Here is a 126014-nt window from a genome sequence, read left to right as displayed (position 1 = left end):
ATCTTTTCTTGGCTTTCATGACACTGATGTTTTTTTAAGACTACAGACCGATTGTTTCATAGAATGTTCCATTTGGACTTGTCTTATTCTCACAATTAAATTCCCGTTATGTATTTAACTATGATAAAAAAGGTGTTATATCCTCAGAACATGTGTGATGCCAGTTTGCATTATCAGTGACCTCTAGAAGCATTCATGCTTCCAAACCTGAACCACCAGGTAAACATCTGACTACTCTGAGACTACCATATAGTAGTAGAAAGTCCATGTTAGCCATGTGGAGAACCTAGGTGAAAAAGAAAAGAAGATGCCCAGCCACTTCCCAACTATTTCAATAATCGCCCACTAAGGGTCATTCTAGCAGAAGTTCCAGATATCATGGAGTATAGAGAAGAGCCTCCCCTGCTCTGCCATACCTGAATCCTGACCACAGAATCAAGAGATTCAAGAATAATAAATTATTTTAAGACTCTAAGTATGGCAGTCATTTGATATACTGTAATAGTTAATCAAAACACATCACATATTAGATAATAATAGTCTAGCCACATTAAATGTCTTAAATTTGATCATTGTATTGTGATTGTATGAGAGAATGTCTTTTTCTTAGCAGTTATTTAATGATGAAGTGTCTTGATGTTTTAATTAATATGAAAGAAATAGAAAGGACAAATGTAGGAAAATGTTAACAATTGGTGGAGCTAAAATGTATAGTTTGTTCATTGAGTAATTTTTGCAACTTTTCTAAGGAATGAAATTTTTCAAAAGAAAAAAATTGAAAAGGAGAAAAAAAGACCAAATCTCAAAAGTTGGAAAAAAACAGTAAATGGACATCCCCTACTGGTTATGATTAAGTAACAGAAACCACACTTACCATACCACACATACCACACTAAGGCATCTTTAAACACACACCACATCTCACAAACACACACACACACACACACACACACACACACACAATGTAGATCAGTTTACAAGACGTTTGATATCAGGTAACAAAGGATGGTGGTGATCTTGGAGAGACAGGAAGCAAACAAGGTTAAGTACAATTTTCCAGCTTACTACCTTGAGGGAGTTTCCAAACTGCAGCAGAGAGAGAAAAAACTGAGGCAGAGGCTCAAAGGCTCCCTGGATTGAGGAGACAAATCCTAGATTCCAAAAGACCAAGACAGAGTTCCCAGGATAAAATAACAGAGAACAAATAGTAGGTAGGACAAATAGCAAGATGATGTACTCAAACCTAACCATATCACTAATTACATTAATCTAAAAGGATATAAGCTCCCCAAATTAAAAGGTAGAGAATATTATATTGGAGTTTTAAAAAAAAGCAAAACACCACTATATTCTTTTTACAAAATTATACTTCAAATATTAAGATTATATATCAAATAAGATTAAAGTAAAAGAATGGGAAAATATATACCATGTTAACACTAGAAGATGAAACTAAATGGTAGGGTACATGTTTAGCATCTGCAAGGCCCTGAGTTCAATCTCTAGCATCAAAAACAAACAAACATAGCTCAGGAGCTGAGGCAAGTGGATGGCAAGTTCAAAGCCAGCCTCAGCAAAAGTGAGGTACTAAGCAACTCAGAGAAACACTGTCTTTAAATAAAATACAAAATAGGGCTGAGGATGTGGCTCAGTGGTTGAGTGCCTCTAAGTTCAATCCCTGGTCCCCAAAAAACAAATAAACAAAAACAACGACAACAAAAGAAACTAGATTAGCGTCTTCAAAATCAACTAAATAAATTTCAGAGTAAAGAAAAAGGTATAAAGAAGGTCATTTTATAATAATAAAAGAAGGGATCATATATTAAGAGAAAATAATTCAGGGCTGGGGATGTGGCTCAAACGGCACTCGCCTGGCATGTGTGCGGCCCAGGTTCGATCCTCAGCACCACATACAAACAAAGATGTTGTGTCCACTAAAAACTAAAAAATAAATAAATAAATATTAAAATTCTCTTTCTCCCTCTCTCTCTCTCACTCTCTCTTAAAAAAATAGAAAATAATTCAAACATTTATAAACCTAATAATAAGAAAGCCTCAATATATATGAAGTAAAAATTGTTAGAACTGTGAAAAGAAATGGACGAATCCATGATTATAGTCAATATTACAGATTGGATGTGAGGTCTCCCCAATAAACTCATTTGATAGACAATACAGGAATGTCCAAAGATGAAATGATCAGATTATGAAAGTTGTAACCTGATCAGTGGACCTACCCATTTGATGTATTAATAAATTTGTATGAATTACTACGTGGTAACTGTTGACAGGCAGAGTGTGGCTGGAGGAAGCATGTCACTGGGGGTCAGCCCTTGGGGATTATTATCTTGTTCATACAATTTTTAAAAATCTGTGTCACTGACTCAGCGTATTTTGAATTGTCATTTGAATTTCGTTTAGTAGCAGTGAAAATGATGAACGCATTTTCATAAAATAAAGATGTCTTTGCATTTCCTTATCTATCATTATTCCTTCTTATATTTTGCCCATTCTACTATTGGTTTATCTATCTCCCTAATGGGATTCATGGTATTATAAGTGGCATTTTAAAATTTAAATTCCAAATTGTTTATTATTAGTATGTAGAAATTCAATTCATTTTTATATAATGATCTTGTGCCTTATAATGTTGCCAAACTCACTTATTTTGATAGCTTTTTATCTTTATTTCAATGAAATTTCTACAGAGACAATAAACTAATAAAGACAGTTTTTTTTTCTTCTCAATCTGGATTCCTTTTATCCTTTTAAAAAATATATATCTTTTTTTAGTTTGACATTATGATGCATTACGCTGATTGACTTTTAAATGTTAAAACTCTCATTTTTGGAATGAATCCTGCTTGGTCATAATGTAATTTCCCTTTTAATTTGTTAAAATTGCATTTAGAAAATTTGCATCTATGTACAATATTGGATATTGGATAGAAGCAGTGACAAAAGGCATCCTTGTCTTGTTCTTGTCTTAGTGGGAAAGCATTCAGATTTTCATCATGAGCATGAGGTTAGTTGGAGATTTTTCATAGATGCTTTTTATCAGATTGAAGAAATTCTTTCACATTCTTAGTTTTGCTGAGAATTTTTAGCAGGAATAGATACTGGAGTTTGTTAAATGCATTTGCTTCTTTCATGCTCCTTTGTATAGGAGCATGTATAGAACATATATAGCGTGTATCAGAGCATATGTTGTATTTAAGGATATTGGATTGGTATCCTATCTTCTGAGCCAAACACCCTCTATTCTGTAGCAAATAATATTTGCATAAGCATGAACTATAAGCCATAAACTAATTTATTGATTTTAATTGTCAAATCAATCAACAGATAAAATGCACAAAACTAATTATACATACAGGAAAAAATGCAAAAGTCATAAACCCTAACATAAATATAGAAACAGGAGAAATTGGTGGGTTGATTAGGAGACTGGGGTGGAAGTCAGCAGGCTGAAAAAGGTGAAGAATAGTTTGGGTGTGCTGTTTTCTCATACTGCCTTGTAGGGAATAAAGGGTGACTATCTGTTTCGGCTTGAGTATAGTGTGTCCCTGCCAATCTCACACTGTGGCTTGGTCCCCAGTGCAGCAGTGTTGGAAGGTGTAGCCTAGTGGGAGGAGTCTGGGTCATGGGAGACAGAGTCCTCAAGAATGGATTGATGCCTTTCTGAGTGAGTTCTCACAGGACTGGATTAATTCTCATGCGACTGAAGTAGTTACGGAGAGTGTGGATTGTTAGAAAGGGAGGCTGAATCTCCCCCATTTTACTTCTTTCTTAGGAACTCCCTTGCCTTTTCTTTTTTCTGCCAGGATTTGAAGCAGCATGGGGCCCTCACTGAATGCATCTACCCCATCTTGGACTTCTCAGCTTTCAGAACTAAGAGCCAAATAAATCTCTTCTTTTTATACCCAGACTCAGGTATTGTATTATAGCAACAGAAAGTTGACTACGACACTCTCTGTATTGATAGAGCAGGAATTCAAAGTTTAAGCACAGCATTTAAATTTATAATTATAACCAAAAGGAAAGTAGAGAAAAAATATAATTTACCAAACACATAAAGGGGGAAGGAACTGGAGAGGTAGTGTAAATGAGCTATGTTTCTCATCATTCATAGCATGGAGTTAGTAGACACTAAATACATAAATCCAAGAAACAGTGGTATAAGCATAGGAACTAAAATTTTAGTGCTAACCATCAAAAGAATTAAAAACAAAGAGTCTGAAGCAGGAATCTACCTTTTTTCTTTTTCCATTTAATGTTATTTTGTACTTTAAAAAATTTTAAGCCAAACACATATATTACTTTTAAAATAAATATTCCTTTTTTAATTTTATCATTTTAGTTTTGTTTAATTTTAGGTTTGAGACACATGAGGAAAGTATAATGTGTCTATTTTTAAAGTTTTATGGTCTGAACATTTATGTTTTCCAGATAAAGCTAAACCACTTCACAGCCTGTCTCCGCATGGTGCTATTTTCCAAAGAAATACTAACCCACATCCAAAAATAACAAAAAGGCAATTTAAATCTTCTCTGCAATGTCATGAAAACATCAAAAGGGGATTCCATTCATAATACAAAACAAAACCTCTTCAAACCTTCTTTCTCTGACCCTCTTTCAATATCTCACACCATATGGTAGCTGGGCCCAAATATCTTTCCTCCTTTTCTCCAAAATTTTACAAAACATATCCCACACAGTCTCTACTCCTCTACTTTCCCCTGCTACCCCCCATCCCCCGCCCTGCTTATTTTCTTCACTCTCTTCACTTTTTGCCCCATTAAATATAAATCAAACTGCTCCTGGTGCCCATTCCATCCCTTACTACAAAGATTCTTCTTCTTACTCTGGGAAATTTAGCATCAATATAATAGTATTTCTAAAGAGAAGCCAAATTTGAATTTTAAGAAAGTCTTTCCCAAATAGGTAAGACATTATCTGCTGGAATCTAGTTGCAAAACCAGAAGTTTTCTACTCTAAGCATCTTAAAGATAGGCACTGGATTTTATTCGTCTTCTCATTCACTGAGCTAACAAAGCTCACACATATGGTGTGATGCTTCACACACCACATGCACATTGAAATTGTCATTTTGAACGCAGTTTTTATGAGAGAGGATGTGGAGAAAAGAGGAAGGAAATGAATGTTGACTGAGTTTCTACTATGGAACAGGCATTGTGCCTGTACTGTGATGATATATCACTGATCCTTCTTTTCTCTATCAATAATTCTTAAATAAAGCAAGATAGGTACACGTGGAAGAGTACATAAAATTTGAAAAGGCTGCCATGTGATATTATTATTCTCTACTGTATGTGCAAACACACATAACATAAAACATTCTTATACACCTGACACGTATAAACTAAGATGCTTTTACCAAGAGGGAAGTGTTATGATGAAGGAGAATAATTAAGAATAATTGATAAAAACTGTGGGGGAGGTATGTGTAGTACCTATGTGTATTTGTTTTTTTTCCATATTTTATTAGTGCATTACAATTATACATAATGATAGGATTCATTGTTACATATTTGTTCATGCACACAATGTAACAACCTATCTTGGCCTATATCTTCCCCCAGTATTTCCCCCTTCCCTCTTCACCTCTCATTTCCCTCTCCCTTTTCCCTGCTCTATTGGTCTTCCTTCTGTTTTCAAGAGATTCCCCTCCCTTTCATATATGTATTTGTAATGCATGCACATTAAAAAATGCCCACTAGATGGCAAACCTACATCTCAAATGTCAATGAGATCCCTCTTCTGGAAGCCTGGGACACTTCAATAATGCAAACCAAATTCCTGAAAGGCCAAGGTATACAGTTCAGGGAGTATGCAAATTAACTTTATGATGATGGTCTTACAAACAACTTATAGGAATAGAAGCCTACACTTATAGCTCCATATCTAGACTCTGCCATGATGTATTTTTCATGTAAAATAGCAGTTTATGCAGATAAGTTAAATTCCCTTACTATATTATCTGATTTCATGTCTTGGATTCAAAACTAATCATAGGACTAAAACGAGTGACAAGGCCAGGATCTGACTCCAAGTCACTCTAGAAGTTGGGCATCCAACCAGGATGTTTTCTACTTCTCAGCAAAGTGAGAGGGAAGGAGCCAAGGAAGAATGTTGTGCTCTTCCTTGAAGCTTCCCGCCTTCCTTCCTGCCACCAACATCACTGACAGATTTAGCTGAAACTGAGATGCTGAAAATTCTCTGTGGCTCCCCACTACAAGACCCATCATGCACTTCACTCTCTAGCACACATGTATTTGGCTCCTCTCTCAGCACCAGCTAGATATGATACCACTCTCTCCCACACCCAGCCACACTAACTTGTGGTTTTTTTTTTCCCCTGAGCAAGTCCCAGTCTCACATTCCTCTGGGTCTCTAGAGGAAAACCTTCTCCCCTAGATCTGTAGGAGCAGATCCACTGAAGTCTCCATGAGGATCACTTCCTCTGAGAGGCCCTCCCTGACTCTTCCAGCAACAGGATACTCTAACTCGAACACATGCACCATGCTCCTAATCTCACCATGTGCTTGGCTTTCTTGCCACTGGAGCAAGTGCTCCATGAGGACATGGATGGTGTCTTTCCAACTTTGTTTCCCCAAGGCACCAAACCCAAGGTACCAAACCTCTGTCGGCCTGACACAAAGAGGATGCTCTGTAAATTTACTGATTGACTGGCCAAGTCAACGAAAAAAAATTCCGTGTAAATAGACTTCATAGACTCAAAAGCCTCAGTGTTCAGGCCTTGGGATATTTAAGGAAGATAAGGGAGATGATAACTAACCAAGTTTCTGGTTTGACTGCATCCTAAGTAATTACATCACAACAATTCTATTTTCTCGTCGGAGGAGATGGAGGAATAGGGGCCAGAGCCAGAGAGACCTATTCAGGGAGGCTTCGGGGCTTACAGTGGCTTCACAGAACTTTCTTTCTCTGGTGTCCCCCAAAAAAGGTTTTGATGTCCTTCAAAAGGTAAAGTACAGTAGTCCTCACTTATCCAGTTACCTATGGTCAATTACAGTATTAAAATATTAAGTGGGAAATCCCAGAAATAAAGCAATTTGTAAGTTTAAGTAATTTTGTGTAATGTTATATAGTTGGTCTATTTTGTGTTGTTAATCTGTTATTATTCTTAATTTATATATTAAACTTTATCATAGGTATGTGTGCATAGGAAAAAACATGGTTTATATAAGGTTTGATACTTTCCACAATTTCAGGCAACAACTGGGGGGCTTGAAATATATCTCCTGTGGATAAGGGTGGGGGGCTACTGTCTGTGGGAAGAAATCCTTGACCTCCCACATCTCACCATTCTCTACAATTAGGTGAGTCCCTGGCTGTTTATTTAGCAATTCTCCTTGACCTCCATTGGAACTCCATGCTAAAATGAGCATTTTTGTGTGTGTACAAAATTGTTTAACATCCATACCAGCTGGAGATATAAGTATTTCCTTGGGGAAGGAGATACCAAGAGACTTCTGAGAAAACTTAGGCTGTTTCCAATTTGATCATTAAAAAAGCAGGTTCCAGTGCAGGACCAGGGGTGATTCTTTTCCTTAATTATGTTGGTTGTACTAACTTGGTAGGGCTGCCATAACAAAACACCACAAACTGGATGGTTTAAACAATGACAATTTATTGACTTACAGTTCTAGATTTTTGAAGTTCAAAGTCAAGGTGTCCACAGGGGGGGCTGTGAGAAAAACGTGTTCCATGCCTCTTCCCAAGATTCTAGGGCTGCTGGCAATCTTTGGTGGCTCTTACCATGTAGAAGAATCACTCCAATTGCCTCCTCTTTACATAATATTCTCCATGTATAAGTGTCTGTGTACATAATACTCCACTTTATATGACATTAGAAGCCTATTCATATTATATTTGAGGCCTTTTCTATTCTGGTTTGACAGCATCTTAACTAATTACATCACAACCATTCTAGTTCCCAAATAAGGCTACTTTCTGAGGAGTTAGGATGTTGTGGTTTGGATATGAGGCATTCCCTAAAAGCTCCTGTGTTGATGTAGGAGGCAAAATGATTAGATTATCATTAATGATTATCAAGCCATCTAATCAATGGATTGATACATTTGATGGATGAATAATTTGAATGGATTATTGGGTGGTAACTGTAGGCACGTGGTAACTGGAGGAAGTGGATTACTGGAGGTATGCCTTCAGGATTATACATTTTGTCCCTGGTTCCTTGTATTTCCTCTCTGCTTCCCATTTGTCATGAGCTAAGTAACTTTCCTCAACCATGCCTTTCATCCATACTGTTCTGCCTCACCTTAGGCCCAGAGCAATGGAGTCAGCAGACTATGGATTGAACCTCTGAAACTGTGAGCCTAAAGTAAACTTTTCCTCCTCTAAATTGTTCTTGCTGATAGTTTGGTCACAGTAAAGCAAAGCTTACTAACACAGAAATTGGTACCAGGAGTGAGGTCATTGCTGTGACTAACCTGATTACAGGATTCAGAAACTTTGGGGACTAGTTTTCAGGAGGAATCTGGAAAAGTTTGAAGAGGCAGGCTGGAGAAAACTTAGAATGCTGTAAGTAGAGCTTAATGAGCAATTCTGGTGGGAGGTCAGATAACCAGAGTGCTGAGAGGAATGTAGACAGTAAAGGCTGTGCTCATGAGGTTTCAGAAGGGAACAGACACTCTATTGGATATTGGTCTACAGGCCATTCATGTTACATTCTGGCAAAGAACTTGTTTACATTTTCTGAGGCTGAATTTAAAGGTGATGTACTAATTAATTTGGCAAAGGAGATTTCAAGGCAGCACAGTGTTCAAGAATTGGCATGGCAGCCTTTAGCAGCTTCTCGCTAGTTTTACTGTGATAATCAGGAACAAAGAGTGGAAAGGAAAGATTTGGGGAAACTTGCAGTTTCACCAGAGAATAAGCACATGTGAAATTGGGACCAAGGAAAGCATGTTTGCTGAAGAGATTACCTCCACTACAGAAGTTAAACACTTTGTACAAGACAATGGCAGGGTATCTCAGGAATTGGCAAGACCACACCTGTGGCAGGCTCAATGGTGTAAAAGTGAAAACTCATTTCTGAGACTATGTGGGTACCCTGATCACACAGGGGTGTCTGGGAAGTTATTTCCCCAAGGATTCAATTCACTGTGCTCAGCGACTCCAGCACTCAGAGGTTGCTACATCTGTGTTCCAATGGAGTCTGGCTACTGCTTGAGCAGGTGGCAGACCTTGGCATCATACCATGGTGCCAGTTCTGTAGGAATGAAGGATGCTGAAGTTGAGCTGTGTTGGAGGCCTCCACTGAAAATTCACAGGCCTAAGAATACAGGAAAAGTGTGGCAGGGTCAGAATCCTTACATGCAGCCCCTAAGAGGGTACTGCATAAGGCTGTAAAGGTGAAGCCAAAGCTGGAATGGAGGACTAACACCCTCCCCCCCATTAAGAGATGTCAATAACATGGACCATCTGCTGAGGAAAGCTGCTGATTCAGAAGCTGCATGGTTCAGAAACCTACATGAGAGAGAAGTCATGTGGACTGCAACTGGCTAGGCCATGAGGTAGGGCTGCACAAGCCCTTTGGAGCTCACATCTCATCACCATGTGCCCTAGAGGCTGGGCATGGAGTTATGGGATCTAATGTTTGCCTGGCTGGGTATCAGTCTTGCTTTTGTTTCATCCCTTCTTTCTTTGCTCCTATTTCTCTCTTTTGGAATTGGAATGCTTATTCTGTGCCATCATATATTAACATGTAACATTTCTTTTTTCTTTCTGACTAACACATAGAGGTTAGGTCTACAGCATATGAATTTTTGGGCAACACAATCCAACCCATAAGATTGGCCATTTTTTCTAAAGAAAAAATGAGGGGTGGCTATTCTTTGGCATATATTTTGAAGATGGAGCAGAATGTTTGCACCAGAACTGTCTGGGAAATGTGGGAAATCATTTTAAGAGTAAATACAGGTGTTTTGGTCAACTTTTAGGCTGCTGTGGCTAAAGGACCCAACCAAAGCAATTATAGAGGAGGAAAAGTTTATTAGGGGCTTATGGTTTCATGGTTTTAGTCCATTGACAGTTGGCTCCATTCCCTGTGGTTCAAAGTGAGGCTGAAAATCAGGTGGAAGAATGTGGAGGAGGGAAGTAACTCAAATGATGATCAAAAAGCTGAGAGAAAGATGTCCACTTCCCAGATACAAATATATATATACCCCAAAGCCATGCCCCAATGCCCCACCTCCTCCAGCCACACCCCAGCTGCCTTCAGTTACCACTCAACTAATCCCATCAGCTGATTAATTCACTGATTGGGTTAAGGCTCTTACAACCCAATCATTTCCCCTCTGAACCTTCTTGCATTGTCTCACACATGAGCTTTTGATGGATGTCTCACATCCAAACTCTAACACAAGCTTGCTCCTGATTTCTAGAATGTTTTAAACCATCCCGCGGTAGATACCAATTGAAGAAGTTCTGCTGAATACATAGAATTAGAACTAAAACCTGTGGCTACTATAACTTATCAAGTTCCATGAAATCAGGGAGACCCTCCCATGAAATCAAATTAATGTGCAACACATGGATACAAATATGAACTTAGACAAACAACATAGATATAGACATACGTATACATGTATATACACTACACACACAACACACATTCACACACCTTAGTTTGAAAAGGCATACACATAAATCAGCTTTTTTGTGTATTTAATGAGCTTCTTTTAGAATCAATATGAAGAATTAAATATTTATGCATTGAGTATTGCAGAAAATAGAATGTTCCCTAAAATATATGTGTGATTTTTCAAGTGTGATTTTTGATTACAAACTAGGACCCCTTCCCCACTATTCCCAAACCCCTCAACCTTGTAAATATACATCCCAGAAGTATAATGAAAAATAAAACTACATTATCCCACTAACAAATGTTCATAATTTTAGGGATGAATTCAAATATTAATGGTAACTTTTATCTGTAACCTGTTATAACTCTTATCCCCATATTAATTTCTGTATACTATGTGTCCAAGGTAGGAATGAAAGCAGATCCTGGGATTGCAGAGATGTAAGAAGAGTGTGAGCCACGATTAAAACTAGTTCCCAAAGAAACACAGAAAGAAATGTATCTTTCATGTCAGGAAACTGATTAAGAAGAGGCAGTCTTACCCTCTCTCCAGATTCCAAGCACTTAAATGTTAAAACAAATCATCTCAAGCCATGTTGGAACTGGGCAAGTTATAAATAAATAAAAGAAAATTAAATAAACTTAAAGTCCTGTAAATGTGTTTTATGTGGGACAAGGAACCAGGATGGGGAAAAGAAGACACCAGAAAGTTGGATAAAGACAGGAAGAAACAGAAGGTTTGCTCTGTGAGAAAGTAATAAAAATCACTCTTGTTTACGTATCCAGCACTTACCTAGGTGTAGGCCAAGTACTGGGCATTTTCATTAGCTTATTTAATCCTCACAGCAATGTTATGAGGTAGATATTATCACCCCCACCCAGATGGTGGTGAAACTGAAGTTCAGAGAGGTTAAGTAATTTGCCTGACCAAGGTCATGGAGCAAATAATAGGCTGATCCAGAGGTGGAACCCAGGGCAGTCTGAGCCCACAGCCCACGTGCCTAGAGCCAGGAGGAGCAGGTGGGGGATGCACAAGCTTACAACAAGTACCTCTATAGCCCCTGAGTGTCACCGAAAGGACTGAATAGGAAAACCAGGTATGCAGGGGAAGACCAGAATGTAAGGGGAGGAGCATGCTGAGGCAGATTAAGGGGCATCAAGCCTAACAACAACTGTGTATTGGGAAAACAATTTTGCTCAAGAGGGCTATTTATAGGGATGTTTTTCCTCAGCACTCCCTCCCCCCATCTCCTCCCTTTTGTGTTAAAAGGCGCCTGGCAGATTGGTAAAGGGTTACAGGCAGTGTACAGGAAACTATGGAACACAATGAACGGGGCGGGGACAGATCCCCACCCACCTAAGAACATCGGTTGCTACAGCTTTCAGAGACCCTGGAGGGAGACAGATGGAGCTCCGAACCCAGCTCTGCTCTTTCCATGCCTGTCTTTCCCCAAGCCAGAAAAAGGGCAATGTGCCCAAATCGGAGCAGAACAGAATACAAAGGGAAACAGAGGTGGAGTGAGGCCCAAGATTATTGAAATAAGTCATTTTCTACCCTGGGGGTTCCCGTGTTCTACAAGGAATCAGGGATTTTTTTTACCCAAAGGCTCTATCCAGTTTGGGAACTTCAAGATACATGGGGGTGATGGTGGGGGGGTTGTCTCAAATCCAGCTGCTGACAAGGACCTCAGAACCTATTGCTAGGTCCTCAGAACAGACCCTGCCAAATTGCTTGGGGCTGCTGCGGAGGAGATCAGCCCCTACATCTTTCCTTCTGGGCCACAAAAATAGAGGCCTCAAGCCAAATTCAGACTTAGAGCTAAAGGCTAGACCCTGTGGAGATTCAAATGTGGGTATAATAGTAATCTAACCCAGGACATGGTTCTCCCTCTGGCCATGTGACTCAAGGAAGGAAGGATCCTGCTGCTGTTTGGCAGTGTCCAGAGCCCTGGTGGAGTGGGACAAGGGAGTCTTGTGCAGCCTGGTGTGTTCATCATTTCTGAAACACTAAAGTCTCATTTATTGCCACAACTGTGCAAATGAATCAAATGTCTTTATGGTGTTTGTTTTTGTTGTTGTTGTTTTGAACAATACAGTATTGGACACACACAAAAACTAGAGTATAGTTAAAATATTGGTGGGGAAATTTTTATTTTTCAATTTCAAATACTATGTTCAGATGTCTCATTTCATCTCTAGTCCTACCCTCTCAATTTCTACTTGGCCCTGTATTTTATATCATGAAGACATTTCCTTCTGAAGGTCTGATATGGTCCTTGATGTGTAGAGAACTATGTTTTATCTTTCTCCAAAAGATAGTTTTTACCCTTACCAGCTCCCAAACTTATAAAGCTGGAGGTGACTTGGATTTACAATCTCTTTGACATCTAGTCTTTCAAATAAAAGTCTGAGCTTTTAAATTAGGAGATGGCAGATCAATCAGTTGATGTTTGTTATAGACTTCATTTGTAACCAAGTCTTTCCTTTCTAAGTATGCTCTTACTCTCCACCCCTGTTACCCCCAAATGACAGACTGGTGGTAAAGTAACTAATTTATGTTCTCAGGGAGTGAAGCAGTGCCTCCAGTTTTTTTTTCCCCTGACTAACGCAGTTTTGCAGCTTCCAGGAGCTGAAATGAACTGAAATACACAATGTGAGGGAGAGAGCAGGGAGGGAGAGATGAATAGATATTGCAATAATGACTTGGTCTGTTCTTCAACATTCAGGCTGGGAGTGGCCATTTAAAGTCCCCTCTCCTCCATTCTTATCACAGCACTGCTCTGCCCTTGGAAGCTCGTTTAGAAGCAATGCTGGCTTTCATAGTCACAGAGATGGTGGAGCAATGGGAAGTCAGTCAGTTGGTCAGGGTGGGAGACTGATTACAGTTCCCATCCTTCTCTTCCATCAAGTTGGCCTCTCCTCCACTTGGATTTACAATCTCTCTGACATCTGATTAGGGATTGGTAATGTGGAGCTCCACATTCCCCATACTAAGAAAAAGTGTTCAATGTCATTTGGACATTTAGAAGCAAAAATTTGCAGTATAACCTGGATTAGAAACACACATATAGGGAAATGCAACAACAAAGTCTTGGGTACAAAACTTTCTGGAAGCCTTTTTGTTTTAGTTACCCTCATCTTCTACTGGCTTCAGAACCTCAGGGTATTGATAGCTGGGCTGAGGTCAGGCTCAAGGCCTGTCTGAAAGACACACCACTGGCACACCACATCAAAGTAGATACCACACAAACACCTTTAAAACAGGGGCAGCTGTGGAGGTAGGAATGGAGAGGAAGTGGGGGAAGAAATGTATTCAGCAAGAAAATGAGGTAACACTCCAGCATCCTAGAACTTGATATTCAGAACACACTCATGGCAGCCCATGGCCAAGGAATCATATATGAACATTTAAACAAATTACTAGGAGATGGGGGAGAATTCTAAAATTGTCCATAGTCAAGTCTATTTTTATGGGCAAACAGGGTAAAAGAAAAGTTAAGATCATGAGTGATAATAAAACGTCCCAATACTTGCTTTGTGTCTCCTATATCTATTTATTTATAGCGAAGGTGATTGCTAGCTAGCATTCTGAGTGATGAAGGGAGCAGATGGTACACTTCAATAGGCATCTGTCCTCAACAGGTAGAAATAAGAGGGATTGTAAGCAACCACAGAATTCTTCTGTGGTTTCTTCCTGTGAGAAAAGTGCTTTCCTAGCAAGTCTGCACCATGACAATCGGCGGAGGGCATAATTTACAGTATCACCAAATAGCTTATTTTTCCTTAAGTTAACATTCTTACGCTATCTCCATATAACCTTGAGCCCTAGGAAATCTGCAGCCTGGTGGAAAAACCCTTTGGAACCCAAATCTGAATTTTTTTCCACAGTCCCATAGAAGAATCTCCTTAGAGTAAGAAAGGAAAAAGAGAAATGAGAAAAGCAAAAAATAAGAGGAAGAAGGAAAGAGAATGAAAAGTAGAAAAAAGGTTTATAGGAGAAAGGTGAAATTCAAATTTGGCATCTGTCACAGGTCATGCTCAACATTGAGAGGGGACGGGGAACAAGTGGAAAGGAGCACATTTTCCAGATCCCTAAGTGAGGTTGTCACTGTGTGATTTTATTATCTGAATTAATAGGCTGTGAATTCATCACATCATAATGATCAAGGGTTAACAAACAGAGATTTTAAAAAAAAAAAACCACCAGTGCACATTTCTAATAAAATTTGTTCAATCAGAATAGGCACAATGAACACCTTGCCAGGGACTCAATGTTATCTCCACCCCGAACCCTTAACAACTTGAACCAACTTATTGTGAAGCAGGGACCAAAAGATCTCTGGGGGTGTTCCAAGTTAAAAAAGCCTATGATGATGGAGTCCTTTGGGGAAATTCTAAATAAAGCATGGAAGAATCTGACAGCTGATAAGGTTGGTAACTAGCCTTATTAGTTCACACAGGTAGCCCCATTTCCCCACAAACTACATCTGCTAGATTCAGTGGTGGTTAAGGGAACCTTATAAATAGCTAAAGTTACACTGTGAAGTGTTTTGATAATTACTTATAAGTCATTATTCCCATATTTAGCTAATTGACTTTGTTATGAGAAAGGCCATATTTAATAAAAACTTTATGGAATCAAAAGTAGGTTCACATTTCATAGCATCTGTTGATTTGTTAGTATTATTCTCTCAGTGTAAACCTCCTAATTTTGGTAACTGTACTTCTTATGTAAGATTAATATTTGAAGAAGCTGGGTGAAGGGTAGATGGGAATTCTTTGACGATTTTTTAGAAAAAAAAAGAATTATAAACTAAAATTATTTCAAAATGAAAAGGTAAAAGAATATTTTTAAAGATTTAAAATGAAATTCACAGGCCTTAACAATTTATCCATAATTTGTGCCCTGGGGGTCTAGACCCAGGAAAAACGTGCCATTCTGCCTCTCTCCCTTGCTGACAAAGTGATGAAATCCATTGTGGATCAGATGAAGTAATACATGCTAAAGTAAACTCCTAAACAGATGTTAATAGTGATAATTATAGTCTCATTACAAAATGATTCTCTATAAATAAAAGGAGGAACAAGCCATTATATCAAATGCCCTACTGGATATTCTCCAAACAGCTCACCAATTGCTTAAACATTGCTGCCTTGGCAATAGGAAAGAAAATGGAAGGATTTCAGTGAGCAGTCATATAATAGCAGTGCTCCAGGAGGATGTGTCAGGCCTTCAATACAGCGGACAGAAGTGCTTAGCAAAACCCACTAGGAATTATTCTAGTAACTGAGGAGTGAATGATCATCACTGAGTAGGCCTGGAAAAGAAGAACCTCAGCTGAGAGGCATCTTGAAGGACTCATGGGCCTAGGCAGGACGAGTTTGGTGGTGGGCCAGAAGGAAAGCAATGAGTCAATGGTTACGTGGAGATGTCTCACCATGATTACTGGGATGATGCTGGTATCACTGAGACAGAAAAATGGAAGGAAGAAGAGACCATACAGAGGGGCACAAACTCAAGTGACTGCAGAGGCCAGGCAGGTGTAAAGAGGGGAAGACAGGCAGCAGAGGCTGCAAAACTGGAAGGCTCATCTCTCTAAAGAGGGTAGCCCCAAGGGAGTTGTAACAACCTGGCATCACCAATCCTTGCCATATAGAAATGCACTTGTGGTGTAATCATATCTTCCATTTTTGGAAGAGAAGGCAAAAATCCAGATCACTTATGCAAAAATCTCTTAACTGTTACTTCAGTGTTGACAATTTTTTTAAAAAAAATTTAAACATGGGATGCACCAAGACAAACACTTCTGTAAGCCAGATTTGGTAGGTAACTATCAGGTTGTGAGCTGACATAGAGAAAAGGTCAGGGGTTAAAGTTCACAAACTGTCATGGTGATATATAAGTGACTGTAAAGGGATTCAGTAACTAAAATACTATACATAAAGCTTTTGCCAGCAATCTGAGCTGCGAGATTGTCTCTACCCTTCAAGCCTATATATGGATTTGTATTTATACAGGAAGTTTAATCTAATCCTCAAATAGTTAAATCACAAGAATTTGAGTGCTTACTGTGTGCTGAGTACACAGAAGTCAAGGAATTTCAAGTCCAACTGGAGAAGGAAAAACATGTCCTCCTAAAACAACTTGGGACAAATTATGAAACAATCTGGGAGAATGCTCTCTCTACAATTTGCTAAAATCTCAGAGGCCCCTTAAATCCCAGATTCTTTCCCCAAAAAGCACTTCCGTTTAGCACACTTTGCAATAAATTTGCTCCTGCACATGTGGGGTGTGTATGTGTGTGAATCTGTAACCAGAAATCAGATTTCTGGGGGCAGTGGTAACAAAGATGAAGCTACTCTAGCCCAAGGGTATCCTTACTTCAGGGTGGATTGGGGAGTCTGCTAGGCTTAGGGTACCGGGAGGGATGGAAGTGGCCAGCGCAGACCAGCTGGCTGTCAGGTAGGTAGGTCTCTCTGCTGGAGTCCTGGTCTTTGTTTCTGTCATTGCTCTTTAGGTGTTTGAGGCGGAGAAAGGCAGGCACCGAAATAGAAAGTGTCAGAGATAGGATGACGGTGAGGAGTACACTAAAGCAGAACTTTCTGAGAGCCCCATCCCGCACCCTCCTTGGAGAAGGCCAGGGCACCTCCTCCTGTCCTCTTCAAAGAGCTGTGTTGGAGGGGCAGGAAGCGGCGGCCGGGCTGCGGGTTCTCCTAGGAGAGCGGTGATTTCCTCTGGGCCGCCCAGAGCTATCTCTAAAGTCGCAGAACGGCCCGCAGGAGAGCGCATTCTCTCCCCCAACCGGTACTCCTCAACCCACCCACCTACTTCCTCCAGCTCCATACACACGCTGAGCACCGAGCTGCCAAAAATTTCCACCCTCCGCCCCCCTCCCTAGCTAACTTCCTTCCAGCGTTTCCTGAGCTGGATGATCCTAGGATTTGTAAGACAGGAAAAAAAGGAAGGCGTGAGGGCGGGCGAGGGAGACAGGATGCTTGTTTTTCGCTTTACCGAAGCCGTCTGAAGGCAAGACAGCGGGCCCAGGGCAGAGACACACAGCAGCTCCGGGGCGGTCTCCTCGCCCCTCGCCAAAGCCGCCTCCACCGCGCTCGCGATCTCTCCTGGACACTTAGGAAGGCGAAGAGGAGAGCTCGCCTTCCCTCTGAAGCCGAGGAAAAGCAGCTGAAGACATCACAGGCGCCTGTGAAAGTCCCTGCGACTCCAAGTGAGGAAGTGACACTCCCAAGCGAGCCGGCCCGCAGCTGCCAGCTCTGCACGGCCTCCGGCACCGCGGCCCTGGAGGCGCGCGGGGTGGATTTCAGGCTCTGCTGGCTCGGCCGCGCTCCCCGCCGCGCCCCGGCCCGTGCGCGCCGGCACCCGGGCTCGCAACCCCTCGGGGTCCATGCCCAGCGCCCGCGGCCCACGTCCTTCGGTTCGCCCATGCGGACCCCCGGCGCCGCGCTGCAGCCAGTGATCTAACCCCGGAGACCATCGTCCGCGCGGTGCCTAGCAGAGAGAGGGAGAGACGGAGGGGCAGCCTCTTTGGGACTAACTCATGAAGAACAAGGGTGCCAAGCAGAAGCTGAAACGAAAGGGGGCCGCCAGTGCATTTGGCTGTGACCTGACGGAGTATCTGGAAAGCTCAGGACAAGATGGTAAAGTGCCTTCGCCTTTCCCCTCCACCCCTTCTTTTTGTTTGAGAGGGGGATGGATTCTCTTTAGGTGTGTTCGATTCAGTTTACAAGTTAATGTGTTCCAGGCTTGTGCGTTCGCTGAACTTTTTTTTTTTCCTTTTAAAATAAGAACATACATGATTCTTAAGGTGCACAGCGCTGCCACCTCGACGTGCAGAAGCAGTGTCAATTTGTCTCATACCAGCCAGCCTTTCATGGGCGGCGCTGCTTCAAAGTTTAACTGGCCACCTCTGGGGGTGGGGGTGGGAGCCGAAGAGGTCCTGATCCTAAACTTTGGATGCAGGAAAGGAGGGATGAGGCGTAGACATGTGCCAGTGAAGAGTGGGCTTCCCTGGGTGCACAATCGTGACCCCCTTAACTGTCCTCCTGGGCTCTCCGATTTCATCCTCTCACGTCCTTTTTTATTTATGTGCTAGAAGGCCCTGTGATGAGGGTGGGGGTTGGGATCCTGGCTGGGGGAGTGGTTGCACAAACATTTTCTGAATTTCTGAGCTGATGCCAAATATATAGAACCTCCCCGCATCCTTTGCCCAGCTACCCAGACCCTTTACCTCCTCTGGCTTTCAAATTAGCATTTGGTGTGTCAGGCAAGAAGTGTGTTGTTGAAAAGGTCAAAGGGCCTCAATTTTAAAATAGGGTAAGCCAGAGAAAAGGAGAGTGTTTCATTTTTCAAGGTTGGCTTGATAAAAAATGTGTGGGGTGGGGGAGAACGTCCCTGCCACTAGAGACAATTTAAACATTTGTTGGGGGATGGAGAAAGAAAACAATCTAGATGTAATACAATTACAGCATTTGAAGTTAGACCTTTTTTTTTTTTTAATCATAGGAAAGTTGGGGAAATTAAGCATTAAATGACTCCTTTTGTCAGGTTGACTGGCCCTGCACTTACCCATGACAAAAAGGCCTTGTCTTTGGAAGCTTCAGTGAGAGAGATTATAGCCCACTATAGAGGCGATGTGTTTATACATAGATAGATATAACAAAGGAAAAACTTAAGGGCTGTGTAGCTGTGCAGAATAAATGCCTCCAGGAAAATAATCTCAGAAACTATTCAGTCTGTCCATATCAAATATGCATCTCAAAAACAGAGCCGAGCTTTTGTTTCACTTCCCCTTTTTTTGAAGACTCAGCACCCCTAGTAATTTGCAGTGGTGTGATATTCCTGTGGTATTCCAGAGTTCAGAGTCTGCTGTGTCATTAGGACAAATGGCTTAGTATTTTAGAGCTCAGGGAACCACAGGTTTCAAAACTGCCTCTTTTGAAATTGAGGCATAACTGAGTCAATTCATTTAAATCTCACCAACAATTTGGAAAGGTCAATTTGAAATAGCAATCACTTGGATTGAGCCTTTTTTGAGTGTGAGGGAATGCCAAGCATGCATCTTAACCACTATGGTCAGAAGTTTAGAATGAAGTGTTTCCCTCCACCTGTTTTTGCAGTGGCCTCAGGTTAACTTCCAGCTATGCTAGGAGCACCTTCCATCATATGGGTGTTATTCTGACCCTTCCTCCAAAGCTGTAAGAGTTCATAAGGGGCCTTGCCAGCCTGGCCACTTCTTACAAAGTCATTGATCATCAGATGACCCTGAACCCCAGTGTTTTGTGCAGATACCTCAGAGATACTCTTATGTGGCTTTCTTTTTTTTTTTTCTTTCACCTGCTTTATATTTTGGGAAACATTTTCTGCATCTGCATGTTTCATTTAGGAAAAAAAAAAAGGAAAGGAAAGCAAGCAAGCAAGCTACTGCTTAATGGTGGGGAGGTGGGGGGTAGTCAAAGTCAGTACCCAGTGCTTCCCACCATGGTGGGGAGGAAAGGAAGCCTGGAGAGGTAAGGTCACACAGTTAATCATGAGGGATGCAAAGGGTCCTGACCTGTTAGGCGCCTTTCCCCTCCCTGCCTTCTATGTCTAAGCCAACATTCTCTTCTAATGATTTTTTCCCTCTAAATTGAAAGCAGACAGCTCTGCCACAGGATCAGCGAACTTTCAAAACTGAACATACCTGAACACAGTTCATCTTTGAAAAGAAAGGCAACTGACCCACTTAATGATCCACATTATTGTGCTAGATGGAAATTAAGCATGCATAAAAGCAGTTTATATAAATGAGAGTAATTAGTATTTCCTCTACCCCACAGTTAACACTAGTTGGATAGTTTTATTTTTGGCTATTGTGTAGCATCAAGAAAGTCAGTTCTAGTTATTTTCTCTAAAGTAATGTAGCCTCCTCATGGACTTCCCCAAAACTCTGCTCCCCAGGAGGAAAAGCTGAGCTAAGCACTGCCCCTCTCCCCACCAGAGAAGAAGAGCATCTCAGAATGTTGTAGTGACAATGAGGGTGATAACCAAAACCTAGGAAGCTGCAGAGGACCTTTAAGACTGACATCACTGTCATTGAACTTTGGAGGTCAAGGGCAGGGCAAGAGACCTGGTTAGAGGCAGGGAAAAATGGATTCAAGTTTGGGATCACAAAGGCAGACGGGAAGAACAGTGAGATGAGGAAATAGACAGCCCCCGTGCTTGCATGGGAAGGAAAGCGCCACACTGGAGTGGGGGATGAAGCTGGTGACAATTAGCTGTGCACAGGTCATCTCGATGTGAGGAAGCTACATCCCTGAGTGGGAACTCCAGGAAGACATAGGCTGAGCACAAAGATGAATGTCAGTCACTCCTGGAACTTCTCAAGGCCCTGCCCTGCTACTTGCAATTGGACAGATCTGACAGAACAGGGTATATGGGTGACAAATAGGTGTTCAGCTTAGAATGGATGCTACTCAGGGCCAGTTGTCACCCTTAATCTTTGTGAAACTGATGAAGAACAGAAACTCCTTCCATTAGTGGTGCACGCACACACATCAATATCATGTATACAATTTCTGCAGGCATCCACAGAGATGCCAGTTTTAGTCCCTACTCTGATCATCTCCAGCAGCTTATAGGCCTCGTGTGAAGGGACAATAACTCCCTTCTTTTTTTTTGTTTTTTTTTGTTTTTTTAACAGTTCCAAGGATCAAACCCAGCACCTTGCACGTGCTACCTAAGTGCTCTACCACTGAACCACATCCCCAGCCCAGTCTAGTTTCCCCTTTTGACTACTTTTCTCCAGCCTAGTAAAAATACCCTAGTATGGCATGCAGTGGCTCCTGACGGACTGGGCCAGAGCCTCTTTCACTTCCCCTCCAGCACAGTGGCTGCTGCCCCTGGCCCCCAGCTCTCCCCTGGGAACCAGCTAACAACTTTCTCTTCCTGTCTGGGATAGAGGGAGATCACTCTTTGCTGCTATTGCTTTTTCTTCTTTTTGACCACTGACTATGAAGACCTTTGCTTGCAGCTTCATAATAAAAACCCATCATGCTGTCACCTGTGGTCCAGAAGTTGTGGGAGAGGCCGAGGTGTGTCCATAATCATTCCCTACCTCTCCCTGATGAGCCCAGGGTTCTGGGTCTTCCAACAGAGCTTAGAAATGAAGGGCCAAGAGCCTGGGGACAAGTAAAGGAAGATTAGGGGGGAAAGTATCTTCTTCCCCTTGCTGGCTCCACTTTAAAGGCTGAGGACTTTCTTACTCTTCTGCGCCATCTTCGTTCATCTTACTCAGGTAGAAAGTGATATTGTTCTGGCTTAGTGGCTCTCCACTCTGGCCTAGTGGATCTCTGTGATTACAGTCACCTGAAGGACTTTTAAAAAAAATGTTGATTCCCAGGTTTCCTCTCAGACCAATTAAATCAGAATCTCTCCCACATAATTTTGATATGTAGCCAGGGTAGAGTACTGCTGCCTGCGGTATGTGGGTTTACAGACCATTTTCTCTTGGAGAAGTAGCCTTGGCCATTTAAATGCTCCCTCTGAATTTAATGAGAATTGTGAACCTTTTTATTTCTAAGAATTTTTTTTCTCCTTCTTACCAGGTTGAAGAAAAATGTATATATATTTATATAGGGTACATATGTATTTGATTTGAGGGACGATAGAAGGTCCATAACAAGTAAATAAGTAACCGGTACAATTGTAATCTTAAACTTGATGAAAGTAAGCTCTAGTATTTTAAAGAACAAGGCTAAAAGCCAGTGGGAACTTTTAAGATGTAGCCTTACTCCATTTCTGATGGTAAACGAGTCCCTCACTTTGTTTACTCCTTTATTTTGCAAATATTTATGAAGACACTGTGCTAGATTCAGCAGGAAAGAAAGAAAGATGGGCTCCAGATTTAAGAAACTGAGTTTCAGGGATGTGAACAAATCTTCAGAAACTAATGTCCCAGTTAACTTTGAAGTTAACTGACTGAAGGGGAACCTGGAGGAGAAAATGGGAAAGCTTTGATCTCTGATTAAATAAATGAGATACTCAAACATAAACAGAAGCTAAGTCTCAGAACAGGAGGTAAATATTTTTTCTGTTCAAGATAAGATTTAAAGCTAAATAGAGAGCAAGGGCAAGGGTATTCTCTTTGGCTTAGTTGCTTCCTTCCCAGCTTCTTGGCTGGCACATCATTATCACACCTTCCCTGGCTAATTCCACATCCTTTGGGTCTCAGCTTCAGAAGATTCTGGAAACTTTCCCTGATCCACCCTTTCTGGGGGGCTCCTATTACGACTGCTAGAACCTTACAATCTGGGATAGAATTCCAACTTTCCTTGTTCCCGGCTGAGTCACCCTGGGGCAAGTGACTTACCCCTCTGGCCTCAGTTTCCTCTCTTGTGCAATGGCAATAACAGCATGGATGTGAAAATAAATGAGTCAGTATAGGAAAAGCACTTATCAGAGGGCATATTCATGATAAGCTATTATCATAACACCTGGACTTGCTCCAGCGCATTCATCATAACTGAAGCTCCACTGACAGAAGGAAAGGAATTGGTTAGATCCCCTAAGAGGGAAGGGAAGGAGGATTACTTGCCCCACTGAATGCAGAGGCCAGTTCCTGCAAGGATATTTCCCAGAGTAACTGCGAGGTGGACCATCAGTATACGGTAATGGAGAAGCAGAACGTCAACCCGAAACAAAAGCGCCCTCAGAAACCTGAGAGTTGCAGCTAGCGGGGACCAAAGGAGAAGTCAAGTCCTGGGTGGGAAGCTGAGAAGACAGAGCAGCAACTTAGGAGGCCTGGGCTTCCCTTTGGACTCCCAGAGTGGCACAGGAATTTCCAAGAGAGAAGGGTAAGGCTTTCAGCCTGGAGCAAACTGGATCACAGCCCACACAGAGAATAGAAACGGCTACTTCCACCTACCCACATGCCTCCCTCCTGCCCACTCTTTAGACCTCTGCCAAGAGCCCTTGACCACAGGGACAGCCTCGCCCTTCCTCCTCCCCGACCCACCCACCCTGGCAGCCACCCAGCCGCCTTCCACCTTCCAGAGGCCCCAGCATAGGTGTTGCTAAAGAAGCTCAATCCCCTGTCACACAGCCCTGCCCTAAATCCAAGAGAGCCTTGTACTGGGAAAGGGAGAGGCGGGGTTAGGGAGCACTGCTTTTAAACTGGGGCAGAGAAAGGGAAATGTATTGAAAACAGAAGTCCTTTCCCTATAGATGATGCTGGAAGTGGCAGACAAACTCTCCAGTGTTATCAGAGCTGTAGTTGTTGATGCATTCTTTTTATGATCCCCCCCTTAATTCATCTGTAGGCTAGCCTGGGAACATCTTCTGTTGGGAAAGGGAAACATTCTGAATTCCAGAATTTGATTGATCCAGACAGTTCTGAAGCACTTGCTGGGGACGCTTCTCAGGAATCCCCTCACTACAGAAAGATTTCCTGGGATTTTCCAGCTGTGTGTGTGGCTTTGCAGCAGTGGGTGGGGCTGAAAGTTCCAAAACTCAGTGTGGGCATGAGAACCGTTAACCAACACACACTTCGCCTCTAGATATGGTAGCTACAAAATAGTGATACGACCATCTGGCAGGGACTTCTGATTGCTCACTCCTTCCAGAAGAGACTACTCAGTCTGAGCCGCCTACCCATCCTGGCCTCTGAGTCTCAGGACTCCAGTTCTTCCCAGAACACTTTCCTTCAGACCAAACTTGATGCCCAGGAACACGGAGCTGCCCCCGCCCCCCAACACCACCATATATTGCTTGTCATGTATTTAAGCCAAACGCAGCAGTCCTTCAATTATCCCCATCCTTCAAATTAATTGTCTTTTTGCTTAAAGGTACATATCCCACCCAGTTCTCTCCCCCCATCCCTCTCTCTCTCTTTAAGTTTTATTGATTTTTTTTTAAATACATGACAGCAGAATGCATTACAATTCTTATTACACATATAGAGGACAATTTTTCATATCTTTGTATATAGAATATGTTCACACCAATTCAGGCCTCCGTACGTGTACTTTGTGGAATGTGATGGACATCATTATCTAATGTACAAGTATGAAGACTCAATTTGGGTGTCAACATACTTTATATATAAACAGATATGAAAAATTGTGGTATATTTGTGTAATAAGAATTGTAATCCCACCAAGTTCTCAAAGCTGTTTCTCCCCATGCCCCAGTGCAAGTGCTATGCTTGGATTGAACTGGTCTGGGTGTTTCTCCCCCAAAGGGCTAACCTCAGGTACCGGTGGAGATAGGGTCACAGCCTGCTGGCACTACACCCCCTGTCCCTCTAATCTTCCCTCCAGGCTGCAATTTTAGCTAAGGCTTAAAATTTAAAAAAAAAAAAAAAAAAAAACAAACCTAGGAGGAAAAAGGCTGTCTGTAATTAGAGGAAAATAAATACTGGTGCTAGATTTTTCTTCCCCCCGCTATAAGCAAGTTTTGATAGAGAAAGATGAGACCATCAGGATGCTGAGTGGTTGAAGGGAAAGAGAGAAAGGGGTGGTCTCCTGGAGTACAGAAAGGAACCAGAAGTGAAGGCTGAGATCTACATCAGACCTTGGTGGTATTTTTATTGGTAGTAAGGGTGACTATCTGTGTTGTTTTCCATGTGCCAGTCCTTTTTATACTTAGTAATATTTCTGACATCTTTAATAATTAGTGATTTTAATCCTCTTTTTAAAGAGGAGAAAACTGAGGTCCAAGAAATTAAATACTTTACCAAGATGATGGAGATAAGAGAGGCAGGATTTCAACCTAGATATGTCAGATTCCCAAGGCTACAGTTGTAGGCAGAAATTATATCTCCCAGAATAGCATTTTTCTTAATTTGGAACTTACCGTTTTGCACCCCCCCCCAAAAAAAAAAAAAACCTATAAGACGTTTTCTCCCTTTGCTTTGTTTTTCCCTAGCTTAGGCCAAGGACATAGTCATAATGACAATTGGCATTTGCATTGCACTTTGTCCTCTGTAAGTTGCTTTGTGCACATATACACCTATGTGTGCCATAAGCCTTCCAGTCTGTCTGGATCTCCTCTTCCTCCCAGGTCCCTCTCTGTCCACTGCAGCACAGTCCTCCTTCCTTCTGGGAACACCCATGGCCTGAGGGTTAGCAACACCCAGTTTGATCTCTATTCTAATTGCTGTTCTCTTGCTGATAGACAATGTGAGTACTGAGTAGGTGGCAAGCTCTATGGAAAGCAGATGGCACTAGGCAGCCCCCACCTATTTGGTTGCTCATTGTACCTTCAGGGTGAGCTCGTGGCAGACACTCAGCAATTGATTGATTGACCCTCTTTCCTCCTTCAGGAAACCAGTGTCAGAGCCCTTCTAGGAAACTCAGGACAGGGACCTTGCCAATGTGCCTTGTTATCAGGAATACAAGATTTAGTGGTCCCATGGGGTTGACAGCTACTCCTGAATAGAAATCAACCCAGGACCTGCCCGGAACTCCCCAGAAACATGGCTTTCTCCTGGTGCCTCAATAGTCATTCCTTGGTATGAACCACATTCTTGGCTGGTCCCCAGAACCAACTGAGTCTTTGGGATCAAGTCTCAGGCACTCTTTGTTCTAGTTCATGCTTGACTGATGCGTGCCAGGCCCTGGTACCACGCCCATGATCTGATGCTGGCCCAGAACGACTTTGGCGGTCCCCTTCCCCACCACCTCCCAAAGGGAGAGGGTTGAATGTCTCCCTTCCCCTAAAAAGTAGAGCACGGTTCTGTTACAGAAGCTAAAAAATATTTTAACATGTAAGCTAGGATTCTGGCAAACCATAATAAAATTCATAGCTTTGGTGAAAGGCCATTGAAATACAGTGTGTGATTGTGCATCTTTCTTTCCCTGGCTTAATCAGAAACTATCTGGTATGAGACCTTCAATTCAAGGCAGTAGGCATGTAATGGACTCTAATGCATTAGACCCAGTTTGGTTTATAGAGATGTCCTGAAGTTGCTCTTGGCCTAGAAGTTTCATGAGATGAGAAAATAACTTAAAAAGTATCCAGAAGAATGAAACAAGGGTTCTGGCGGAGGTATAAGGAGGGAATGTGAGGTTGCTGCGTGAAAGAGAACCATCAGAACAGGTTGATGGTAGTAGGGGAAATCAGTAAAATGATAAAACCAGCATCATCTGACTGTGAGGAGTGACAGGTGTGCAGAGAGAGGTGGTTGGTTTCCAGAAGCCGCATGGTTCTGCCTGACACTTGGAATTGGCCACTCCTTCTTGCATCCTGGGGAGGACCCTTAAATGGGAAGATTGCTGAGAGTGATTGACTGTGGCCAGACTGGGAGTGCAGAAGACCATGGCTGGAATGAAAGCAGCCTGTTTTCAGTGACAGGAGTAAAACTACCCTCAGGAGAGAGGGCAGAGCAGCTGATAATAACAAGAATGGCCACTGGTTTGGCTGGTTGTGTCAGTGTCTGTGTCCTGCCCCAGCACAGAAGAATAAGAAATTCACTTAAAAGGCAAAACTTTTAAAATAAATTAACTGATCACCCTCATTTTGTTTCTTAATTATATCAAGCTGTATGGAATAAGTGTCCAAACTCAACTTCTTTTCTTTGCATATGTGGAAAATTCTGTTTTTTTTCCCCCTATTTTATAAATGAGGACCAACTCAGAGAGGTTAAGTAACTTACCAAATGTCTGCCAGCCAGGAAGTGGGAGAAGCAGGACTCAAATGTCTATTCCCTTTCCATGGCTGCTCTGGACCAAAGTAGTCATGGCTATGCATCCCGTAAAACAAGGTCTGATATGCAGAGCTCCATTTTGTTGTGAGTTGCCAGGGTGATAAGTTCAGTAGGATTTAGTAAACTTTAATATAAAACCTCTGGCAATAGCATTCTCAACCCTGGTTTTTGAAAGGAAAACATTTAGGTTCCAAATGGCAGCATTCAAAACAGAGAGCATGTCCTATTACCATAAGTAGCCCCTTCCACCACTTCTTTCCCATCTGTTTCCTGCATGCTGAGTATTATTGGGAAACAATGATGTCAACTCTTCCATATAAATCTACACCTCCCTGCCGGCCCCTCCCCTACAATGCATATTTTTGTTCCTCTTTCTGGCTTTTGTCTTGCTGTTCTGTTAGGGATGCACGCTTTTGGCGTCAATAGTTGGCTTTCTTTTTAATAAGTTTTAGCTATTTAAGCTTCACTGTAGCCTTCAAAGTGCACATGCTTCTTTGGGTCCATATTTGGGAAATCCTTTGTCGTTTGGCTAATAGCTAGAGCATGGGCCTGGGGTTGATGGAGAGCAACCATTTTGCTTTCTGGAAAAGCAAAGTGAAACGCAAGTCTCTGAATCACACTCAGAACTGTGGACGTAATCCCTACTGGGGAGCCCTGAATGCTATAGCTGGCCTGGGCATAGAGCCTGTGCCTGGAGGTCAGGAAAATACACCCATGGCGTAATCTGCAAGAGGCCTGTATTTCCCCATCTGAACCTTGACTTTCAAATGGAGCCTGGTTTCCACAATCCCTTGTCATTGCTTTCCTTAAAGACAATTTGGTTTCAAAATGGAAGGGAGGGGAATCTCTGAGAACAGTGTGGGTTTGAATTCTGGACCTAAGAATTCTAGACCACGCTTAAGCTTTTGGGCAATTATTCTCAAACTTTTCCTTTCAAAAACCAGGGTTGAGAATTACAATATAATTCTTACTTTTAAATTTAAATTTTAAAATTAAATATTAGTCAAATTTATTACACTCTTAGAAATACTTCTTAAATTCCATTTTGGACTCCTTAAAACCAAATGAACATCTAATAGAATTTTTCAAAGGGTGTTTGCATAGGTCCTGCAGTGTCTGGGTCCATGGGGAACATGTATCTCTACTGAGTGGGCTAGAGTTTATGAGGCTGTTAGCTGTGAAGTGCAGCTGCCTGTCAGGATTCTGACGTCTAGTCCCTCAAAGATTCAGCTTTCGTAAGTCTGGGTGAAAGGCCACATTTTTCAAAGATAATGCTCCAGGCTCAATAATGGCATCCTTGGGCTACTGATCTCACAGGGAGATACCTAGTCCTAGGTCATAGAAAAAGAAATTCTGTAAAGCCACATGACTTTCTTTTCCTCATTGTACTTTTTATATTGCCCCAAATGTCAACAGTGAACATGGATTTTTTACTTTTTAAATCAGAAAAAGAAATCTTTTAGTATTTATTGTGGGAATAGGATGTTTTAATTTGCTGAATTTTTGATAGAGCCCCTCTCTTTCCCTCCTTATTTGGGAGGAAATAATAAACAAGTCTGTGAGTTTGCTTTCCTGCATTAATACATGCAGTATAGTGATGTTAGTTAACCTGTCTCTGAGAAGCAGGTTAACAAGGTGGTTAAGCATATGGCTTTTTGCTGATAGACTGCCTGGGTTCAAGTCCCATGTGCTAGGTCTGTGACCATGCGCCAGTTACCACACCTCTCTGTGCCTCAGTTTTCTCACCTGTAAAGGGGTTATGATGTCAATGGGACCTAGGGTCATTGTGAGGATCACAGGAGCTACTGCACTCCCTAGGGTTTCGACAGCTTCCTGTAAGTGTTAACTGTGGTTGTGTTTTCCTTGGTGACTGGAAATCTTATCCTGCTTCAGCCTCGTTACTGAGAATGTGGTTCCTGAGCTGGGCCGCAGATGGGGAAGTTGTGAGAGCTGAGAGCAAGTGTCCCAAGGCCTCTCTGTGTTCCCCGGGCCTTTTTTCCGTTTCCTCCTCTTCCTCTTCTTTCGTCTCCCTTATATACACAAAATTATTTATTTTCTTTAATTGGATGGATTAAAAAAAAGCTAGTTTCAAGATTCTTATCTGTTGATAAATATGTCTGGGGTGGAACTGTGGCAAACTTTCTAAATTTTACCTTTTTTTTAAGTCATCAGAAAAAGGAAAGAATCTAAAATAAAAAGGAGGAGGGGTCATGATAAAAGGCTATAACTGTAGTGACGGCTGTCCAGCCTTCTAGCTTCCATCTGTATTTCAGGAAAATTATAAATCTAAAAAATGAGCCTATTTCCATCATTGAGCGAGAGGTGTGAGGCCTAGGCAGATGCCATTTCGTATATGCCTGGCCATTTGCCCTTTGACTGAAGTGGACTGAATGAGGTCACTCTGGCTTGAGAGGAAACCTAAGTGTGAATACCTGCAAACCGTGCTCAGTCCTGGGCTGTACAGACAGAAGCTGGGGGTGGGAGACAGATCAAGGATCCATTCTGTACTCTTCTGGGGGTCCTATTATATATATGACATGGAGTGTTATAATTTTTCTGTGTGCTACATTTTAAGTTTGTACCCAGAAATACATTTATGAAGGTGATCAAACTCGTGACAGGTTATAAAATGCTACAGATGATAAGTGCAGTTACTAAGAATGTTTAGCAGGTAGGGACTTGACCATGCTGCCCTCTCTGGGCTTTTGTGTTTGTTGCCCATTGTGTTAGCTACTTCTTGCTGTCATAACAAGTCATCATACATGTCATAGCTTCAAACAACACAAACTTACAGTTCTGTAGAATTAGGAGTCCAACACAGATCTCATCAAAGTTAAGAGGTCAGCAGGGGAGTGTTCTTTTCTAGATGATCTAGGGGGGAAATTCCCATGCCTTTCCCAACTTCTAGAAGCCACCTGCATTCCTTGGCTGGAGGCTCCCTTCCTCTAACTTCAAAGCCTGCAACACTGCATGCCTCCCACTATTCTCCCCAAGTCGCATCTCCTGCTTAGCACAGCTGAGAAAGGCTCTCCACTTTCAAGGACACGTGTGATTAGATTTGGCCCACCACCAATATACTAGCCCCATCTCAAGGTCCTTAATCAAATCACATCTTCCTGCAAAGTCACAGGACTCAGGGGATTAAGGTGTGGACATCTTTGAAGGACATTATTTTCCTTACCACCTTCCAGAAAGTTATGGTACTGAGTGGATTGCAGTACTTGGTAATCTTTCAGGACTTCCCCAATCCAGAGAGTTGGTGAGTACGTTATTTTAATCCAACTTGGCACCCTATCAGAAATACTTCTAGTGTAGCTCAGTGGTAGGGCACTTGCCTACCATACGCAGGGCCCTGGGTTCAATCCCCAGTACTACACGCCCCTCCCCACCAAAAAAAGGAGACTGGAAATATTCTTTAAATTCCCTTTTGGACTCCTGGAAACAAAACAGACAAACAAAAGCCCTATAAAGTCTAGGTCTGTGGAGAACATGTCATTGTCCTGAGCAAAGTTTATAGATTACAAGCTGTTAAGGGCCATCTATTAGTATTACTTGTTCAGCCCCTTGGCTACTGAGGGAGCCACAGAAGAGCTGGAACCATGCTCTTATTTATTGAGAATCTGCCTCCTGCCAAGCCTTGTGCATATGTTAACTCATGTGTCTCTAAAAACAGCCTTAGGAGGCAGGTATTATTTTTTTTTAATTGCCACATAATAATTTTACATATTTTTGAGGTACAGTGTGACATTTCAACACATGCCTACAATGTGTAACAATCACATCAGGGTCACTGGCATATCCATCACCCAAACATTTATTTCTTTGTGTTACAAACATTCAAAATCCTCTCTACTAGGTTTTTTTTTTTTGAGATATGCAATTAATTGTCATCAACCATAGTTACCCTACTGTGCTACTGAACATCAGAAATTATTCCTCTTCACCAACTGCATCTCTGTATCCTTAAACATCCTCTCTCCAACCCCAACCCTTTGCAGCCTCTGGTAAACATTGCTGTACTCTCTACTGCCCTGAGATCACCTTTTACATCTTCCACATGTGATTATACAGCATCTGTCTTCCATGCCTGACATATTTCGCTTAACATAATCCTTCAAGCTCATTCGTGTTGCCACAAATGACAGGATTTTCTTCTTTTTATGGGTAAATGATATTCCGGTATGTATATAGCTCATTTTCTTATCCATTCATTTGTTTGATGACATCTAGGTCAACCCTACATCTTAACTATTTTGAATAGTGTTTCAATAAACATGGCACTGCAGATGACCTCTGTGACATACTGATTTGCTTTTCTTTGGGTTTATCCCCAGTAGTGGAGTTTCTGGGTCATAAAATAATTTTATCTCTAGTTCTTTGAGGAAACTCTGTACTGTTTTCCATCGTGACTGTACTAATTTACGTTCCCACCAACAGTTTGAGTTCCCCTTTCTCTGCATTCTCACCAGCATTTTAAAATTTTTTTCTATTTGATAATAGCCATTCTAACTAGAGTGAGATGATATTCTCATTGTGATTTTGATTTGCATTGCCCTAATGATTTGTAATATTGAACATTTTTCACATACTTTTGGCTCTTTGCACATTTTCTTTTGAGAAATGTCAATTCAGATCATTTGACTTTTCCCACCAAGAGGTGCTTTACCACCAAGAGAGCTACACCACCAGCACATTTTATTATATTATCTTGAGATAGGGTCCTGCTAAGCTGCCCAGGCTGTCTGTAGACTTGCCATTCTCCTGTATCAGCCTCCAGAGTCGCTGGGATTATAAGTGTGCACTGCAACTTCCAGCTTGCCCATGTTTTAATCAGATTATTTGTTTTGCTTTGCTGTTGAGTTTTTGGAGCACCTTGTACAATCTGAATATTAGTCCCTTGTCAGCTGAATAGTTTGTAAATGTTTCTATAGGTTCTCAATCCACCACCTTGATTGTTTCCTTTGCTAAGCAGAAGCTTCTTAGTTTGATGCAATTCCTTTTGTCAATTTTTACTTTTGTTGCCTATCTTTTGGAGTCCTATCCAAGAAACTTTGACTCAGATCAATGTTCTGAAGCACTTCCCCTATGTTTTCTTCTAGTTGTTTCATAATTTGGGGTTTTATATTAAGTCTTTGATCCATTATTTTGTTTTGTTGGTTCTAGGGATTGAACCCAGGAGCACTTTACCACCAAGAACATTCCCAGTCCTTTTTACAATTTTTTCTTTTGACACAGGACTTCTCTAAGTTACTTAGGGCCTTGCTAAATTGCTGAAGCTGGCTTTGAACCTGCAATCCTCCTGCCTCAGCCTCCCCAGACACTGGGATTACAGGCGTGCACCACTACGCCCAGCATCTTTGATCCATTTTGAGTTGGTTTATGTATGTGGTGAGAGATGGGGATCTAGTTTCATTCTTTTGCATTTGGATATCTAGTTTTTCCAGCACTATTTAGTAAAGAGATTGTCCTTGCTTCAATGTATGTTCTTAGTGCCTTTATTGAAAATCAGTTGGCTATAAATATGTGGATTTATTTCTGGGACCAATATTCTGTTCCATTGGTCTATGTGTCTGTTTTATGTCAAACATGCTGTTTGGGCTATAATAGCTTGGTAGTATGTTTTGAAGTCAAGGATTATGCTAGGAAGCAGGTATTATTATTGCCTCTATTTTTCAGATGAGAAAATAGAGCCTTAGAGAGGTAAAGTGATATGCCTAAGACCACAATAACTGTGCTTACAATCAAGGTTCACCAGGCCCTGTCTTGTTCCACCTTACTCCATGATCCCTTCCTAACTTGCCCTGTAGTTAAGCAGAGGAGACCCTCACTTGAGAGGCTAACAGAGAACAAGCCATAACAGTGGGTAACTTAGTACCCTGCTGCACAGGGAACCCAGGCTCGTTGGTCCGAAGTGGTCAAAGAACAGACTGATTGACTTAACCTGAAGGGCTTCCAGAAGAGTAATCCATGATGATGTGAAAACATTTCAGAGTCACCCAGTGGTATGCAAGAAAGAAGATCTGGATCCCAGAAAACATTCTTAACCAAGGGATTCACCCCATAGGGAGTTCTTGTATTGGTGACAGGGTTTAGAGATCTACCAATGAGAGAGAGAGAGGGCCCTTTGAATTAGATAATGCCTTGTAAATGCTCACATACTTGGGAAGATTAAAGGCACTCTCCATTGGTTTTATCTTAGAAGGAATTAGTCTAATCAGCTTCTTCTTCCCAACACTAAATTGGAGTTAACTGAAGAAATTGGATTTTTAAAGCAGAAAAGAGAGTTTGGAAAGACAGACACTTAGATGAAGTGGGTGGGCTTGTAGCATGTCGGAATCCAACAAGGCAGAAAGTGATCAAATGCAAGGGTTCAGAGGGAGCCTAGACTCCCCACCCTCTGCCTTCAGCTCCCAGACACTCCTATACATTTAATGCCAGTATAACCCCTCCATTGGTCACTTAGCCCTATTCCCAGTGTTTCCACCCAAATGTGGACCTTCATTACCTCTCACCTCTAACTACTGTTTCCTAGGTTGTTTCCTCCCTTGATAGAAAGAAAATCCGTTCCTTGAAGACTGAGGTCATTCTCTGTTTTTACTGCACTAAGTGTCCGCAGGGCTGGTTCCAGAACCAGCTTCTAAAGGTCGCCCTATGCCTCCACTTGGGGCCACCCACCTTTCTTTCCTTGGCTTCTATTCTCTTATTGCTTTCTCCCCTTTGGTTGCTGATCTCCTGTCTCTCTGAGAAGGACTCGGTGGTTTCCATAGGGCCACTTAAATGATCCAAGGTAATCCATCTCAAAATCTTTAACTGATCACATCTGCAAAATCCTCTTACCATATAAGGCAGCATCCACAGATTCCAGGAATAAGGATGTAAACCTCTTTGGGGGAGGAGAGCATTACTCAACCTACCGCAATTTTTTTCTCCTGTAGCACGAGACTGGCTTCATGATATCATTAACTTGAGCAAAGGGAATGGTATGGTGATTGTAGGAGTGCAGCATGAGATGGACATCAGAGGCCACCAACATCTACGAGGACACTGGATCCACTGGGACTCAGGGATGAACAGGCATTTTCTGACCTTGTGGGGAAATCACAATTCCATGCAAGAGATGAATACATCTTCAACCAGTTTTCACACCAACCACAATAGGAAGCAGATGACATCAGTTCTGATTCAGAGGAGTTGAATCTTATGAGTAGAAGGCAAGTGGTCTCTTCCTGAAGAGAAGATACTCCAGACAGAGGGAACAGCACACACAAAGGTGTAGAGGTATAAAACAGTATGGCAGGATCGCCATTTTCAGAAGAGAACAGGGTGAAGGGGCCCACCAGCCTGGACTATGTTTATGGGAATATGTGGCTGTTGAATGACCCTTTAAAATCTTTCAGGGAAACCAGGCACAGGGTGGCATGCCTATTATCCCAGTGACTAGGAAGGCTGAGGCAGGAGGATTGCGAGTTCAAAGCCAGCATTAACAACTTAGCTAGGCCCTAAACAACTTATGGAGACCCTGCTATCTCAACAACAACAAACAAACAAACAAACAAAATCTTTCAGGGAAAAGAGGAGTGAAGACAAATGTGTCCATTGAAATTCCAGATTGATAAAGGAAGCGAAATCTCAAAACAGCTACATTTAAAAATATCATGTCCTTTTTTTTTTCTTTTTTTTAAATTATTTCTGTTGAGAAAAAAAAAAAAAACCTGAAACTGCGTCAAGGAATACATTTCTTCAGGTGGAGGGAGATTGACATGCCCAGAGCAACTATAAACCAGAGCTTCAAAGTATGTCTCATTTATTTATAATCTTAGGAAATTTCATCTCATTCTGTTTTGTGGATGACAACCAGGAGGATGTTTAACATTTCCAATCCAGGGTTTATTTGAGGTGAAAAACTGTCATGTTCCTTTCCACCTGCTTCCTGGTCATGCTTCTAGTGCATCCGATCTCTTTCTTCCAGCTTTCTCTTTATCTTTGTCGCTCCTCCAATTTGAGAAGCCCCAGAGCAGATAGCCCCAGTTCTACTCCAAGGTTGCATTTGAACTTGGCCTTCTATCCTCCTATTCCACCAGGATAACTGTCCCCACCCTGGAGCAGTGTCATTTCCCACCCTCCTGGGTCCCTGTCTCTTGGGAGACCTCAGGGTTCTTTGGAGGTAGGCCTTCTAGTCCAGCGCCTCCCCTGTCTCCACCAGATTCCAGAGTGCCAAGAACTAAAAATAATTCAGCCCTTACTTCTCTAGCCAAACGGCCCTTAAACTGTTTTTTTTTTTGGGGGGGGGGTGGTCCCTCATATGACTGAAAAACAGTCTAGAAAGGAGCAAGCCAAGGTATGAGGAAAACCACAGCCTAACAGGCTGCTCTTAGGCTTGTGTCCATTCTGGACAATGGTCATCTCCATTACCCCCCTTACCAGAGTAGCTCCTTTGGATATAGTTTAAGTGTCTGCTAGAGGCTTGATCTCCAGGGAGGTCACACTGGGAGGTGATGGGATGGGTCCCTTAAGAGGTGGGGTCTAACAGCAAATCCTTATATCAGCTGGGATTTGCCTGGGTGCTCTGGCTTCGTGGTTCTCTATGTGATTTGGTCTCCTGCTCCCAGTCTAGCTTCTTCCTCTATGCTGTAAGGTCCCCACCAGACCTGAGCCTGTGTCTACCCCATGCCCTTGAACCTCCAAAAGTGTACAGCTCACTTTTTTCTTTACAAGGTTGGCCTGCCTCAGCGCCATCAGTGACACAAAACTAATGCAGCTCTCCTGGCCACTCTTGGTGGCTACTGAGAGGAATGTCAAGAATCAAGAAAAAAATAATAAAATATGCAGCTTTAATGAGGAGTAAATACCTGCTGCAGGTGCAAGCCATCCTTTTTCTCTTGTAAAAGTACAAAAGTAACTGTAAAATAAATACCAAATAATATGGAGATTTGTGAAATCCTGTCCACATTATTATAGCTCCACAGGTCAATTATCTGTCAGGGATGATTCATCTAGACTAGTTCTGTCCAACAAAACTTTCAGAGCACCTACACTGCTCTGTAGGTGTCGTCCAAGGTAGCAGTCACTAGCCACATGTGACTCTTGAGCCCTTGATGTGGCAGTGCCACTGAGAAACTGAACTTTTCATTTTAATTAAGTTGAATATACATAGTCACATTTGGCTATGGGCTATTGCATTGGATAGCATAGATCTGCCTCTGTTCATATATTAAAAAATACACAGTGGATAAATAAAGTCATATCACACGTTTGCAACACTTTCTTCAAATAACAATAGATCCCCAAGAACTAGCTGTTTTTGTAATTATAACTGTAACTTATTCCTTTTAACTGCATGCCTGAATGATTTTTTAAGTATTATTTTTCTCTCTTAAATCAACTATCACATTCCTGTGGTTGAAAATATAAGAGATGCTAAAAAGTATAGTTTAAAAATCTCCTTCACCTTCCTGACACCAGCCTTTCTGGTCCTCTCCCCAGAAGAAATTACTGCTAATTTTCCTGGAAATCTTTCCAAAGAGACTTTGGATATATGCAAGAAAATAGACATACTTCCCTTATTGTCTAAATATTGATAAATTGTCTTTTTATTGACTATGTTGTATGAGCCATGCATCATTCATTGGTAATTTCTATTATCTATAACTTACTGAATATTAATAGAGCTTCCCCTTACCTATGATGAGAGTAGAATTTGCTAGCTCACATATTTCTAATTATAGTTTAAATTTGTGTTCCAGTATTTTTAAAAAATATTTTTAGTTGTAGATGGAGACGATATCTTTTTTTTTTTTTTATTAATGTGGTGCTGAGAATTGAACCCAATACCTCACACATGCTAGGCAAGCATTCTACCACTGAGCCACAACCCCAGTTCCTGTGTTCCAGTATTGATGAGATGTTTTCTGGTCAATTAGTATTCTGTCAGCGGAGGTATTGGTCCTGGGTTAAGGTGGAGGCTGAGAGCAATGTACAGTTAGAAGTTGTTTGGCCCACATGCTGGCATATCCATGGCATCTTGATCACAGTGGTTATCCAGACTAACCTGGCACAGACCACAGGGATCCGGGCAGAGTGGAAAAGCAAGTGAATGGAAATGGCCTAAACTAGAGAATTATACAAAGCTGAACATCTCTGTCTTTGCAAAAACAACAGCTAGAATCTACCTTAAAGTAGAATCAGAAAACAGTTGTATTGGTAGATTCTTACATTGAGCAAAAGGAGAAGGTCTTAATAAGAACTTGTCATCAGTGTCACTCATTAAACCTTTCAATGACTTCCCAGCATGCATAAGACAAATGTACTCCATTCATACCAATAAAAAATAGTTATATTGGTAGATTCTTACAGTGAATGTGAAGGGTATACAGCTTCACACTCAGATACCTCCCCTTCCTGCAAGCTATTTTCCCTCATCCCTCTGAGGAAGGGTGAAGTGCCCTTTCTGGGTGCTGTGTTTTGCTCTGCACTTGTCCAGCCCTGCTCTTATCACACTGACTGGATACAACACCCATCCCTCCATTCCATCCCTACCTTATCCTAGACTGCAGGTAATCCAGATCAGCTCCATGAGCTCAGGAACTGTGTAACAGTGTCTAGAAAAATGGTTATAAATATCTGTTGAATGAAAGACTGAGTCCAGGGAAGGGTCATATGGTCTCAGGTCTGTGATGACACAGAGTGGAAGAGTGCGTTCTATGTGGATATTTTGCACACGTGTTCATCTGTCACATATTTATGTGCATCACTGTGGAAACTAGAGATGTAGGAAAAACCCACTGATTTGAGGCTTCATTCTGCAAATAATTGTCATGTGGTCCTAGGCAAATCAACACTGATTTTGAATCGTGTTTTCTTCATCTAAAAATGAGGATCAAGAATTGGATAAGATAATGTGTGCAAGAGGCTTTAAAACAAAAAGCAAATTAAAGGCCCCAAAGGCTGTCAAGTATGCTATGAATTTGATGCCTCCGTATAGACATCACCCCCTGCCATATTGGCAGGAAGTCAGGAGAGCTGCTCTCCCTAACGCAACTCCTGTATACAACCTTGTTCCCCCTCCCCCGAGCCCTGCCAGCTTCAGCCATCTGCTATCAGCAAAGTTTCTTCTGGGCTTCAAGTGCATCATCCAGGTGCACAGCTGGGGCTCCCCACGCGGCCCCCTTTCACACAGGGCCAGGATTATCCAGTGCCAAGGCAAACACAGAGATAAGTGAACTAGAAGCTGATATGACATCTTAGAGATGAAAGAATATTAGAAAATCTCTATCCAAACTTCTTATTTAAACCATGGTGAACCTGAGGCCCTGGAGGGTAAAGTCATTTGCCTGAAAATATGCAGCTGGCTGGTGGTGTTTTCTGGCTGCCTGTTCATGTTGGCCAGAAAAAATAGGTAAGTGTCTCAGAACCATGTAGCATCAGGGATCCCCGAGAGGGAAGGAGGGAAGAGGATTTGTAAGACTACCTCACAGCTTGAGAAGAATATCCTTTTTATACAGCTAGTTACACGCATGACATGGTGGTCACTGTTACGGCTCATATACTAAAATTGGAACAATACAGAAAAGATTAGCACGGCCCCTGTGCAAGGATAATATGCAAATTAGTGAAGCTTTCCATATTTTAAAATAAATAAATACATATATTTATGGCATAGAAAGATATCCAAGAACACATTAAGTAAAAAGAGTCCACAGAACTGCCTGTACAGTATAATTCCACTTTAACTACATATAAAAGGAGGCCTGGAAGGGTTGATTCATAAGCATTAACAAGAGCTTTCTCTGAATAGATGCTTCTTTCTTTCTTCTGCATACACTGATATGTTTCTGTGTTGTTTGAAATTCTTTTTGTAATAAGGAACATGTATAATGGTTATACTTTGAGGAAACAAAGATTTTTCATTTTATCAAAGCATGCATATTCTCTCAATTAGTCCAACTCTCTTTACTCTGATTTTGTTCTCATCAAACAAATTTTATCGTCTGCAGCTTGCTCTCTCCAATGAGGCCTCCATCTATAAAAAGCCCAGACCTGATTTTGAACTCCTATTTTTAAAAAACTATTAAATTGCCATCTGACTCCACAAAATCATCCCCTTTAAATTTAGCTGGAGAAAACAGCTTCCCCCTCAGTGAATGTAGCAAATTTGGGTTCCAATTATGCCAAGGAGAAGACAAAACCATGGCTTGTGATGACCCCACAAAGAGCCCACTTCCCTCCTGCTCACTCCCCTGAGGTCATCCTTAAGCATCAGCCTGATCCTCAGTGCTTACAGCCTTGGTAAAGAAGCCTTAGAAACCTTTGGCAGTGCATCCTCAGATCTCTGACATGGAAAGAAAAAGAGCTTTGGTTTGAGATTGTGCAAAAGCATAGCCAGCTGTCTGCTCTGGCCAATGGCCAGCTGCCGACATTGGTAAGACTTGCACTATACCAACAGAGAGTGTGAAAAGAATTTCATTTGGTTTGAAAAGTGAGGTCCAAGTTAATAGGATAGGGAACCTGCCAAAATATTGGGGTAGGAGAGAAAGACGTGTACCTGACCCTTATCATGTACTTTACCAGACCATCTCATTTGTTCTTCAGTATCCTGTGAAGTAGATGAGGCAGGTAATTATTAGATCTGCAATATAATGAGGTCACTGATGTTCCCCAAGGACAGAGAACTGGTAACACTAAATCTGTGACCTTTATTTACCATCGCATAGGATGGAAGGTCTGTGTACACATCATGCATATTTAAAGCTCTGGACAGGAATCAGAAAACTTATGTTAGTCATAAGTGACCTTGAGAGAGTCTTTTCATATTTCTCAGCTTTCATTTCCTTATCTTTGAAATGGGAGAGTGATATCTATCCAGCTGTCTCAGGGGGTGGGGCTCTGAAAAGATAATGAGCACAAAAATACTGGGCTTTGAAAATAGTGCTTAGTTAAAGGAATATCAAGTATGATCAGTTTTTCAGTGCCGCACAGAGGGAAGCTTTTGAGAATAATTTAAAAATGTTATCTTCTGTCAGAATAAACTGAACATGGCCCACAGCAATCCAATAAGCCCCAGCAATTTGGTTAGGAAGCCAAATCTATCTTCAAAGCCCCTGTCCTACTTAAGGTAAAGTCAGCTCTGAAGATAAGTAATCGGGTTTCTAGGAAGGAGAGGCATCCCTGCTGGCTGTCTCTTCTCTCTGAAATCCCTGAGCTGGAGTGGACTTGATTTAGGAGCTCTTGGCAAAATGGTTGCTAAGGGGCCCAGACTTTAATACTAAGAAACTGGTTTTGCCTGATTATTTTAAGGCATATTTAAGTACCAATAACCTTAAATCTGTGCTATGCTATTCCCATACCTAGGGTCTTAGAGAGGCCTTGGAGCCTAGGGTTCTATCCCCTGTTTCTGGAGAGCTCTGCTTCTTCAGTGCTGTTGGTTTTAATGCTTTGGTTGACATTAATCTGAACAAAGAATTTTATGCTCAAAAAGATAAGTTTGAAAACCTGTGCTGCTTAAGTCTTCAGATCAGCAAAACTTTTTTGTCTGAGAGTTACACCTGCCTAACCATGCACCTCCCATTCCCTCATGCCTTTGCTCTGCCTGACCTCACCAATACCTCCTTTCTCAGATTGGCCACCTGTGGGCTTACCAGAACCCTTCCTCTGGGCAGTGCATGTGGTTTGTTTTGGGTAAGACATTTTGCAAAAACCCTGCAGCATATACACACACAGTTATCTGGCAAAAACTGGTCAGCCCTGATCTGTAATGTGTTGTTGTATGCTTTTCATGATACATAAAGTTTTTGTTATCAATAGAAACAGTAAAGAAATAAGGCAGAACTATAAAGCTGTCATGAATGCCACTGCTGTAGATTTCTATGAATAGTTAGCCCTCCCGCCATCATGGATAAAAACGTTTCTTAGGTGAACACTAGCAACATCTGCTACTACAGATGTATCCTAATTAACCCGGGAGGAAAGGAAAGAAGAAAAGAAAGGAAGGAGGTTAGGAAGGAAGAATGGGGATCGGAAGCTGATACAGAGGAATATAATATAACGTTATGATTTTGGAAGAGGTCAGCTAGGTGGAAGTCCTGCCCTTTGTAATGACGTTTGGTGTGACATGGAGTAAGATTCTTCTCTAAGCCTCAGTTTCTTTATCTGTAACATGAGGATAAAAACGCTAGCTTGATAGACCTCATTGGGATATTGAGAGGACCAGTTGAAAGAGGGCAGGGGAAAGGGGCTTGCAGATTTCAGTTGGGAGGGCCTTACTGTTCCTAGCTGAAGGCTCTGTTGTCATTTCCTTCACTGTTTTCTGAACAGATGGTCTGAAGGATTAGGGTCTTTCCCTCTTTCAATTTAATTTTGGAGCTTTGAACCTAAACCCAGCTGTTTCTACGGTTTCAAATGCTAGGTCTCAAAGGTTTTTCACTAAGTGAAAATTCAGTCATAATACATTGTCCCCCTTAGAACTCTTGAATGTGTGGTAAGAATAACTTCAAGATGACATTGTTGACAGAAGAGTTATACTCTGATCTCTCCTGGAAACATCACACAATAACTTGAGTTTTGTCTTCTGTATAACTTTTTACTCCACAAATGCAGGAGTAAGAAGTAGTTTGTCCTCATTTTAGGAAACTAAGGAGATATTTTATTTTCTTATCAAATAATTTAGCCCAGTTTCATGGAAAAAAGGATTGACAGTTCTCCTCTTGACTGGTATAGAAATTTACAAATGATAGACCAAAGTTTTTACTTAGACTTTCTCTTTATAGCTAGGAGTTTTTTTTTTTTTTTACCTTTGCATACTTCTATTAGAATACTGCAAAAGTCTCTCTTATATTTAGTTTAGACATTCAAATCTGTAAAAATTCAAAAACTAAGTTCTGCTAGTGAGGAATGCAGTAATAATTTAAATATTTCTGGGAAATTTTTGAGAAGTGGTAAAAACAAGCTAAACTACATTCCAGCATTAGATGGACATCCATCTCTTAGTCCAACGACCTGTGCATTTTTTTTTTCATGTACAGGTCAGATTGCTCCCAAAAAATGCCTTTTCAAAATAAGCACCGCTGCTGGTCTAATCTATCTTGGGACTCATTGTTAAGAATTCTTCCCTTCTGCTGCCTTCTTTGGGGCAATACCAAACAAACATTAACAACTGTGGAGCAGATGTTCTGAAGAGAGAGGATTCCAAAGCTGGGCTAAAACATATTCCCAATCAGAACGAGACGCCAGCCACAGAGATTAATCTTCTGGTATGGGTGTTATGAGATAAAAGCCCCTTCTGGATTTCATCACATATTTTTAAAAAGTAGTCTTTAAAGAGCTGGTTGTGGTGTCTTTTCTTTCTTTCAGGACAAGGTAAGACAATTCTATTTTGTGAGACCAAGTGTCATAGAAATGCTTATGTTGGTGTTATAATTTTAGGCAAAGTAAATAGCTGTGCTTTTTGTTCTGCTATTATAATTTTTAAATAAGATGATTTGTCTGCTACCTTCTTTGATTTGATTGTGGAAACAAGGTATTAAGGAATCACATTGTAGCACAAGACATCTTAAGAAGATAACCTTTCTCTGTATCCCATGAATTGTGGAATATCAAGTAAGACAGTTCTCATCCTCCATCTTGGCTCCAACACAAAGTCATACCTCACCTAAATATTGTGCTCCTTTATCTTCACTTAACCAATAAGTATTAGGAAAAAGCCTAACATTTTCCTAGTGCTGACACATCCTGTCTCCTAGCTGTAGTAGCCTTTTCTTTCAAAAGCTTGAAAAGAACCTTGGGTGGGCGAGGTGCAGTAGTGCACGCCTGTAACCCCAGTAGTTTATGAGGCTGAGGCAGGAGGATGGCAAGTTCAAAGCCAGCCTCAGCAATTAGTGAAGCCCTAAGCAACTTAGTGAGACCCTGACTCAAAATAAAATATAAAAAGGGCTTGAGATGTGGCTCAGTGGTTAAATGAACCTGGATTCAATCCACAGTATCATAAGAAAAATTGTTAATTAAAAAAAAAAAACCTGTGTAGGTGGCCCTGCACCCTCTAATCTCTTCCAGTGACTGGAAAAGAGGTTATGAGGTTGAGGAGACTGGAGGGAGATGGAGACGGTGTTAGAGATCTAGAGTGTTGATAGAAGAAGGCCATGAATCCAGGAAGGTCCGAAGTCTCCCATTTCATCCCCTATGAAAGGGTACAACTTTCAATAAGTGGGAGAGGGAAAGTGATAAAAAGCCCACATATGGTGAGATCAGCAAAAGAGGTGAGTCAGCAAGGCATCTCCCTTGGCAGGGGGAAAAAAAAGGAGGGAAATTGGAGCTATAGAGATGTCCATAAGCCCAGACAGGACTTTCTGTAGATGGCTTGGTAAATTTTATATCCACCATCCAGAAAATCCTAGATTTCATTCCCAGAACAAGATCTTTGTCTTCTAACACAACACAGGTCCTCAACAGAACTCACACTCCATCCATTTCTCAAAGTACAGTTGTAGTGTTAGGTTACTCAGAGAACACTGCAGTGTTCTCCACTCTACTGGACCCTCATACAAGACTGGAAAATTCTCAAGTGGGGAAAACCTTGCTAATTAGTATATGCTCTCTATGGCTCATAAGGATCTTCAGGGGCACACAGCATGCTTCTGCAAAGGAAGAACAGGCCCAAGATATGGGGGCCACATGATTGTCAGGCCTCTTCCAACCCCCAGTAAACATAATCATCATTCTTGATTGGGTTGGGATAAAAATCTTAGTATCAGCCAGATGCAGTGGGGCACGCCTGTGATCCCGGCAGCTCAGGAGGCTGAGACAGGAGGATCACCAGTTCAAAGCCAGCCTCAGCAACTTAGTGAGGCTCTAAGCAACTCAGCAAGACCCTGTCTCTAGATAAAATATTTAAAAGGGCTGGGGATGTAGCTCAGTGGTAAAGCGCCCCTGGGTTCAATCTCTGGTAACCCCCCACTCCCCACCCCACCCCCAAAAAAATCTTAGTATCAACAATGTCAGGCCAAATGTGAGCATGTTCAATTCATTTTCCACACTTACCTTTAAGATTAATAATCTGATAATTACAATATACTTATTGTGAAGATTTTTTTAGGCCTATAAATCCTAGCAACTTAGGAGACAGAGGCAAGAGGATCATAAGTCTGAAGCCATCCTGGGCAATTTAAGGAGAACATGTCTCAAAATAAAATGAAAAGGACTAAAGATGTGTCATAGTGGCACAATGCTTGCTTAGCATGTACAAGGACCCAGGTTCTAACACCAGTACCACACACAAAAAAAAAAAAAAAAAAAAAAGAAAAAAGAAAAAGAAAAAAACTTTTTTTCATGATGCTGTTACCTTACCCTTTACACCCTTATCTCCTTAAGTTCATGTTTCTTAATGTGTTCTTTGCCATTAAAAGTTCCATTCCAGTCTTCTTCATGTCTACCCATGATTCAGTGTGTTCTTGCCAATCAGGAATCAGCTTCCATTTCATCATTTCCTTTTTTGTGAATTCTAGAGTGCAGATATCTTTTCCTCTTCTGGCCTACTCCTGGCTTGCCCTTCCCTTTCATTAATATCTTGTGAACATAAAATTTTACCCATCCCTTTAACTTCCAGGTACCCTTTTTTATTATAAAAAATTGTCCAGTTAATGGAAAAATTGCTTAGTTACATTTTCTTTCTTCTTTTATGCAGGCCTGGTGACTTCCAGCAGTTATTTATTTTTATGGACAATTTTTAAATCGGTGTTTTAATATTTTAATTAATAATACATGCTTATCCTTAGTGTAGAAAAACTGGAATATATATGTCATTGAGAGGAAAAACATTCGGGTGTAATTCTATCACTCAAACATGTAATGTTTTGGTAAATTTTCTTCCAGGGTTTTTTGTTTTGTTTTTTTCTTTTCTATGTGTATTTTCTACACAGTGTATTTAATATAATATATAATTTTGCACCTCACTTATTTCCCATTACAACCTAAGTCTATATTTGTTATCAAATCTTATAACAAATATAAATATAAATCTTATTAAAACATTAAGGCCCTGTAATGTTTTATCATATAAATGTATCAGTTTATTGACCCCTCTGATATGAGACATTTATATTTACAATTTCTCTAATATCACAAGGAAGATCATAGTGAATATTTTGAGGCATATGACTCTTTTATTATAATAATTCTTTGGAGTAGCTTCTAGGAAGTAAAATTACTGGATAAAAAGGTGTATTATTAGTCAGGACTCTATTGATTGGGGTGAAGCAACTCAAACTAACTTGAAAAGAAAAGGGGTTGATGATTATTAATTAATATAATGAGGCTGACAAAGCAAAGATGGGAGTCGGGTTTAGGGAGCTGGGACCAGAGACTGGAACTTTGACTTTTCTTTGTCTCTACAAATAGCATTTATCATGGAGACAAATGAAACTAGCGAGCAAAATAGAGACAGCGCCTAATCTACAGAGACAACTGCTGTACCGTGTTCTTCATCTTTATCTCCTCTTTAAGAGCCAAGATTTTGCTTATGAACTTGCCTGGCCTGATAGGAGCTTTCGCCCCATTCCTCGGAGGGCCAAGCTGTGCTCCCCGTGGGTGTGTGTGAGCCGTCCATGGGAACCCCCAGCAGGCCCCCACCCACGGCCCGTCTTTGTTCCCACTCCTGCAGTTCTGCCCAGCGACCTCCCACCCCAGCCTCCCAGGCGGGTGTTGAGAGGCCAACGATGAGGACAAAGGAATCTCTGATGGAGAAAGGGCTGTCTGGGAAGGGGAGGTGGGCGGGGGTTCTTTGGCCAACGGCTCTTTTCACTCCATTCCCTTCCAAAGCCCTCTTTGCTCAGAGGCCGTCCTGAGCCAGCTCCTCCTGTCCTTTGCTTGTTGACCTGGCTTCAAGTCAGGCCCTGCGAGGTTCCGAGTCAGGGGTGAGGGAGGAGAAGGGGGCTGGCGCCCAACGATGCCCGAACCTCCTCCAGGTCCCCTTCCCAGTCCCGCGCTGCGCTCCCGTGGCCTGTCTCCCGGGTGGGGACAACAAGTGCCCTTCCTTACCCTGCCCTGGGGTCTAGTTGAGCGCTCGCCCCGTCAGTCCCCAAAGGAGGCCACGTTAAGCTTGGACAACGTCAATGCCACGTTCCAAAGAAAAAGGACCCGGACTTCTGCCCCGCGCATCGCGACTTCCTCTCGTGCCACTCCGCCCACCGGTTTCTGATCCCCTTCTCGGCGTTGGGGACAGACACGCTGAGGTGGTGGGAAAGCCCTCGCGCCCCCGGGTGTCGCGGCCGCTTCCCGGCACGCCCTCTGGGACGTGTGAGTCACTGGGCGCCTGTGGAGAGGTGCTCGAGCCTGGCGGAGCCGGCATCGCCGCACAGCGCAGGGGTCCGGGGAGTGGGGAAGCCCTGGGGCCGCCAGAGGCCCTGCCTGTCGCCCACATCAAGGACACAGGAGCGCGCGTGCGCCTCTCCAGCCCAGGACCTGGGTTAGAGGCCTGGCCCAGTCTTAGCAAGAAGGAAGAAGGTGCAGCAAAAGTGATAGTTCTTAAATTTTATTTTATTTTGCTTTCGTTTCTGTTTACCCCATCCAGGAGGATGGGAAACCTGTCTAGTAACAGTAAAGAAAGAAAGGGGTGGGGGGTGGGGGGGACACTTCATGACCTAAGGATATTGTTTTCATTGCTCCACAGGACAGAGCTGTGAACTGAAAGAGGGAGGCCAAAGGAATCGCCCGAGGTGGGGGGGCCCTGGGAGCTGGGGCTGGGGGCTAGGTCCTGGAGCTCACCAGCTGAGTAGCCTTGGGCAGCGCCTCTGAGCTTCAGGTTCTCAAGGCAAAATGAACAGCATCTTTAAAAACAAATGTTTGCGTCACTTTTGTGGCTCACGTCCTTTAAAAAGTAGGAAAGGATTCCTTTCATTGTCAAAGTCTTTACCTACAGTAAGATTTCTGTCTCCCCTCCTTGCATCTAAGTTGTATTTCTAGTTTATGCTCAAGCTGTTGACACTGTTTCCACATTTCCTCTCCTTCTCTTTCCCTTTCCCTCCTGTGAAATGGGAGGAGAGTCCCTTCAGAGACAGAGGATACAGTCAGCCTGAAAGAGAAAAGTTAGCTGGAGGACTCCACCACTGTGAGATTTCTTTCTTCAGTTATGATAGGTGGAGCTCCCGCCATCCTGCTTACTGACAAGGAATGAAATTTCCTTAAAGTCTGGTAGCCTAGCATTCAGTTATCTGTATCTGTTTGCAGTCCTAGGCAAAATTACTACTGTAGCTCTGTCCTCTCTTCTTTCTTTCCACCTCTTAGAATAGACTCTTATTTTTGGCCCCCACCTGATCTCCAGGATCCCAAACATTGTCAGCTTACTTTAAACCCTCCCAGTCCTCCAGCATAGTGGCTCACAAATGCAGACCCATAGGAAAGGTAGGGCCATGTTATATTATCACAATTTTAAGTTTATAATTGTCCTTTCCTGAAAAGGACACTCCTTCATGCTGAGACCGTGTTCTTCATATATTTATTTATTTATTTTGAACTGTCCATTCTCTCATGAAATGAAGGTAGTTGTCATTGCTATTGGTTGATGTCCTTTCTCAGAAAAATTAAATGAGCCATTCTATGTGGATCCCCCAAAGCTTTTAAACCTGATCTGTGGAATCCAAAAGATGAGTACAGTTGCTCCACTCAACATCTGGTTCTTGTTGCCCTTCCCAAGGACATTTGTATCTATTTCTTAAAAAATAAATAAAAACCTGCCAGAAGAGAGCCTCAAAGAAATTTTAAGGATAGATGAAGGGAAAAAATGATTGGGCAGAGGAAACATACTTTATTTTCTCAATTTCTTGGTCTAGATTAAGGCAACAGAATTGTATCTATTCTTAGTTTCTGGTACTTAACATTGAGCGTGACTTTATTTATTTTGTGTTACTGGGGTTTGAACCAGGGGCGCTTTACCACTCAGCTACTTCTCCAACCTTTTTTTATTTTGAGATAGGCCCTCACTAAGTTGCTGAGGATGGTTTGGAACTTTCAGTTCTCCTGCCTCAACATCCCAAGTCACTGGGATTACAGGTGGGTATCACCAAGCCCAGTTTGAGCGTGACTTTTAATGGACTATTCTTTTTAGTAAAATTAAGAACTTATATTGAATAAGCCAGCATTATTCAGTCTTTTTAGTGTGCAGATCAACAGAATGGCTAAATGAGAATGCTATACTTTTCCTTAAAAGATGAAAATTAGACCATGTGGGTAGGTGATAATTACTACTCCTCACTTTGGTAATAGCATAGTGTGGACTTTCATCTTAAATGAGGCCTCCTTGGTTAGTATAAAATTAAAATATCCTGAAGTCACAGAATCACTACCATCTAGTAATGGAGGGTGCAGCAAGTTGTGACTTTTTTGAGTCACATGTCAGCACAGATGCTACACAAGCTCTAGTCCTTCCTTTTGGTTGCTAAGACAAAATTTTGCTTGGATTTGGAAAATAAGAGAAATTAAAATTTTTAAGTTTGAAATGAGCATCTTAGGACGACTAGACAGGAATCCATCCCAGCCTTCAGGCCCATGAATACTCTACTATTTTAAGAATGCTTTCACATGTGATCTCTGTTCATCTTCTCAAGACCCTGTGACTCCACGAGGCAGACTGGAAAGATACTGTTGTTGCCCCTTTACAGAGAAGGTATTTAAAGCTTGCCCAAGGCCTTTCCAGGGGCCATATGCTGAGTTGGGAGTCTTCTCTGAGCTCACCTCCTACCTCTGTCCCTGCTACCATCCTTCATTCTGTGAAGGCCTTGATAAGGCTGAGCCCAGAGCCTTGAGCCAGGAGAGGAGGGTGGAGTGGAAGGGAGACCAGCTTCTCCTAGTGCCATAGACCTAAGAATTCACCTCAAGGGGAAAAAAAAAGACTTGGCTTAAAGACAGGCTGTTGGACAGCTATGGCAGGTAGGGCAGGGAGAAGGATTTGAAGGAAATGAGAGAGGAGTTACTAGTAATTTTCAAACTGTTCTATCGCGTTAGAATCACCTGGGAAATTTTGAAAAAGTCTTGATGCCATCTCATACTCACATGGATTAAATTGGAATCTCAAAAGTGGAACAAGGTAAAGGAATTTTGAAAAGATCCCCTGGGTTTTATAATAAATGACCACATTTGGGAAAAAAAAAAAAGTTTCTCGGCTCTCAGTGTTCACGTCGAATCACCTGTGGATCTTGTTGAAATTCAGGTTCTATCTAGTGTTGTCGGTTGGGAGGAAGCCTGCTAACTTGTTGAATCAGAAAAAGAAAATACTGGATGCTGGGTGGTCAGGAAAAGCTTTACGAAAGAGGACAAGTTTGAGTAGGCTTCAAGGTCATATAAAAAAAATTTGCCCCCAATACGAGGGATTAAATCTAGAGAGTTCTGCCACTAAGCTACATCCACAGCTCTTTTTATTTTATTTTGAGACATGTCTTTTTAAGTTGTCCAGGCTGTGATATTCCTGCCTCAGCTTCCCAAGTAACTAGGATTACAGTCATGACCACCACTCCTGCCTGAAGTTGTATAAAATCCAATGCAGAAATGTGGGAAGAGCATTCTAGCCTGGGTAGTGGCACAGTCAGAGCCCAGGACGTGGGGCATGCCAGGAGTGTTTCAGAGGACAATGGCTGTTCCAGTGTAACTAAAGGGGAGAAGCTTTTCAGTGATCTGATCTGCCCAATTTAGCACTTGGCAGTTAACTGCCTATTGTTTGGGGTTCAGATGTGTTCTTTCCTCTGCAAGATCCTGATGTTCAGAGGCCTGTGTTTTAGTGCATCTGACTTGATGCTAAGCACTCAGCAGGGATTCAGAACACAGCTGAGGGTTTGAATTTGCATCTGCTGTCCCCTCTGCCTTTTATGTTCTGGCACTTTAGAGCCCCTGTCACCTTCTTAGTGAAGCTCCCACTATTTAATATTTAAAGGGACTTCACCTCCCTATTTAAATAGCAACACCCTCTTTCTCTTCCCCTGCCTCTTCCACACACTCATTCCTGCTATAATCTTCTCTTGAGAGCTCGTCACCATCTCATATTTTTATCTTGTATATATTTCTCTTTATTATTATTTTCTTTTGAATAAGGGTTTTCCTAAATTGCCCAGGTGATTTGGGAACTTGTGATCCTCCTGCCTCCCAAATTGCTGGAATTATAGTTGTATAGGTGTTTACCACCGCACACGAACTGCTTCCCTGCCCGCCCCGCCCTGTATTGGGTTTTGATTAAACCAGGAGCTGCTCTACCACTGAGCCACATTCCCCATCTTTTTTTATTATTATTATTTTTTAATTTGAGACAGGATCTTGCTAAATTGCCCAGGCTGGCCTCAAATTTGTCATCCTGCCTCAGCTTCCCTAGTAGCTGGGATTATAGGAATGTACCATCCCCTTATCTGTATGGTTTACACATGCATATGCATATGTATTTTTTAAATCTTGTTACTGCCTGTCTCCTCCATTAAAAGGCACCCCACATAATAAGAGAGGATTTGTTTATACTGTTCATTGCTATTTTCCCAGTGCCTAGAACAATTTCAGACACTCCACAAACATTTGTTGAATGAAAAAGTGAATGAAATTGAATGCATATACAGCTAGTGTTGCCAGCACAAGGGAATTCACCATTTAGAGGCAGGAGAAAAACAAAAACAAAAACAATCCATCTTGCTACTGTCCTATTGGAGAAGTGGAAAATATAACAGGATTTGGTCATTAGGTAGAAAAAATTTGAACTAAATTTGTAAAAGTAAATTACTCTCGCCATGGACCAGAGATTTGCTTTTCAATGCCCTCATGTTAGAAATCCAAGAAAAACATGAGAAATCAAAGAGATCATGTATCTAAAATTGCTGCCTGCATCAATGGCACACACTTATAATCCTGGCTACTTGGGAGGCTGAGGCAGGAGAGTTGCAGGTTTGAGGCCAGCTTTGGCAATTTAGCAAGACCCTATCTCAAAATAAAGACCTTGTCTCAAAATAAAAAATAACAAGGGCTGGGGATGTAGCTGAGTGGTAAAGTGCCCCTGGGATTAATTCCTAGTACTACAAATAAAATAAATAAAAAATAAGATAAATTACTTCCAATAAATCATAAAACCATTGATGATTAGCTTAAGTATTGTTAAATATAATTATGAATGGAGTGACAGGAAAGAGTAAAGTTCATGGCGTATAGCAGATTAGGTGCAAATGAAATCATAAGAAGGAGAAAACAAATTCTGAGAGGATACTTATGATGGTAAATTAACTAGTCGATTGTGGAATTTGGTGCTGGAAGTCATAATGCCTGACTCTCCTCTGTCACACAAACACCCAGTCCTGCCTCTGCTCCAGGGATGGGAAGCTCATTACCTCACAAAACAGAATATTCTATCTGAGAACAGTCTCATGTATTGGAGAGCTCTTCTTTCTATTGAGCAGTGAACAATATCATTAGTACTACTTCTAGGGTTATTTATTACCCACCACCCATTTCAAATTTTGAAGATATACCTTTTCCTTCCTGCCTGCCCATCCTAATCCAAGCTCATAGCCCAAAACTCCGACTCTTCTTAGAGCAAAATAACCTCCGTACCTGAGTTTTTCTGCAAAGGAAAATTTTCTGCATATTTTTTCTGCATTGGTTTAGGGTCTATTCACCTTCAAAGTTAGATCCCCTGATCACTTCAGACTCCTATGACATGCCAGGTTCCCTGTGCCCCTCTTTAACTGTATCCCTAAGAATGAGCATAATGCTCATTATGAACCAAGAAGTGTGGGATGGTATTTGCCTTCCTCTTTCTAGATGCCTTACTTCTGTTAATGCAGCCTGAAATACATCATTGTCTTTGTCAGCCACATTACATTTGAGGCATACAGTGCTTCCTGAGCTTTAGGGCATGAGTTATACCCTCAGAGATGAAAAAGTGATACTTAAAACTCAATGCACATTATATAGCAATGAAAATATAAAATATTAATAAGATATTTTAAATTTGAATGCATGTTCTTATCTATACTAATTATCATAAAGATACAAGTTTTGGGAAAAGACAGTGCTAGGTGAGAACATTATTTCTGCTCCTTTCTAGTTAAGCAGCCATGTTTTCTGCAGCTTTGATTTCATTTATTGAAGGGGATAATAATACCCATTTTCCAGGATTGTTAGAGAAAAGAAATGAAATCATATAAGTAGGTATCTAGGATATTTGTAGATAATTTAAATTATAAGTCCCAGAAAAATCATCATCATTATTATGATTCCAGAACTACCTATCAATTAAATCATCCATGTTTGGACATCATATAGGCACCTCATATACTCTGGAAAGAACTTAAAAACGCTACAGCAGCCGAGTGTGGTGGTGCATGCCTGTAATCCTAGCGACTCGGGAGGCTGAGGCAGGAGGGTCACAAGTTCGAAGCCAGCCTCAGGAAGTTAGTGAGGCCCTGAGATCTTGTCTCACAATAAAAAATGTGATTCAGTGATTAAGCACCCGTTGGTTCAGTTCCCAGTACAAACACACAGACACACAAATTTAAAACACCCTACAGCAAGACAGTCTGTCTGAGAACATAAGCAAGTCCAGCATGCCCAGTCTGCAGAGGCTCCCCTAAGCTCTGGGGTCCTTGCTACCTTTGTGCCTTTCAGATCATGGAGACAGATGGTTGCCAAGTTTGTGTTTCTTCACTGTTTAGCCATATATCACCACAGCCTGCATCAACTCACTGGGGGTTACCTGATGTGCCACTGCATGACCAGAACCACATGCATGAGGTGCACAGGCACCTCCTAGACCTTCTGTATAGGGGGCCCTTGCAGCCAAAAAGGGGACATTCTGGAGTCACTGAAGCAAAACTAGAAAATTAAGAATATTTTTCGCAATGGGCCTGTCCTTTCTTTTTAGGTCTGCAGAAGTTCTGGTCTCTTTGCAGTTCTTTCCCCTCCTTGTCCAGGCCCAGAACCCAGCAGCTATCTGCACCCTCCTTCCCCAGGGTCTCTGGGGACAAAGGCTTCTCACAGTGTTTTCCCACCCCCATCCAACTGTATCCAAGGCTACCATGGGGAACTTGGGAACAGGACTTGGCCTTCAGACAGAGGATGCCCTGCGTGCCCGCTTACAGAGCTGGCGCTCATTCCCCTGTGCCCATGAAAGGACAGACTGTTCTGTGACTGAACCATGAGCATATTGAGTGGTGCGTCCATAGTGTCCTCACCGGAGCACTATCCAAGCCTCATTGTGTGAGTCCTCGGTGGTGCTGAGGAAGCGGGTAAATGAAGACCCTGTCTGGGTAAACAGATGAAGACACTGAGGGAGTCAAAGAGGAGAAGAGAAGGAGGCTGTGTCTATACAGAGTAGCTTTTCCGCTGTCATTCAGGACTCAGTGAGCCAGTCGCTTCATAAAACCAGGGGTGTGGTCGATATTTCCATGCAGCCGTCTGATTGTTAGAACTGATCTCATCTCTTCGGTCAGTACTGTGCTGAGGGCCTTCAGGGAAGGAGCAAGCCACATTAGAAGGGAGGAGGTATACACTGGGAAAATGTCGGAGGTGGGATTTGCAGATTCACCCTTGTACCTCTCCAAATCTTAAGTGGATCAAGACATGGACTCCAGACTACCCAGAGCAGCAGAGTCCTGGAGGGTAGTATGGCTAGTTCTAATCTTTGCCAAGAGGGCGATGCTCTCAGCCTGCTGCCTTACTAGGAATGACTATGCCTCTCACTTTCCATGCCAGTGGATGATAATCCCATGACCCCTGCGTGAGCACCCAGTGGTCTGTGTTGCAGCGGCCAGAAAATAGGGCAGGATGTGCCTGCCTTTGCTGGCATGAGACCCAGGACTCCCCACCCCTGCTCCTATGGCTTTTTAGGGTGTTTTTATGGTTGTTGACAGTGTGGATGTTTTCTTTTCATCATCAAATATGATCTTAAGTCACAGAATTCAGAAAACTGGATTCTAGGCCTAATTTAATGACGATCCTTGAGCAAATCACCCCTCTTGGAATCCCAGCTTACTCGTGGACACAATGGGGAAGGTGGAGATGGTCTTCAGGTGTCTGATAGCGAGAGCATCCCGTGGTTCTGAAGGGAGGATTCTTGATTTTCTCTCTTTTGTCTTTTACCCACAACACTTAGAAGTCATTACTGAATGGACTCCGAAATGCTTTAAATAGGTTTTTGTGTACAAATATAATGTACAGAAACATCTCTGTGCTCTGTGTGTGCAATAGATTTATAAAATATGTGCCTTTGAAAGCATTAAAAATAATTTCAACTGTCAAACTCTGGCCTGACCAGGGCACTTTAAAACTGCCCTCCTCCTCAATGGCTCCTTCAGATCCACCACGCTGCACATTCCTCAGGATGTGGCACGGCTGCTGGTGGGAGTGAGGTTGTTTATAATTTTTCAGATTAAAATGTCATTGGGTGCCCCTCTGAAACTGCTGACATGTTTTAAATGTCCTCTTCTGATGGTCTGCCCAGGGTCAAACTAGTCGAAGGATGTTTGGCTAGGACCATGGGGTCTGCGAATCTGTCTTTAGCCCCAGGGGCACCAGGATGAATAATTGGACATTGTTTCTGCCCTGAATCAGATTGCTTTAGCGCTCCATGCTTGAGATGAGATCTCTAATGTAATCCACACGGTTGTGTTTGCAGGGAAAAGAGGATCAAAATCTGTCCTTCAGTCAGTTTCCTTCTGTGTGAGTGTAGGGTACTGCAATTTTACGCAAATACGATCTGAACTATAGAACAATTTTAGAGAAAAGAAAAAAAAATGGAATGAGTTAGGTGAGATGATATTATCATTTTTTAGAGTTTAAATTTTAAAGTACCTTAAATTTTGGACAAAACTATTAAATGGAACCCTGATTCCATATTGAATTTTAAGGGAGAGTCAGAGAAGGTATATATTCACTGACCTGGAAACTTATAAATATTCATTAATTCTATACATAAGCATTCTGAATAAAATGACATTAGGAAAACAACTTTAACTATATACCCATGGCATATAGGGCTGAGGCAGGTGAATGGCAAGTTCAAAACAACCTAGTGAGACCCTGTCTCAAAACTTTAAAAATGAGCTGGGGGTGTAGCCCAATGGTAGAGCACCTGGGTTCAATCCCCAGTACCTCACAAAGAAAAACAAACAAACAAAAACTCCTTTAATGCTCTAAATTAGCTATGTCTTCTGATTTTTTTTTATGTCTTCAGGAATAATCACCTTGAATAACCATTGTGAAAAACTTGAGATTTATAAAATATGATTCAATAAGGACAAAACAATTTTAACAGGATTATGAAAAACAGGGCTCTATTAAGGTTTAATTGATTCAGAAGGAACCTTACAAGGCAGCTAATCCTATTCAGTGCAGGAATCCTAGATCTGGGGACTCCACCGCTTTCTGCACCATTGACTGGGACTATATGCTCATCACCTCCTGAGACAGTTTGTTCTTCAGGGGGAAGAGCTGTATTTGATTGAGAGTGCTTTTGATTATTGAGCTAAACAGTACCCCTGTCATTGCTGTCTTTGGAGTCACTGAGAATACATCTTCACCTGCTTCTGTTTGAAACCCTTCAGTATTTGAAAATAATTATCTCTTTGCCTTTAGCTTTTCTCTTTTCCAGATTTAATTCCCCCCGCCCTTCAATCCTTCTCCAAATGAGATAGTCTTTAGCTTCTCTGGCCTCTTCTTGATCCTCCTTTGAAGTCCCTGTATTTTAAGATGAGCTTCTATGAGCTGCAGGCAATGCTCCAGATTTGTCTAATTGAAATAGAACACACAGATCTCTCGATCTCTCTCTCTCTCTCTCTCTCTCTCTCTCTCTCTCTCTCTCTCTCTCTCTCTCAACACACGCACACACACACTTCCAGGCCCTCTGTTCTATTCATGTGGTGTGACTGCATCCGTCTTTTTGGCAGCCTTGACCCCACTACTCTCTCACATTGACAAGTAGCAGGCAATTACCATGGTCTTTGTCACTGACTTCCTGGCAATGCTAGACAGACAGTGATAATAGAACCTTCCCTCCCCCTCCCATGCTAAGCACTGTACTTGACATCTGGTGGCCTAATAGATATCAACCTACTAGGTAGATTCTGCTGCCTCCACTTTCCAGGTAAGAGCCCCAAGACTCAGTGAGGCTAACTTGCCTAAATTTGTATAGAAGCAGCCAGGGCCTTGGATAGGAGCCGGAGCTTTTTCTATAATACTACACTGCCCTGATCAAAGGCACTCTTTGGTCCACATGTTGGAAATACCAGACCAAAATAGCCCAACCCAGTCTTTCTGGTTCAAACCAAGAGTATTTTTTTACAAAGAATAATCATCCTTCCCTAAAGGGGACTGTGAATTTCCATTAATATTACTATATCACTATGAGCCTGTCATCGATGTATCTATCCCCCCCTTTAGGGAAGATATTTATGTTTTCTAGCTGTTGGAAGTTTCTGAAAGAAGGAAGAGTTATCAACTCCTGTGGACATATCTCCCACAGTATAAAAGAGTATTTCTTTATGTTTCACGTTATCTGGAGTCTGATATACTGGGATGTGTGCATTCCGTTACCCCAACCATATTCTTTTTAAAATGTAACATCATTTTCTAAGTGTTTTCTTAATAAAAACCACAGATATTTACTTTAGAAACTACTTCTACTTTCTTATTGTATTGGAGCTACGTCTAGCTTGTATTGCCGGCCACTCCATGGTCTTTGTCATGCTTGCGTCCTATCCTCCTTTCTATCTTCACATGTGATCATCTGCACTGACAAGTGAGAAAATGAGTTTGGGAGGTGAGGGGACTTCTCTCATGACTCAAAGCAAGAAGAGGCAGAAGCAGGATAGAACCTAGCTCTGCCCCATTGCCTTTTGTTTTAGGAGGACTTTTGACCATTGTCATTCATGATGAGTGTCTTAACTTTGTGAGAAATCAAGTACCCCGGAGTAAAATCGAAATAGGCTTCCAATTCTGCTTTATTGAACGTGACAAATCCACACTATTGGGTGGAGGAAGCAATGCCTGGGAGATTTAAATGGCGCTGTCCCCCTCCTGCTTGGTCCTTGTTATCACCAACAGTCTTGTCAGAGTCCCTGGTCCATCCTGGCACCTGTGCACAGCGTCAGAGAGGGTGAGACCTGGACAGCTTCAATGCCTTGAAAGAAGAGGAAGGATGGAGCCTGGAGACTGCTGCCCCAGCGCTGTGAGGCCCATCGCCCTTCCTGCTGACCTCTTCGCCGGTGTCCCTGACACTTCGTCTCCCAGCTCCCTCTCACCTCCTGTTTGGCTTGCCATCTTGGCCCCCTCTCAGCCCCCACCCTGCCCTGTGGCCAGGCTCCTTGGCAGGGCTCCTGGATGACCAGACACTTGCGTGACTGCTGGTTTCTTTGGCTGGGCTCCCTCAACCCTGTAAGCTCTTTTCCTGGCTTCAGAACCTCAGTGGGAACCCAGATGCTGCTTCTGGAAACATCCAGACAGTAGCTCTCAGCTCCATGGTACTGACAAAGGCCAGATTTCCCTGTGATTTGGGAGCTCCAGCCTTGGAGCATAGTGGTCCTCTTAAAGTCACAACTCCTGGCCCCTGCCAGCCAGGTGGGATGACCCTGAAATTTATCATCCATTTGGGCCACCTTACAAGTGGAAGGAAGTACTACAAATAATTTCACCTGTACACTGGGAATAAACAAGGACTATCCTGGGCAACAAGGATATATTTCCAGGTTGTAGTCAGCCTGATTCCCCCCACCCCATTTAAACAATAGCAACATTCCACATATATCTCAGGCTGGATCCTCACCATCACTGCATTAGGCACTTTATAAACGTGTTCATCATTTAATTCTTAGAATAACCTCATTTTTTTAAATAATGTGGCCTGCATCTTACAGAGGAGAAAACTGAGGGTCAGAGAGGTTAAGTAATTTGCATGATAGGATGGATTTTGAGTGTTCATAACATAAAGAAATGATATATGTCTGAGGTGATAGATAATGCCAGGCACCTTAATGTGATCACTTCATGTAATACATATATGTATTGGAACACCACATTACATCCCATAATTATGTACAAATACTATGTGCCTATTAAAAAAAACAATTTTCAAACAATAAAAAAATGAATTCAACTAATATTTATTGAGAAGTTTCTAATTCCCAGGCACTGAAGTGAACCAAATAAATGATAATGGAACTCATTCTGCGAATAAACTTTTCATCTAGATTAGAAAATGTATATCTGCTTGAAGTAACATCTAACAAGCAATGGGCCCAAGTATAACCCCAAAGACTTTGTCCTCTCTTTGAGCTCTGACCAGAATGATAATGGAACCGATGAAAACAAAACCCTCAGTGGGGAGACAATAGAGACAGCCCTCAAATTAAAAATTAGTTCTGCTTCAGAAGAACACTTGTATGTTGATTGCCTGGAATTTGAAATTCATTTTCCCATGGTGGAAAAAAAAAACACAAAGGTCTAAAATAGTGGTTAGGTTTCAAGCCCAACCAACAGAAGTCTTTGTGGACTATAATTTCATTGTGGTCAACTGCTCTGTGTTATACCAGACTAGAATGGGAAGCAGAAACCATAGGTTTCTATCTTAGTTCTCTCACTTACTGGCTGAGTGACTTCAGACAAGTTACTTAAACTCTCCAAACCTCAGTCTTATCAAAATGGAGATAATATCTAGCCCTGAAAAATTGGCAAGAATCACAGAAGATGATCAATGTACATAAAAGTCCTTTAAAAATAGTACTTGTCCATACTATGGGAACTGACACACTGGGAATAAACAAGGACTATCACTGAGGATAATGGGATATAGATTAATGACATTGATAGGACACAAGCCAGGTCTCTAAGCTCAGTGGGTAATAAGAAGATGAGTGACCACGACAGGGCAGAGTTGGAATCTTTGGGGTAATGTGTTCTCCCCAGGTTGGGACAGCAGGTGAGAGGAGGAGATGGGTATTGGGGAGGAGAATTCATAGGCTCCCACAGGGATGGGGTCCCTGTCAGGAGAAGGGGCAACATGACAGCCATGCTGCAGTAGAGGTCTGGACTCCAAGGAGCAAAGGCATTGGCCTATGGCTGGAGGGTGAGGTAACCCCAAGTCTCCACAGCCATAGCAACAGGAACTCTTATTGCTTTGCGGTTGAGAAGAATGGCAGGCATGTCTGTGTATGGGGTGCTCCCAGTTCATGAGTACAGGGCTGGCTGTGTTGCTGACAGCCACTCAGCAAATGGGCGTCAGGAGCTGGCCCAGAGCACAAGAAATCTGATCCTGACTTAATGAAGTTTAAAAAGACGGATTTTTGACTAAAGCATCTATCAATGATCACTTAACCATTTAAAAAGTTTTATTTCATTTTTAATGGCTCCTGGCCCCCCCGATAGTAGGGTGTCACCTCTTTTTTATTTAAAATGTATTGTCAAGTCTCAGGATGAACCAAAGTACTATGTATAACTATTAAGCTCTAATATAAATAAGTACAATTTATTATAAGTCTCAAATTAGACTTTTCTCTGCACATAAGCAATTTCTATCAGCCAACTAGATAAGATGGGGTGTAGACTCACACTGGATGTGTCAACAGTTGTGTACCAAGATGCAGCATCTGGGAAGGGTCACCCTTCGTACCTGAAATAAGGGACACATCGCCTGCAGAGAAGTTAAAAATGAAGCCAACCAGGAGCAGGTCTGGTTTTCTTAATCACCATGCACCAGTAATCTAACAATAACCTTGATAGAATACTCCTAATCCCTCAATTTTTTTTTTTAATTTTGTGTTTTGGTTTTTGTGTGTGTGTGGTGCTGGAGATCAAACCCAGGTCTTCATGCATGCTAGGAAAGTGCTCTACTGTGGAGCCATACTCCACGTCTTCCCCTAAAATCATTTGTTGGTCTAAGTTCTAAACAATTATAGTGTTTACACTTATTGGGTTTTTAAAAATATTTTACTTTAGTGTTGATAGACCTTTATTCACTTATTTATATGTGGTGCTGAGAATTGAACCCAGTGCCTCACGCATGCTAGGCAAGTGCTGTACCACTGAGCCACAACCCCAGTCCCTACTGATATTATTTAAAAACAGAAACAATCAAACAAACAAACAACAAGTTTTAAACTGGTGATGCAGGCCTGTAATCCCAGCTACTCTGGAGGGGTGGTAAGGGTGGTGGCGAGGGTTGTGGCAGGAGGATGGAAAGTTCAAAGCTAGCCTGAGCAATTTAGTATGACCCTAAATATATGGTATCTTAAAATCTGTACAAATGTAAATAAAATATAAATAAAAGGGCTGAAGGTGTAGCTCAGTGGTAGAGCACTTGCCTGGCATACACAAAGCCCTGGGTTCAATCCCTAATACAACCATAAATACCATTTGAGAATATTTTATCATCCTATAAAGAAGCCCGGCTCTAACTAACGATCTGCTTCCTGTTCCTCTACATCCCCACTTACTTCCTAGCCCTAGGCAACCACTAATCTACTTTCTATCTTTGTAGATTTGCCTGTTCTGAACATTTCATATGAATGGAACCATACAATACCTTTTTGAAGATATATCAGTACTTAAGTCCTTTAATTGCTGAATAACATTTCACTATATGAATCTACTAGAATATAGTTATCCATTCATCATTTGATGGACATTTGAGTTGTTTCTATTTTGTGAATATTATGAGTAAACACTTCTATTAATATTTGGTTATGAGTTTGTGTGTAGAAGTATGAGATTTTTGTTTTGTTTTGCAATGCTGGGGATGAAACCCAGGGCCTCACACATGCTAGGCAAGTTCTACCACTGAGCTATATATCCCCATTCCCAAACGCATGATTTTATTTCTCTTGAATAGAAGTAGAATTGCTGATTCATATGGTGACTCTGTGTTAACATTTTGAAATACTATGAATTGTAATACACACACACACTCACATATATATATATATATACACACACACCTAGTATATTGGCATATTTTTATTTGTCTTTTAATAACAAATTAGTATATATATAGTTATTTATCCTTCAATAAACATTGTCTTCTATATGGACATTACTTGGTGAATTCCTACTTGGAAAGCCAGCTCCCGACATATGTAAACTCAACAATAAGTATTTATCATAACAACATGCTTATACTGGTTTGAATTGTTTGACCTCATGTCAGGTGCATTTTCAATCTCTGGTATTAATAGTCTTCATTTAAACAGTTATCAAAAATAGTACAATGATCACAATCAGGGAGAATCAGAACGCATATCATTATGTGAACACTTGAGGTTTTTATTTATGTTTAAAATTTAAAACAATGAAACAAAGCAAATGAAATATATATATTTTTATTGTTATAAGTACAAATTTTAGTTCATGCTGAATATTGTTCCATATTTGCCTATCTTTTAAATATAACTTTATTCTTTGTAAATGAATTGTTTTAAAACTAAAAAACAAAATTTAAAACAACGTCAATTTTTACTATACATATTATGCACTTATTACTGGGCTAAATGCTGTCCTGTCCTGTAGAGGAGGGTAGCATTAAAAATGACCTGCTTCAGGGGATTGGGGTTGTGGCTCAGTGGTAGAGTGCTTGCCTAGCATGCATGAGGCACTAGGTTCTATCCCCAGCACCACATAAAAATAGAAACAAACAAAATAAAGGTATTGTGTCCATCTACAACTAAAAAACAAACAAACAAAAAAAGACCTGCTCTGGATGTCAGATATGCTAGGCCTGCTACTGTGTATAAACATGTACAAGATGGCTAGGTTATCTGGGGATTATTTCTTGCATTGAGTAAGCTTGAATTTGGAGAAGATCAAAATAGTTGGACAGTTTGGGAGGTATTCCTGGCTAGGTTATAAGTTTAGGGAAAGAAAGGTCCAGAATCATGAATTATCTAGGTACATTAAGACTGAATGAGAAGTGTAAGTTTGGAGAATTTGAACAAGAGGGTAAATCTGGGCATGGATCTGGAGGAGAAAGCAATTTGAGATTGCCTAACAAGAGGGTTTAGGAGGGCTTGAACTTCCTTTTTTTTTTTTTTTTTTTTTTTTGGCAACCCTAGGCAGGCTGAATGGGGACAATAGAAGACCACACTCCAAAAGGTGAGTTATAAGATTGGTCAGGAAATTTAGGCATTAACAAATATTTCCTCCAGGGTGACAGTTACAGGAATGAAGAAGGAACAAATAAAAAAAAATCTTATAACCTCAACATAGGAAAGATCAGTTTTCCCCTAAATTTACCTACTGGTTTAATGCAATTCCTCTCAAAGTCCCAGCAAGGTTACTTTTGAAAACATAGATAAGCTTATTCCAAAATTTATATGGAAAGGCACAGGCCTCTAATTAGAACAATCTTAGGAAAGAAAAACAAAGTGGGAAAAATCACTCTTCCTACTATTAAGGCCTAGCTTAATACATATGTAGCTTCAATATAAAAACAATGTAATATTAGAGGATGGACACATGAATCAATGGAATAGAATAGAAAACCCAGAAATAGCTCCCACTCAGGTACGGACAGTTGACTTTTAACAATGGTGTAAGCAATGCAAGGAGGAAGGATCTCCTTTCTAAGAAATGGTACTGGAGCAACTAGAAAGTCACAGTTCAAAAAAATCGAAATTTGGCATAGACCCTATGCCTGTTTAAAAAGTTAACTCAAAAATGGTCAAACACTTAAACATAAAATGCAAAACTCTTAAAAAAATTAAAGAGAATCTTAGGAATCTTGGAATTTTAGACTTGACATCAAAAGCATGATCTACAAACAGAAACATTGATAAAGTGGACCTCATAAAACTAAAATTTGCTCTACAAGAGACTCTGATAAGAGATGAAAAGACAAACGGCCAGAGAGGGAGAAAATATGTGCAAATCAAGTATACGGCAAAGGACTAGTATACAGAATACATAAAGAACTTTCAAACCTCAGCAGTTAAAAAAAAAAATCAAACAATCCAATTAGAAAGTGAGCAAAAAACACAAGCAGACATTTCATCAAAGAGAGTATACAGATGGAAAGCACATGAAAAGATGTTCACCATCATTAGCCACTAGGGAAATGCAAAATTAAAAACACAATGAGATACACGTCTTATTTCTGGTTTGGCTAAACTGTATGTTCATCTAACGAGTGTCTGGTGTATAGAAATTAATACTTTATCCATTAACAGAGCCTAACTGACCCCACTGGCTTTCCCTCAAAGTGATTTATTCTCTTCTTGTTTTATGAAAATTAACTGCCCTAGAGGGATTCCAAAATTTGGAGATTCACGAATGTCTTCAGAGATATCTCTTCCAAACACTACCTCTACTTCCAGTAGGATTTAGTGACTAATTAGATGCAGGAGAAACTTTAGTGATCTTGAAAACAGGTGCAGTTTGACCCTGTTAGCAGTCACGTCAGCTACACAGGGTAGACAGAGCCTGGGCCACTTCCCAGCTGTGTGACGTGACAAAGAAACTATTTCTTTGATATTCAGTTTCCTCCTCTGAAAATGAGAATAATTCTTACCTCACAAGGCATTGTGAGGATCAGACCAGACACCATGGATATGAGATACCCAGCCTACTGATCAATGTGGTTGTAGATGCTCTTTCCGCACACAAGCCAAGGCTGCAGTCTCCAGGAGGAATTGAAATGAATCTCTTCCTGGACCAGTTTAATTTTGTCGACCATATGGCCAAGAATATCTGAGACAATCCCAGATTTATTATTTTGCCTTGCTTTTCTCATAAGTATGCTAATGCTTCTTGGAGCATTTTTTTTTTCCAAAGCACAAGATCACTTTTACAATACCCTGTTTCTTTCCTTGGTTGCTCAGTTGGCCGGAAGAGCTGCTCAAATGTCTGCATGAGCTTTCCTTATGGGTTGGCATGGGAGATATCACAGGATTTCTTTCCTCACCAGAGCCTGGCAGAACCTGTGCAGAGCAGGTGCCTAAAAATATCTGTTGAATGAAAAAAGGCATGGGTCTTGATACTTAGAGGAGTACAGAGTTTTGAGTGAAAAGGCTATGTACATGTTTCAGGAAGATATTTGGAATCAAGGGTTTCAGGAAGTCAGAGAAGCAGGATACATTCAAATAGCATTTGAAAAGACTGGAATTGGACAATTACTAACCAAGAAGCTCCTGTATACTAGGCACAGTGAACAGTATGCTGTGCTGGTAAAGATTCACTGGGGGAAAGGAACAGAAATAGCAAGGATATGGGTCAGTTCAGATCAAGGCAGAATAAGACATGGAAAAGAGAGTCAGCATCCAACTCTGGAATCCTGCAGAAGCTGCAAGGAGAAGACATCCATGGTTTTCTTAAGCTGCATTGTTGTTGCTGATGCTGATGGTGATAATAGCAAACCTGTACATAGCGCTTTTTATACATGATCACAGTCCTTAGCGCTCCACTTACTGTGCAATCGACTAAGCAACTGTGTGAAGTGGCTACTAACACACTCCCCATTTGACAGACAAGGATACTAGGGCACTAAGAGATTAAGAAACTTGCTCAAGGTCACACAGCTGGTAAGAAGAAAATCTCCTCAAACTTGGCATTGTTAATCCTGATAATGTGGTTCTAAGGAAGACAGGGAGTTCTGTCTTCTCTGAGAACAACATGACTCTGCTTTGAGAACAGCATGACTCCTCTCTTTTTAATATATTCCAATGAGTAACTGGATTTTGTAGGGCTACATGAGGAAAAGATCCATCACTGATATTATGAAACAACCAGAAATCTGTAGGCAAGATGTTCCTGTTGCCTCTCAGGGGTCTCCCAGAGGTCCTTTCACTTTCTGACATGAAACCAGGAGTTCTGAACACTCTCAGAATGTTAACTGAAACTACCCCCAGAACTGATGTCACAGCTTGTGCCCAACCTGATCCCCACCACTTTTTTCTTAAGATAGTGGTTGTTTTGCTTTTTTTAAATTCATTGTCACATTCCTCAAAGTAAAGTCTCTCTCTGTTTCACATTTGGCATCCTGTGACTCGGTGTGTGCATGCGTGTGGGTAGGCGTGACAGAATGTGTGCCATGACTCTATGGGCTTTGAAAGAGTAATTGTAAACTGGGCTTTGAGGATTTCTGTTAATAAGCCCTGCGTCTTCATCCAGTTCTAGCAATGCTCGGCTAAAAACAGACTGAGGTCATTCATGTATAAATGGAAACACACCAAGAAAAAAAATTAATACCAAATGTACAGCAAGATCAAAAGAAGAAATAAATTTCTCAATGGAATACTGGGAGCTATGCAGAGACCACTGGTTACTGCTACTTCACATAAAACTAAAGGTCAGAGCATGTCTTAGGAAAGTTCTTCAAAAGGCAAGGACCAGCCAGAGGCAGTGATTTGAGAATCCCACAAGGATGATTCTCACAAAGCCAGCTGAATCCTGAATTACGCAGGGAATACATTCCCCCAAATCGCTGTAAGAAATGCAGAAAATAACTAGGAGTGTCAAGGTCTATTGAACTCAGAACCTACAATCAAAACATTTTCATTTAAAAACAAATTCACAAAATGTTGTAATGAAATTAGTAGCCAGGAAATACTTGATCACAAATTACTTTGGTGAATTTTCAAATTAAAAAACATTGAGGTACATCATAATAAATTATTCTCTTGATTATTGTCAAGTGAGTCTACAGAAGTAAATGTGGCTCTTTAGGTCTAGCTATATTCATTTATATATTTACACAGTTAATCATGCATTTATTTAAAAAATATTTATTGAGCACATAGTAGGTGCTGGGATGGATTGTAAAAAAAGGAGCAGAAGAGTAGGCAGAGTGGGGTTGGAAGATAGACTCAGTTTAAAGAATGCTCCACCAGTTACAATTGAATAATATTCAGTAAGGAGGAAAAGCTCTCTCAGCCTCTGATTTCTCATCTGTAGAATGTGGATAGTTATAATTGTCTTGCAGAGTTGTCTGGATTTAATGAAGTTGCACACACACACACACACACACACACACACACACACACACACACACACACTTAGCCCATACCTGGCACACCATGAATATTCTAAGGAAAAGGGAAGATGGTACTCCAAAACTTATATTCCTTGAACTTACAGATAGGTTGACATCTCAGTGCTCCTTTGTCTAAAAGAGTGCTCTAAAGATACCCCCACCCATCCACATATTCATATGATCAAAAATATGCCTAATTGCCAAGGAGAAGGGCCACCAGGAGTGTGTGACATGCAGGAGCAGACTTAGAAACCCAGGACACCCATGGGAAGGGGAGGTCTTGTTAGGATGTCAAGGCTGCCTTAATTTCTTGCTTTCACTTTTCTCCTAGACTCTGGGTTGGGGAACAGTTTCCCCTATCTCCAGAAAAAGGGGAGCCCACAGGCATATCTGGACATCCCGAAACCTCTGGCCCCGTGAGCAGTGTGGTTTCCTGACACGTCTGCACTTAGGGCTGCCCACCCCATCCTCAGTTCCTCCTGCTGTTGAGGGAGCTAAATTGTGAGAGGTGTCCCATGGATAGGCCTGGGGTTGGCCTATAGGGCAAATAGGAGTCAGGGAAGCTTGGTGGTTGTGACTCTGTGAGGATGAGGCTTAGAGGAAACACTGCAGCCAAGAGTGGCAGAGGGACTCAAAAACAGGGCTGCCACCCATAACAAATAGGGATGCAAAATGCTCAACCAAATTTGAATTTCAGATGAACAGCAAACCATTTTAACATAAGTTCCATGCAATACTGGGGATATACTTGTACAAAAAAAATTATTCATTGTTCATCTGAAATCCAGATTTAACTGAGTGTCCTGTATTTTATTGGTCAGCCCTACTCAATGAATGAAGGGAACATCCTCCATTGCCTTGTGCTTGTGAGTCTAGATGGGACACAGCATCTCCAGACAGTCCACCAATCTGTGGTCCTACAAGTGCACCTCTATATGACAAGAGCCTGTAGCCCAATCCCTTTGGGTAGACATGGAGACAGATGTGCAGGGCATGGTGCTGGGTGCTAGGAACACAAAGAGGTATAAAACTGGCCGGGACATAAGGACCTCCTCCTTAATAGAGGACCAAGGTTAATGGAACAATAATCACAATAAAAATAACAGTGCCAATTGTCTATATTATTGGGAACTCATTGAGACACTATTTCAAGCACCTTACAAAAATCTCACAATGATCCTATAAGGTCCAATTTATTATTAACTCCAGTTTACAAATAGGGAAAGTAACTATTTAATTTTCCACCCCAAATAAGGAATGTTTTAAAGTAAAAGGGAGCCTCTGTCCATAGTAACAGAGTAACACAGTGAACTGGACCTGCGGCATAAGGGGTGATAGTATTCTATTTGCAGAAGACTGGAGGGAAGAGCTTGGAATCTGGGCATGATGACTCAGAATTAGTCCCCCTAGCCAGGAACAGTAAAGGAGATTTGTTTACATAAACTTCCTCCCATCAGATGCAAAGCTACGTGGAGATGGCCCACCTGTTTTGCTTGATGCTGTGTGCTTGGTACCCTAGCACCCAGTTCAATGGGTGCCAAAAATACCTGATAAACAGATGAATCTGGGAAGCCTTTGAGGAGAGGGGTTGTATGAGCATGGTTTGATTAATATAAGGGGATCTGGGCAGGATCCCCATCTCCCTTGATCTGTTCCTCATCCTGCGTGCCTGAGGTAGGGTAGGTGAGAGGACACTACCAAGTGGACGTAGCTCGGGGTTGCCAAGCTAAATGCTGGGACATAAACAAGGGGAAGTCTGCATGCCAACTAAGTCACAAAGGACTGTCAGCCCTTGCCCAGCTCTTCTACAAGGACACTCAGGTGCCAGATCCTGCATATTGAGAATGGTCACATCGCCTAGGGCCTGAATGACCAGTTGACTGCCTTCCCGTTGGGCCCTGTAGCACCAGGGGTGGTCCATTCTCCCTATAGAGCTGATCCCTAGGGAAGTCCCTCAGATCTCCTCAGCCAGCTCAGGCCTGCTTGCCTCTGTGTTCCCAAGACAGCCCCTAGCTTGAGGCCACCCCTTCCCAGCTTGGACCACACCCTACGGCCCACTACTTTCATCTCCCTTCAGTAAATTTAAGCCCTGGACAATCCATTGCAAGCCTACACCCTCTTTAAACAAGAATCATGAGATCCTTAAAACAATAAACAAGCCCCTCCCCCTTGCGGAGGATCAGCTACTTGCTTTTTAAGAAGAGAGCAAATTTATAGCAAGGGAGAGACAGAGCCTGGCAGCCGACTCCTTCTGGCTCCTCTCTCTAGAAGATGTCATTAAACTTGATGACTCCTGCCCCATGGCTGCAGAACGAACAAGAGAGGGCTCTCCCTGATGTTTTTGCTCTACCCGCAATTTAACTACATGTAATTGAACTAACTAGCCTATAAGCTGAGGTCATGGGCAGTGTCTTGTAAATAGAAGATACTTCTTTGAATCCTTAAAGTCTGGCACAGTGTTTTACATGTAGGGTTACAATAAACATAATTAATTTGCTTTGACCACTAAGGGTGTGTCTAAGCTTAAATACCCTAAATTACTTCTGACATAAAAGAGTTAGTCTGGGGCAAAAGAAGTCTACCAGGTAGTTAAGCCCTAATCCTGAAATTGAGAAAGAAAGGATGTCTGAGTCACTTTTCAAATTACTCCTGCTCCTTCTTTTCAGTCTCTCAGCAGTTCTAAGGCTTTGCTACTATTGAGCAGTGAACTTGGGTAGGTCTCTCAGCTTCGTGGGGCCTCAATTTTCTGGCACTGAGTCAAGCAGGTTCAAAAAGATGGTCTGAGGTCACTTGCCAAGTCTCACATGCCAGGATTCTGGCAAAGTAGGAATAAGCACGGATTAGATGCTTGGGAGTGGGGATGGATAGCTGGAAAGGTGAAAATAAATATGGATTTAGGAAGGGAAAAAAAGCACTGGAGATAAAGAAAAACCAGATAGGCACCCCCAAGGCTTATTCCACCTTTGCTAAGATGATGACACTGTCATTCCTACAGTGTTCAGGTGGGTGATACCAGTGAGTTAGGCCTAGCCTTTCCTTTTCACTCATTCATCCAATTGTGTTCTCTGGGTGGTTCCTGGGACTGCTCAAGGCCTGGGGAAATTACTGGACTGTAAACAAAGATTACAGGATAGAGGAAAGGCATATTTTTTTTTAAACCCTCCATTAAGCCTTAACTGTGTACAAGTTGCTTTAAGACTAAAAACAGGTATTCCCTCATCTCCCTAAATAGCCTCACTAGGAAGGCTTCCCAGAGGAAGGGACCTATTCCTAGAAGGTCTCTCTGCTTCTAATCCATCCTGACAGATCTTTTCAAAATCAACTGCCTTGCCATCCTTTCCTGCATGGATGCTTTGCAGTGGCCTCCTATGCAGAAGCTGGAGCAGTCTCCCTGCACAGCTTCCAGGACAGCCTATTGAATTTCCAGAATGCCCTGAGGCACCTCTGACCCCTTCCCTGACCCCTTCTGCTACCTTACAGAGAAAAGGGATCAGAAGCTGAGCCTCATCTTGTGAAAGCTTTCCATTCCTCCTCTCAGGAAGTGCCTACAAATCGGACAGTAATCAAATTTGACAGAAAGAAAATCTCAATCACTTTTCAAATTACTCCAGTCCTATGTTTTCCATCACCAGCTCTAGGACTTTGCCACCATCAAGCTGGTGGAGGTCTCTGAGCTTCTGGGGCCTCTATATTCTGGCATTGAGTCAAGCAGGTTCAACAAGATGGTCAACCCTGGGTCCCTTCCAAGTCACAATCTGCGCAATCTTCAGAGTTGGACCTTAATTCTAAAAATATCTGGTGAAAATTGCTTCTGAGGACAGTGTTAAGAGCAAATTCAATAACAGGGGAAGAGGCACAGAGGTTGCAGGTTCGGGTAATTGCAGTGCCCAACCTCTGAATGAATGTAGGTCATCCGAGAGGACATTGCAAAAGTACTAAATATTCTCTGCAAAATTCAAGGTGAAAGCTTGAATATCATCATCCCATGCTGTTCTAACAAACCACAGATAGCTAGTAACATTTGCCTGATTGTACTTGAGGGATGATATGTAGTCTGCAGAAGCCTCTTTTTGTTGGAATATGTCACGAGATCGAGGGAGAAAGGGAGGAGGTGAGTGTTAGTCTCCAGGGTACTCTATGCCTTCTCCCTCCGTTGAGTTCCCTGGGGCTGCAAAACAGAAACTAGAAATTAGAATATAGTGATTTGGACTATAACTGAGTATACAGACACCTAGACAGTGCAGCAGAGCATGGGGTCAGGTCTTTTGGTGATTATTCTGTTTGAAGTTTCAGGAGAGATCCTAAGGAGGCTTCTCTTAGCTGGATCCTGAAGAATAGGAGACAAACATCTCCTGAGCCCATTTCAGTGTGGGGAAGGAGGATGCCAAGGAGTGAAGGGTGGTAGTCTTCAGGAAACTATGAGGAGCTGGATGGGACTAGAGAGGGTGGTGTTGGGGGAGGAGAGAGATCATAAAGAACTCAGTTTTCCCTGTTACTATCAAATGTAACCAGATCTGTATTTTCAAAAGCTTACTGTGGAGACAACGGGTTGAAGAGTCCCAACACAGTGGTGCTGTCCCTCCTCCCTGACCCCCTCACCTTCATTCTCCATAAGCTCCTCCCAATTAAAAAAAAAAAAAAACAACTATTTAGAGGATCACTCTCAGAGTTCCTCCAAGGGTACTCCTGAGAATTTGCAGGGGAATCTTCTGAAATTTTCACTTTTGGTAAACTTCTGGGGGGCCCTTTTACACACCCATAGAAGAAATCTTCTAGGAGCTCATTTCTGGGCAGCAATTTTGACTGTTGGGAGTGGTCCCCTGTGCAAGCTCCGCGTCCCTTGCTGAATTCTGTGGCTGTAAATACATGGTCTTGAACAGGAACACCTAAGAGGTTTCAGTGTTATGGGGGTGGGGGTGGGGTGAGATTTGATGATTTATTTTTTTCTTTTGGTCCAGTTTTTTTTTCCTACAAAGAGCATGCAGTCCTTCTACAATAATAATTTTTGAACAAAAATTGTTTAAAATAAATGTAATGAGCACCCCGTCTGTATGAGCCCTGAACGATTTTGCAAAAGAAATGAGTTGCCTGAAAAGGGTTACATATTGCAGGGAAGCTCCGTTGTTTTCAGCAGGAAAAAGAGGCCTTGTAACAACAGGAAGCTCTGGGAGGCCTCAGTACCAAGGCTTCCAAGCAAAGCCGTTCTGGAAACAATGGCTGCCCATGGCTGGGGAATATTGGGCAGGAAATAAAGGATGCTGGGGTGGGGGTGGGGGTGCAGCGAGGAGCTGATAAGCACTACCTGGCTGTTCTTCACATAGATTTAGTCAGCCAACGATGGAGTCGTGGAGTCTTTTTTTTTTTTAATGCTCCCCATTTCCCATCAGCAAAATTGATTTTAGAAAATATAGAAATGAGAAGAAGTCATGTGGAAATCATTAGGAAGCTATACCACCCAGGAAACAGCAGGTACAACAAACAAGAGAAGGGCACAGTCATATCAGTGCAGAGAGGGGAAGGAGGAGCTTCAGAGGAACTAAGAACCATGTACAGCTAAGTCTCAGAAGGACTCCAGCCTTCATAAAAATAAAAATAGTGTTGGGGTTCATGGGAACCAGCCAGACCAAAGGAGACAAGTGAAAACCTTCTGAGACTGAAAGTTATGTTTTATTTAATTGATATGTCTGTTCATATGGATGGTGTAAGTTGGGGAATCATAAATAATACAAATGGGGGGGGGCAAAAAAAATCACCCTAATGTTTTGTCCTAAAAACCTAGATGTAAACCAGAACCAGTCTAAGTAAGGATCTGAACATTTGCAAGTAAAAATCAAATCTGACTTCTTCATTTCTAATCCATCTTCTCCCAGCTTCATCCAGACAGATCCGGGGATGTTAGACCCAGAATGGACATTAGCAATCACTTAGACCCAGAACTTGCTCCTAGCTCTGATGAAAGTCAGGCTGGCATTGATTGGCTCGGGACACCCAGCTGTTTCATATTCCTGTAACTAATGCGTACCCAGCACCTAGTTCCTGAGAGATTCCCGGTGTAATTCAGAGAGGAGGAGAAATGCTCTCCTCAAAGGTCTAAAATCTAATACCTGTTGAGCAGGACCGGCACCCAGGTTTCTTCATGCCTTGTCTAAGTCCTTCTACCTCATCAAATTGCTTTTAGTCATGAAATCACCTCTGTTTTCTGCAGCTTTGAGGTCTTCCCCATCCTTGGTTGGTTTCCCTTGCATGGGGGTTATTCTTATAAAATACACTGGAAAGTACATGAACTTGGGATTCAGACAGACTTGTGATTATACCCCAGCTCTGCTGCTAGCTGCGAATCATCTAACCTCACTGAATCTTGGTTTCTTGTTCAGAAAATAGGGATGGTCATGTGTACACCTTGAGTTGTAAGAATTAAATAAAATAATGATGGTTAAGTATGGGTTTCCACAGAGCAGTTAGACAGTCCATCCCCTCAAGGCATGTGGAAATAACAGGTGGGCTGGACATACTCAGAGGAGAAACAATTTACATTGTCCTCATTCCTAAGATGACTGGTGTTGGTGAAGCATACAGTTCCAGAACCAGGTTTATTTTTCTTGCTTGAGTCTTGTTAACCCACTCAGATGACAACCCCTGTACCTCTGGGACTCTTTCTGGAGGTGAATGTAGCCATCTTTTCTACCCATTACTGCTAAAGGGCCCCACCCAGTGGCATCCCAAGGAGCAGGTGTCAAGAAAGCTGTCATTCTGTAAATAAGCTCTTGATGGAGTGATTTAAACTCACTATGCTCTATGTTCTGCAGCTCAATCTAGGATTCAGTTGACTTTAAATGATTTGTTATTGCCCACAGGATAAGCCTGGGAATGTGCTGGGGAGTTGACAGATCTCTCCATCCTCCACAAGGATGCCCCTGGAGTGAAGGATGGCCACCCTAAAATTCCTCTGAGAACAAAGGATGGATGGACCAAAAAAGTCTTTATACATTACACAAAGCCTGGCAGCCCTCATTTTCAGCAACAGGACAAGAATCCTGTGTGCCCAGTTTGTGTGCATGGTAAATTAGGCTCGCTCAGTGCCCCAGGCCACATGGGGGAACAGGAGGAGGTGCCTTACTGGTTTTCCTTGCCTGCAGCTTCATCACACCTTGCCCTTTCTCTCTACTTTGCATGGTCCTTCCTCACAGCCCCAGCCACCCCTACCCCCCCACACACACACCCAGATGCACCCTGTGAGTGTCCCTCCCTGGCTGTTCCCCTAGGCTTATTAACCCATATGTGGTCCAAGAAATTTCCACCACCCTCAACCCATCAGAAAGGCACTTACCTTTCCTAAAGAAATTTTAGGCAGCAGCTAGAAAAGAGGCAGCCTCCTTACTTTCCTTTTCAACATTAAGAGGTCCTCTCTACTGGCGCTAGAGGGTCATCTTCTTTCTTGTTTTTTGAGAGACGTGTTTGTGGCAAATCTTTCCCTCCTGATTACTCCCCTGCACCCCTTTTCAAAGGCCTGTTCCTTGAAGGGAAGAACTCTGGAGTTGACCCTGATGAGGTTGCTGAAGGTCTGGATTGGATGTTACTCTTTGAGCAATGAAGAGCCATTGAGTATTTTAGAGCAGGGGAACCTCATCATTGAAGCCAGAGAAAGATGTCCTGGCAGTAGACATCAAAATAAAATGCAATCTTTTCATTTGAAAAATCCCCCAATTTATACTTTTCTCCCACCAGAGGAATTCACCACATTATTTCTTATAATCCCAACTTCTTTATACCATTCTCTGCTCTTCCTACCATGAGGAAGTGAGTGACACTTAGTGCTTATTTTATGCCAAGTGCCTAATGGAGCAATTTGCATGCACGGTAGTGTGTGCTGCATCCCATCCCATCCTGTCATCTCCAGTTGTCCCCGTGCACCACAATCAGAGTTCTTGTGCATCACCTCACCATATTACAAGCCCTCGAGTGTGAGGATCCTGTCCCCACACTCTTACATGGTCCCTCTCGTGCAGTCAGTGCTCTATAAATGCACACAATTTCCTAAAAACTCCACCTGACTTCCCCCACCATGTTGTAATCTTTTTCAAAGAACTTTCTTTATATTCTTTCACCCGTCTAGGGCCCTTAACATATTTTGCTTGATATTTTCATCCTGGCCAATTTACTTAATACCTCTGAGCTTTAGTTTTCTCATTTGCCTAACAGGGATAAATATTTCCCTCCTAAGTTGCTTGTGAGCATTGCACTGGGTACAACTAATGGATACAAAGTGGATAACTCCGGGATGGGCACCTAGTAGCTACCCAGTAATCATCTGTTCCCAGCTCCACTCCTTGAGCACAAAGCTCTTATTCTACATTCTTGTCCTTCCTATATCTGCTTTGGCAGAAGGAAAATCATTGTTATCAGAAAGAGGTCACGTTGACTGGGTGTGGTGATGCACGCCTGTAACTCCAGTGACTTGGGAGGCTGAGGCAGGAAGATTGCAAGTTCAAAGCCAGCCTCAGCAACTTAGCAAGACCCTATCTCAAAATGAAAAGGGCTGAGGATGTATCTCAGTGTTAGAGTGACCCCTGGTTTAACCTCAGGTATCACAAAATAAAAGAAAAAAGAAAGAGGCCACCTTGAGAGCAGAGACCCAAGGGCCCCTGAAGGGATGAGAGACAGAGTGTGGACCAAATGAGGACCTAGACAGAGACTTGACCTGGCATCTGAACCTGAAGTGAGGAGAGAAGGGGACCCAGGTTGCCCCTGGCCCCTGAGCCTGGGGAATAACGCTCAGGGTGCAATCAGCCATCTGGAGCTGGGCCTTACAGTGCAACAGAGCTAGTGCTGGCCACCCCGGCCAATAGGTCAGGCAAACACTTCTGTTTAGTGAGGGGTAATTACCTCAACAGGGTCTTAGAAAGGACTTATGCAAATATTTAGAAATTTCCTCACTGATTTCAGAAACCCCGCTGACTTCTTTAATAAAGCCTGTTTTTCAAATATCTGATTTGAAAAAAAATACTTACTATATCCTATCACAGAATATTCAGAAAACCAAAATGAAAACTACAGAAAAGTAAAAATAATTTATTTGCCATCGCCCAGCAATGACTACTATTAACCTTTCAGTGTATGTTACTTTTCCCCATTTAATGTGCGGAGGGCGGGGGGGGGGGTGTGTGTGGAGGAAGATGATTTAAAATAACCACAATGTACTCTTTTTATGTGTGTATCTTTCTTCATTTCTGATCCATATATATTCTTTTGTAACTTTTTCAAAAGTCACTTTAAGGTGGATAGTAACCACAAGGTGTTGAACACCTACTGGAGGGCCTGCAGTGGGAGAATATCAAGCCTTTTAGGAGTCCAGGCAAGGGACCTACCAGCTGTCCTCAGATCACACCTCCATGCTGGGCTTCCCACTCACAGGAGCTGCCCTCTGAGGAGGAGGGCTTGAGCCAGGGCAAGTGGAGCAGGCTTGCTGTATTCCCCAGCGCTGTGGTATCATTGGAGAAGCCTGGGCTCCGGAGTCCGGCAGAGCTGGGTTGCATCTGGCAGCTGTGTGATGTGGGGCAACTCACCCACACTCTCTAAGAATCCACTTTCCCCTTTTCAAAGTGCAGTTGGTCTCACCTGGTTCGTGGTTGGCTATCACTGTAGAATAGAGAGAGCCGAGAAACAAGCAAACAAGCGAGCAGAGCCACCTGAACAGTGCCTGATGGTTCTAAGTGGTTTCTTCTTTGAAGAAACCAGATGTCAGTGGAGCAGAGAAAACCTGCCTGAAGAAAATGGTCAGTCTCCTGTTCGGCAAGACAATTTGTTTAAAAATCTTTTTAAAAATGTGTTCTAATTAGTTATTCATGACAGCAGAATGTATTTTGACACCCTACACATATATGGAGTATAACTTCTCATTCTTCTGGTGGTACATGATGTAGAGGTACACAGGTGGTGTAATCATTTATGCACAGAGGGTAATAATGTCTGATTCATTTTACTACTATCCTTCTTACCCCCAGACTCCCCTCCCTTCTCTTCACTCCCCTCTACCTAATCCAGAGTACCCCTTTTCTTTCCTAGTCTCCCCCCTTATTGTGAATTGACATCCACATACCAGAAAAAAACATTTGTCCTTTAGTTCATTGGTATTGGCTTATTTCACTTAGCATGATATTCTCCAGTTCCATCCACTTACTGGCAAATGCCATAATTTCATTCTTCTTTATGACTGAATAATATTCCACTGTGTATCTATATCACCATTTCTTTATTCATTCATCTATTGAAGAGCACCTAAGTTGGTTCCTTAGGTTAGCTATTGTGAATTGTGCATATGTGGCTGCATCACTTGGGGTATAAACCTAGGAACGGGATAGCTGGGTCAAATGGTGGTTCCATTCCAAGTTTTCTGAGGAATCTCCATACTGCTTTCCATGATGGTTGCACCAAATTTGCAGTCCCACCAGCAATGTACAAATGTCCCTTTTCCTCCAGATCGTCACCAATATTTATTATTGCTTGTATTATTGATAATTGCTATTCTGACTGGAGTGAGATGAAATCTCAGTGTAGTTTTGATTGCATTTCTCTAATTGCTAGAGATGTTGAACATTTTTGTGTGGGGGGTGGGGTGGGAGAAGAGGTAATAGGGATTGAACTCAGGGGCACTGGACCACTAAGCCACATCCCTAGACCTGTTTTGTATTTTATTAGAGACAGGATCTCATTGAGTTGCTTAGCAGCTCACTAAAGTGCTGAGGCTGGCTTTGAACTTGTGATCCTCCTGCTACTGCCTCCCGAGCCGCTGGGATTACAGGTGTGCACCATAGTACCTGGCTAAGATATTGAGCATTTTTTTCATATATTTGTTGATTGATTATATTTCTTCCTCTATGAAGTGTCTGTTCAGTGCCTTAGCCCATTTATTAATTGGGTTATTTTGGGGTTTTGGTGTTCAGTTTTTTGAGTTCTTTATATATTCTGGAGATTAATGCTGTATCTGATGTGTGTGTGGTTAAGATTTTCTCCCATTCTGGAGACTCAGTCTTCACATTATTGATTGTTTCCTTTGCTGTGAAGAAGCTTCTTAGTTTGATTCCATCCCGTTTATTGATTCTTGATTTTCCTTCTCGGCAAGACAATTTGAGTGCTTGTGTTTTCAAGGCTATTCTAGATGAGTAAGACACAAAGCTGTCCAAGGAGCTCACAGCTCAGTAACAGAGAAAACAAGAAAAAGGTGACATCTTGCAACTAGTACTGAACACAGAGTAGGTTTGCAGTAGATTTTTTTGGAATTGAATTTATGAAAAATTTTTAGAAAAAGTAACATTCTTACAGGTCAAAATTCAAAAGTACAAAAGAATACACAGTGAGGAATGGGGCTATTACCCTGGAGGTAACTGAATTTATTACTTTCGTTTTTATTCTTCCACAGATATTGAATGCATATACAAACAAATGTTTATACCTATTCTTTTATTCTCTTTTTTAAAAAAAAATATGCTAGAGATGTTGAACATTCTTTTTTTTTTTTTTTGGAGGGGGAAGGGGTAACGGGGATTGAACTCAAAGGTATGCTAGCATACCTTTGTGTTGGTCTGCAGGGGAGACTGGCATCACCTCCGGACAGCAATTTGACAATGTCTATCAATGACAAATACATACCCTTTGGTCCAGTGGTTTCTCTTCTAGGAATTTGTTCCGCAAATATCTTTTAGTATATCTTTATGCTTAACAATATATTTTGAAAACTGTTCTATGTCAATACATGAAAGTTCTCTCATTCTTTTTAATGACTATTACATCATATTATGAATGTCTATCATCTCTACTAATGTCCCATCATTTATATTAGTGATTTTCTATTAATAGACATCTTGTGCTATTATAAATGCTGCAATGAGTAATCTTGTATATATGTTACTTAACACATATATGAGAACATCTGTAGGACAAATTCCTAGAGGAGGAACCAGTGGGTCAAAGGTTATATGAATGTGTCACTTTGATAGATATTGTCAAATTGCCCTCCAGAGATAGTAATCCTCACCCCTGCTACCAGCGATGCATGGCAGTGCTTGTTTTCCCATAGGCTTGTTAGCCCATTCTGTTATCAAACTCATGTATTTCTGCCAGTCTGAGAAGTGAAAAATAACATCTGTGTAGCTTTAATTTGCAGTCGAATTGAATGTAGACATTTCTAGAGAATGTCATACAGGGAGAAGGCACTAGAGAGATGCATACATGGAGGAAGGAGAAGCTAGTTGTGCCTGAGGAAGGCTTTGGAGAGAAGCTGAAAACCAGTGGGAGGAGGTTTCCAGCAGAGAAGAGGCAGAGGGCTCTGGCTGGGGAAAATCCCCTGGGAACCAGGGAAGTGGGAACCCCGAGTATGTTCAGGAAGTGGCAGTTGCTGAGTGTGGCTAGAGCACAGCCCTCCTGGGTGGGGTGAGAAGGAGAAAGAGCTCAGTGGCCAGGGCTAAGCAGCAAGATGGAGAGTGGCCAGACAGTGGAAGACCTCAGCTTCCTGCTACAGTCAGACTTGATTCTCTTCAGTGGTGAACCATGGGAGGTGTTTAGGCAGGAGAACAACAAAACCAAACCTCTGGTTTCAAAAGATAAAGTATAGTCTCTGCTGTAGGAACTCAAGAGGAAACATCCCCCCAAAATGAATTTGAAAGTGAAATAAGAGTAAACCAATTGCTTTGATCCCTATGGGGAAAACGAGGGAAGTATTAACATTCCTCACTCCTTTCTTCCTTTCTCTCCTGGGAGAAGGTTATAATTGAGCTCTTTTTGGATGACTTCTATCTAGCGATTTTCAGAGTGGTTCCAGAAATGTTCTGAGCTGGATAATGGCTTAGTATTACTAAAGGATAATGCTCTTGAATTTATATGTTTTGATCAATAAGAATAAACAACAGTTGCAATACATATAGTATCATTTTCTGTATGTGAATAATGAACCAAAGGATGTAGACTATCTACCTCACAAACAACTTTTCTCCTGATACCAAAACATAAGCAACAACAATAACAAAAATGGATAAATGGGTCCTCACTAAAATTTAAAACTCTGTGTCTCAAAGAAGACCAGAAATATGTACAAAGTTTTTTTTTGTCAATGAAAAATGAAATAAAATTTTTAAAAAGTATAAAAGCCACCCACAGCATAGGAGAAAATATTTGCCAATCATGTATCTAATAAGGGTCTCATATCCAGAATATATAAAGAACTCTTATGAATCAACAAAAAGATAAGTAACTCAAATAAAAATGGACAAAGGATCTGAACAGATATTCTCCAAAGAAGATACACAAATGGCCAATAAGCGCATGAAAAAATGTTTAACATCATTAGTCATCAAAGAAATGCAAATCAAAAACCACAGTAAATACCAATTCACACCCACCAGGATGACTATAAAAATAATAATTGTCAACACTCCTTGTCTTTTAAAAAGACAAGGAATGTTGACAAGGATATGGAGAAATTGGGACCCTCAAATATTGGCTGGTGGGAATGTAAAATGGCACAGATGCTTTAGAGAACAATTTGGCAGGACCTCAAAAGTTATACAGAGTTATCATGTGACCCATCTATTGTACTTCTGGATATATGGCCAAGAAAATTGGAAACATATGTCCATACAACCACTTGCATGTGAAGGGTTCATAACAGTATTATTAATAACAGTCTAAACATGGAAACAACTCAAATGGACCAACTGATGAATGGGTACCAAAATGAGGATATTATTTGGAATATTATTCAGCTACAAAAATGAGTGAAGTACTGATACATGCTACGGCCTTGACACATGAACAGCCTTAGAAAACGTTATGCCAAGTAAAAGAAACCCGTCAGGAGGGCCACATATTCAAGGTTCTGTTTATATGAAATGTCTAGAACAGGCAAATCCACAGAAACAAAAAGTTGATCAGGGACACCAGAGAAGGAAGAATCGGTAGGAACTAGTAATGTGTATTTGGTTTCTTTTTGGAGTGAAGAAAATGTTCTGGAATTAGTGTGGCAGTAGCTTAGCTTGTAAATATACTAAAAACCACTTAGTGGTACTCTTTAAGAGGGTGAATTTTATTGCATTGAACTTAAATCTCAAAATTTTTTTCATTACTGGATTAAACCCAGAAACATTCTTCCACTGAGCTATATCCCAGCCCCTTTTTTTATTTTGAGACAGAGTCTGCTAAGTTACCCAAGCTGGCCTCAAACTTGAAATCCTCCTGCCTCAGCCTCCCAAGTCCCTGGGATTACAGGCATGGAACATGGCACCCAGCCATCTCAATTTAAAGAAAAATTTTTCTCCAAGAAGGGCTGGCTAAAGCCCCAATGTATTTAATTTTTTTCCTTACAAAATAAAAAGTGATTCTTTGTTTTTGTTATTCATACAGAAAATATTATACTGTACTTTGTTAAATAAATACCATAAATTTTCAAGATTCTCTTTAATTCTTTATTTGGCCAAGAGAGAAAGAATAGAAAGAAGTTAAAGGAGACTCAGAGGGGAAATTGGACCATGACCTGGAGGCAGGAAAAGCCAGCCGGGAAGGAGCATGGGATGATGAGACAGAGGAAGAGGGACAGGGAAAAGAGAAGGTCTTTAAATCTTTTCTGCATCTCTTGGAAAAATGCCAAAGAGAGGACTCAACAACACTGCTTAAAATCCCCACCCCCTCACATACACACTGCAATAGGTTCTCAAAGATCTCTTCTCTGTGAAGAGCCTCCTCTCCCCACTCCAGGGCCTCTCCCCTTAGGTTTCATTATTCTTCACCCACAAGTGGCTCTTGGTCCTTTCCATTACCTCAAACAAATTAATGAACACATTCATCATGCTTCAAAGTCCCCTCAGACCCCTTCCTCATCCCTAGCTCTTGCCTCTTCTCTGCTTTCTCTTACCACAAAGTAGTTTGCATTTTCTCCAGTGTTATATAAACAGAATCACACAGCCTGTGTTCTTTTACGGACTGGTTTCTGTCACTCAGCCTGATGTCTTCGAGATACGCCTTGTAATTGCTGAATGGTATTCCATTGTATATGTGCACCATAGACTTCACTTTGAAGGTCAGGAATATAAGACCCAGAGAAGGGAGGAAATCTGACGAATGTGAAGAAAATCCAGAATGGGGCCAGGCCAGTTGGGGAAGGTGCCTATTTCCCTAAAACAAAAATTCGGTTTAATGTAGTATGAAAGAATGTGGCCATCTGACCACATAAATGACTAAATGAAATGATGCTTGTTCTAATCTCTGTCTCCAGTTCTGACCAACTCCCAGCCACACAGGGAACTGAGACAACATAACTTCTGGGGAGAGGGGGACTCAGAAATGATTTGACTGTTGGCCTTTTCTGCACCAAACCCTTGAAGAAGTTAGGAATTGAGGAGAGTGTTCTAAACTATTAATAAGTTTAGGGTTATATCAAATGAGACAAAAGAGCTTATAATGTTTCATAATCCGTAAAGCCTAAATCAAGGGTAAGATTTTTTCCTTTCCATCAGGAATCACCTCAAGATGTATTTTATGCTCAGATTAAAATTTAACTTTTAAGATCACTGATCCAGGAAAAACTAAACAAAACCAAAAAGTGGGGAGTAGTTAGAGAACCATAAGTGAAGAAATTCAAAGAGATTATAATATTATATTATAATCAGCAACTGTGCGTACCTCTGTAGGAGGAGACGTAAAGTTCTTTGGGTCCAGGATAAATCCCACAGAAGTAACTTTGTGACTCCAACCTCCAGTGTCACTCCTTCCCATGCCTAAATTGACAATGGAGCTTTCTTTCCATCTATAACTACTCAGCTATTTTGTAACAAGCTTCTATCCTGTTTCAGAATCCTCTGGTGTCCTCAATCTGGTTGGACATTGGAAACAATAGTCTAAAGGATTCTGAGACTTTGAGACAAAACTTCTAGTAGCCTCTGCAATACCCTCCTCTAGTACTATCTTTAGACTCTTGCAGTCTGAAGTGTGGGCTGCAGATTGACAGTACCCACATCACCTGGGAATATGTTAGAAATGCAAATATTCAACATTCCCTCCATCCAATTTCCTACTGGATTGGCATATGCATGTTAATAAGATCCCCTAGGGATTGTGCATGTACATCAAAGTATGAGAAGCTCCTATCTAGATGTGATTCTTCAACTTTCAAGTGCGTCAGGATCCCTAGAGGATGCCTTGGCTGGGCTGGGGAGACCTAACCCAGGACCAAGTACAGTCTGGGAACCACTGCTGTAGTTGATTGCACAGAGATGAAATGAATCCTTTCCCATTGCGAGCCTGAAGGAGAATCCCTATACCTTCCAACTCAGCCCAAATGAGAATCCAGGAAAGCTAGCGCTCCACAGGGCCTCTTCCCTTGGGTTGTTTTGCTGCTGCCACCTGCTCAAACAGAGCTGTAGACAAGAGGTTCTAGGGCCTCTGTACCAAAGCCAGAGTAAATGGAATGTGTTTTTCCCCACCTTTAAAACAAACAGAGCCTGAGTTGCTGGTGCTGAGAGGTAGAATACCAGGAGGTCCCTTTCTGAGGACAGGCTAGGACAAGTTGATGACACTGTACTGCCCCTTTTCTAGGATGTTCTTTATAAAGACTCTTTAAGTCCAAGGCTTTTGTTTGAGTCCTACTTGTGAATGCTCAGAGTTCTTAAGTTCGCTGGTGCTCTGCACAGCACAACAGCCATACACCTCAGTACAAACTACAAGTGCAGAGGCTAGGGATTAGCTCAGTGGCAAAGAGGTTGCCTAGCACATGAGGTCCTGGTTGTGATTCTCAGCACCACAAAACAACGACAAAAAAGGAAAAAATCCCAATGAAACAAATCTGTAAGTTCAAATGCCCCAGGCCAAGCTTGACACCCAAACCCCCAATTCACAATATGTGTACTTGATTCCTACTGCCTTTGTGCTACAAAGATATGCCTAAGTGTGCAGAAAAGAAATCCTGAAGAAGCAAAATTGTTCTCACATAGAAACATTTACCAAAGGACACCATTCCAAAGAATTGAGATGAGTTTTGACTGGTATAAGCCCACTGGATGGAAGAAGGCAAGCTCTGTTTTCACCAAGAAAACCAAATTATAAATTTGTACCCTAGATAAGCTACACATAGAAATAGTAGTTGTCACTACTATTTTTATGAGCTTTTTAAATATATTTTATTTTTAGCTTCTTATATGCCAGGGTCTGTGCTAAATGTCCACAAGTATTATTTCAGCCCTAGCTATGAGTTAGTATCACTATTATCTGCATACTGCAGATGTGGGAATTAAGAAACAGAATCATTATACATTTTGTCAAAGGTTAGAAAGGTAGTTTGGCCTCCAACTGTGCCCTCCCAGCCGTAGACCACATGAGGCCAGTTAGGGAAGAGCATGGTGGAATGGGGAGAGAGTTGTCATTATTGTGCACAGGAGGGTTTTTGTTGTTGTTGTTGTTGTTGTTTTGTGTGTGTGTTTGTGTGTTTGTGTGTGTGTTCTTTTAAGCATGGGAACTCTTTCTTTATTTGCATGAGAGTAGGAGACAAAAATCTTACCAAGAACCCTATTTTCTAAGACACATCCAATCGTAGCTCTTCCAGTAATTCCAATCCCAGGTCCACTCCCTGACCACTTTGCACTTGGGTTAACTGAGAATCTTCTCCCCAGTTTCAGTCATGGAGGATAGGCTAGGATCAAAACATGGGTGTGTCCCCCAAAGGGAGTGACTCTGGGCACAGACAGCCTTTGAGGGACGGACTGAATAAGTATGATGAACATTACTGAGCACCTGGAAGCACATGGGAGGGAGAGCTTGGAAAGTGCTATAATAGGGAATTCAGGTAGAATGCAGAATCTGAACACCTGGTGTCTCCCACACAAAGGTCCAGTCCACTTTGGAATTGTGGGTACGTGTGAACCTGGGCAATAATTAAACTAATTATTCATTAGTGAATTAGTATTAGTTTAATTTAAGGAAATAATGGATTGGATATGTGTTGAGAATATAAGCACAGTGTTTACCCAGGCCTTAGCTTACGGGGCCTGCATCAGCTCTAGGCCTCCAGGAATCACTAAAGACTTATCCTGAGGCTTGGATTGTTCCCCAATAAACCACTATTCCCTGCTCTCTCACAGGGGGAATTCAGATGGTTCTGTCCAGGGACCCAGGTGGCAAGTGACTGGCTGCTGTCTCTGTACATCTGAAAGGACTGTGTCTGCTTTCTGCGTCACCAAATTGGCTGAGTTCCCCAAGGTCAGCCTTGAGGAGAGAACTGCATGCCAGGCTCATCTGTTAGGGCTCTGAACCTCAAGAGTGGCAGGAATCCAAGAGGCCATGTCAGTCCCTTTCATGTGGTCCACTTAAGTCAATGACTAGAAGGAAGAGGCAGAGGTTCTCACCTTTAAAAGGACATTTTAGCACTTTAATCTTTAAGTAGCATTTGCCATTAGGTCAGATTTTCTTCCAGTCATTTTTCCTTCACAATTTTTTCTTTTCCTTTTTTTTTTTAAACATAACTGAATTCAGCGTATATTCAATTTTGTGTCTTATTTATCTTTTATATTTTATAAGTATATAAGCATTTTTCTTCCCATGTGTGAACTGCTTTTCATAAGCAACTAGTAATGGTGAGTGAGTTAAGTAAATTTACCTGTCTTGGTTCCTTTGTGTATAAAATCAGGGAGTGGTTCTCCAATTTTAGGTTGCATCAGAATTACCCACAAGTAACTCTGCTTATTAAAACTTATACTGCGGGCCCCACCCTCAGAATTTGAATCAATAGTTCTGGGGTGGGGCCAGAGATTTGTATATCCAACAAGTGCCCAGGGGATAATGATGATGGTGGCCAGGAAACCACATCAGTGGTCACTGGTAGAGAACCAGTATAATGAGGAGATTGAGTTGTGGAATTTCCAAAATCACCTCTGGCATCAGATATCTAAATTATTGCATATTTTTCATATTCATATGCATGAGTGTTCTAGGCTTTGTCAAAACTCTATGATTTTTTGAAAGAGAAAAGGACTACCTACCACTTGTAAGTAATCATTTCCATTTGTAGCTTATGTGAGTTCCATACTTACTCCTCTTTGAAGAGACAAGGATTTTTAAAAGGATATCCATAAAAGACAGTCAGATTGACATCTAATACTTTATTGTTTTTTCCTTTTCTTTTACATAGTTCCATATGTGTTGAAGAGCTGTGCAGAGTTTATAGAGACTCACGGCATTGTAGATGGAATCTACCGGCTTTCAGGAGTCACCTCAAACATACAACGGCTAAGGTAAACAAAAAGAAAGCACCAGAATTCTCCCATGATCCTCCCTCTGTCCATACCTCTGTTGGCAGGTCTTGGGAGTACAAAAAACCTGAAGGAATGGTGGGAACAGTGGTGGTGGCTAGAGATCAAATGGGACTGCTTTCAGATGCCCAGTGTTCTTAATCTTAAGGAAGAAGCTCCCCAGCCTGAGAAAATCCTTTTCAGCAATAGGTTCTGGAATTTTTAATCTGTTTCTTTGTCTTGAACAAGGTTTAGTCTTAGGCAGTTTTGATAACTCCAATGACCTGAATGACAAGTTAGGAAAACGTGGTGATGTACTACCATTCCTTTGCCTACCTAGAAGCTCGGGTAGATCAGGTCTCCTTAGGTAGTGTTCAGAGCTGGGGGATGGCTGTGTTTTCCAGTTAGCACACATTTGATATTTTACTGGTTCAAGAAATCAAAAGTCTGCATGATTGTTCATTTCTTTGATACTGGTATTTTTTAAATTACTAATGGATAAACCATTTCTAATTCTATGGGTATATCCTAAACATTTAAAAGAAATTTCTATCACATTAAGAGGGCAAAAACCTTTAACACAACAGAGATATACGTGTAGATTATATGTAGCATATGTACGCAGTACATATAAAGTATATATTTTCTATGACTAAAGCAATAGGTTTATGTATTTTGCATAATATTTTTAATGCCAAAACAAATTCATTTGGTGGTTATTTTTAAATACTTATAATATGTTCTTTAGTTATAAATGTCAACTTTTAAAACCATGAAAACATTCTTATTGTAAGAATAATGTGTAAATGAATAGGTTATGCAGATAATTCAGCTCTCTTCTTCTTCCTCCTATTTGGTTTCTGTTCCTCCTTTTCAAACCTCACTTAAAATTAAATTTTATCAAAGGAAGAAAACATCCTTTTTATTCCTGGTGAAACAATGACTCTTAAGAAAAATAATTTGTTGATTACAGCCATGGATTTTAATGACTATACCTGTTTACATCATTCCACTCATGTGCCATTTTTAAGATTTATTTTAAAAAACAAGTACTTTTTTTCCTTCATGGTGCTAAAGATTGAACCCAGGAATTCCCATATGCTGGGTAAGTGCTCTCCCACTAAGCCACACCTCCAGCTTTTAACAGCAGGTAGTTCTTTTTTTTTTTTTTCTTTCCTGGTACCAGGGATTGAACTCAGGGGCACTCAACCACTGAACCACATCCCCAGCCCTATCTTGTATTTTATTTAGAGACAGGGTCTCACTGAGTTGCCTAACACCTTGTGATTGATGAGGCTAGCTTTGAACTCGAGATCCTCCTGCCTCAGCCTCCCAAGCCACTGGGATTACAGGCATGTACCACCGTACCCAGCAGCAGGTAGTTCTTAATGGTTTACTCTTAGCTCTGAAGTGCATTACCCACTATTGGTGTTCTGGAAAGACCTTTTGGTGGTGACAAATTCTTCTTCATTTAAGAACTGGCCTTAGCTTTAACGAGAGAAATTCGGGGGCTAAATAAATGAGCTCTACATTATTCTCCCTCTGTTCTCTTAGAACATACACCTAAGAATCCATGAAGCCGTGGTGCAGCTCTCCTTTCAAGGCCCCATTGCTTGCTTTCAGTTCCTGACAGCATCAGAGATTCCCTTGCCCTTTTCAAGGGACAGAACTGCAATACAGAATGTGCTGTGGGCTGTTTTGAAAATGCTGGTTCTGAGATTCCTGTTGACCTTGTCACTCCCTTACTCACCAAGTGAATACTCTTAAGAAGCCTAACTTCTATATGAATCATCATCATTTTTCAACCAATTTTTAACTTCTAACTACATATTATTCGAGGCAGTATATTCACGTAACCTTTTCAGGAAATGTTTTCTAATTGTAAATCAGGTCTAGAATCAGATGGTGTTCCCAGACATCCCACTGTGGAGTGTTTAAGATATTTATAAGCTCATCTATACCATGGGAATCACCATCAGGCAGCCTCGAAGGTTCCATTGAGCATCAACGAGACAGCTGATTAAGTTGTTTGTGACATCAGTATATGGAGATGAGTGATAATGAACTGACTGATCCACCCTGGTTTTGGTCTCTTTTATAAGAAAGAGAATTTCATTTGAGCAATGTTTTGGAAAAATACTGAAATCTCAATAGGCCCTTTTGGCAAATTGTTTTCATATTTCCCCATGCTAATAACTGAGATTGCAGATAGAATGCCACAGGTAATCCACTTGTAAATGAGCTTTACGTCTTTCCAATCACAGCAGATTTTGCAAGGAAGAGTCACACCTGAAGTTGAAGCCTTCCCATGACTTCCTTGGGCCTGGAGTAGATTCAAGGTCAAAAATACAGTTGGATCACATTGTAGGCTCTTTTTACCCCTCAGCTGCCAAGCAGTTGCTGACATGGAACACATGTTCCCTGGGATTGTTATGTCTCCGTCTGTGTTGTTTCAGGCAAGAGTTTGGCTCAGATCAATGTCCAGATCTGACAAGGGAAGTGTACCTCCAGGACATCCACTGTGTGGGCTCCCTCTGCAAGCTCTACTTCAGGGAGCTGCCCAACCCCCTCCTGACTTACGAGCTCTATGGGAAATTCACGGTGAGTGTTTGGATTTCCATCATGGTTGCCGGGTGGGATGCATGAAAGGGCTAAGGAGAGTTTCAGCACTAAAATAACAATAATAGTACTCACCAGCTGGCTGACATTATCTTAGCATGGTGATGGAAGTTGGATGGTATGGTAAGGAATGTAAGGTAGTGGAACTGTCCGCTAAATGTTTCTTTCTTGAATTTTCAGAATCATGTTATTTGTTTTAAGAGCTGAATTAAATTATCTCCATGTTTATTCAACTGATGGGACTCACTGTATAGGGAGGAAACTGAGAATCAGAGAAGAGAGGTGGCTGGCCCAAGGTCACTCAGCAGAGGCAGGACAGGAACCTGAGACCCCTGATGCTAGGCATGCACTACTGGTTCATTTCCATCAGGCTATTCCTTCTGTTTCTTTGGGGGGTTGGAGAAAGAGGTGGGTAGGTAGGGAAGGGAGTGAGAACAAACAAAACTCAAGAGGATAGGTCAGAAAGCTGGGAAGAGAACAGAAACTGAGAAAAGCAATCCAGAGGACGCACAGGAATGGTCAGTTTATTGGGTTGGTGGGCAGGATGAATGGACAAGAGCAAAATTCCTATCAAGTAGCTATATGGTCACCAAATTGGACACCTATGGGCAAGTTAAGAAGAGAATAAATGCTTAAAGGATGTCTGCAGAAATATCATTAAAAATAGGGCTTGAACATTGTGTTGCATGAGTAGAAGTATAGAGTGGGCAGAATTGGATTTACCCAAAGTTGGTGTTCCGCTAGCAAAAGAGGGGAGAGGGAGACTTGAGAATATACCAGGGCACCATTGACACAACTGACGACGGGATTTAGTCTGGACAGGAAGAGGAACAAGAGTATAAGGTGATGAGTAACACTAAAGAAGTAGATCAAAGGATTCTTCATCTCAGTAGGTCAATGGAGTGATGGAGAAGGGGAGTCACAGGGAGAAGTTTGAAATGGAGAATCTGGAGGAGTTGTGGTTATTGGTAAGGACCAGATCTAGGTTCTAATAGTGAGAGAGGATCATGCTCATAGCCCTGTAATTAACATCTTTTTAAAATATTTTTTTTTCATGGTACTGGGGATTGAAACCAGGTCCTTATACATACTAGGTAAAGCACTCTACCACAGAGCCATCCACCAGTCCTTTGTATCTTTTTATTTTTATTTTTATTTTTGAGACAGGTTCTCACCAAGTGGCCAGGCTGGCCTTGAGCTTGTGATCCTCCTCCCTCAGCCTCCCTAATTGCTGGGATTACAGGCGTGTGCCACCATCAGGTTCTGTGGTTTACTTATTTTGAGCATATGAAAAGTTCTTCCATTTTAAATGATAAAGGAATAAAAAAGTGCTACTTCTTTTTTAAAAATTTGTTCTACTTAGTTGTACATGACAGCAGAATGCATTTGAATTCAGTGTACACAAATGGAACACAACATTTCAATTCTCTGGTTGTACACAGCATTCCCGCAATCATACACGTACCTAGGGTAATTGACCATCTCATTCCACCATCTTTCCTACCCTCATAACCCCTCCCCACTCTCCCCTCTGCCCAATCCAAAGTTCCTCCATTCTTCCCATGCCCCCTGCCCCATCATAATCAGAGAAAACATATGGCTTTGTTTTGGGGGGATTGACTGACTTTGCTTAGCACAATATTCTCCAACTCCATCCACTTACCTGAAAATGCCATAATTTTATTCTCTTTTTATTTTAAGAATAATGCTATTTCTTAAAATCAGGCTTGGGTCTTTAAATATGTACTTAAAAGTTTTCATTGATACTAGGAAATATTCATGATGATAAATTCAAACAGACCCAGATACATAGCTTTAATTTTAAGAAGGATCAAAAGAAAGGATGCTTAAAAGACTGACCCATTTATTTTAGTGATGGGATCATACATCATTTTTCTTGCTTCTCTACACATTAACTTTCCTAATTTTATCCACTAAAAATACATTAATGTTTTGATGAAAAAAAAAAAAAAGACCAACTCACACATGCAAAAAAAAAAATCCAACTTAGGGGTAAACATTGACCACTACAGAAGTCAACACATACATTCGGTTGTAGAGTTGTCATAGTAGACAATTTGAGAAATGGAAGAAAGTAAAAAGGAACCCTTGGTCTTTCCTTAAGGACCAAAGACTACAGTGTTAACATGTTCTGAGTGTTTCCTTCAGTATTTTGTTCTTTGCATAGTGTTTTTGTTGTGTTAAGTTTTTCCAGATCAAAATAAAAGTGTGTTGGGCTGGGGATGTGGCTCAAGCGGTAGCATGCTTGCCTGGCATGCGTGCGGCCCGGGTTCGATCCTCAGCACCACATACCAACAAAGATGTTGTGTCCACCGAGAACTAAAAAATAAATATTAAAAATTCTCTCTCTCTCTCTCTCTCTCTCTCTCTGTCTCTCTCTGTCTCTCTCTCTCTCTCTCCCTTCTCTCACTCTCTCTTAAAAAAAAAAAGTGTGTTTTAAAAAAAGTAATAATCCTAGCAGCTCGGGAGCATGAGATAAGAGGATCTCGAGTTCGAAGCCAGCCTCATCAATGGTAGGGCACTAAGCAGCTCAGTGAGGCCCTGTCTCTAAATAAAATACAAAATAGGGCTGGGGATGTGGTTCAGTGTTTGAGTGCCCCTGAGTTCAATCCTCAGTACAAAAAAAAAAAAAAAAAAAAAAGGTAATATAAAGGAAGTATAAAGGATAAGGTATAAATCACCTGTGGAAATCCCACACTCAAGCGTATCTGCCATCTTCTCTTTCACTCTTTAGTATGGGTGCTCTCTCTCTCTCTCTCTCTCTCTCTCTCTCTCACACACACACACACACACACACACACACACACACACTTTTTCTTTTCAATACAATATATTCCTGTTTTGAGACATTTTCATTTCAACAATGTGACAATCTTTTCATGTTAATAAATGTAAAGAGACACTGTTGTCACAGAGAGTTCTTTCACATGCGCCATGGTTTGTTTGTTTGTTTCTTTCTTTCTTTTTTTTTTTCTTTTTTTTGAACTAGGGCTTGAAACCAGGGTTTCTTAACCACTGAGCCCCCTTTTTATATTTTATTTAGAGACAGGGTCTTACTGAGTTACTTAGGTCTCTCTATGTCGATGAGGCTGGCTTTGAACTTGTGATCCTTCTGATGGTACATGATTTCTGAAACCAGTCTCCCACTGATGGACATTTAGGTTTTTGGTTTCTCAATACCTTGCTTTTATTAAGACTGTTATAATAAACATTTATGCACATTTACATTTTTGTCTATTTGTACCCTTAGGGGAGAAAAATCATTGAAGCAGACTAGCTGAGTAAAAAGTTCTTACTTAAAATTCTGTTCCCTATTTTCAAACTGTCCTCCAGAGAAACAGGAATGTGCTTTCCTTGCAGCTTTGCCAATACTGGATATTTTCCATTTATTAAATTGTTTGCCAATCCGAATTAACTAAAAACAATACCTTATTGCTATTTTAATTGTAAGACTCCATTGTTTTCTACATATTCATGATCCTCTTGTCGGTATAATAGTATCATCTTTGAATGTGATAGAATATCATCATGAAAATGAATCAAGTGAGTCTAATTTCTCCTAAATGCTATCTATTCTATTGTAGTCAGAGGTTGATAGGAATTCTTATCTAGAAACTTTAGAAATATGTTTCTTTGTAGGTCTTATCTACAGGCTAAGAACAAAACGCACATTTCTCTCTCCTTGTTCCCTTCCCTGATAGGACTGGTCATGTTGTTCTCTCACAGCAATTGAAATATACAAAAGCAACATTTTGTCAACTTGTCTTCAAATTTGAAGAAAATGACATTGTACTTAAGCAGTGTATTGACACTAAAAAATAAAATAGGAATGTTTTGTTACAAATTCTACAGAAGTAGGACCTAGCAAAGTTAACTATGTTGCAGAATTTATCATTTAATAGATTTCTTTGATCACAGTAATGAAGATAATATAAACAACCTTCAGGGATATGAAAATAGCTGTGTTACATTGTTGTGCATTCTCACAATAATTTATTTAAATCTACTTGCTCAGCTGAAGTCAAAGAAGAGAATGGAATGAGAGAATTAGAAAAAAAACATTGGTGGAATAATAGTAACAATAATAGCTGATATTTGTTGAGTGCTTACTATATCATAAACTCATTATAAGTATTATTTCATTTAATCCTTAAAATAACTCTATGAAGTAGATTTTATTGTCTGTTGTATAGATGAGTAAACTGAGGCTCAGTGAGACTTGTCTGGGTGGTACAAATGGTAAGTGGAGGTAAAGATTAAAATTGTCTCATGAATCCCATGCCACTTATAAGCAGTGATCACTTGAGTAGGTAGTAAATAACACAATGCCTATGTATTATAACATAAATAACATAATAAAAGAAATACTAAAGGAAGAGTTCCATAAACAGTGTTAGGATAATTGCTGTTAGAGAGGAGGAAATCAAATTGAATTCTTACCATTTAGCAGATTTCAGGGTACAGAAGAATAACAATTAAAGCAAAGGAAAAAATGACAAAGACAAATTTAACCAACTAAACTATTTGTACATTATTTTTTCTACATTAAAAAACACAGTAAATATCAGGACATGTAACTTAGTGATAGATCACTTCCCTAGCATGTGTGAGGCCCTGGGTTCAATCCCCAGTACTGCAAATAATAATAATAATAATAATAATTTAATTTAATTTAAGAAAATAATAATTTTATTTAAGAAAAAATACATTAATAAAATTAAAAAGCAAGTGGCTAACTATAAAAACTATTTATAATAAAATGACAAAAGAGATTAATATTCCTTATATATAACTCCTACTTATCAATGTAAAGAGAAAAATCACATAACACTCCTCTAAACAAAGAAGCAAAGAACTTTAATAATTCAGAGAAAAAGAAAATATTTTAAAATTGTTGATTATTAGGAAAATATATTGCTTATTTTTAAAATTTTTTAAACATTATCATTTCATGCTGGTAAGCTCATAATAAGATTGACTCTTTACATTTTTTTACCGGAAATATAAACTTGATGAACACTCCAGAAAGTCATCAGAAATTACTGTCAAAGTTCCTAAAATGTTCATATTCTTTAATCCAATAAATCTACAATTAGGACTCTGCAATAAGGTAATAATCAGGTATATACACAAATAACTGGTTTCTAAATATTTTTATTGCAATGGTATATATAATATCCAAATTTTTTATTGTATCTACAAGATAGAAGTTGGATATAATAAATAATAAATCTATTTTTTAAACTGTGTAGCCAAGAAGAGTTATATTTTTTATGAATGTTTATTAGTCACAACAGAAAGTTAAATGGGGGCAGGAATCAGTATGTAAAACTAAATAGGAAATGATTCCAGTGTTCATATTTGATGCTGAGAGGCCTGGAACAGACCACTTCTTTTATGCTTCCTATATAAGTAGGTGGATAGTGGTTATTTCTGAGTAGTGCAATAAAGGGTGATTTTTATTTTTTGCAAATTTCATATTTTAGTTTTTAGTACATTATTAGTGTCCTGTGGTTGCTGTAATGAAGTACCACAAATCAAGTGACTGAACAGAAATTCATTCTCTCACAGTTCTGGAGGCCAGATGTCTGAAATAAATTTCACCAGGCTGAACCTGAAGTTTGAGCAGGGCTGGTGCTCCCTCCAGAGGACCCAGAGAAAAATTCACTCCTTGCTTTTCCCAGCTTCTGGTAGCTGTTGGTTGACATTCCTTGGCTGATGGCCACATCACTCCCATCTCTGCCTCCAGGGTCACATTGCCTTTTCTTCTCACTGTGTCAATTTCCCTCTGCATCTCATTCATAGGATTCTTAAACTGCTTTTAGGGATCACTCAGATAGTCTAGAATAATCTCCCTGCTCAAGGTCCTTACCTTAATCACACTTTAAGGACTCTTTGTCCAAATGCTTTAACATTTCCATGCTCCAGGGATTAGGACCTTGTATCCTTGGGAGTTATTATTCAACCTACCACATTACGCTTTATTTTTATCAGAAAAAAAAATACACCATTCATTTTAGGAAAAAAAAATCAGTTTTGTTCAGATCAATTAAGCTAAAATTCTTACACCCAAAAGAGAAAATTTTGCTGATTTGGAGTTTTTAGGGAAGGTACTATAATTACATATTTATATTGAAATCATTTCTTTATGTATCAGTTTCGCTCATTAAATGTAAGCTTCCTGAGGACACAAACTATTTTATTAGTTAGTGTGTTTCTTTTCCTTGTTCTTCAGCTACTAGAAAATGTGATAACTATTACTTAGTAAATGTTTGCTGGTAGGTTGCTGTTGACCTACACACATCATCTAAATGAAGAGGCAAACAACTAGTGCCTGAGCTTAAAATGATTGCAAAGGGGCCAATGGCCACTTTTTATACTGAAAGTCCCATATCAGCAGAAATCCTTCAACAGGCAAACCAGGATGATTGGTCACCCAGCCAGGAGCCCAAAGTCCAGGGAAGCTACCTCAACAAGGCTGGTATTCATCCTGGTGGAAAGTGGTCCTAAGATGATATTGTCCTGGAAGTGTGGCCCAAATGTAGCTGCTTGGTGCTTTCAAGCACAATGCAAAATATTAATGTAATCACTTATTTTATTCAAAAAATGTTTATTGCTCACCTACTATATACAATTGGCAGGCATAGTTCTAGGGGCTGGAGATTTAATGGTGAGAAAGACAGATACTATTCTTGCTTTAGTGAAACTTACATTTTAATGACCAAGAAAGATGATAAACACATGTAGGGTGTAGAGTTATAATGAGAATTGTTGATAAGTACTATGAAGAAAAATAACACGGTGTGGGGGAAAGGTCAGTGTTTTAGGATAATCAGAGGTCTGTCTATGAGGTGACATTTGCACAGAGACAATGAAGCAAGAGAACAGATTGTGCAAGTATCTGGGGGAAGAGGGTGGCAAGAAGAATCAGCAGGTGCAAAGGCCCTTGGCTTGGTCCATGCCAAGCTTGAGGGAACATGCAGAGCCAGTGTGGGCCAGCACTTAGCCAGCAAAGTGAAGGTGATGGGAGACTCGGAAGAGAAACTCACAGATGGCCAGATCACTTGCTTGCTTCCATGGGTATGCCAAAGTCACATGCAAAAGACCCATGAAGGACATACAGTAGTTACCTCTGGAGACTGAGGGTCTGCAGTTGGAAGGAAAACTAACTTTCCTCTATTTATCTTTTCGGATATTTTGTTTTGTTTTTATCTTGCACATGAATGTCCTTTTTTAAAAAAAAAATCTAATAATTTAAAACAATAAAGAGGTTTGTAACAATTTTTAAATAATTAGTTAAACTTGAAGTTGCAGCTAGGTACAGCAGGACGGGAGAGTTCCTGGTTGGTTGTGTTGAGTCACCATAGATAGCAGTGGGGCTCTCCAGGCAGCAGAGGTGTGGTAGCAGTGGTAGCTTTGGGGAAAGAGAACCCTGAGTAAGGGCCCTACCACCAGGACCAGATCCCAGCCTTTTCCCAAGTCCTCAAAGAGCAGGAAGCTGGTCTTGTTAAAAACCGATTGGGAAAGAACTAATAGATTCAGTTAAGATTTAGCCTTTAGCCAGATTGGCCTGGCTAATGTGGAGTGAAGTCCTCTCTTTTGGAAGACTGAGGGGGTTGAACTCCGGGGTGCTTTATCACTGAACTACCTCCCAACCCTTTTTATTTTGAGACAGAGTCTCACTAAGTTGCTGAGGCTGGAGAACTTCTGGTCTTCCTTCCTCAGCCTCCCCAGTAGCTGGGATTATGGGCAGTACCTGAGTGATTACTTGTCAGGCCTGAGTGAAGTTCTCCTACAGGCAAAAAGAAAAAAAAAAAAAGAAGGTCAGAATTTCAACACCTCTTCCCTAGTTTCAGTGACAGTTGTGCCATCCTGACAGGGGAAAGTAAAGAAACTAAAAATCAATGTGCAGTGACCTGACCCCTCCGGGAGAAAAACAAGGATCTAGAGAGCTTCGAGATAGGATTCGGGTGGAATGGGGAGAGGCTGAGAATGATGAAATAAACACCAATCCCAAGTGGGACCTGCAGGCATCAGGGCAAGCCTGCGCTCCATCTTGGAGACTAAAGATGACTAACAGCTTCCTAAAGGTTAAAGGAACTTTCCATGAGGATTGATAACTTGACCTGCACCTTTATTCCCCAGACACATTTTTTAAAAGGGGAGTGGTGCAAAGCTTTGCAGAGCTCCATCCTGTCGGTGCAGAGGAAGGAGGGAGGCCTCCCAGCCCTCCCTGCAGGCACCAGAAAACTAGGAAGGTCCACAGGCATTCGGCAGCCCCTCCCTTCCCTGCAGCCGCTCCCCTTTGCCCTGCTGGTGAAGTTCTCCCTAACTGTGGAGTTGGTCCACTCCACAATCCTATTTTCTGAGAAACAACTCCTAGGGAGAGAAAGGGAACTTCCTGGAGGCCCATCCTTGCCTCTGGCCCTCCATACTTCAGGTCTTACACAGCAAGGCCTGCAGCTGTGATCTCTCTGTGCTGGCAGACCCAGCAGGAGGTTGGGACCCCTGAGACTGTCAATGCTCCTGGCCCCACATTTCTCCCCATCTCTGCTGAGGAAAAGAGAGCTCAAGTTTTCCCTGTAGAGAATTCTGACTGCCTTTTAAAATGGTGGGCTTCTGTATATATGTGTGACTTGAATTAAATAAAAAGGGTAAACTAGAAAAACCTTGGTGGACAAAGCCCTGACATGATGTCCCCATGTAAGGTTCACCTATAATGTGCCAAGCACTGTTCTGTAAATGGGGACTTACCACATTCCTGCATTTAGAGAGCTTTCCTTCTATCAGAGGAGAATGAATTACTGATAACCCCACTAGATAAGTACATTGGACTTAGTAGGAGAAAGTGAGAGGGTTGGGGGTGTCCTGGCTGGGACAGGACTCCTCTAAGTCAGGCTAGAACATAGAGGTGTGGCTCAGAATAGGGCCCGGCAAACAAAGTAAGTAAAGTTAGTGCCTTCCACACTTAATGAGAAATGAGTGCCTAAAATCTACAGTTAGGAGTGTGAATATCAGCCAGGAAATGATAGCCAAAGACTGAATGGAGATAAATAATACATGAAAACCATTTGTTAGAATCTCAGTTTTGGTTGTATTGCAGCAAACATTTATTAAATTAAAAAATGCATTTTATTATTATACCAGGCATTATATTTGTCTTAGCTTTTTCACTGCTGTGACTAAAGGACCTGACCAGAATAATTGTAGGGGAGGATAAAGTTTATTTGGGGGTTCACAGTTTCAGAGGTCTTAGTCCACAGAAAGCCGGCTCCATTCTTTGAGGCTCAAGGTAAGACTGAACATCATGGCGGGAGAGAGTGGTGGGAGGAAGCAGCTCACATCATGATCAGGAGGCAAGGAGAGATTTTTCTACTCTTTAGATAAAAAATATATACCCCCAAACCACGCCCCCAAGTCCCACCTTCTCCAGCCACACCCCATCACTTCAGTGACCACTGTTAATCCCTCTTAGGGGATTAATTCACTGATTGGGTTAAGACTTACAACCCAATCATTTATCCTCTGAACCTTCTTGCATTGTGTCACACATGAGCTTTTGGGGTAACCTCACATCCAAACCACAACAGTATGCAAACATAAAACAAGTGTGTGACACCAAAAGGAAATATTAGATTGCATCAGCCATATAGATGCCTGTGAATTCAAAATCAAGGTGGGGGTGGGAGTGGTTTGGTGGTACAGTGCTTGCCAAGCATGAGCCAGACCCTGGATTCAATCCCAGTGCTACAAAATAAATAGAAAATAAAAGATCAAGAGCCCCTTTTAAAGCACATATTGGTCTAGGTAGGGTTACTCAGGCATTTACATATGAGGAAAAAAACATGGAATGGTAGCTGAAGAGTTGTACATTTTTAATATACATAAGTTACACATCAGTTAAAAAAAAAAAGTGATTGCCATTGCCTTGGACTCAGTGAGTGCTCATGATCCTGCAGTTCATGAGCACTCACACTCTGCCCTGGAGAGGCCCTTGAGCCTGGGCACAGACTAGACAGATTCTCAGGACAGGGTCACAGGGCTGGGAATAGGGGACTCTAGGCAGAACTTCTGGCCTGGTACAGCAACTCTGGCAGGTAAGAGATGAGCAAGGGCCGGCCTGTAAGCACACTGTTTTCATGCTATTACTGTCTTCCCTCCCCTGTGCTGATGGAGGAGCAGAATACCCATCAAAAAGCAACCAGAAAGCAGGTTGGGGCAAGGCCACCAGGTCTCAGGGACAAAGCTCTTATCCCTGCTGAGGAAGGCACGTCTCTTCTGCTTCTTGGCTTCCAGGATAGACAGCAGCTGAGGACTCAAGGTCATGAAATAGTGATAGGCCTGTGCTCCTGTGGAGACAGCAGGCTCAACTTCTCACTCTGTCTCTCATCTCTCTGAATGCGAGTGAATCTCTGAGAGTCTGCTTGGACTCAAGGAGCACACCCAGTCCTGCAGATCCTTACACTTCCTTACCCACACACCAACAGCCATCCGAAGACACTCAGAGACCCAAACAGCCCACCCATTGCCAAGTGCATGCACAATAAGATGCTTCATAATGGGAACCCTCAGAAATTGTAGTTGGTTGGTTGGTTTCATAGAAAAGCATGCCCTTAGGAAGGGGGATCTGCCCTCTAAGCATGGTTTTGACCCTGGAATCGGGGGATTGAGTAATAACAGCTCAGGCCAGTAGGTGTTCATGTTCCTGAGCACTCACTGGGTGACTTCATGTTCCTCTCCACAGGAGGCAGTGTCATATTGCCCAGAAGAAGGCCAACTGGCCAGAATCCAAAATATTATCCAGGAGCTTCCCCCATCCCATTATAGGTAAGAATCCTTGGAAAAACAAATATGTAGACTCTTAGTGTGGTATAATGGTAGGGTGGCATGATAAATGGGAGCAAATTCAGTGGACAATGGCTCTCCTGGGGGCATTAGGAAATGAGTGGGTAGGTCACTGTTATCAAATTGTGTTGGTACCAGACCAGGGTCATTGTAGTAAAGGGCAGCCTGTCTCCCAAGTCACTAGCAGGGCGCTCATCAAGAGTCCCATGGGAAGGCATTCTGATACAAAGTCAGTGACATCTTTGGTTCTCACCTAGATTTATAGCATGACCAGAAGATGGAAACCCAGATGGCTCTTCAGCGGGGATGACTGTGGCTCTGGAGCCCTAGGCTGACTGAGCTCTATACTGCTCATCAGTACTGGTCCTTACATCATCTCCCTCCTTTGGCTTCAGTGTCACAGCTTAGCCCTAATTTCACCCCCTTTCCCAGGGTTCCCCGCCCCTACAAGGGTAAGAAAGAATTTCCTAGCAGTCACATGTTGTTCATCCATGAGATGAGTTTCCTAACAAGTACCAACTTATCTGTACCTGGAAGAATTTTTAAAAGAGAGTGGGCTCTTAAGTGGGAACCTATTTGAAGACTGTGGGGAGGCTATCCTGAAGGGTCTTAGAAGAGCAAATGGTCATCAAGACTCCTCAGCCATGAGATCTGTGATTCCCTGGTTCTGTCTCCAGCTAGTGCTCCGTGGGACTCAGCTGGCTTCTAAGAAGACTGATCCCTGTCCCCACCCCAGGCCAAGGTGCCATGGCCTAGAAATTTACTTCCAACGAGCCTTCAAAACTCATAAGATAGAAGTAGAGTCTCTTAAATCCAAACTTAGAAATTATCACCAGATTTCAGGCTTCACACAGGCCCTGTGGTTTTGTGCTTTGTCAAAAAAAAAAAAATATATATATATATATATAAATTACAGGACCTTGGAATACCTGATTCGACACCTGGCCCACATTGCCTCCTTCAGCAGCAAGACCAACATGCATGCCAGGAACCTGGCCCTGGTGTGGGCACCAAACCTCCTCAGGTAAACACCACTCCCTCACCTTCACCCCACCCTGGTGGGCTCAGAGCCTACCAAAGCAAATGAAACTTGGATTCTTCAAAATTGAATCTCTTTGAAACAAACTAGTAGCTTAGTAATCTGTTAGAGCCCATGTCAACTAAGGGTGATTTTATTCACCTAAACTGTTTGGCTGCTAACTTGGAAACTCTGGGTTCCAAAGGCATTTGTTAGATCGAGGTGTGGCTAAAGTTATAGATCTGTATGTTACAGTTTCTTGAAAAGGCCTTTGTTTTCTCTAGGTTCATTGGCTTTTTCTTGGCTTTGGTGGGGGTACAACTTGCTATAACTTGAATCCAACTGCTTCTCGTGACTTTGCAAAAGATGACCTGCTCCACGGGACTAATGGGTGGAGGTGGGAAGGGATCCCATATGTTTCTGGGATAGTGTTTATAGTCTTGTAGTGTATAATTCCAGATAACTGTTTTAAGTTTCAGTGGGTTGGGCTTTACAGCCTTTGGAAACACCCTTTGATCAGTCTTAAGAGTTAAAATATTCTAAAAGTGATTTAGGAGATGATGCCTGTGTAAAAGGCCCACTGGCTCTCCTGACTGCTTCAGGTTGTAAGGCAGACTCATTCAGTAAATATGTTTCTTCCATGGTTCAGGTCTAAAGAAATCGAGGCCACTGGTTGCAATGGAGATGCAGCTTTCCTTGCAGTCCGGGTCCAGCAAGTGGTGATTGAGTTTATATTGAATCATGTGGATCAAATCTTCAGCAACGATGCTCCTGCGTCTCTGGAGAATGATGGTAATGACTCCTCCTGGCATCTACCCCATCTATCCCACCAGCCTATCTTTTCTTGCCTTAGTTATGGGGCCCAATAATAAGTGAGGGTGAGCTTGGTTTTGGCCAGTGTGTGTGTGTGTGTGTGTGTGTGTGTGTGTGTGCACGCGCACACACACGGCCACTGCCTGTCATTGTCTGGCAATCCTGCATATATACATGTATAGGTGTGCAGTGAAAATATGGTATGTTTGCCTGTGGCTTTAGCACGTTTTTGATTGGTTGAACACATAACCTACCCCATGAATGTGGTGTGGTGGACTAGAACTAGAAAAACGTTCCATTGGTTTAGTGAGTTCTTAAACTCTTGGTCATCAAAAAAGGCAAGGGCAACATTTTTCTCCTTGATGATTTACTTTCACTGTGATGTTTCTGAAGAACCATATGCCATTGCCTTGAAGTCTTAAGTGAATGAGTTAAGAGGCAGTAGGCTCATACCCACATGCATATTCAGAATGCATTTCCTGAGTGCTTCATTCATTTTACCTTGTACCAGGCAGTAAGCATACAAAACTGAATATGAGAGCTTATGGGCATCTCATAATGATACAATGAATGCTAGGAGAGAATTGGCTTATGCTGCTTAAACTCCTGCAAACCTAATTTGTAAAAACTGTAAATTCAGTTGATCAAGATGCCTGGTTTTCTTGATTTCTCATTTGTGAATGAAACTGGTTTTCCAGCATTGATGTGCATCAGAGATCCCTGATGGACTTGTTAAAACATGGATTACTGGACCAGAGTTTCTAGTCCAATCACCTATAGTGCAACAGATAATGTACATTTCTAACAAGTTTCCAGGTGATGCAGACACTACTGGTCAGTGGTGTATGAGACCCATGTCTTCAAAATATTTGTTAACTGATTAAAACATTTTCCCCATTCAGTTAGTATATTTAGGAAACCAGAATAATCTCTTGCAATTGACTCAACTGAGAGAGTTTGGGTACCAATCTAGGTCTTCCTGGCTCCAAAAACTTGTTTTAGTATGTATAGGGCATGTTTTGAACCCTCAGTAAATGTTAGTTCCTTTCCTGCTCCTTTTACTCCTCAGTCTTCACTGTTAACTTAATAGCTTACGAAGGCTGCAGACAGAATATGATGTGCATAACATCCCAAGAAAAAACAGGGGCATTCTCCTCACCAGGCAATACATACATGTCATCTAACAGAGACATCTAGGATGTTAAATTTAGCAATGCTCCAGTTTTGTGGATCAGAATCCAATACCTTTATTTTATAGATGAGAATACTGAGGTCAGAGAGATTGTGATAGCTACAAGATTTATTAAAAAATAGTGTGCACTGAGTACCACCTATATAGCAGGCAGTGTCCTAGACTCTGGGGACATGTCAGTGCACAAAATAACAAAGTAGCTTCCTTGCACATAACTATGATCTGAGCAGCAAGACAGCAACATATCTTATAAATAAATATATTATCACCTTAAAAAAATAAAAAAATATATATTATCACTTCAAAAAAAAAAACAAGAGGAAAATAGATCACAGTAATGTAATGATTAGTGACTTTGGGGTGTTATTTTGGCCGTAGCCTCTGAGAAAGTGATCCTTGAACTGAAACCTGAGGATACAGGGAAATCAACCAAGTGAGGATCTAGGGGATAAATGTTCCAAAGACCGAGAACAGAGAGGGGAAGGAGCACAAATCGCAAGCTCTGCTGTGCATGATGAAGTTAGATGGCTGTTACATATCTCAGCAGAGATGATGAGCAGGCCAGGAACTGAGGCAGATGTGGCTACTGAATCTCAGCCTCCCACTCTGCAGTCCACATTCTTCCCATTGTCCCAGTTGTTCCCAAAGTGATGTAAGTCAATAAATAATTAATGAAAATGATAATCTAGAATCTATCAACAAATACCAGAAGTGAATTAAATTTAAACATTTTCACCCTCCTTTAGGTTAAGTTGGAAAACTGGGTTAAACTCAGACACGTTCTGAAATATGTTCAGGATCACAGGATGTATTTAACCACAGCCCTGCAGAATGGCTCTTGTGCTTATCTTCCCGGCAACACCCCACTGTCACTTACTGTTCCCATTTTCTACCAGTCCTTTTCAGCGTCTTCATTTCCTTCCACTAGAGTGAGTCATGCTCTGCAGAGAGAAATGGTGTCATCATCCAACTTGTCCGCAAGTCTCTTCACACCTTCAGAAGTCACAGAAAGCTGGCAAAGTCACCAAAGGCTAAATAGAAGCAAACTTTGGCTTCTTTTTAACTTAGATCAGGATTTCTCAACTTCAGTTTTACTGATATCTGGTGCCAGATAATTCTTATTGTGGGTTGCTGTTCTGTGCAATTTGTGGTGTTCAGTAGCTTCCCTGATATCTACCTACTAGATGCCTGTAGCTGTCCTGCACACATTCATGACAATCAAAATGTCTCCAGACATTAACTAATGCCCTTTGCTGGGGTTATGCAACCCCCCTACCCCAACAACCACTGATGTAGAAAAGAGATAATCCTAGATATCATTGATTGTCATCATCAATTCCATTCCTAAGAAGAATACCACAAAATAGGAAAGCGTTAGCTACACACACTAGAAGATAACTGGGAGGTACGTAAAGAGCTATATCTCTCTTAGAAGTGTGGTGTGTAAAATGTGCTTTTCCTATGGAGATAAACACCTAGGTGATCCAGGGGAACTAGAGGCTCCAGCCTTCAACTGTCTTGGAGTGGTTGTTCTCCAGCACTAGGGAGGATGGGCAGGCAGGCTCCTGTCTTACCCTTGCTGAGTCAGGCCACCTCTGTGGCTGGACAGACATATCCATCTCACCAAAGCACTAGGCAGAGGTTTCAGGAGTAAAGACCCACACTTTATACTTAGATCATAGTCATCGCTCAACATATATTTGTTGAATGAATGAATGAGTGGTCCCTCCAAATAGTACAGAAAATGAAGCTGTTTCCTGAGGGCCCTGTTTGCCCTGTAGCTAGTCTGGCTAGAAGATTTGCAAGTTTTCTGTGTGCAGCCTCAGCCTCAGGTCCCATCAGGCCCAAGAGAAGCCAGAATTAGCACTCAGCCCCTTGGTGTGAGGTCAGAATTGAGGGGCTGTGGATGGTGAATCTGGCTCCATGCATGGGCCTCCTCCCAGACTGAGCTCTTCTTTTTCCTTTATAGAAAATCGGCCCATCATGAAGAGCCTGACGCTGCCAGCCCTGTCCCTGCCCATGAAGTTGGTAAGCCTGGAGGAAGCTCAGGCCCGCAACCTGGCTACCGACCATCCTGCCCGGAAGGAAAGGAGGGAGAACAGCCTGCCTGAGATTGTGCCTCCCATGGGCACCCTCTTCCACACCGTCCTGGAGCTACCAGACAACAAGCAAGTGGCATTCTTTTAAAATTCTGGGGGATGCAGAGCAGAGGGAGACAGAGGAGGAGAGGTAGTCTCGGGGTCTTGATGGAAGTGTGGGTTGGGGATACCGTCTAGCGGGTGTGTAAAGAAAACTTGCAGAAGAGAAGGGAGCTGTCTCCACAGTGCACTCTTCCCACTGGTGATGCCGTCCATCACTCATTGTCCCAGACAATGACTGAGATCCCCGGTGTCCCACAAAGACCCCAAGCACCACGATGGGAGTGGGGTCGTAGGAGGAGAGTCTTGTCATGTGTCAAGCTAAATCCTTTACTCCTTAGACAAAATAGGCTTGTGGTTACAAGAGGAAGTTTACCGAAAAGAAAAACTTGACCCCCTCACCTTGGTCTCCATACCCACATGACATTATAGGAGGCACAGAGGAAGAATCCAAGACAGAGGCCACGTTGACAAAGGGGGCCACTGTAAACTGAACAGCATGCCTGAGCTTTTCTGGGGGAAAAACCCCTGTTTCCTTCAGTGAGTGGATCATGCCCTCCTGGAACTGAGCCCACTCACCTCTCCCTAAATCAGTGGGGAACGAGACTCCCTCCCAGGGATCAGGAAGATGAATGCCTTGGAAGGAACATTAAGTACATTTTCTCTGTCTTTCAGTCAGAGAAACTGGGGTAAACTCCAAAGAATGGCACCTATAAAAACACACCTCAAGGCCAAGTGCTTGGGAAAAAAAAAAAAATAAGCCAAGTGCAGAACTTCCCACCAAGCACTACAGACTTGTCTTGGATTATTATAAAGACATACTAAGGGTGTGGTGGTGCTCGCCTGTGATTCTACCTACTTGGGAGGTTGAGGCAGGAGAATCTCTAGTTTAAGGCCATCTTTAGCAATTTAGCAAGATCTGGTTTCAAAATAAAAAGAGTTGGGGATGTAGCTCAGTGTTAGAGCACTCCTGGGTTCAATCCCCAGAACCAGGGGTGGTGGGGTGAAGGGATGGGATGGAAATTGGTATCTTTGAAGATCCAGGGCTACACTCTTACCTGAGTTCCTATCAGAATTCAGAACTGTGTGGTTACTGATGACCTGAGTCTCCCAATCTGTGCCTCTGTTTTCTACCAACCCTGCCTCGAACTGATGGCTTTGTCTCTGGTCCTGGAAAAAAAGGGTCTTTGCTCTGACTCATGAAAGCTTAGCTCAGTCACCGAGGGCATCTCCAGACAGTGTGAAAGTCAGGCTCAACTTGAATTTTAGAGGGGAATTTCCTAAAATATCAGAAACATTCACAACTAAGACGATTGAAATCTTTCTCAATTTGACAGTCTCTTTGAAATGACAAGTTAAATTAACGTCTTATGGCTTGACTTTTTTAGGAGAAAGCTTTCCAGTAAATCAAAGAAGTGGAAATCTATATTTAACCTGGGACGTTCTGGATCAGACTCCAAATCAAAGCTGAGTAGAAATGGGAGTGTATTTGTGAGAGGACAGAGGCTCTCAGGTAAGAAAGGCCCTGAAAGAAAAACTTATAAATGAATCAGGGAGACCTTTTGTTAAAAAAATTTTTTTTTCTGACTTAAAATAAATTGCACACAAAGAACCTATATATCCTCCATGCAGCTTCCTCCAGTACTAACATCTTACATAAATATAATACAGTTATCAAAGCCAAGCACTAAGCTGCTTGTCTGAGGAGCCCAAAAGCAGCAGAGTTGAGATTCAAACCCTGATCTGTCTGAATGCAGAATGACCTCAATGGCTATAGTCCTGGGGCTCTGCTCAGCTTCTGACGCCCCACCTTTTTTTCTTAGCAAGATTTGACCTCAGAGAAACTACTTTCCCATCCCGCTCAGCTCTCTAAAAAGAGTTGATGTTTGGGAACATGTCTAGCTTAGTCTGTTTTCTGTTGCTATAGGAAAATACCTGAGACTGGGTGATTTATAAAGAACACAGTTCTTTATTTTGGCTCACTGTTTTAGAGGTTAGAAAGTCCAAGCATGGTACTGGTATCTGCTTGACTTCTGGTGAAAGCTTCATTTTGCTTTACTCATGGTGGAAAGTGGAATGTAAGCAAGTGAGTGCAGAAGAACTAAAAGGGGGCCAAACTCTTGCAAATTGCTAATCCCTTCCTGGGAGAAAGGCATTGATTCATTCATGAGGGCACTGTCCCCATGACCTGGACACCTCCCACTAGGTCCCACCTCACAACACTGCTGTACTGAGGAATTAAGATTCTAACATATGAACTTGGGGCAGGGGGTGCACTCAAACCATAGCAATGACTATTACTGTGCCTGGAATAAGTTTTTACTCATTTAAGCCACACTTTTCCAAAACCCTGCTGTGGGAGCTTACAAAGATATGTAGAACACACCAGGTATATAACAGGTGCTCAAAGCAAGTTTGGTTTGGTTGAAATCTGTCCCAGCATGAGTTGGTGGGTGAGTTTGTTGGAGGAACAACCACGCTACAGACTTCAAGGAACAAATGTGCACCTGGGGAGAAAAGTGATGCTCGTTCCCCACTTCCCACCCTGGCCCTCTCACCTGTTGTACCAAATTCCTGGGTGCTGATAGACTTGACTACAGCCAAGAATTCTGCTGCTAGCCTGCCAATTAGGAGGGGTTACCTGGGACTCATGGATACTTTTTGTACAATTAAATTAGTTTCAGGACTCCTCATTTGCTAATAATTATTTGACAAAATTGCAAAATTTTCTTTTCTCTGTAAAATATTAATAAAATTTTGATTTATCAATGTTCCTTATCTGTAAGCCCAGTTTGATTAAGAAAGTAGGAACTTCTAGAGTGAACCGGGAGAATGTTTTCTGAGGAGATAAACATAAAAGCTTGAAAAATTTTTCTAAAAGAATTTTTTTCTTGTGTGCCCATAACCTGACCTACTGTTGTGAATGCTTCCTCTTAATATGCATTCCTCAGGAATATTTTTTCTTTTGTCTTTAGTGGAGAAGGCTACCATCCGACCAGCCAAAAGCATGGACTCGCTGTGTTCAGTGCCTGTGGAAGGTGAGTTTGTACACTTAGTTTCTAAGCTGGGGATCACAAATGGGAGATTGGCTTAAGTTGTCAGGCTGTTCCTCCGTGGTCGTGATCGCCCAGAAGCACCCAGTCCCTCAAACTCAAGGGCTTCACCTGGCTCTTGCTGTAACATCCTCTACTCTATCATCCAGCTAGACCTAAAGAGCCTTCCTTTTTCTCCAGACTTCTCTAGCCAAAAGGGAGATCACAGGCACCTTTCATTCAAACCTGAACCAGATAAAAGGTCAACACTTGAAAAGTAAGGCAGAAGTAGCTCAAGCAGAAAAAAGAGCCAGTATTGATTGGTTTATGCCTCATGGCTTTACGCCTAGATGGTTGTCTTGAATTTGAGTATTTCTGTAGGTATGAGTTTCATAATGCTTGCCGAGTCATGATTCTGAATTGGCAGAATCATTCTTTCATTTATTATTTACCAGTAAACATGGAGCAAGTACCTGCTGTGCATCAGGTGTGTGCAGTTTGCACATGATTTCCTTTTTGTGGGTAGATATGTGTACAGTTACACGTGAGGTGACATGCATCACCAAAATGACATGAAACCATACATGTTCTCACAGCTCTAGCCTTAAGGACTGATTTGCCTCTCTCCTTCTCTTCTATTTTTTTTTTTTAAAGGAAACCAACAAGCCCAATTACAAACTACAAGACAAAGGGTTTCCCTGGCAGCAGACTGCTCAACCTACTGTATATTTATCCCATGATTTTCCAGTGCCTTTAATGAAAGACATTTTTCTCTTTGATAAATGAGGCAACATGAGAATCAGGAAATACTCAAAACAGCTTTTTTTAAAATATATTTTTTAGTTGTCAGTGGACCTTTACTTTATTTATTTATTTACATGCGGTGCTGAGAATCAAACCCAGTGCCTCACACATGCCAAGCAAGCCCTCCACCACTGAGCCAAAACCCCAGCCCCGCAAAACAGCTTTAAAAAGAAAAAAATCTAAACCTGAAAATTCTCGGTGAGATCTTTTTAAATGGTATTGACACTTTTAGCATTTTCTTTTGTTTATATTCATCCATTTGCTTTGGTTTTGAAACCTCTTAGGAAAGTTCTTGCAGGATTTAATATATCATCGTCTGCTGCATATGACGTACATGGGTGCTGGACAGGTCATCTATCTTTTGAGTCTGTCTCCTCACATGTTAAAGGGGATGATTACATTTCCTTTACAGTGTGGTCATAAGAATTTTAAACATAAAATTATGCAAGATACTCAGCATTGTGCTTGTTATCAATTTAGAAATCATGTCCCAGAGCCCTGGAAACTCACATGTCATCTCAGCTTATTTAGTCCCCATTTGGACTTTCCTTTGCCTTCACTACTTAAGTCAGTCAAGAACTTGCTCCTCACAACTGTGCTTTCTAACATTTAGTTAATTTACATTTCTAGCTTCTCAGCCTCTGAATCAACAGGAAGAAGCCCAGGGAAAAGGGGAAAGGTCTAGCTGAGAACAGCATTGGTTTCCTTGCTGGGAAATCAAACCCCTGTCTGGGTCCATCTGCCAGAGAACACATGCAATAATAAGTTTGGAAGTTTTAAAATAAAACAAGATTGTTATTTTGCCCTTTTTGTCTTCTTCCTTTTGAGCAAACTTCATTCTACCACCCCCATCTATTTTTTTCCCCCCACAATCTACATCTAATGTAACAGCTGCTTTGGAGACTGAGGGATGGACTTATTAAAATCAGAGACCAAATAGAAAAAACTGTTAAAATTTTAATGGCATAATAAAAAGAGCTAGTATGTCTTAAAAATTCTACATTTAGTGCTGGGTAGCAGTCTTAAAAAATGGCCTGCTTATGGAAGCTGCTCTCCTTGCAGAGTTTGGAACTGAGAGTATAGCACAGCAGCAAATGGACCTTTCAAAGGATGGTGCCAAAATTCTGTGCATATGAGAAAATGCACGCCTATAATCCCAGCGGCTTGGGAGGCTGAGGCAGGAGGACTGTGAGTTCAAGGCTAGCCTCAGCAACTTAGCAAGACCCTGTCTAAAAAAAAAAGGTGGGGTGTGGTGGCAGGGGATGTGGCTTAGTGGTTAAGCGCCCCTGGGTTCAATCCCCAGCACGTGGAGGGGAAGGGGAGCAGTGCTTGCTCCCTTTGCCAACTGAATGTCAAGTACTCAGTTTCATCCAGATAGTGTGCCCTTACTAGGTTGCTACACCTTTCCAGAATTCAACAGTGATGTGCCTGCTCTTACTGGAAGGCCTGAAGCGGTGTGTGTACCCAGGCTGCTGACCACCTGCCTGTTCTTTTTCACTAGGAAAAGAAACCAAAGGAAATTTCAACCGAACAGTCACCACCGGTGGATTTTTCATTCCCGCCACGAAAATGCACTCCACCAGCACTGGCAGCTCCTGTGACCTCAGCAAGCAGGAGGGTGAATGGGGCCAGCAGGGGATGCCCGCGGGCGCGGAGGGGGGCTTTGATGTGAGCAGCGACCGAAGCCAACTTCAGTGCACTCAGATCCGTCCCCCACCGGAGCAACTGAAGGTGTTCCGGCCCATCGAGGATCCAGAGAGCGAGCAAATAGCCCCGAAGATGCTGGGTATGTTTTATACCTCGAGCGACAGCCCTAGCAAGTCCGTCTTCACCAGCAGCCTCTTCCAGATGGAGCACTCGCCGCGTCACCAGCGCAAGGCGCTGAACATCTCCGAGCCCTTTGCGGTGTCCGTGCCGCTCCGAGTGTCCGCGGTAATCAGCACCAACAGCACCCCGTGCAGAACACCCCCAAAGGAGTTGCAGTCTCTGTCCAGCCTAGAAGAGTTTTCTTTCCAGGGGTCAGAGAGCGGAGGTTGGCCAGAAGAGGAAAAACCACTGGGAGCCGAGACTTCTACAGGTAAAACAGGGGAGAGAGGGAGATTTCCCAGGCAAGAGAGAAAAATTAGCCTTGATATATATATAAAGAGTTTGCAAGGCAATGAGGTCAAGTGGTTGGGATTGTGAGCTCTAAAGCCAGACTGCCTAAATACAAATCCAGTCTCTGCCATTTCTCTGTGCCTTGGATTCTTAATGTGTAAAATGAGAATGATGATGTTAATAATTCTACCTTCTCTAGAAGAGTTGTAAATGTGAATTAATTCATGCAAAGTTCTTAGAACAGCAATTACCCAATAAATGTTACTTATTATTTTATTTGCTCATAGTGAGAAGGCAGCAGGAAAAGATCACAGTATAGAATGCTGAGCTACAAAGCTGGAATTGGGGATTTAGCTCTCCCAGACTCATCCTCTCCTCATCCATCCATCCCTCATATCTATAGAAAACATGGCCAGCAAACCCAGCCTGGAGAAAAAGTATCTTTTCCTCAATATCCTTATCTCAAATGCAGGGAGGATTCTGATTGGGTCTAGTTGAGTCCTGGGCCCAACTTTGCACCAATCACTGTTGCTAGGTTAATAGGTTGTAAAATGGGCCAGATTTGAGTCTCCAGGCTGAATGGAGTAAGGACAGCCCAACTTGAGCCACTTGAAATGGAAATAGACAGAACCAGAAAGGAAAGGATGGCAGACAGTCAAACCATCATGTGTTCTGTGACTTAAGAATGATTCTATTTCAGTTAACATTAGCTAACTTTTTTCAGCACCTACTGTGTGGTCAGGTGTTTTCTCTGGTGTTCCATATGTATCATCTCACATAGTCTCACAACAACCATTTGAGGTACAGGGAGTTAATATTCCCAATAGCTTAAAGAGGAATTAAGAGATTTTCCCAAAAACTCATAGCAAGGAAGTGGTAAAACTAGGATTTGAATCCAGATTTTTAAAAACAAACAAATACTTCATGCTCTTTGGGACTCTCCCATGCTCTCTCCATGCATGTTTATTGTGGGTTGTGGAGTTAAAGATCATTGAAACATGGTCCCTTTTCCCTCATGAGCTGAAAACTAGGAAGGGAAGCAAAATGCACTGAAGGATCAGCCGGTAGAAGCCCCAGAAGAGTCTACTCCAGCTTCTTGAAGTGAGGGAGCGCTTAGGTACTTGAAATATAAATAAGTGTTCAGGAAGGACTGCATGGGTACAAAGGAGATGCAGTCCTCTCAGGAGGGCTCCAGGGACATGTAGAAGAGGTGACATTTGGGCTAGATGTTCATAAATGGGTAGAATTTCTCCATGCAGAAAAGATAAGAAAGGGCATTTGGGGCTGAGAGGCAACTGAATACTGTGGGATTGTGTAGGACTTGGACCTTAACTGGGCTGATTCACATCCCAGATTTACTGCATTTGGGCAGTGTGACAATGGCAGTTGGTTGATATCTCTGAACCTGTTGTCCATCTGCAAAGCAGGGTGGCTCCAATCTCAAGGGTTGCGGCAAGGTCTGAATGAGAGGATGTCCATAAAATACCTGTCCATGGTCCAGTTCATAGAAGATGCTCAATAAGTATTAATCATCTTTTCCTCCCTTGCACTTCAGAATGGCGCACAGATGAGCAAAGACTCAGAGGCATCAAGTGATATCTTGTCGGGAGAATGGTCTATGGGCTGGTGTGGGTTGAGCAGGATGAGGGGGGAAAGGGAGGAAGACAGGGTTTCCAAAAACTTTTGTGAAATTGGTTATTATCTTCAAAAGAGAGGGTACTGGGGTCCAATGGGTCTTTTGGACACAGTCTGCTATCTTTTTTCCCGTCTCTTTCTGAAAGTAAGAATATCAAATCAGCATTAGATTTGGTCTGGGGGAGACAGTAATGTGGACTCCAGCCTGCTTCCCTGCCTGTGACCAGTGGCAGTTGGGAATGAGCGATCCTATAGGAGGCAGCCAGGTAGGTCTGCAGGAAGATGCTAGAAGGTTCAGGGACAACAGATCCTCTCACCCGTCTCTGTGATAGAGTTAGGTCAATTTAAATTTCCTATCTTCTTCCATGATTATTCCCAATGAAAAATTTCAACTTCATTAGTAAAATATTTTTCTTTCTTTTGATTAGTAGCAGTGGGTAAAAAGGAAAAAAAATTAAAGATGATTTTCCAGGTTATTTTAGTCATTCTGGTCAAGCTACCTCTCCTATTCTGAGCCAAAATAAGTGAAATTCTAATGATACCCAAAAGGTAAGAGATATAATAAGTATTGCACTTTAGCTAAAGTGTTGATAATTAAGTAATTAATTACTCCAAGTGAAAAAACTCAAGGACTAATTAGTGTCTTCATAATAATTGATTATCTGACTTTTACATGATTCAAGGCTATGTCCTGTTAACCTCATTCTCAGCTGGGGGCAGGAGCCACAACAAACTTATCCTTCTGAAGTAAATGTGAAGCTATGGACTGGCTTAAAAGGTACAACAAACTCTCTACATCTTCTTCTAGAAATGCTCATTAGTGGAAGGTCAGAGTAACCATATGGCTTTAAGAAATCTTGATAAACAAAAGTCCGGAATTTTCCTAAGAGCTATTAGGAGTTGCCTCATTCCTTTACTGAAGAACTTATAATAGAATTTTTTATATAGTTATATTTTGGTGCATCTGAAATATGATTCTACCTATGAACATTGGTTTTTGCTGTATTCTTTCAACCAGGAGAAAGCTTCTATCATAAACCCATGGTTCTATCAGTTAAGATAGGCTAACGTAGAAGCCAGACATAGAAAACCTGAAACAATGGCTCAAAAAAGATAAGCAATTTGTTTCTATCATATGCACAGTTCCAGAGGTGGGTGGCTGTGCTCCTGGAGATCATGGGGGCGGGAGTCTCAGGCTCTCCACCAGTGCCCAAGAATGCTGTCCTTGTCTGTATTGGTCAGGATGGGACTATCACAGCAACATCCACATTCCCAGCATGGGATGGGGAGGAGAAGAGGAAGCCTAGTAACTTCCCCTCAAGGGTGTAACCCAGAAGTTCCACACATCACTTCCTCTCAACCTCATCTGCCCATACTCACTCAACATAGTCAGGAGAAGCTGGTGAATGTTGTTACTATCTGCATAGCATGTGTCTAGCTGAAATGTGGGCGGTGGGGAAGGTTCTAGTTCTAAATAAAAAAGAGAATGGATATTGAGGAAGGAGCAGTTCATAGTCTCTGCCTCTCTTGTCGCTATTTGGTGCATAATTTTTCCCCTGCTGGAAACCCTTTTGAGCTATGAAGAGTCTTTTGTAACTTTGAAATATCTGCCAAATTTGTCAGTCAACAACAATTTGTCGGACTCATAGGTCTTTAGTAGGCAATTTCTAGGCATAAATCTTGCCTCTTTTCTGAGAAACTTACCCTGGGATGAAAGCCAAGAACATGTGCAAAGATAATGGTGCCTGATGCCTGGGTACCACAGAGGTAAAAACACCCAGCACTGGAGGAGGTGGAAGGAAGAAGAGATTGCCTGGGAATCCTCACAAGAGGTGTGTTAGATCTGTGTCTTGAAGGATTGCTTAAGTTCCAATCCTAGGGAGGACCAGAGCACAGGATTACAAGGCCTCTCAGGGGCAGTGATAGGAAAAGGGTGGACCTGTGGTTGGGCCAGAGTAAAGAGGTTATTGTGTGTCCTAATGGAGGCCCAGGGTTGTCAGTGCATTGTCAGCAGGGAAGGGAGGGATATGAACAAGTTCACATTTAGCACAGGCCCTTCCTCCACGCCTCATACACAAATCCATAAAAATGGACACAGTCAATGAACAGAAGACACTGAGCTTTACAAAAAGAGATATTGACAAACTCTTTCAATTAATAGACCTCAGTAGAATGCTAAAAATATCTTTTAAAAAATTACTGATGCATTTACCCTTTTACCCCAAAGACTTACTTTCAAGAGTTTATCCTAAATAAATAGCCGCACAAGTACAAAGTAATGTATGGGTGATGGCATAATTTGTCATGATCTCAAAAGACTGGAAATGAGCTAGATGCTCATCATGAGGAGATGGATTGAATAACTGGTTGCATTGAGTTCTGGAGAGTCCCTAGGTTTGTGGACCCTGTAACATATTTCTTCAAAGTCCTGTGCATCTGTGGGGGACAGGTCCTGGACACCAAAAGTGTCCCCCTCAAGTGTCTGCTTTGTGTTTCTAGTTTTCTGCTTTGGGACTTTTTCTGAAGGTAGGATCTCAGCCTTTACTTGGGACTGTCTAGAGTATGGAGAATCAACTGGGGCAGCTCTCAACTGATACAAGCCAGAAATCAGTGGATAAATGACCAATACTTGCACCCTTTGGAGGGATAAACAGCTCCTCACAGGGGTATCAGGAATTCAGTCCCAATCGTTCATAATGGTAACCAGCTCAATGACATCATCTTTATTGACTTTTTCTCCATCCCTGTCTCATCTCTTCACTCCTTTTTCCTGGCACCACCTTCCAAGTAAGCTACCACTGGCCAAGGGGAGCCCAAACTAGGGCTCCCCTTGACGTATAAGGGCTATACATCACATCCTAACAGTCAATCTCCCTGTATACTAATATGCCATGGACTTCAAGATAAGTCATTACATGAAAAAATGCAAAGGAAAATAGTACATTTCATATTTTGTGTAATAAGGGTGGGGAATGAAAATATTTATGGATACAAATATCTGTGCAAATGTAAAAAATAAATATGGCAGAAAAAAAGGAATAAAAATGGCCATAAACAGAAGGGATAGTGGGAATGTGGAACAGGATGGAAGGAACAGGAATGAAAGAAAAAATTTTATATAGTTTTAATATTTGAACTCTGAATGTTTTACATACTTAGAGATTAGACTAAATTTCAAGAAATATGCCTCTAAATGATGCACAAAAGAAAACAGCACTAAGGTCAATTGAAAGCACTGTTAGTACACATATGGATGCTGTCACTAGGTCTGGCTTAGCTGCAAAGATGGCAAAATGGTACTTTGGAGTTAAGTCACCAAATTAACAAATAGTCATGAGCAGAGTTTGCTCTTAACTGACCAACTTTTCTACAGATACTGCATGTCAGACACTACACTGTGTTATCTATTAAACCCTCACATTGGCTCAGCAGTGTATCACAAAGCCCTTGGACCAAGATTGTAAAATTTATTGAGAAATCAGAATTTAAAACCAGGTTTCTTTAATTTTACTGTAAATGATAACACTTATTAAGGACTTACTGTGTGCTAAGTGCCACCCTAGGTACATTGCTTAGTCTTTATTCCACACCAGTGGAATAAAAACAGTCTTCTGCAGTGAAATTGGTCCCTCTTTCATGCAAGGCAACAGGGGCCAAATTTGAGGTCTGTCTCCCTTCTCCTTGTCTTAGGAGATCAGAGCTTCATACTCGAATTAACTGTAGCTGTCAACCATAGCTATTAGATCTCTATGCTACTTGGAGTGAACAGCAGATTTTTGTGGTCTTGGGCACCCAGCTTGACTTCTCAGGGCTTGAGTATTTATTTGTGCAGTAGAAGAATAGGCTCGAGCAGTGTTCCTCAACTTCAGCACCACTGACATTTGCTCTGGGTGGTCTTTGTTGTAGGGGGCTATACATCAGAGGATATTTATTTAACAGCATCCTTGAGGCTTCACCTCTCCCGACATTGTAACAACCAAAAATGTCTCCAGATGTTGTCAGTGTCCGTAGAAGGCAGCAAGGGGAGGCGGGGAGGGGGATAAAACGGCTCCTGATTGAGAACTGCTGGACTAGATGATCTTTTGGGTCCCTCCCATCCCTAACAGTCTGTGTCTCTGGGACCTGAGGCCAGGACATTGTCAGGAGAAAAAAGAATGTAAGTGGCAGTGAGCTGGGTGGATTCTCCCTGCCCTCACCCCATCTTGTGAAGCAGGCCAGGAAGCAGGGCAGTGGCTGTGCTTGGAGCAGCCTCTCTTGAAGTTCTTGAACTAATCACTCACATCCTCATTGCAGCTTCTATCACTAAGAAGGCAGCTCTGGAAGATGCCCCACCAGGACCTGAAGGCCTGGGGACAGTGGAATGCAACCAAAGCCTTTCCCTGGAGCCAGGTACCCAGACGGAGGAGAAAAAGACCTCGGAAATCTCCCTGAGCTCTCAAAATTTAAGGGAATTAGAGAAGAGGATGAATCCGGAGAAGGCGGTTGAGGAAAGGCGAGAGGCTGAGGATGTGGAGACCAACGCTCTGCAGGAGTGCCCCGGGATCAGAACAGAAGCCATGTTTCTCCATGAGATGGTAAAGTGGGCGCACTGCCTCCTCACTACTCTATGTAGAGTCCTCTTTTTGCTGAGGACTCTTGGTACAATTTAAAGGAGATTTAAAAAAATATATTTTTAATTTTTTTTGTTTTTTTTTGTTTTTTTGTTTTTTGTTTTTTGTTTTTTTGCCAAAGGAACTTTAAGAGACCCACTTCTAATCAGGCTTGGAATTTTTTCGCAGTGGACTTTTCAGAGATTCTGGAGTAATGGAAAGGAACCATCCAGCTCAGGTTTCCTAGAACAGACTCAATTCTAAATATCTCTGACCTGGGATTAACATAAACCAGTGACCTGTCATTGAAATATAATAGCACTCAATCCCAGAAGCAGCACAAAACTTGCTTGTCATATCCCAGGCCCAAATAGAATGATCATTTACATGATCCAGCCCTCATCTCCCAGAGAGCCTACATGGGCTGTTCTCTAGACTTGTTTCTAAAATCTGAAAGATTTCCAGGATCAATCCCTTCCTCCTGTGGCTTCTGGAGAAGTAAAAATATGATGTCAGAATTGACAGAACCTTGTTCACTTGGTAGAGGTGAAATTTTCCAAGCAGGTTTTTGTAAGATGTCCTTACATAAGAAGGAGCAAGGCTTCCTGAAATGCCCAGGGAAGAGTCCTGCATCTGGGAGGCATCTCTGTGAGCAAAGCAGTGTGCCAAAGGAGAAAAGGAAGCTCATTGCCTTTTAACTTGTTTCTAGGACATGCATAAGGGGACTATGTGCTAGAAGTCAGGGCAGAGCTGAGTGCTATGGTGGCTTCAGGAAGCCTAAGTGAGGGTTCCTATAAGAGGTGTTGGCATTTGTTGAAGGGGAAGGATGAATGGGGATTGAATTCTTATGAGGAGGTCCCAAGTGTGAGTTGCTTTAAGAAGCAGATAAAGTTAGTACTGGAAGAACTAGGGTAAATTCAAGGGAACGAGTAAAGATGTAGTAAACACCCACTTTGTGACAGGTGTTCTGCTGAGCACCGGAATAACTTCATGAACCAAACGGTCACTGCCTTCTTAGGGCTGACAGCCTAGTGGAGAAAGGTAATTTCCAGGGTGAAGTGGAAGTTTGAAGTGCAGTGGGACATATGATACAAAGACCTAAGCTAGTCATAGGGGGAATGTCACCAGGGTGAGGGAGAGCTTCCCTGAAGAGTAGATATGTAGGTCGAGAACCTCACCTAGAAGAAAACGGTAGAGTACAATAGGAAGGGAGAGACTTCCAGGCAGAAAGAGCAAGATGTGTGGTGGATCTAGGGTGGGAGAGCCTGAAACATTCATGGAATTGGAACAAGGCCAGGATAGCTGGAGAAAGTAAAGCTGAGGTGGAAGCAGGAGCCACATTGGGCAGTACTGTGTGGAAGGGCTTGGGGATCAGCGTAAAGGCAATGGAAAAGTATATGATATGTTCCGAGTTTTGTTCTTAATGGGTTAGTCTATTCTGTGAGGAGGAGACAGGCAAGAGAGAAGACAGGGAAGTCAGTTATGAAGCTAGTATGTGTGTCGCAAACCAAGCAAGGTTAGAAGGTGGCTACATTGTGTGTGTGTTGGTGATGGGGGTGGGGGTGGTATCTGGGGATAGAAGTGGAAGGAGTCCAAAGCTACTTGGGAGGTAGAATGACCAGGAATTGGTGAAGGATTGGATATGGAGTGAGGAGGAAGAAGAGACAAAGACATCACCTAGGTTTTTGCTCTGGGGAAAATTTTCCATTGTGGTCCTTGTACGGAAATAGCAGAAAGTGGAGTACAGAGGAGTCTAAACTTATTGATTCCTTAGTAAGAGATTAATTAATGTAGGTATTGAGGAAAGTAAAGAGATAAGAAAAAGGCCCGTCCTGCTCTGAAGAGATGCAGTTTAGTAGGGAAAATAGAACTATGCACAAATCATATAGAACAGTAGAGTCAGATTACTTTTGACCAAATAAGAGTTATCTGAAAGAAATAACTCAAAACAATGAATCAATTTCAATGCAACACAATCTTTATTGAGCATCCACTCAACAGTACATAAGGACCATTTGACCTTGAGGAATCAAACACCAATAAACACAATCCCTGACCTCAAGGAGCTCACAGTCCATTGGAAATAAAACAAGCATAAAAGGAACTGGACTCTAAAACAGCATGTGATTGGAGCCAGGTGAGAAGGTATGCGAGGTGGCAGAGATCAGATTTCTCAGAAAGGCCTGCACCCCCACCGGATGGAGATGCTCCTTCTTTCTGGGACACAATTAGGCCCTGAGACAAAAAACTAAAGACACTGAAGTTTGTTTTCCTGGCCCTCCCTCCATCCTTTTTCTTTCTGCAGCTTTGGGCTTTATGTAGGGAAAGGGAGTTGAGAAGGACAAAGGGAAGCTGGACTTAAGGGGAAACAAGGACAGTAAACAAGATGGCACAGGAGGCAGTCCAACCACCACAGGAAATACCCCGATCATGTTAACAGTGGGTGTCTGTGAATAGTAGGAATATGACATTTTGCTATTTTTGTATTCTTCTTTGTTTTAATATGTATTTAAAAGTCTTTTCGTGTGTAATACGTATTTCTTCAGTAATAAGCAAAAGAATTATACTTATGTATTTGGAAAGCTGGTTTCAGGGTAAGAATTAATATTTTCACTTTATTGGAAAAATTTCATTCTATCTTCTAGTAAATCTAAGGTTAAATGAGACCAGGTTTAAGGTTTTTATTTTGTTTTGTTTCCTTTAAAGCAACGGTACACAGGGATTAAACACTTCTGTTCTGGTGTAAGCAGGGCTGGATTTCAACCCTGGTCTGCTACTCTGTGATTTAGGGAAATTGCTTAATCTGTTTGAACATAGGCCTCCTCATTTATGTAATGGGAATATAGCAGTGTTTATCTCCTATGGTTCTGGGAAAATTAAACAAGAAGATAAAAGTATTTTATGGCACACGGTAAGCAATCAAGTATCCGCAATTATTACTGATTATGCATCTCTTATGTGCTGGGTAGCTCAGGCAGGGAACTGTCCCGTCCTTCACTATCACCGAAAACAAGGCAGATGACAATGCTCAGAGTCCTTAATTCTAAGGAACTAATAAGTTTCTTTATGTTTTTCAGGATGAAGATGATCTGGCTAATGCCCTGATATGGCCCGAGATTCAACAGGAGCTTAAAATCATTGAATCTGAGGAGGAACTTGCGTCATTGCCACCATCTGTTCAGAAGATAAGCCTAATTCTGCCCAGTTTTGAGTCAAGTCCAGGGCCCTTTGCTTCCCCAGAGCCTCCTGGGAGTGTCTCTCTTGCCCCCGCCCCCTCTCCAGTCTCCGCCCCCCAGGAGGAGGGGACTAAGGGCTCAACCAATCAGAGTACAATGGATGCTGCCGCGGCAGCCAATAGAGATAAGCCAGAGTCAACCAGAGTCCACAGATCCGAGTCTGGGCTGCGTCCAGACCGTGCTACTCTGGCTCCTCTAGAAATAATTCCTTTTGAGGAGGCGTCTCCACCGGCAAGGACTGAGGCTGGACGTCCCGGGAATCTCTCTCCTCCGCTTCCTCCTGCTCCTCCCCCTCCAACTCCTCTGGAGGAGGCGCCTGGAATCCTGCTGTCAAAGGGAGGTGTTGAGAGAGAAGATCCATCCAGGAATTTGAGGACAAATCCTTATATAGAGCAGCCGGGGTCCAAAGATAGCCCTGGGATCTCTAGTCTCTGTCAGGGAGAGGAGGTCACTCCAAGACAAAGTGAAAAACAAACTTCAAAGAATGCTGCTCCAGAGGGGGAAGTCCTTGGTTTTCCAAGCCCAACAAAGGAGGTTGAGATCTCCCCACATGGAGAGGGGGATGTAGCCCAGTCAGTACAGGAGCCTTCAGACTGTGATGAAGATGACACTGTGACAGACATTGCTCAGCACGTCCTGGAGATGGTGGAGCCCTGGGAGGAACCCCAATGGGTGACAAGCCCTCTTCACTCTCCCACACTGAAAGAAGTTCAGGAGGCCCAGGTGCAGGGCCCGCAGAGCCACCGATTGGAGAAGAGGCTTTCTCACAGGCCCAGCCTTCGCCAGAGCCACTCTCTGGATAGCAAAACTACCATTACGAGTCCGTGGACTCTTGAGGTCACCCCATCCAGCAGCTGTGCTAATCTTGAAACAGAGAGAAATTTTGATCCTCAGGCAGCCAGGAGAGAGATTACTAGATGGGATGAGAAAGCCCTGAAGAGTTTCAGAGAGTTCTCTGACCTGAAAGGGGAAGAGGTTCTTCCCAGCCAGAAGGGACCAGGTAGTGTTCAGTCTAAGCCAGCAGCAATCAGCCCAGTCACCCCAGTAGAGGGAAAGGAGCTGGGGCCGCTTCTTGGGCAGAGCAACCAGATTAAGCAAGCTGGTGTTCCTGGGCTAGAAAATAGCAAGGAGAGTTCACTTAGGGTTCAGGATAACACCTCACCTGAAGAAGATCCCCCAAAGTTACAGCTAAAGAGCACTGAGTGTAGCCCCTCAAAAGGGAAAAACCGGCCTTCTTCCCTCAACTTGGACTCTGCCATTCCCATTACTGACCTCTTCCGGCTTGAGAATGGGGCTTCATTTAGTTCACCTGGAATGCAGCTCTGTGAATCAGGAGACCCCAAGTTCACCTGGATGACCTCATCTCACTGTAAAGCAGACTCCTGGAAAGATTACTCCCAGGATACCCAGGACCTGGACCTTGTTGCTCATGCCCTGACAGGCCGCCGTAACTCAGCTCCCGTGAGTGTGTCAGCTGTGAGAACCTCCTTCATGGTCAAAATGTGTCAGGCCAGGGCAGTGCCAGTCATCCCACCCAAGATTCAGTATACACAGATCCCACAGCCCCTGCCCTCTCAGAGCACAGGGGAGAGTGTGGCTCAGCCTCTGGAGAGGAGCCAAGAGGAATCCAGCTCAACTAGTGGGACCTCTCAGAAATCTGCCAAAGGTGATTCTCCCTCCTCCCTGGAAAGCCCAAGGGAAGAGAAACCAAAGCAAGATACAGGAGCCATAGCATCCTCACGGATGGATACCACTGCATCCTGCATTTGTGAGGGACCCACCCTTTCTCCAGAATCAGACTTATCTAATCTCCTCTCCACCCAAGACGCAGTAGTGCAATGCAGAAAGCGCACATCAGAGACAGAGCCATCTGGGGACAACCTTCTTTCCTCAAAAATAGAGCGATCATCTGGGGGTTCTAAGCCTTTCCACAGGTCAAGGCCAGGAAGACCTCAGAGCCTAATCTTATTCAGTCCTCCTTTCCCCATCATGGACCACCTGCCTCCCTCATCCACAGTTACAGATTCCAAGGTCCTGCTGTCTCCTATCAGAAGTCCCACTCAGACAGTTTCCCCTGGCCTTCTTTGTGGGGAGTTGGCAGAAAACACATGGGTCACACCAGAAGGGGTTACACTTAGGAATAAAATGACCATCCCTAAGAATGGCCAAAGACTAGAGACCTCGACCAGCTGTTTTTACCAGCCCCAGCGGAGATCAGTAATTCTGGATGGAAGAAGTGGGAGGCAAATAGAATGATCAGTTCAGTTGCTGGTGTCTGAAAAAAAACATCATGATTCATCTGGAAATTATTACAGGGCCGACTTGCCATTTTCCAGCACAGATTATCTAACTTTGTACTTATTTTGGCCTCTGACTTCTCTTTTTTCAGCCTTTTGACTATTCACTAATTAATCCTTTTACCAGAAGAGTGTCAAGGAAATGACCAAAAGGTGAAATTTAGATAAGTCTGTATGATCAAGTGGGAAAGCTTAGGTAAGGAATGAGGGAATTCTTGCTTCCAATGAAATTTGGGGTCTCATATGTAAGCTGCATTACTTCCCTACTACCATTACCTATTACTGTTGAGAGCTGGCTATAGTAATTGTCTTTTGCAAAAAAGAAAAATCCTTTGCAGGTTTGGAAAATGCTATTGAGATTTGAAGGCCTTCTCTTTATTTCATGCTTTTTACTGCTCTTTAAAGCATATGTTCTTAAATCAGTTTTCTAATAAGCTTTGAAAAAGTGAACTATCCAAAATAGAAGCAGATTTGGAAATGCAAACTAATGTGCATTTAGATATCCAAGTGGGTAAACTCACCCATGCTCTTTCCCTGGAATCCCTGCAGATCTGTCCAAGATGACTCCATATACCAGCATAGAAAATCAGAATCTATGTCAGGAGCAAACCCTGAGACTGACACAAACTACAGACTTTCTGGTGCATTTCATTTGGGACCCTACTTGCCACTGTTCTGAACTCTGATTTATAAATCCAGTAGCTGGCCAAGTGAGGACTGAGCTGAGGATTCTTAATGAAATGAATCAAAATTTTCATGTATGCAGTTGTGAAGTGAAGGTATCATCCTGCTTAACAATATCAGGGTGTAAGCACCCAATGTCATCATAGAGAAAAGCCCCACACAAAGCCTACACTGTGAACTTAATGTATTTAAGTTGGTGGGCAGGAAACACTTCCTGCTCAGCCTTACTCTTCTTCCACACTGGGCTGGGCCCAGCAGTACAGGAAGGGAGGTAAGGAGGAATCCTAGCAGAGTGGACATCACTACCACTCACTCCCCTCCTTGAAAATGTATTTCAATTTAGACAGTGGGTCCCTTCTTTTTCCCTCTTCCTATATTGTTTCAGATTTGAGGCATGTGTCTCCCTTCCATAATTCTCTTTATCCACCATCTAAGGCCCTCAAACTTGCTCTTCCTTCTGTCTGGATGCAAGCAGAAGCAATAAACCAATCTGATTTTCTTTCAGTTGTTTGGAATTTTTCATGGTTCTTTGCATTTCAGATGGAGGAAGGAGAACTAATATACATGCTGGCAGAATTTTGGTTCTCCCCTCCAAAAAAAAAGGCTTCACAGGGCACCGTTTCTCAGATTCAAGCCTCGCTGAATTCTATCCAGAAGCTCAGTTATTGCAGACATTTCTCTGAAGGCTAGCAGTGCCTCTGGGCAGAACCCATAGCCAAGGCTACAGCTGGTCTGGGCTGGGGCTGAGTTGAATTCACCTTCTCCAATGAGAAACTGGAAGCTGATGCCTTGCCACTGATCGCTCCCTTTTCTCTCTCTCTCTCACCCCTTCTCTCCCTGACAAATCTGAGAGTTTTGAAATCTTTCCTGTGCCTTTTAAGCCAGGTCTGTGGCAAGGGTAACTTTAAGTCAGCTGATGAGCTCTGCTTTTATGTTGAGATGAGTGAGAAAAGAGAGCCATCAAAGGGGGCTTCAGTGAGTGCTTTTGCTTTCTCTCTGGGTGAGCAAGACATGGGACCAATAGTTAGTGAGATATCAACTTATAAGAAACGTCCTAGAACATAGCATTTTACTCTAGGCAAGCAAGGTGAAGAAACATGGTGGTGAAAGATGAGAGAGGCCATGTCCCATAAATAAGAAAAGCACATTCCTACCTTATCAGGAAATATGGCAGATAAATTGTATCTGTTCCAGTGTACTTCTGGTGTCTATACTTTGATAAGGACCAAATTCTAGGCATTGAGAGGGAAAGAATTGCACTTCACCAACCATCAGAACTCTGAGCCAAGTAATGAAATATTTAAACTACTTTATGGTTGTTTTAAATTTTTGTTTGTAATATTTACAGGATATATTTTTATTTGGGGATAGACTGAGAAGCCACCCTTTACATATTAACAATTGTCTTTAATTGTAAGGGTTGAGATGCCTATGTTAGATTTATAAAATGGCTGCCATGTTCCTCTGACTGGCATTTCATTTATTGGATCACCTTCAGGTGCATGGGTATATGGACGTCACCCATGCAACACAACTGGCAGCTGTCTGGAGATATTCCCTACTGCAAGCTTGTCTAATCAGTTAATTCCAGAAGAGCTTGGAGGCGGACTTTCTGTGTCCTGCTGCTCCTCCTTAACTATCTCACATCCTGTCAAGGTCAGAAACATATTCATAAATTCCTGTGGGCTGGGCTAGCCTAGTGTTGATGAAATTCCATTTCATGGCAAAGAAAACTCATAATTTTCTCCCAAAGGTTCCCAAAATGCCCTGGGATTGCCTATTGGACCACCCACATGGGCTCTGAAAAATGAACTCCCTAAAAATGGCTGGTTGGGAATCAGATTGCCTGTTTCCGAGTAGGGGAGGGGCAGGGCAAGTACTGCTGTTTTCAGGAAGATCTGCCTGATTCCCTGGAAAGGGCTACAGAATCAAACTCTTCAAATATCAATCCTCAAAATGGGGGTGACTGATTTTAAAATGTTGATTTTGAAGTGAAATGCATGCATGTTTTTTTTCAGTATTAATGACTGCTTAAAAAAATAATGACCCATTTTTATTTGCAAAATGGCCCTTCCAGGCGGTGGTGGCGGCTGCTGTTTCTTCTTCTTCTTCTTCTTCTTTTTTTTTTTTTTTTTGCCAAAGTGGACTAGAGAGAAGGAATATGGTTTTAATTCTCTGCTTCACTTGGAATATGAAGCAACTTGACCAAGAACCTCATCAAGACACTCTTAACCTAATCTAAGTCTTAAACTTCAAAATTTTATTATCCAGGTCAAAATTCAGGATTTTGCAGACATTAAAAATATAGTGTCATCCTCAACAAATATTTGTTAAGAGTTAACAACAGTGCAGGGGGTACCTTGGTACTTCTAAAGTTTTGAGGAGTCAAATGAAGAAGGGAGGATGATATTAAATGAAACAGCCCATAAACAACCAAGAGCAAGGTTGAAAACCATTAACTGCCAAACAAAGGCAAAAATGGGGGGAAATATAGCAACTAGCATATTTCAATAGGATTGTTAATCGTATTCAAGTGACCTACTGATGTTACACAATTAAACATAATTGTAAATCCAGTAGACCATACCAGTGAGACAATGAGCTGTTGACAACTTTGCTTTGATTTAAAAAAATTAGAGAGTGGCCTAGACATAGTGACATGTGCCTGCAATCCCAGCAACTCAGGAGGTTAAGGCAGGAAGAGCACAAGTTTGAGGCCAGCTTGGCCAATTTAGCAAGATCCTATTTCAAAAAATAAAAAGGGATGAGGTCAGTGTAGCTCAGGGATGTAGGGTGCCCCTAGGGTATTGCAAAAAAAAAAAAAAAGAGAGAGAGAGAGAGAGAGAGAGAGAGAGAGAGAAAGAGAGAGAGAGAGAGAAATTGAGTGGCAAGCAACTGAGGTTTTCTTCTGGTCCTGATTGGTCTAGTTGTTAAGTTCTGTTGGATCTCTGCAAATAAGGTGAGATCCTTATTCCACACTTTTTAAGAGATTTCAGAGACTTAATTCACTGCAAAGCAAGTTAACTCCTTCTGGCAAAGTCAGAGGCTCAAGATAAACTGTTCATAAGATTCATTTGTCTGGGATTGGAGTGAGAGAAGTTCAGAGTAGGTTCAATTCCCACTAGAATTAATTAAAACCACATCCTATCATGGCGGGTCCTATCTGATGATAACAAGAATCTTGGAGTTTAAATGCTGCCAAGAGTATGATTTTAGGCACTTGGAGGCCAGCTCAAAATATGGAATGACAAACAATGTGTCCTCTTTTACCCATACCTTTCTTAGCAAAATAAGGCCAGAAGAGGGAATAAATGCCTGTGCAGGCATGGAGAGCAGGGGAGAGGGGAAAAGCCAGATAGAACAAACCTGGGAGCCACACTGGTCAACTGGCACACAGTAGATCATTTTAGTAGCCTTGAAGTATG

The 126014-nt window shown here is 41.8% G+C and overlaps 1 protein-coding gene and 1 non-coding gene across 2 annotated transcripts; both read left to right on the top strand.

The window, feature by feature from the left end:
- The first annotated feature begins 17281 nt into the window (after positions 1-17281).
- Arhgap31 (Rho GTPase activating protein 31) lies at positions 17282-123093 on the top strand. The gene is made up of 12 exons (XM_005327618.5): positions 17282-18310; positions 85470-85572; positions 88026-88170; positions 98954-99036; positions 99971-100078; positions 100722-100864; positions 104047-104245; positions 105604-105728; positions 107191-107253; positions 109553-110128; positions 116077-116357; positions 119450-123093. Exons 1-12 carry the CDS (start codon positions 18211-18213, stop codon positions 121862-121864), a joined length of 4341 nt encoding a protein of 1446 aa, XP_005327675.2. The 5' UTR covers positions 17282-18210; the 3' UTR covers positions 121865-123093.
- LOC120884568 (U6 spliceosomal RNA) lies at positions 38876-38982 on the top strand. Its single transcript, XR_005727003.2, has one exon. It is a non-coding gene; the product is annotated as a U6 spliceosomal RNA (small nuclear RNA).
- Positions 123094-126014: the final 2921 nt, after the last annotated feature.

The sequence above is a fragment of the Ictidomys tridecemlineatus genome, chromosome 3 (assembly GCF_052094955.1).
Source record: "Ictidomys tridecemlineatus isolate mIctTri1 chromosome 3, mIctTri1.hap1, whole genome shotgun sequence".
Lineage (NCBI taxonomy): Eukaryota > Metazoa > Chordata > Mammalia > Rodentia > Sciuridae > Ictidomys > Ictidomys tridecemlineatus.
Note: the sequence above shows the minus strand (reverse complement) of the source record. Positions and strands in the feature narration are given on the sequence as shown.

Coding starts and splice junctions, on each gene's coding strand:
- Arhgap31 (XM_005327618.5), top strand. CDS start 18,211: ATGAAGAACAAGGGTGCCAAGCAGAAGCTGAAACGAAAGGGGGCCGCC. Junction 100,079..100,721: donor TGGGCACCAAACCTCCTCAG/GTAAACACCACT, acceptor TCCATGGTTCAG/GTCTAAAGAAATCGAGGCCA. Junction 104,246..105,603: donor CTGGAGCTACCAGACAACAA/GCAAGTGGCATT, acceptor TGACTTTTTTAG/GAGAAAGCTTTCCAGTAAAT.